Source organism: Anolis carolinensis, chromosome 5 (assembly GCF_035594765.1).
Source record: "Anolis carolinensis isolate JA03-04 chromosome 5, rAnoCar3.1.pri, whole genome shotgun sequence".
Lineage (NCBI taxonomy): Eukaryota > Metazoa > Chordata > Lepidosauria > Squamata > Dactyloidae > Anolis > Anolis carolinensis.
This window is the reverse complement of record NC_085845.1, coordinates 108,535,661-108,679,839: the sequence shown is the minus strand read 5'-3', so window position 1 is coordinate 108,679,839 and position 144,179 is coordinate 108,535,661. Positions and strand designations below refer to the sequence as shown.

General features: G+C 39.9%; 1 protein-coding gene and 1 long non-coding RNA gene across 7 annotated transcripts; one reads left to right on the top strand and one right to left on the bottom strand.

Annotated features, from left to right (window-relative positions):
• Positions 1-54,104: 54,104 nt before the first annotated feature.
• On the bottom strand, positions 54,105-61,499 carry LOC134299389 (uncharacterized). Its single transcript, XR_010006590.1, has 2 exons — positions 58,889-61,499; positions 54,105-58,360 (listed from the first exon to the last, which is right to left on the bottom strand). It is a non-coding gene; the product is annotated as an uncharacterized LOC134299389 (long non-coding RNA).
• Positions 61,453-139,874, top strand: lcorl (ligand dependent nuclear receptor corepressor like). Of its 6 annotated transcripts, XR_010006589.1 has the most exons (9): positions 61,453-61,627; positions 84,295-84,360; positions 90,394-90,473; positions 91,093-91,222; positions 92,843-93,097; positions 105,086-105,173; positions 117,225-121,969; positions 128,954-138,338; positions 138,424-139,874. XR_010006589.1 is itself a non-coding variant. In XM_062982120.1 (8 exons), exons 1-8 carry the CDS (start codon positions 61,507-61,509, stop codon positions 129,061-129,063), a joined length of 5,595 nt encoding a protein of 1,864 aa, XP_062838190.1. In that variant the 5' UTR covers positions 61,453-61,506; the 3' UTR covers positions 129,064-139,874. The 6 variants fall into 6 exon arrangements, 5 of the variants coding, with proteins under 5 accessions (XP_062838190.1, XP_008109502.2, XP_062838192.1 ...); XM_062982120.1 differs by having other exon boundaries at positions 128,954-139,874; XM_016993901.2 differs by having other exon boundaries at positions 61,501-61,623; positions 128,954-139,874.
• The last annotated feature ends 4,305 nt before the right edge of the window (positions 139,875-144,179 follow it).

Genomic DNA, 144,179 nt, shown 5'->3' with positions numbered 1-144,179 from the left:
AAACACATCCTATTAAAGAGGCAGATTTTTAAGGTTCATTTTCAATGTTGTTATTTTCCCATGCAAAATAGGAATATATCCCAAAACATGTCAGTTTTTCCGCAATATATTTATTACAGGGAAAAATCAATACTAATGATTGACCAATCAGAAAAGCCTGTTCACTATTACCTTAGGCTTCCTAGAAACATAGTTTATTATATATATGGAATTAAGGACAGAGTTATCATTACTATCACCTATCTTAATTGATGAATCACATGATTCGCTTTATATATATATATATAAGTGAATCGTGTGATTGATCAATTAATATCAATTATATCCTCTTTGAACTGGGATATCTAAGTCCACACTGCCATGTATTCCAGCTCAAAACAGATAATATGGTATTTTATTCAGTTGTGGAAGGAACCTCAGACAAAGATGCTACAGAATCTTAGACAGAGACAGCATTGACATTTGTGTGTATGTGTTTGTGATTGAATTTACAGAAATATTGGAACTTCATTTGAAGCCATCCCTATGAGCATGGTAAATTATTCAATTCATCAGATTCATTTCAGTCCTTAAATCTTAGTAGCCCAGAAAGTGTTACTAAAAGCAAATTAAAGTTTAAAACCCAGAAGGGATTGAGGCCAGCAAAACCCAGCTCCCTGTTGTGAAGGGAATGATGCCAAAACCAGAGATCACTTTTCAAATCCTAGTTGGTAATCCAAGGGCTTGTCCCATTCAAAGTGCGGCTGGACAAAACAGCAGCAAGGAGACTGTCTAATTTGAAAAAGAGCCGCAGTCAGGCCATTTTTAAAGGTTGCTTTCACCTCAGCCATAGTCACAGCTAATCTTTAGGTTCACAAAAAAGAGGAGTGGGAGAGAGTGGGAGAGCAGAACAATCTCACGACCAACATCGCTTCTATGCTAGCTTGCTAGCTCACCCTAGCTCATCATATAAGGTAAGTGATAGGACCATGGCATGACAGACTTGTTACAGTGTCAGGATGCAAAAAGATTAGCATTCTCCAAGCTGCTCTTTTCACACCTGACCACAACAAGCCGGATAAAGAAGACAATTTGGTTGGGAAGGCTGATTTATGACAGGGTCTGGTCTTCAAACGTGGGAAAGGACAATGAAAAGGGAGGTGTGAATGGAGAAGAAGGGACGTGAAGGGAGGAGGGAGGCAACAACCTAATATACCGGGGTGAAAGAGCGGAAGAGGGGCAGTAGAAGCTTTGCGGTCATCTTGGCAAGGCGGATTCAATAAAGTTTTCCATAGCTCCAAGCTGTGTGAGCCTATCTTCGTGTCCTACACCTTCCAGGAACTGACATACAGGAAGGTAATAGATAGGCAGTGGCTTGCACAAAGTATCATTCGATAGGAACCGTCACCAAAGGTGACAGTCTCACTGCTGGTTTGCCACTTTCATTTAATAAAGTTCTAGTTGTCTTAATGCGAGATATGCAGTTCTTCAGCCTTCATATTACAAATTTCAAGTACTTTCCAATGATTGTCCAAGAAAGTACATTCTTTGAGCTTTAGTTGTTCTCCTTTTAAAAAGCTGGTAATGGAGACACAATAGCATCTTAATGCACAGGTTTTCCCTTTGATAAATATGTTGACTACAATTCATGCTGTAGCACGCATTCAGCCAGAAACAGTGAATTAAAAACTCACCAGAAAGTTTGGAACAAGCCACCAGATAACGTGCTGTAGACAATAAGAATATGTCTCATGCAGAGCTTAAATTTGGGATATACTCTGATCATTTGCAGCCCATCAATGCATCTCAGCAACTGGTTAAGAAAAAAAAAACATTTTATGACGCCTGTCTCGATGCAGATACTGTGGTTCCTGCATCTGCTTCCAATCTGAAATTAGCAGATACTGTGGTCACCATCCCAGGGTGATTTGACCTGCACAGTTTGAACTGTGTAGAACCATATAATTCAGTTCAACGCCGGCTCTTCGGCTTAGAAATGGAGATGAGCACCAACCCTCAGAGTTGGACACGACTGTCAGGGGAAACCCTTTACCTTTAACCTTTGCTGTATTATATGTTTCTATCTATACTGACAATTCAAACTGCATTATTAGGCAATGTAGAAGCAGCCTGGGATAGTGTCCACAGAACCAGCCTAACCTTCAAACCAGTTCCTGAGGGTTTGTGTAGGTGCTGCACAGTGAAACCAGTTTATTTTCATCCACATCCAAAGTAGATTATAGTGTTTGTGTAGAAGCTCCTCCAAACTAGATGGATGATAACCCTTAAGTATTCTCCGGGTTGTGGCTCAGCTGGCTAGTAACCAGCTGTAATAAATCACTACTGACCGAGAGGTCATGAGTTCGAAGCCCGGGTCGGGTTAAGCCCCCGACCATTAAATAGCCCGGCTTGCTGTTGACCTATGCAGCCCTGAAAGACAGTTGCATCTGTCAATTAGGGAAATTTAGGTACGCTTTATGAGGGAGGCTAATTTAACTAATTTACAACATCATAAAACTGCCAGCAAAACATGAGGAAAGGAATGAGGAAGTACAGCTACTAGTGGACAATGAAGCAACAGCTTCCCCCTGTGGCCAGAATCGTGGAGCTGGAAAAAAATGTTAAATGCCTCTGTGTCTGTCTATATATGTTGTTTGTCTGTTGGCATTGAATGTTTGCCATATATGTATTCATTGTAATCCGCCCTGAGTCCCCTTCGGGGTGAGAAGGGCAGAATATAAATACTGTAAATAAATAAATAAATAATAAATATTCTCCACAAATGTAATGAGGAAGGATATAGATACACTTATCTATACATTTTCTACATATGAAAAAAGTGTGTATCTAGGTGTATCAATTTCCTTCCTCGTTGTTTTTGTTAGTCAACATATGAAATGGTATTCAGTCATGTAGAATTTTTGACAGATTGACCACCCCAATAAGAACCAGGTTAGAATCTTGGAAATCCTAGAATGTAGTAGACACTTGATGTTACATATGGTAAAGAAAACAAATTGAACTTGCTATATATTGATAATAATAATATACTGTATGGGGATTACAGATTACACAAATGTGCACACATATGATATACAAGTTGATATAAACATCGCTTGTTTTCAAAAAACAGTTTTTAATCATAATTTTCTACGACCAACCAACTTGACCATATCAAATTTATCTCAGTGCTTAAACTATAAACATAGTACGTTTCCGTTATATTCTAAGAATGCCTAACAGATTGTATTACAATCTGTTGGCATTTTTGACAGGAAGCAGAAAGTTGTAATTGTCATTTCTGCTAAAAAGGTGGGAAGAAAACTTGCACAGGTGCCACTTTCCAGAAAGCATGATAGTATTTCTACAGTGTTAGTTGAAGACATAGATTGATGTAAGGAATTTAAATGAAAATAGACTGAAAGAAACAAATTTGATATCTAGAGGAATAGATAACAATTCATATCATGTTTCACGAAGAATCATTTCACACGTGCTTAAAAGGTGGGCCAAAAGCACTTGAGTTTTCCCAGCCATGGCTTCTTTTCTCTTGTTTTTTTTGTCACCAGCTGCACACACACTTGAGAAAAGAGTCAGAAACTGCCAAACCCAATTTGTGTGAAGCTGGGACTAAGTTTTTGAGAACAGAAATCATTAGAAATTATAGGAAAACAGTGGCTTCTTTCAGAAAAAGCAGACCCAAATTTCTTGTTGTCCTGCCTTCTCATAAAGACTGAAATTTTAAAATCCAGGCTGTAACTACAATAACTGTGTGGACTTTCGTGAGCTGGATACAGATTCCAGAACGTAGTAAATATTAGGGCTAATTAATTAGGAATTTTCCTGAGTGATGGCTCTCAAGCTATCTGATGTGAGGATCAGCAACAATTGCTTTCTCATGTTCACATAATAATATATGGTGCTCATTGAATATCATTCTTGTTTTCTATCCTGGAAACTGGCCAAGGATTTAACCAATGATTGGAGGACCTGTATGGGTTTATATTTGACTGTAACATCTGTCACCTCATTGATCACCAGGGTTGATTCGGCTGATCTGGCTGGCTAGGCAAGTGTCCCCTTCCTCCCTCACTGCTCCATATGTGTCCCTCCCGAAGTGCGCACTTGGTGGAAGAGGATGACGTCCCAGGTATAGAATGAATGTACCAAGATCTCCAGTCTTGGGTCCCAGGTATATGATAGCTGCACTTCACTGCTAGAACCAGTATTGGTTCATGAACCACTACATTGAGTAGCACTACATCAAGAGAATGCTGGGTGGAAAAAGAGTGTGGGAGAACAATGAGAGACTTTCTATAATATACAAAACCACCATACAGAGAGGGGAACAAATAAGGAATAATAATAATGATAATAATAATATTATCTTGTTTTACTTGCAAGTAAAACAAGCAGTCAAAGAAGAAGAACATGCCCTGGCAGAATATGTAAAGCAAAGTGAAGAACCTGCTTTGATTGAAGTCAAAAATCAGAAACTCCTCAAAGCACAGCAGACAAAAAACCAGTACAAGAAAGCCGCACTACAAACTAAAGCTGACAGCTGGTACAACAAAACATTGCATGGAAAGTTCCTTGACAAAATTGAAGGAAAAGCTGATAAGGAGAAGACCTGGCTATGGCTCACGAATGAGACCCTGAAGAATCATAGAATCATAGAATCATAGAATAGTAGAGTTGGAAGAGACCTCATGGGCCATCCAGTCCAACCCCCTGCCAAGAAGCAGGAAATCGCATTCAAAGCACCCCCGACAGATGGCCATCCAGCCTCTGCTTAAAAGCCTCCAAGGAAGGAGCCTCCACCACGGCCCGGGGGAGAGAGTTCCACTGTCGAACAGCCCTCACAGTGAGGAAGTTCTTCCTGATGTTCAGGTGGAATCTCCTTTCCTGTAGTTTGAAGGAGACAGAAGGCCTGATCCTTGCAACCCAGGAGCAAATGCAATTAAGGCCAAGATCGAAAAATCAGCTGATGACCCAAAATGCAGACTCTGCAAGGAAACCGAGAAAACCATTGATCATCTCCTCAGCTGCTGTAAGAAAATCGCACAGACAGACTACAAACAGAGGCACAACCATGTGGCCCAAATGATTCATTGGAACTTATGCCTCAAGTACCACCTCCCAGCAGCAAAGAACTGGTGGGATCACAAACCTGCAAAGGTTGTGGAAAATGAACACGCAAAGATACTGTGGGACTTCCGAATCCAGACTGACAAAGTTCTGGAACACAACACAACAGACATCACAGTTGTGGAAAAGAAAAAGGTTTGGATCATTGATGTTGCCATCCCAGGTGACAGTCGCATTGACGAAAAACAACAGGAAAAACTCAGCCGCTATCAGGACCTCAAGATTGAACTTCAAAGACTCTGGCAGAAACCAGTGCAGGTGGTCCCGGTGGTGATGGGCACACTGGGTGCCGTGCCAAAAGATCTCAGCCGGCATTTGGAAACAATAGACATTGACAAAATTATGATCTGCCAACTACAAAAGGCCACCCTACTGGGCTCTGCACGCATCATCCGAAAATACATCACACAGTCCTAGACACTTGGGAAGTGTTCGACTTGTGATTTTTTTATACGAAATCCAGCATATCTATTTTGTTTGCTGTGTCATAATAATAATAATAATAATAATAATAATAATAATAATAATAACAACAATAAACTTTATTTTTACCCCGCCATCATGTCCCCGAAGGGACTCGGGGCGGCTCACAAAACACTCAATAGATAAACATTATATAATACAATTAGTGCAAAGACATAACAATAAAATTGACTCAATTACTCGGGGCAACAATAAATGTAAAAGAACTATAAAAACCAGCAAGCTACAAAATAGCAGTTATATATTATATCAATCCCCATAAAGTGCATGTGTTCAGATTGCTAATCCTCAAACGTAGTGAATTAGGGAGAAGTTCTGACATCACAATAAGGCATGGTTTGTTTAAACTATACAGTCAGTCCCCAAGTTACAAACAAGATAGCCCAGAGGAGCCAGATGTGCACCCGACTCCTCAGAGAAGAAGCTGAAGAGGTTGTGGGAGGAAACGGAAGATAGTGGGGAAACATCGTGGGAAAGGATCCACGACAGTAAGGGAACACAGCGTGACTCGGCCCCACAGTTTCCCTGCTGTCCTCTGGCTTCTTGGTCTCAATGTAATGAGCTCCTATTACTCATGAAAACATCTGGTTATGATTTTCCCAGCTAATAATGTATAGGACTTTTACTCTATGCAAATCTATCTCTCCATTCATTTGAAGATGAAATCTGGACTTGTTCTCATTAGTTTCTCTTTCATTGAAAAATTCAACATTATTTTATATGGATTTTAAAAAGAGTAAATTTGCTGGTTAAAAAAGATTGTGTCACACAACTTATTATCATTCTTTGTAATCCAATGCAGAGATTTTTCAACTGAAATTGTAAAGCAGCTGATGTTTTTCGTAGGCAAGATGGCAAAGAAGACACTTCCAAGAAAATACCAGTAGCTTTTAGATGTGTGTGCAGAAAGGACCAAACAAGGACCTATAGCAATACCAGCTCCTGCAGATTACTTTTACAACGAGGTTGTTATTTTTCATTTCTAGTAACTAATAAACATACCTAATACCATCAGTCAATTTTTGCCATTCCTTCCTGTTGCTTTCCTTAACTCTTAAAAATGTTGTAAAAAAACAAATGAATAACTTACATAGCAAATGTCTTACAGTATAACTAATTATTCCAAAATGAAAGGAGTCTTTTACATGAAAATATGTAGGCCGGAATAATTTCCAAAGCCTTCAGAAATGGAGGAGAAACAATGTGTGCATACAATTGGTATATGCCATGAATTCTGTGTTGTTTCGCAATAAATTTCATTTCTTTTCAACCTGAAAGTTGCTGTATTTCTTGAATACTTAGTAGAGTCCACTTATGCTTGACAAAATTCACTGAATTAAGATAGGATATACAATTGCGTGGAACCCTGGTGGTGCAGTGGGTTAAACCACGGAGCTGCTGAGCTTGCTGACTGAAAGGTTGGCGGTTCGAATCCGGAGAGCGGAGTGAGATCCCACTATTAGCCCCAGCTTCTGCCAACCTAGCAATTTGAAAACATGCAAATGTAAGTAGGTCAAAAGATACAGCTTCTGCAGGAAGGTAACGGCGCTTCATGCAGTCATGCTGGCCACATGACCTAGGAGGTGTCTACAGACAACGCCGGCTCTTTGACTTAGAAATGGAGATGAGCACCAACCTCCAGTCGGCCACGACTAGACTTAATATCAGGGGCAACCTTTACCTTTACCTTATACAATTGTATATTCATTTTATCAAGCAAAATGCTACACTGTAGTTTGAGTTTGCATTTCCAAACAGGAAACAGATTAGTGGGAATTTGTGAAGATACATGCCCAAAGAAATGTCAAATGCCTTTAAGAAATGTTTTTCTTAGGAATATACGGAGTCCTGCAAGGCTTGTGAATTGTGCTCTGTGTGTACATTTTTGCAGAACACACACTTGCTAGGTTGGCTAAATTCAAATTTGTGTGTGATCACAGAATCTCAATCTTGGCGTGTTACTATCGGGACTATCCTTCAATTGGTCTATTTTTGTCTCTAAAACAGTGTCCTAAAACTGTGTTCTGCAAAACCAGGGGTTGCGTGAAAAATCAAATTTAAAATGAATTTAAAAATAAGACCACACAAGACCAACTATTTGATTCACAGTCTCTGTATTAGTTATTTGTAATACAATTATTGCTAGCAATGATTTTTACCTTGTTCTGTTTCTGAGATCCCCACTGGGTCATCTCATATGTAGAAAATCCTTTTCAAAACTGACTTTCCTTCATTGCTGGACCCATCGGACCATTTGTTCATGCACACATGCACACATACACACACATGGATTTATGGGATAAGAAAATGCCTTCAGTCTAAGTTGCCATAGCTTCTGTTTCCTTAGTAACTCTTTTGAGAGCATTCATGTTTATGTTTGCAAGAAAATATGCAGGCAATTCTTAAATATAAATGATACTCTCAGTCTCAAATACCAACAAGCCTTTGATGGTCACATGCATTAGAAACCATGAAACAATAGCAATTTATTGTTGAATGCTTTCATGGCCGGAATCACAAGGTTGAGTTTTTTGGGCTATATGGCTAGGTTCTGATCCCAGTTTATCTGCTTTAAAGTGGATTATATGAGTCTCCACTGTCACATAATTTGGGATAAACCGATAATCTGGGATCAGATCCTGGGATATAAGTACAGTGTAGAAGGGGCTCCAGCCTTGAACCGGTTCCTGGAGTGTTTGTGTGTTGTAGCCCAGCCTGAGATTGGCCCCATTCAGACAGTGATTGTCCCTGCACCTGCCTTGCCAGAGGATTCTGGGTTTGGGCCTGAGATGCAGCCAGAGTTTGTCCCAATGGATTCTGGGATCAGTGACAGAATGGTTGCAAGCAGGCATTTTGAATCACATTCCTCACAGCAGTCAAGGTCAGATCTCCAAGTGCCAGATGTACATTCTAGTTTGTATGTGGGAGCTGATACACTGGAGGGGGATAATGAGTTTGACAGGAAGGCAGCGATAACTCACCAGAGGAGGGAAAAAGAATCTTTGAGAAGAAGCAGGCGTTTGCTTTTGAAGCAATCTAATGAGCAATTTTCTCATGGAAGAAAGACCTTGGATTTCCCTTAAAAAGGTTTGCTTTCCCTGCCACAGCCAGAGGTGATAACATTGCTTATTCAAGAAAAAAGATCTTTGTTCCATGTTCCTGTGTGTTCCTGCAGCAGTGTATCTTGCTTCAAGTTCCAGCCTCTCTTTGGCCTGTGAATCCAGTTGGATATTCCAGTGACTTTGCTGTTTGGTTTTTATTCTAGTCAAGACCCTCGCCTTGTGTTTCACCATTGACTTCATATCTTGGACTATCTTGGAGTTAATCCTGCAGTCTAGTCTTGTTTTCCTGTGGTTATCGTTTGACTCTTGTCTTGGAATTAATTGTGTTTGGACTATTCTTGATACCTTTTTTGGGACTTACTTTGATATCCAGTTTTGGACGATGATTTCTGAGTGACTTTTAGAGACGCTTGCTTCAAGATTTTCAAGTACCCTACTCTTGTGGATTTAAACCTACTTTATTGACTCTGAACTTTATTCTGCTATTGCTTGCATATAACCTTCAATAAACAGCTTGCTTATATTCTGGGGCTCCAGTATGGTTTTGAGGTGCCTACGTAGCCTAGGGGTGCAACAGTGTACATGTATTTCACAGCAAAGTCAGTTCCTGTTAATCCACTTCCAAACTAGATTATAATGTCTGTGTAGTCACAATATCACATCAGAGTTCTAAAGCAACACTCTATTACCCAGTTTGCTCCTGCGGAATTCTGGGAAATGTAGTTTAGGGAAGCTGAGGATCTCTTTGGCTGAAACTTTTAAAGGCTCTGCCCTAAACTACATACATTCCCCAGAATTGGGCAGGAGCAAACCGAGCAATAGGAAAATAAGGACCTGTTCTTTAGAACTCTAATGTGATATTGTAACCGAACTGCCCTGTGATCCATTAATAAAGTTAATAATATTTCAAATTCATTTAAATTTTCATTCCATGGCAATACATTTGTCATGGTAACCCTAAACATTTCAGATTATCTTAATTTTGAATTTCTTGGATAGTGGAAAAAAATAACTTCCAAAACAGAAAATCGTGGATGGGACAACTCTTTGGAGGGAAATTTGTATCACCATGTTATATTTACTAGGTATATAGCCTACAGCAGTGATGTTTAAATATACAGCTCCAAAAATGTTCAGTACAAATATGGCAAGCACACGCTTCAAAAATGTGCTGTGGAATTACTAAAGTTAGAACTAACTAATGAAGTTCATGTCATAGAGTTTGGGAGTGGAGCTTCAGTGGCAAACCAATGTGTTTTGCTCTTCGATGTGTGAAACAGCCCTGCTTTTTCTTCGGAGTTTAGTTCTATAAACATTACCTTGGTTATTCTAACAAAAATAGCTACTATGGCTGGCAAGGATTAAGCACAGTACATCTAAGCAATTTAAAGTGACAGTTATGAAACCAAGGAAACAAAGGCTACTATGAACTCATGTCATTTCTCTGAACATGAGATTTTTGTATAAAATTAGGCTATAGAATACCAACTATTTATAGCTACAGTCCTTCAAATATGACACTACACATAGATGTGCTGCAGACGTATGGAAATGGAAATTTGGATTGCCAACCAACTGGGGAAAGATACCTCATTGTGTTTGCTTTTTAAAATATGAAAAGGTAGGTGTAATGAAGTATGAGTTTTGTATTCATGTTGGTTGTGTTTAACTATGTGCTTGTGGTTTGGTTAGGTAGGTGTGAGACGGTGGCAGCCATTTAGTGGCTCTCCTCTGAGGCAGTTGCCATGGAGATGTGGGCGGAGCCATCTGCTGAGGGGAGGAGAAGTGAAGAGGTTTTTAAACGTGAAGCCTGAGTCTGTGCTCTGATGAGGCACAGGGAACATTGATTCTAGGTTGATGGGATCAAGGAGACTCAATTGTTCATTTTGAGTTGGTCTTAAATAAGTTTGGTGACTTATTTAATGTAGTCTGTGTCCTGGAAAGGCACAGAGAATCTGTGATAGTATATCACAGGGGTGACTGTGGTTTGAAGTCACTGGATAGTCCAAGTTTCAGACTTTGGGAACCAATCCCAGCTGGACTCACCAAGATCCATTGAAGTAACAGTTTAAAAGGAGCAGAGGAAGAAGTTTTAACTACTTTAAGTAAAAGAAATGATACTTTAGAGAGTTGTTGTATGTCTTTCGGGCTGTGTGGCCATGTTCCAGAAGCATTCTCTCCTGACGTTTCGCCCACATCTATGGCAGGCATCCTCAGAGGTTGTGAGGTATGGATAAACTAAGTAAGGAAAGGAAAGAATATATATCTGTGTCCAAGGTGTGGCAAGAGTCCTTTGTCACTGGGAGCCAGCATTAATGTTTCAGTTAATCACCCTAATTAGCATTGGAGATGTTTTGTCCCTTGCCTGGGGGCATCCTTTGTTCAGTCAAGCCTTCATTGTGTTGGTTCCCATCTACTGTTTTGATTTTGGAGTTTTGTAATACTGGTAGCCAGATTTTGTTCATTTTCATGGTTTCTTCCTTTCTGTTAAAGTTGTCCACATGCTTGTGGATTTCAATGGCTTCTCTGTGTAGTCTGACATGATAGTTGTTCGAATGGTCCAGCATTTTTGTGTTCTCAAATAGTATCCTGTGTCCAGGCTGGTTCATCAAATGCTCTGCTATGGCTGATTTCTCTGGTTGAATTAGTCTGCAGTGCCTTTCATGTTCTTTGACTCTTGTTTGGGCGCTGCGTTTGGTGGTCCCTATGTAGACTTGTCCACAGCTGCATGGTATCCGGTAGACTCCTGCAGAAGAGAGAGGATCCCTCTTGTCCTTCGCTGACCGTAGCATTTGTTGGATTTTCTTCGTGGGTCTGTAGATAGTTTGTAGGTTGTGCTTCTTCATCAGCTTCCCTATGCGGTCAGTAGTTCCCTTGATGTGTGGTAAGAACACCTTTCCTCTGGGTGAGAGTCAAGACAAAGATCCACGCCATGAGAGTCAAGACAAAGATCCACGGTCCATGCTACGGTCAGCGAAGGACAAGAGGGATCCTCTCTCTTCTGCAGGAGTCTACCGGATACCATGCAGCTGTGGACAAGTCTACATAGGGACCACCAAACGCAGCGCCCAAACAAGAGTCAAAGAACATGAAAGGCACTGCAGACTAATTCAACCAGAGAAATCAGCCATAGCAGAGCATTTGATGAACCAGCCTGGACACAGGATACTATTTGAGAACACAAAAATGCTGGACCATTCCAACAACTATCATGTCAGACTACACAGAGAAGCCATTGAAATCCACAAGCATGTGGACAACTTTAACAGAAAGGAAGAAACCATGAAAATGAACAAAATCTGGCTACCAGTATTACAAAACTCCAAAATCAAAACAGTAGATGGGAACCAACACAATGAAGGCTTGACTGAACAAAGGATGCCCCCAGGCAAGGGACAAAACATCTCCAATGCTAATTAGGGTGATTAACTGAAACATTAATGCTGGCTCCCAGTGACAAAGGACTCTTGCCACACCTTGGACACAGATATATATTCTTTCCTTTCCTTACTTAGTTTATCCATACCTCACAACCTCTGAGGATGCCTGCCATAGATGTGGGCGAAACGTCAGGAGAGAATGCTTCTGGAACATGGCCACACAGCCCGAAAGACATACAACAACCCTGAGATCCCGGCCATGAAAGCCTTCGACAACACATTGATACTTTAGAGAGTTTGATTCATCTCATTCTAGTATTGTAACTGTTAATAAGAATACCTCTAAGTGAAACATCTTTTGTAACCACCAAGCTTGTGCCTGAATAAACTTGATATTGTCTATAGACTCCCTCAGCACAATTGTGCTACCATTTTAACACTGAATAAAGTAAAAGGCTTTCTCTGAGCGATTGGGTGGTTGAGCACTTTTATAATCTAAAGGTGTCTCTCCACACAGTGGTGGCTACATTTCCACTAATCGGTGGCAGTTATCTTTTATTATTTGGGACATCTATTCGTTATTAATTGGGTCTTCTACACTACCCTCCTTTACACAGTGGTGGCAGCAGTGGGATAAAAAAGATTCCCCCTGCCTGAAAGAGCCTTAGTCGTTATTAGCCCTTTACAGTAGGGAACAAATCAAGCAATAGGGTGCAAATATTAGGTTTCTTAAGAAAATCTATCACTATAGAAGCTCTAGGATACGTGTTATCCTAAATTTATAGGTACAATTCCATTTTTCTGGTTCCTTTCTTAATAAATTTCTGGTTCTATTTTGTCTTTTGGAAAGATACTGAAATGATGTCCTGTATGTGACTTTTGTTGCTGATGGTGCATTATACCAGCTTCCTTTCTCCTTACACACTTCACCTAGATAGTAAGTTTTGCTAGCGTTTGGATCCACTTTAAATCCACTTCAGGGGAGGAGCCTTTAAACAGCTCAGCCAGACAGGTCCTGGGCCTCGCCAAACTACAAACACCAGAATTCTGCAGGAGGCAGAAACTGGATTTCAAATGGATCCATGCCCTGGTGTGATGAGGCAGACAATCTGAGTTTCAGTACTCTATAAACTTTTTAGCATTAGCTGTGTCGGAAAAGAATAAGAAACATTTTTGGGATATAATCTCAACCAGAATGCACACGGTCTGGTCGGTAGTTCTTGGGTATATTTCAACACAGCAATGGTTTGATCATTTAAGTAAGCTTTGAAGAGCTACTTCCTCAGGGAATCATCCTATAACCTTTTTAGGATAAAACTGGAAGCATAATTCTTCTTAATGAGGTTCGCATAGTGGGATATATATTGCAAGTATTTAGTTAGTTATCCACAAGACAGGCTGTTAAAAGTAAATTCAGAGTGCAGTAGACTAATTTGCTTTTAACAGCCTTTCTTGCAATAACTCTAATAGCTAATTAGTTAAGTGGGACTACTACTAGTAATCACCATCATCATCATCATCATAATTGTAAATTGGGAATAGAGCATTTTGATATTAACTGTGTGTGTGTGTGTGCTTTACACATGGCGTAGTAAGTTATTTTATTTTATCATGTCAGAAGCAAATTGAGACTACAGTTATAATGTAGTAAAAAAAAACCACACAAACAAAGTTAAAATTTGGCATTATACTACATGTCCTTTGACAGAAGCTGGCCACTTGGAGTGCTACTGGCATCACTGTAAAAGGGTCCTCCATTGTGCATGTGGCAGGTCTCAGACTGCATTGTCTGCTCTTCTCCACATTTGCATGCCATGGACTCTACTTTGTGGCCCCATTTCTTAAGGTTAGTTCTGCATCTTGTGGTTCAGTGCCTTCCAAGTCACCCAGTGTTCTGTGTGCCCAGGGGAGAGTTTCTCATCCAGTATCAGCCACTTATTGAGGTTCCTGGTTTTAGCCTGCCACTTTTAGACTCTCACTTGCTGAGGTGTTCCTCAAGTATCTCTGTAGATCTTAGAAAGCTATTTCTTAATTTAAGGCGTTGGCTTGCTGGCTGATATCCGAACAAAGGATATCAATGTCAATGCCTCGGTCCTTTCATTACTGGCTTCTGCTTTCTGACGGATGTCAGGTGATGCAATACCTGCTAAGCAGTATAATTTCTTTAGCAGTGTAAGGCATAGACATCCTGTGATAATGCGGCATGTCTCATTAAGAGCTACATCTGCTGTTTTAACATGGCAAGATGTATTGGGCATGCATACTGTATTCAGCATCAGAGTAGCAAAGCACAAGGGCAGATGTCTTCACTGTATCTGTTTGTGATCCCGAGATTGTGCCAGTCGGCTTTTATATGATACTAGCTGTGCCTGGCCACGCATTGCTGTGGCGAAGTATGGTGGTATGGGAAATAAAGTACTGAGGAATTGGTGGTAGTTAAGGTAAAGGGTAAAGGTTTTACCCTGACATTAAGTCCAGTTGTGTCTGACTCTGGGGGTTGGTGCTCATCTCCATTTCTAAGCCGAAGAGCCGGCGTTGTCCGTAGACTCCTCCAAGGTCATGTGGCATGACTGCATGGAGCGCCGTTATCTTTCCGCTGGAGATAACTCTCTCATTTGCATGTTTTTGAACTTCTGGGTTGGCAGAAGCTGGGGCTAACAGTGGGGGCTCTCTCCGCTCCCCCAATTCAAACCTGCAACCTTTCGGTCCAGAAGTTCAGCAGCTCAGCGCTTTAACACACTGCGCCATCAGGGGATATTATTTTGTAAAGGTTGTGAATATACAATATTTCTGATTTTTTTGTCTGTTGGAGGCAAATATGAATGCTGCAATTAGGGAAAATGATTAGGATGTAATGGCCTTGCATCTTTAAAGCCTAGCTGTTTCCTTCCTGAGTGAATTTTTTGTTGGGAGGTGTTAGCTGGCCTGGATTGTTTCCTGTCTGGAATTCCCTTGTTTTCAGAGTGGTGTTCTTTGTGATATTAATTAGATAATCTGTGGAAGAGGCCTAAGTGAAGCCTAAGTCTGCCTGTCCCCTGGGGTGAGTCGGTTGCTAGGAAACCAAGTGGGCGGAGCTTAGCCTTCTAACTGGCAGCAATTGGATAAAAAACAATTATTGCTCTCCCTCTAATTAGGACTTTATTTTTCTTTTCTTTTGTTGTATCAACCTAGAGGCGTGGATGATGGGTTGTGTTGTCAAATTTCAAGGTTGGGGGGCCTGTAGTTTTGTTGTTTTGTCCGCTGCCCTGATGCCATCACTCTTTTATATATATAGACTAGCTGTGCCCGGCCACGCGTTGCTGTGGCTTTTTTTTAGTGATGTTGGTCAATCTACATTGGGTTTTATTTTTGTTGTGACCGTCAACAAAAATTATACAGTATTATTTATTCATTTATTACATTAAAGACATATGATAGGATATTACGCTATAACATATACGACTATTTCACAATATTAGTAGTAATATATATATATATATATTGTTTTGTTTTGTTATTAGTATTATATTGTAGTGTATTATAATATTATTAGCAGTATTATATGTATATACAATGTATTGTATTATATATGTATTGTATTATTATATATATTAATATATTGCAAATTGGCCCCAGAGTACGGAATGGCCTTGTAGTTTCAAAGCTTGGGTGGTTCCGTGTGTTAGAGGGGGGGAATGCTTTGTTGGGAGGTGCTAGGTGGTCCTGATTGTTTCCTGGATGGAATTTGTGTGTTTTCAGACTGTTGTTGTTTATTTACTGTGCTGAGATGAGAGAGTGATGAGTACGGAATGGCCTTGTAGGTTCAAAGTGTGGGTGGTTTCCTGTGTGAAGGGGGGAATCCTTTGGTGGGAGGTGTTAGATGGCCCTGATTGTTTCCTGGATGGAATAGCTGTGTTTTTAGAGTGTTGATCTTTATTTACTGTCCTGAGATGATATTGTTGTGTATTATTGTACCACAGTAATTATTTAATATTACAGTAGAATCTCACCCAACATTCGTTTATGCAATGTTCTGGATTATGCAATGGAGTCTGCCTTTTAATAGTCAATGTTTTTGGAGTGAGTGTTTTTAATGTATTGTGATATTTTGGTGGTAAATTTGCAAATACAGTAATTACTACATAGCATTACTGCGCATGGAACTACTTTTTGTGTCAAATTTGTTGTATAACATGATGTTTTGGTGTTTAATTTGTATAATGATGACCTAATTCGATGTGTAATTGGTTTTCCTGAATCCCTTCTTATTATCCAACATATTTATTTATGCAACGTTCTGCCGGCTTGTTTATGTTGGATAAGTGAGATTCTAGTGTATATTTATAATGTGATATTATTTGTTTAGAAGTGGATTATATGAGGCGCCTTCTGTTATAACAATAATAATTATTATAGTCTTGAATGATTATCATTGTGATAAAAATAATAACTACTTATTATTAGTTGTTATTATATTGTTGAATGATTATCAATGTTATAATAATAATTATTAATTTGTGAATGATTATTACTATAATAATAATAATAATTTTCTATTATTACGATTTGTTAATACATTGTTGAATGATTGTCAGTGTTATAATAATAAGAACTGACTATTATTATGAATTATTATGTTCTCGAATGATTATCAGTATTATACTAATAATAAATTAGTATTATTATTGGTGATTATTACATTCTTAACTGATGATCAGTTATTATATTAATAATTATTACAGGGAAGGGAAAGGTGAGGGCGATAGGGTTTGAGAGGGGAAAAAGGGGGGCTTCTGAGGCATTGGAGGGGTTGTAATTTGTGGGTGAGAACAACAACAACAATAACAACAACAGAAAAGGGGGAAGCTCAGCCTGGGCCAACTTGGGCCTTCCCTTGACTTGTTTTGGGCGCCAACTTCCACCCTTCCTGGCCTGAGGCTCTTTCCTTTTCCCCATCAGCCGTTTAACCGGGTGAGGGGGAAAAGGAAGGGCCCTGAGGCCGGGAAGGGCGGGGGTTGGCGCCCCAAACAACTCGAGGGGAGGTCCAGGCCTGCTCGAGGGCCGTGCCCTCCTCTTCCCCCCTCACCTTGAAGAGCTTGAAGACCTCCGAGAAGAACCGAGAAGGGAGGAGGAGAGAGGGTGAGGCGGGGGGGGCTCCGCGGGGCCTTCCTCGCATTGGGGGGAGGGGAGAGGGGCGGGAGGAGGGGGCCTGAACGGCAACCGGGGCCCTCCATGGGCCCTGAGGGGGGAGGACATTGAGGGGGAGAGGGCAGAGAGCGACGTGAGGCCCGCACGCCTCCCAGCGCGGCCTCCTCCATCCCGCGCCCAGCAAGGAATCGGCCTTCCTGCCTTCCTTCCTTCAGCTCTGAGGCGAGGTGTGTGTGTGCGCGCGCGGGAAGGGATGGGGGGGTGCGCGCAGGCGCACATCGCCTGTTGCAGTTTTTGGCCGTTTGTGGCCCTGTGATTGTGTTTGTCATATAAATCTTACTGGAGCCGCGCGAGCGCCATAAAGGTTTGAAGCATGGTGTTTTTGCGCATGCGTACTTAGTTTTTGCATTTTTTGGTGTTGTGATAGTGTTTTATGTGTAAATTTGTTGTATCTTACTGGAGGCGGGGATGATGGATTGCGTTGCCAATTTTCGAGTTTGGGGGGGCTGTAGATTTGTTGTTTTGTCCATCGCCATGATGCCATCACTCTTTTATATATATAGACTAGCTGTACCTGGCCACGCGTTGCTGTGGCATAGTCCTTAGTGGGGTTTTCTTCGTGGCATGGAAGGTGGCATAAAGAGGATTTCCCGTAGGTATGAAGCAGCTAGGCTTTGATGCTGCAAGGGTATTCAAGTTGGCCGACAATGGAGTCCCCTAGGTATGAAGCAGCCAGGTTTTGATGCTGGAAGGCTATTCAATGGTGTTCAAATTGGCCGACAATGGAGTCCCCTAGGTATGAAGCAGCTTGCAAGAAGGGCGTGCGCGGGGATCAGCCTTGTCACCGGGGGAGTGACGTCATGGGAGGAGCGGTAACAGAGAGAGGGGAAAGGCAAATCTGGGCATTCCCTCTCCCGCCCTTGTTTTGGAGGAGTGTGGGGTGAGTGGATCATGTGGAGGTTCTGACCCGATGTTTTGTTGTTTCAACCTGGAGGCGTGGATAATGGATTCTGTTGTCAAATTTGGAGTTTGGAGGGTGTTTAGTTTCGTTGTTTTGCTCGGTGCTCGAATTCCATCACTCTTTTATATATATACTAGCTGTGCCCGGCCACGCGTTGCTGTGGCAAAATATGGTGGTATGGGAAATAAAGTATTGAGGAACTGGTGGTAGTTAAGGTAAAGGGTAAAGGTTTTCCCCAGACATTAAGTCCAGTCGTGTCTGACTCTGGGGGTTGGTGCTCATCTCCATTTCTAAGCCGAAGAGCCAGCGTTGTCTATAGACTCCTCCAAGGTCATGTGGGATGACTGCATGGAGCGGCGTTACCTTCCCGCCAGAGCAGTACCTATTGATGCACTCACATTTGCATGTTTTTGAACTTCTGGGTTGGCAGAAGCTGGGGCTAACAGTGGGGGCTCTCTCCGCTCCCCCAATTCAAACCTGCAGCCTTTCGGTCCAGAAGTTCAGCAGCTCAGCGCTTTAACACGCTGCGCCATCAGGGGATATTATTTCCTAAAGGTTGTGAATATACAATATTTCTGATTGGTTTTTTTTGTCTGTTGGAGGCAAGTATGAAGGCTGCAATTAGGAAAAATGATTAGGATGTAATGGCCTTGCAGCTTTAAAGCCTGGCTGCTTCCTCCCTGAGTGAATTTTTTGTTGGGAGGTGTTAGCTGGCCCTGATTCTTTCCTGTCTGGAATTCCCTTGTTTTCAGAGTGGTGTTGTTTGCAATATTTTATGTGCGTCTACTGTCTGTGGCCCTGAGAAAACAGAGGATTTGCCAGACTTTGATGATGGGAATACTTTGTTGGGAGGTGTTAGCTGGCCCTGATTGTTTCCTGTGTGGAATTCCCCTGTTTATTTACTGTCCTGGTTTTAGAGATTATATTGTTCTGCATTATTCTATCCCAGTAATTATTTCATATTAAAGTAGAATCTCACTTATCCAACATTCACTTATATAATGTTCTGGATTATCCAACGCAGTCTGCCTTTTCATAATCAATGTTTTTGTAGTCAGTGTTTTAAATTCATTGTGATATTCTAGTGGTAAATTTGTAAATACAGTACAGTAGAGTCTCACTTATCCAACATAAACAGGCTGGCAGAATATTGGATAAGCGAATATGTTGGATAATAAGGAGGCATTAAGGATAAGCCTATTAAACATCAAATTAGGTTATGATTTTACAAATGAAGCACCAAAATATCATCTTAGACAACAAATTTGGCAGAAAAAGTAGTTCAATACACAGTAATGCTATGTAGTAATTACTGTATTTATGAATTTAGCACCAAAATATCACAATATATTGAAAACATTGACTACAAAAATGCATTGGATAATCCAGAACATTGGATAAGCGAGTGTTGGATAAGTGAGACTCTACTGTAATTACTACATAGCATTACTGCGCATGGAACTACTTTTTCTGTCAAATTTGTTGTATAACATGATGTTTTGGTGCTTAATTTGTAAAACGATTACCTAATTTGATGTTTAATTGGCTTTTCCTGAATCCCTTCTTATTATCCAACATATTCATTTATCCTGCCGGCCTGTTTACGTTGGATAAGTGAGACTCTACTGTATATTTCTAATCTTATATTATCTGCTCAGAACTGGATTATATGAGGCCCCTTCTTCACAGCTGTATAAAATGCACACTGAAGTGGATTATATGGCAGTGTGGAGTCAAGATAATCCAGTGCAAAGCAGATAATATAAGATTATAAATGGGTTATATAGCTGTGTTGAAGGGCCTTGAGTCTACACTGCCTTATAATCCAGTGCAAATTAGATAATCTGTGGAAGAAGCCTAAGTGAGGCCTAAATCAGCCTGTCCCCTAACTGAAGCCTGGCTGTCCCTTGGCTGGTTGCTAGGCAACCAAGTGGGCAGAGATTAGCCCTCTAAACTGGCAGCAATTGGATAAAAACAATTATTGCTCTCCCTCTAATTAGGACTTTATTTTTCTTTTCTTTTTGTTGTATCAACCTGGAGGCATGGATGATGGGTTGTGTTGTCAAATTTTGAGGTTGCGGGGCCTGTACTTTTGTTGTTTTGTCCACTGCCCTGATGCCATCACTCTTTTATATATATAGATAGATTATTTCTAGCATCCACTTTTTGCTTACTGGTCAAGCAGTGCTTCTTGTAAAACAGTGTTAACATAAGGTAAGGGTTTCAATTATTAAAATCATAACTGCTATGAAAAAGGCATGTGATCTACTGCACTGATCCCAAAGTCAAAATTGCATTAGGAGGCAATCCCACTCATTTATCCCTTAGATATATACAAAATGTCCTTGTTTTGAAGTAATTACTTCATGCAATTAAACATGAATACTGTATTCAATTCTGCTTTCCACTCTTTGAACCTTGTTCTATTTCTGCCCAAAAAACCAAATGCTCAATTTCTGCAAGCAGTGTTTCAATGGTCCAAGACGTTCATTGTGTGTGCACACACCTTAGTCATTGCTTTCATCCTTAAACTGCTCATTCTTTATGAACGTGAACAAACATGCACAGTATAGTGCTGTAATGCAGGGCCGTAGCCAGAAAAAAAATTCGGGAGGGGTTTTGAAAATTTTGGGGGGGGGGGGGTTGAACCCCTAGCACATACCCCTCCCCGCTACAAACCTGTCAATATCTGCTTGAGATAGTGCCTGGAGGGACTCTTAATGTTTTGCATCTCATAGACTTAGCATGGGGATTTGGTTAACCAGTTAAAATTCATGAGTAAACGAGATTTTTTTTATAACTTCAAAATTTTGGGGGGGGGGGTTTGAACCTCTAAACCCCCCCCCCCCTCGCTACAGGCCTGAATACAGGGCATAGACAAGAGACATCATAAGATGGGGAAATTACAAAGAAAACACCACAAATGTATATCTAGTTATCTACAGCTTACTTATGACAGTCAGAGCGAGGCAAATTACTTCTGCAATTCATTCTCAATCTTCCTTAAATATCAAGACTCTTGAAAACATGTTTACTTAGAGATTCCTCCAGCTATTCAGTGTAGCTCACGTGGAAGTAAGTATGTATAGTAGGCATGGGCAAACTTTGGCCCTCCAGGTGTTTTGGACTTCAATTTGCACAATTCCTAACAGCCTACCTGCCATTATGCATTGTGGAAGTTGTAGTCCAAAACACCTGGAGGGCTGATGTTTGCCCATGCCTGATGTATAGGTTAGACAGCTACAACATCTAGAAGAGTTCAGTTAGCTATCTTAATATTGTGTGTGCGCGCAGTTGATAATTTTGAAGGAGATTCAACTACATAGGAATCTTACCAATTCAATTTGCCCGATCAAAGAACCATCTCCTTGCCCCTCATTCTGGGATCCCAGCATGACAAAGAAGTTGGCTGACAGACAGCAAAGCAGTAGGCTCCAAGGTTAAAAGACTAGTCCTTCAAAGGTCCTCAGTCTTTATGAAGTGAATACAGCATGGAATGTTTCACACCAGGCATAAAAAGGCCACAGCGGAGCACCACATCTTACTATAGTGAATTATTTGCTGTCACCCTCAAGTCTCCTTCTATAGATTTCATCATGGTCAACGCAAGGCACAGTCATATTTGATACAAAAATCTGACAATTCTAAGCCTATGAGAAGATAGCTCAAATTCTCAATGTTTAGGAAATCTTCCCACACCAGTTTAGGAAAAAAAATCCCTCCCCCCTCATCTTGTTATAGCTAAAAAAAACTATTTTTGAAAAGGAAATCTTCTGAATTCTTTGTTTCACTCATGCTCTTGTGAAGTAGAGTGATTACTAATGCACACTAAAAGACGCTTTTTAAAAAACAATATGCTGACGTACATACATACCTAGCTTCCAAAACAAGTACAGAATTAAAGTGTTCTTTATTAAATTCATTGCTGTGAATGTTAATAATGTATATTAAGGAACCTTTTTCATGCCACCTGCCTTGTACATTAAGAAACGTTAAAGTTTGTTGCTGGATACCAATCTATGACAATGTCACCCTTTTTGGTCAACCAGAAATTCTCATTGGGAATGTTTTCAGTCCTTTTGATGCTTCCTGGATAGAAAGATGACTCTTAAACCGTTACAAAAAATGTTTGGGAATCTTAAACCTCAGTATGAAATAATATTGTTTCTCCAGATGGTTCCATTGACCAATGTTCAGTGACAAGAGACCAATCCAGTTATTTTGTCATGTAAGATGAAGAACAAGATGGCACACTTTCCTACTCATTTCATGAATAGAAACAACCATGACAGCCTGTTGACTTTTTCTTGACCAGTCTTGGGATGTTATTGTCAACCTCACCTGAAGGCAGTAGGTTAAATAGCATGGCGAATAGGTCTTCTTTTGAACTACTTTCTGCCATCTCCTAGTTTTTAACAAAAGTCATCTGCCTAGTGGTAGGCTAGCCCAAAATAAGACTCTGTGTGTCATTGTATTTCTTGGCACATATTTATGTCAGTATTGTGATGAAAATATATTACATAAAAGGAAAAGGTGTTATTGTTTTTTAATTTACAAAACAAAATTTGGCAAAATGATTAAACGCACAAATGGTTCACATCTGGAGAGAAATAAAATTGGGGACAGTTTTGATACTGTGTCGGCAAAGAGCTTCTGTTCCTCTTGTAAACATTTGGCTCTGCATCTGTTGTGTTTGCACTAAATATAGGTGAACTGGTGGGGTTCTATTTACTGGCACCATATGGTGCCTGTTGCAGAATGAGACAAAAGAAGCATTCTGTAACAGTTTCATTTTTAAGGAGTTTTTTTTAAAAAAAAAACTGCAGCTGTTCATAAGCATATATTTTAGGACCAAGGACAGTCTGAAGCAAAAGTTTGAATAAATGTATTAAGCATTCTATTCATTCATACCCCCAAAATTAAAACATTAATTTAAAAAAGTTTTTTAAAAAGCAATTAAGGTAGATGGTGATAAAAATACAAATATAGCATACCCCAATTAAAGGATCTTCTGCATCAGACAGTTAAAACTCAAAAGCATGATGGAAGAGGTAGCTCTTTTTTTGTATCAAGAGCAACTTGAGAAACTGCAAGTCGCTTCTGGTGTGAGAGAATTGGCCGTCTGCAAAGATGTTGTCCAGGGGATGCCCGGATGTTTGATATTTTTACCATCCTTGTGGGAGGCTTCTCTGATGTCTCCGCATGGAGCTGGAGCTGATAGAGGGAGCTCATCCGCATTCTCCCCGGGTTGGATTTAACTGGCATCCTTCAAGTCGGCAACCCAACCTCCAAGTCATCAGTCCTGCCAGCACAAGGGTTTAACCCATTGTGCCATCAGAGGCTCCAACAGGTAGCTACTATTAATTTATTCATTATTTAACTTGCCATTTTACTGAAGGTAGTAGGGATAGGGTTTAAGAAGACTCTATGTAATATACTCAAATATTCAACACCAATTGGTATTTCTGTGAATTTGAGTTGCAAAGAGACATATAAGTTGATTCTGAATCTATTCACAAACCTGTTTTGTGTATTAGATGAAATTATTGGTGCCTAGAAAGTTAATTAAGAGCCTTGTTCTTGCTAATCTCAGAGGAAAGGATTCAAAAGCAGCATTTAAAAAACTCATGTGTTTTAATGAAGTATTGACAGCACAGAAGAAATTTCATGAGAGTTATGCAGTAAAAATGCCCACAGATCATTAAAATATCTTGATATCTGGCTGACAAAAGATTCAAGTAGTTAACATATAAAAATTATACAGGCAATCCCTTAGTTACAAACATCCAATTACATACGTAGTTAAGAAAGGGCGCGAGACAACAGAAAGTGAGAGAAATCTCCCCCTTGAAAGAAAAATTCACCCCTGAAAGACTTATCTTGGGGAAAGGATGTCTCCACTGAAGCTTTATTGCCAATCCCAAAACTCTGTGTTCAGCACTTGAGTTAAAGCAGAGTAAGTCAAAGCATTGAAATCCAGCATTCCTATCAGAACATTGTCCTTTGTTTGCAGGAGGGGAGGCATTTGTTTACCTTCATGCTAAGCTCTTAATGTGGCTTCTATCTGTGATTCCTGCAGTTTGACCCTGTCCTGACAAGCACTCTGAATGCTTATTCTGCTTTGCAGCACTGAACTGTTTATATAATGACTAGCTGTGCCCAGCCACGCGTTGCTGTGGCATTTTCTGGTGGTGTTGGTGAGAAATTGCTGAGGTAGTGGTGGTATTGAATGTCTGTTGTATGGTAGTCTTTATGTTTAGTATGCACACTGAAGTGGATTATATGGCAGCATGGAGTCAAGATAATCCAGTTCAAAGCAGATAATAATAAGATTCTAAATGGGTTATATAGCTGTTTGGAAGGGCCTTGAGTCTACACTGCCATATAATCCAATTAAAATCTGATAATCTGTGGAAGAGGCCTAAGTGAGGCCTAACTGTGCCTGTCCCCTGGGCTGAGTAGGTTGCTAGAAGACCAAGTGGGCGGAGCTTAGCCTTCAAACTGGCAGCAATTGGATAAAAACTATTTTTCCTCTCCCTGTAATTAGGACTTTTTTTTTCTTTTTGTTGTATCAACCTAGAGCCGTGAATGATGGGTTGTGTTGTCAAATTTTGAGGTTGGGGGACCTGTAGTTTTGTTGTTTTGTCCGCTGCCCTGATGCCATCACTCTTTTATATATATAGATTGACTTCAGTGCATTTTATGGCATGATCCAGAAATTCTGGTGATTTTTTTAACATATGGTTTCAGGATGGAAATTGGTTGGGGGTGACATTGAAGGTGTAGATTTCGTAGACACCCTGACCTTGAGTCAGCTCCCAGATGGATTATAGTGCCTGGGTAGATGATGCCTTAGAAGACTGCAGTTTATTTTCTGGAAAATATTAAAAATGGGCCAATGAAACTGAGAGGTGCTTTGGTATTATTTTTTATTTAAAGATGACAGTTAACTATGGAATCATGAGACTTGTAGTTTTACAAGGTCTTTAGCCTTCTCTGCCAAGAGTACTGTTGACTCACCAAACTACAACTCCGAAGATTCCATAGCATTGAGCCATGGCAGTTACAGTGGGGTCAAGCTGCATAAATTCTACAATGTACATGCACCTAAGGCTCTGCGCTAGAGGTGGACCTCAACTGTTGTTCTAAGAGCTATCCATTCACTTTTACATAATTTCATTCTACATTGCTTAATAAAAGTGGGGCCTGCTTGGTATAGGCCCTTTCCCAATGTAACTGTGGATTTTAAAAACTCTAGTTAGAGAACAAGCAAAGATCTGAAACTCATTTGCTTTTGTGTGTTTTTTCCACTAAGCAAAATTCAACAAATTCAGATTATATAAGTAACTAGCTGTGCCCGGCCACGCATTGCTGTGATGTAGTCAATTGGCCACCTTGATTTGCATTTAATGGCCTTGTAGCTTGAAAGCCTGGCTGATTCCTCCCTGTGGGAATCCTTTGTTGGAAGGCGTTAGCTGGCCCTGATTGTTTCTGTCTGGAATTTCCCTGTTTTCAGAGTGTTGCTCTTTATTTACTGTCCTGATTTTAGAGATGATATTGTTCTGTATTATAATACAGCAGTAATTATTGTATATTATATTTATAATCTTATATTGTCTGCTTAGAACTGGATTATATGAGGCCCCTTCTACATAGCTGTATAAAATCCACACTGAACTGGATTATATGGCAGTGTGGACCAATAAAGGATTAACCTTGGTAGAAAGCAGCCAGGCTTTAGATTATCTGCCTTGGCATTCTGGGTTCTATAGCTGTGTGGAAGGGCCTTGGGTCTACACTGCCATATAATCCAGTTCAAATCAGATAATCTTTATTTTATAGGCAGTGTGGAAGCGGCCTAAGTGAACTCTGCCTGTCCCCTGGCACCATTGTGGCTGAGGGGGTTGCTGTGACATGAAGGAGGCAGGACCTAAAGGTGGTGGGGCCTACCCTTCTGACTGGAAGCTAGGGGGAGAACGGCTCTTCTTCATCTTTCCCTCCCCCCCCCCTTTCTAACTGGATGTCTATGTGTTCCTGTGTGTGCGAGGAGGGAGGGAAGCCCCTCCAAGAACAGCCCTGGCAGCTGGCTCTCTCTCTACCTGCTCTTCTCCTCCTGCCGGGCTCCCCCTTCAGCTGTAAACACAGTCGCCCCCCTCAGGGCAAGTGCAGAGAGTGAAGGGAAAAGAGGGGATCGTACCATTCCAGCTGAAAAGGGGGGGGGGGAGTGAAAAATAGATATAAGCCAATCGGTTTTGGGGGGGGGGGTTGAGTGAAAGACATACCTTGGATGTGTTGGTGTATTATGGCCAAATTTGGTGGTATTTGGTCCAATGGTTTTGTTGTTAACTTGGTCCTAATTATGTACATTACATTTTTATATTTATAAATTTGGTAAGTAGTGTTACAGTCAGCTGTCCACATTTGCTGGAGTGGGGACACAGGACCCCTGTGAAAGTGAAAAACCACAAATAAAAATATTTTTCTTTTTTCACCTGAAGGAATACCTCTGTAGGAATGTCTTTGAGTCTCCTCTGGGAGAGGTAATGCAGTGTTTAAATAACAATAATAATATTAATAATAATAATAATAATAATAATAACAACAACAACAATAATAGTCTCTCAGCCTAAATCTATTATTTACATCTGCTGGAAGCTGACCATAGAATCACACTGGAGGACCTAGACATTTGTAGAGAGAACATTTTAAATCAAATCCATAAATAAATTTGATTATCAAATCTGCAAAGTCAATACTTCAAATGTGGGTGGATGATTGTATTCCCATACTAAAACAGCTCACATACTGGTTTCTTCCATTAGCTGAAAGTGAAATTTAGATCCCACAGAGGATTTTATATCCCGAGATTCTTCAATTATGTGTGCATCAACTTTTATACAGCAAAGATTGTTTCTAATGCTAATTTCAAAGCTTCTTCAATGCTTCTTCTAGGTTCAGCCTGTTTTTCTGCCTTTCAAACTGCAGATTAGCTTTTAGAACCATCTGAAGTCTCTTTGGATTGCCCCATTGTCACTTTCATTTCCTTTGAAGAAGGAAGCTTTAATGACAGATTAATTCTCAATTTTTGGTACTTTTTTCTTTTGAAGTTGCTGTAGCCATTAATGGGAAACAAAGGAAGAACTGATTGTTCAATATTTATATGGCTCAAAGAGCATATGACACTGTGGAGACCCATCACAGGATTTCCTAACTTGTCTCTAGTTCTAGTTCTCTGAAGCAGTGAAAGTAGGATGCTTTTCCCAACCAAGACCTCCCAAGGACTACTTTTATCCCAGTGGGAAAAGATCTTAGCACCTATATTTCCCCCATATAGAGCGTATCAGGAGATGGGACATACAGTAAACACAATTAGGAAAATGTCATATGGAAGCAGGGGCGTTTCACCCACCAGGCAAACTAGGCATTTGCTTGTGGCGCCATCTTGTTGGGGGCGCCACAGGAAAATCCTGGCTCTGCCAGGAAGGCGTTCCACGCTTTGAAGACCAGAGAAGTGGGCGCTGCTTCTCTAGTCTGCAAAGCATCAAGAAACGCCGTCCTGGCGAGGAGGAAGCCATTTCTCGGAGCTTTGCAGCCCAGAGAAGCGGGCACCCGCTTCTCTGGGCTGGAAAGCTCCGAGAAACAGCTTTCTGGCGAGGAGGAAGCCCTTTCTCTGAGCTGTGCAGCTAGGAGAAGTGGGCGTTCACTTCTCTGGGCTGGAAACCTCCGAGAAACGGCTTCCTGGAGAAAAGGAAGCCCTTTCTCGGAGCATGGCAGCCCAGAGAACCGGGCATCCGCTTCTCTGGGCTGCTGTCACAAGTCGTTTGTTCTATGTAATTTTTAAAGAGTTGTTCTTCCAGGCGAGGAGGCTTCCTCCTCCTCCTTCTCCTCTTCCCCTTTGTTGGGGAAAGTGCTGTTCCTTCCCCCTCCTGCCTTGCCCTCCTCCCCACCTCCATGCCCACCTTTCCTGCCATCAAAAGGGAGAGGAAGAGGGAATCGCATTCCTCTTCAGGGAGAGGCTGCTGTTCACCGGGGGGGGGGGTCTCTTCCTGCCGCTCTCCTTCCCTTTCTCTAAAAAAAAACCTTTCTCTGTGTGCCATATAACCCAGAATATCAAGGCAGAATAACCCACAATATCTGCTTTGAAGTGAGTTATCTGTGTCCACACTGCCATATAATCCAGTTCAAAGCAGATAATGTGGATTATCTCCCTTGATATTCTGGGTTATATGGCTGTGTGCCATATATCAAGGCAGAATATCAAGGCAGAATATCAAGACAGAATAACCCACGACATCTGCTTTGAACTGGGTTATCTGAGTCCACACTGCCATATAGTCCAGTTCAAAGCAGATAATGTGCATTATCTGCCTTGATATTCTGGGTTATATGGCTGTGTGGAAGGACCATCAGAGTTCTTCCACACAGCCATATAACCCAGAATATCAAGGCAGAAAATCTCACAATATCTACTTTGAACTGGGTTATCTGAGTCCACACTGCCCTATATCCCAGTTCAATGTTTGGTGCTAAATTTGCAAATATAGTAATTCCTACATAACATTACCATGTATTGAACTGCTTTTTCTGTCAATTTGTTTTAAAACATGATATTTTGGTGCTTAATTTGTAAATCATAATGTAATTTGATGTTTAATAGGCTTTTCCTTAACCCCTCCTTATTATCCAACATTTTTGCTTATCCAACACTTTTATTTTTGAATGATTTGTTTTTTGGGGGGGGCGCAAAAATTCTGTTCGCCTACACTTGAAAATTACCTTGGACGGGCTTTGTATGGAAGGCATATTTAAATCCTCCCTCGCTCTAAAGAATTTGGTAGGCACTCCAAAATTGCATTTTACAACAGCCCCTCACCCCCACAAATTTGATCTGTTTTGTTTCATATTATGTAGCAGCATTTATTACTATTATCTATAATACCTCAGAAATCCTATACATAATATACACTTGGGAGTAACACATGGAATTTGTTGGACCTCGTTCCTGAGCAGGATTGCACATCCACTCCACATGAATTCATAGGTACTTTAATTTTATGCAACATCAAGGTTTGTGTAACCATTTCCCATGTTTTGTTTCATTCAAAAAGGAGCTTGCTTAATGTTAATATGTATTTCCATTAAAATTAATTATGGTGTGTATTGGAATTCGTGGTTATAATTTATATTTTCTGCTTTTAGGTGTCAGTCACTCATTAGTTTTCTAAATAACAAGCAACCCTCTCAGTCAGTTGGCATTTTCTTCTGTTTTAATTGCCTGCTGTGATATAATTATTGTGACATTTGGGGATGTTTTTAACATCCTGAATTAAATATTCTGACATCCCACAGAGCACTTCATGAAAACAGTCAAACTGTATTTGAGTCATTAGCCGTCTACAGCTGTCCCTTAGTATTAAAATTATTTTTGACACAAAAATACGGATGAAATATGGATGAAATGTAAAGCATTTAACCATTTTATGCATAGTTCAAATTTTACCTTAGAAATACTTCCTGTTATTGGAACTGTTCTAACCTGCCAGGACCATCTTCTTCATTTGCATTTTGTCATATTAACAATATTTTATTTCAATATAATTGTCTGAAGTAAGTACAGAAATTGGAGTGAGTTTTAAACCAAGGTCAAACTTTACTGAACCAGCACAGATGATTAACAGTGGAGATTCTGGATACAGTCATCTTTCTTAAAAAAAAAAAAACCCAATGCAAATCTGTCATGTTTTTTCCCCCATACAGTCCAATATCTCTTCATCCTCATGAAGGGGGGCACCTACTCCATTATTGCCTCAAAGCCAAACTGGTTTCTTCTCCATTATGTAAGGTTGCTTGAGATGTCAGATCCGGTCACAGTGGTACATACTTTAGTTACATCTTGTTTGTATTACTGTAATGTGCTCTACTTGGAGATGTCTTTGAAGAGGGTTTGGAATTTTCTGCAGATCCAAAGAGCTACAACCATGCTGGCTAAAGGGAGCAAACAACCCTCCTGGTGCAATAGCTCCAGTATGTTTCCAGGCACAATTCAAAGCACTGGTTATGACCTATAAAGCTCTATATGTCTCAGGTCCAGGCTACTTGGCAGATCATATCTCCCTATACAAATCTGTCCACACTCTGAGGTCCATCTGCACTGCACTATAATATAGTGTAGGGGGCGCATTAACAGAGAGAATAATCTGGTTCTTATCATTAACTAGCTTGAGTGTCCGGGTTATTTGAAAAGGGCATTGTTTGTTTTGGATGTTAGGCAATATCAGTTTGGTCATATATTACGTTATTTCTTAGAGGAAAAACTCAGTCTTTGCTTTCATTTTTTATGAATGCTCCCATTAGAAAAGGCACAAGGATGTGGGTGAACTGCAATTCCCAAAAACCTTGGCTCAATCCTCCCCAAACTCCACCAGTATTCACAGTTGGCCATATTAGGTCTGTGTACCAAATTTGGTCCAGACCTGTCATCTGCTGGGTTCAGTTTTCTCTGAATACAGATGAACTATAAGTCCCTGCTGCCAATGTCAATCATCCCCAAATCCCGTCAGTATGCAAAGTTGTCTGTGTTGGGTCTATGTGCCAAGTTTGGTCCAGATCCATTATTGGCTGGTGCAGTGCTCTCTGAATAAGGGTGAACTACAACTCCCAGATTCCCAGGGCAATCATCCCCAAACCCCACCTATATGCACAGTTGGCCATGTTGGGTCTGTGTCAAGTTAGGTTGAGATCCCTTATCTGCTGGATTCAGTATTTTCTGAATATGGGTGAACTATGTATAAGTCTCTGATGCCAAGGTCAATCACCCCAAAGTCTACCAATATGCAAAGTTGGCAGCGTTGGGTCTGTGTGCCAGGTTTGGTCCAGATCCGTCATTGGTGGGGTTCAGAGGGCTCACAGAATACAGGTAAACTGTAATTCCCAGAGTTCAAGGTCAATCATCCCCAAAATCCACCAGTATTCCCAGTTGGCCATGTTGAATTTTGTGTGCCAAGTTTGGTCCATATCCATCATCAGATGGGTTCAGTGTTCTCTGAATGCAGGTGAACTATAACTCTTGGATGTCAAGGTCAATCACCCCCAAACCCCTCCAGTATGCAAAGTTGGACATATTGGGTCTGTGTGGCAAATTAGTTCCAGGTCCATCTTTGGTAGGGTTCAGAGTGCTCTCAGATTGTAGGGAAACTATAAATTCTAGTACCTACAACTCCTATAAATCATGGTGAATTCTCCCCAAATCCCTCTCTCTGGTATGTTCAGTTGCTGTGTGCCACAGAAAAGAATAGGAAAGGGTTAAGGGAGAGGCAGTGGGTGGGGTTGTGCAAATTCCACACCAATGGAAAGAGAAAGGAACACTGGGATGTGGCACTCACTATAATCTGCAATGTCTTTGGAGAGAGGGTTTTGGTGGATCCTCAGCACTGTGGGTTAAAGCTGTTTGTGGGGGCCAAAGGCTGTCTGTGTAAGTGGACACCCCTATCACATACACACATACAAATTTTCATTTTTATTATGTGTATAGATAAGACCAAGGAGCTCTCCTTTCTAAATTTTTAAAGCAGGTGTCTTGATTTTAGGGCGCGGGGGGTTGCAACATTGAAAGGTTTCCTTTAGGTAAAGGATTTCCCCTGACGTTAAGTCTAGTTATGTCCAACTTTGGGGATTGGTGCTCATCTCCATTTCTAAGCCAAAGATCCGGCATTGTCCATAGACACCTCCAAGGTCATGTGGCCAGCATGACTGCATGGAGTGCCGTTACCTTCCTGCTGGAGTGGTACTTATTGATCTACTCACATTTGCATGTCTTTGAACTACTAGGTTGGCAGAAGCTTGGGCTAACAGCAGGATCTCATCCAACTCCCTGGATTTGAACCGCTGACCTTTCAGTCAGCAAGTTCAGTAGCTCAGTGCTTTAACCCTTTAGTGGCAATGAATTATGTATCTTTAGTATCTCGGGTCTATGGACAGAGTTGGTTAAGGCAGTGGGTTGCTTTCTGGGTATAGGTGAAGAAGGATCACCATTAAATTTGTTTTCAATTAACCTGCAAAGATAGATTGCCAGGTCACTGTCAGATGGAATCCTTGCGATACATTTTTGGACAATTCCCTTAAGGGATCCTAGAGCAACAGATTTTTGCAGGCCTGTCAAGGCAAGTAAAAAGGCAGAATGTATGAATCCCTCCCCTGAATCACCCACTTTAAGAATCCCTATTCTTCTGTGTCATTGAGCAATGTCATCGGTGGCACATTTAGAACAGTTATTGCTTGATCAAATCAGTTAAAGGTTGTTTTCTGGGGTAGTGATCCCTGAAAGCCAAAGTCAATCCTTGGGAGATTGAATGTCCCGAGCACATCAGTCTTTTGCCTTGTATCAAAGGGTGAAACATCTATCTTCACGGCATCATGGCAAACTTTCTATTCAGGCAGATTTTTAAAGAAGAAAGTTTTAAAGAAAATGCCAATGGCTGCTATGTAGTGTTTTAATTGTTTTAACTGTTTTAAAAGGTTTAAACTATTTTTTAGCAATTGTAGGTTTAATTCTATTTAAATGTTTATGCATTGTAGGTTTTAAATTGTCATTTCTACTGTTATAATCCATTTTGTAATACAAAGAAAAGATTCCCTGAAATGCACAGGCAAGAGGCCACTATAACTAGAAATAATCCATGTATGATTTATACAGTCCTCCATGTGGAACATGAACTCTGGTGGTCATTGGACTCACAAACTCTGAATATAGAGTTTTACTTTCTATGAATGTATGTGTGTTGGTAACACATGGATTATATTTTGGTTTAGAGATGTGTTTTTTGAAGCATTTAGTATATTTTGAATCTTTATCATCCTTGGTTGCACATTGAAAGTTCTATGACAATAGCATATATAGAAATTTCTGTTTTATAGTTTATATTATTGGATTACATTTCTAGTTATAGTGGCCTCTTGCCTATGATCCATTTTGTGTCTTGCTTAAGAGAGGAAAGAAGGATATAAATATAATAGTAATCACAATCATCATCATCATCATCATCATCATCATCATCACCACAATCTAGCACTATGGCTTGGAGAGCGGCCTTTGTGGACTGACAGCTCCAGAAATCTGCTGGAACACCTAGATGTTGATACATATCTCCTTCTCTGAGATGGTCAATTAGATGGTAAATGTAGTGAGTAGAACTTGGTCTTTCAAGTTCCTGTTAATATGGAGTAATGCATATATTTGTGTTAAATTTATGGAGTCGTATGAGCATGCTATCATCGAAGCAAAGCGAGTATATTATGCCTCTTTGATAGCATCCGCCAGCTCACGCCTGGTAAAATTGTTCAAAATAATTCGATCTTTAACGACGGTTCCTACCAACCCAAAAAGTGATGATCAGGCCCCTTCAGCCGAGGTTTTTCAAAGCTATTTTGCTGACAAGATCTCACTACTACGCCGGGACCTCCCCGCCACAGTTGATACAGTGAGAGAATTTGAGACTGCGTGGCCACTTGCTGAGCCCATCCTCGACCGGTTCATCTCACTGGACGCAGAGGCTGTCGATAGGCTCATAGCTGCAGCTAGACCGACCACTTGCTCCTTCGATCCGTGTCCCTCTTGGTTGGTTAAATCCTGCTTGGAGGGATTATGTGACCCTCTGTTGAAGATAATAAACAGCTCCCTTGAGCAAGGAGTATTTCCAGAGGGTTTAAAAGAGGCGGTGGTCTCTCCCCTGCTGAAGAAACCAGATTTAGATCGTTGGGTTCCCTCCAGCTATCGCCCAGTTTCGAACCTCTCGTTCCTGGGCAAGGTGATTGAGAGGGCAGTAGCAGAGCAGTTGCAACAGTTCCTAGACGACACAGCCGGATTAGATCCCTTCCAGTCCAGTTTTCGTGTGGGGCATGGGACAGAGATTGTGCTGGTCTCCATCACGGATCATCTTTGATGCCAGCTTGATCAGGGCGGGTCGGTGCTGCTCGTGTTATTGGACCTAACTGCAGCATTTGACACAGTCGATTATAATCTTTTGACCCACCGCCTTGCTGTTGTTGGAGTCAGGGGGACAGCTTTAAATTGGCTGGCCTCCTTTCTTCACAACCGTGGACAGCGAGTGGAGAGGGGAGGCCTGGTCTCTGAAAGGTCCCCTCTACTTTGTGGGGTTCCTCAGGGGGCCATTCTCTCCCCTCTGTTGTTTAACATCTATATGCGACCACTTGCTCAGCTGGTTCGAGGTTTCGGGCTCGAGTGCTACCAGTACGCTGATGACACTCAGCTTATGTTGAAGATGGAAGGCCGACCGGACTCTGTACCCAATAACTTTCATCAGTGCCTCGAGGTTGTTACTGGATGGCTGTGTGCCAGCAGGTTGAGGGTGAATCCAGCAAAGATGGAGATCCTATGGTTGGGTCGACCAGGCAGTGGGGATATCCAGTTGCCTACCCTGAATGGTGAGGTGCTATGCCCGTCATCATTGGTAAAGAGTCTGGGAGTCCTTTTGGACCCTCTGCTGATGATGGAGGCCCAGGTCTCTGCCATTAGTAGAACCGTCTTCTTTCACCTGCGGCAGGCTAGACGGCTGTCCCCCTATCTGTTAAGAGATGTCCTAGGTACGGTGATCCAGGCCATGGTCATCTCAAGACTGGACTACTGTAACACCCTCTACATTGGCCTTCCTTTGTCGGTGATCCGGAAGCTCAAGTTGGTACAAAATGCATCTGCTCGACTTCTTGCGGGAGTCCCGATGAGATTTCATATAACACCAATCTTACTGCAGCTGCACTGGTTACCAATTGAGCACCGGATCACTTTCAAAGTGATGGTACTTACCTTTAAGGCCTTACATGGTCTAGGGACCACCTCACCCCCTACCAACCCCAGAAATCCCTCCGTTCTGAGGACCAAGATCTGTTGGAAGTTCCCAGTTTTAAGACCTTGCGTCTAACAGCAACTAGACGTAGAGCTTTTACAGCAGTGGCGCCATCACTCTGGAACACTCTGCCACCTGAAGTTCGTGCCTTACAGGACTTATCAGTCTTCCGCAGGGCATGTAAGACACACCTGTTTTGGCAGGCTTTTGATCTCCATTATTGCTGTTTTTAAATTGCTTAGATTTTAGCTGTTTTTGTAAGCCACTCCGAGCCCTGGGGGAGTGTTTTTAAGAGGTTTTTAAAGATGTTTTAAAGATGTTTTTAAATTGTTAGATTTTAGCCTGTTTTTGTAAGCTGCCCCGAGCCCTAGGGGAGTGGCGGCATATAAGTTTGAATAATAAATAAATAAAGAGCAGGCCCATCAAATCTGCAATGTTTGCAATGACATTAAGCATGTTTTGAAGTTCTCTGGGTTTCCCAGCTCCCAAAACCAAATCAATGTCTTCAGCTAAATCTGGGGTTCTGGGAGTTGAAGGTCCAAACTCCTGGAGGGCTGGAGTTTAAGGATGCCTGCTATAGAAGTTAGAGCTTCTTCAACATTTTTTCATGTCACATTGGCATGCTTGGTTTTCAGCCTCAAGAGGCAGAATATGCTGTACTCTGTCGACTTTCCTTTTTCTACTGAATTAGGGGATCATAATGCTTTTTTTTGGGGGGGGGTTGTTCTGTACCACCAACTTAAAAGGTCCCAGGAATGGCCATGGGCCTGAAGTCAACCCACATTCATCTCCCTCTTGTTCTCATCATATCTCATAGAATCACAGAAATCAAGTTGGAAAAGACTCCATTGGCCACTTTGTCCATTCTGCCATGCAGGGACATCCAATCAAAGCCACTTTACAGATGGCCATACAGCCTCTGCTTAAAATCCTCCACCAAAGTCCCAGCCAAAACATTTCACGATCCAACAGCTCTTTCTCTCAGGAAGTTATTTCTAATGTTTAGGTGAAATCTCTTCAGTCAATTGCTCCGTGCCCTGGTCTCTATAGCACCAAAAAAAAAAAAAAAAACCCAAACCTCTCCCCTTTCCAAATATTTAAACATGGGTACAGATGACTGACATTTTATTTCAATTGAGTATGGTTTATGAAAAGGAGCCCCTGGTGGCACAGTGGATTAAACCACTGAGCCACTGAGCTGCTGAACTTGCTGACCAAAAGGTTGGTGATTCGAATCTGGGGAGCAGAGTGAGCTCCTGCTGTTAGCCCCGGTTTCTGCCAACCTAGCAGCATGAAAACATGCAAATGTGAGTAGATCAATAGTTACCGCTTCTGTGAGAAGGTAACGGCACTCCATGCAGTCATGCTGGCCACATGACCTAGGAGGTGTCTCTTCAACTTAAAAATGGAGATGAGCACCAACTCCCAGAGTCGGACACGATTAGACTTCATGTCAGGGGAAAAACTTTACCTTTGTCTTTATGGCTTATGAACCCAACTTAATTTTTTAGAATCAGAATTTGAAAGCAAGCATTTCTGAAATTGAAAATATAGCCATGAAGCAAAATCAGCATTTGCAAGGCTTGCTAAATAAGGCAGGGTGATTTTCGTTTTATATGAAGCATAGCTAGAGCATATGCTGCACATCGTTGCTTCACGGATGCATGTAAATGTCTAAAACAGCCACTAGGTGGCAAGCTACACACATTTTTCTCTACTCCCATATACAGGACCCCATATAGGGTCATGACCCACAGTTGAGAGCAGACCCCATTCTGATCTCCATTCACAATTCAGCAATATGAACAGGGGTTCATTCTTCAGTGTTGAAGAGAATTGCTTTCTTATCTTCTATATATAAAATGTAATGGACTGGGGGCCTAGAAGTAAGCAACAAAACTAAACGCCCCAGAACCACGAAACTTGGCAACACAACCCACCTTCCTTGCCCCTAGGTTCCGACAAAAAGAAAGAAAAATAAAGTCCCAATTAGAGGGAGAGGAATAATTGTTTTTATCCAATTGCTGCCAGTTAGAAGGCTAAGCTCCGCCTGATTGGTCTGCTGCCAATTAGAAGGCTAAGCTCCGCCCACTTGGTCTCCTAGCAACCCACTCAGCCCAGGGCCTCTTGAACCAGGCTTCTTCCACATTGCCTATAAAATACAGAGCATCTGATTTGAACTGGATTATATGGCAGTGTAGACTCAAGGCCCTTCCACATAGCTATATAACCCATTTATAATCTTATAATATCTGCTTTGAATTGGATTATTTTGAGTCCACACTGCCATATAATCCACTTCAGTGTGCATTTTATACAGCTGTGTAGATGGGGCCTCATATAATCCAGTTGTAAGCAGATAATATAAGATTATTAAATACAGTGGAGTCTCACGTATCCAATATAAACAGGCCGGTAGAACGTTGGATAAGTGAATATGTTGGATAATAAGAAGTGATTCAGGAAAAGCCTATTAAACATCAAATTAGGTAATCATTATACAAATTAAGCGCCAAAACATCATGTTATACAACAAATTTGACAAAAAAAGTAGTTTCATGCACAGTAATGCTATGCAGTAATTACTGTCTTTACAAATTTACCACCAAAATATCACAATGAATTTAAAACACTGACTACAAAAACATTGACTAAGAAAAGGCAAACTGTGTTGGATAATCCAGAACATTGGATAAACGAATGTTGGATAAGTGAGATTCTACTGTAATATGAAATAATTACTGTGATAGAATAATACAGAACAATATAATCTCTAAAACCAGGACAGTAAATAAAGAGCAACACAAAGGAAACAATCAGGGCCAGCTAACACCTCCCAACAAATGATTCTTCTAGAAAGGAAACTGAAAAGGGAGTGAAGCAGTGTGTATTACCAAAGTCATTATTATTATTATTATTATTATTATTATTATTATTATTATTATATTGCTGTGAACTGATATAATAAAAGAGAACTATACCATCTCTAAAATCAGAACACTAAATAAAGAACAACACTCTGAAAACAGGGGAATTCTAGACAGGAAACTATCAGGGCCAGCTAACATCTCCCAACAAAAAAATCCCCTCAGGGAGGAAGCAACCAGGCTTTAAAGCTGCAAGGCCATTACATGCTAATAATTTTGCCTAATTGTAGCATTCATACTTGCCTCCAATAGACAAAAAAAACACACACAATTAGAAATATTGTATATTCACAAGCTTTAGGAAATAATATCCTCTGATGGCGCAGCGTGTTAAAGTGCTGAGCTGTTGAACTTGTGGACCAAAACGTCACAGGTTTGAATTGGGGGAGCGGAGAGAGCCCCCACTGTTAGCCCCAGCTTCTGCCAACCCTAAAGTTCAAAAACATGCAAATGAGACTACATGAATAGGTACTGCTCCGGCGGGAAGGTAACGGAGCTCCATGCAGTCATGCCACATGACCTTGGAGGAGTCTACGGACAACATCAGCTCTTCGGCTTAGAAATGGAGATAAGCACCAACCCCCAGAGTCAGACACAACTAGACTTAATGTCAGGGGAAAACCTTTACTCTTTACCTTAACTACCACCAATTCCTCAATACTTTATTTCCCATATCACCATACTTCGCCACAGCAACGCGTGGCCGGGCACAGCTAGTATTCTATAAGCTCTTTGGTCTTAACTGTGCTTTCCATTTCCAGCACCAGAGCAGGCTTTTTGTAGTGCTGGAAGAAGGGTTGGGTACGGGCTGTTGGCTCCCAATTGAGTGTGGAAATTCTAATCCAGGCTTTGCATGAGCTTTCTAAGGTGCTGAACCCTATTCCTAAATAAGTTCCGAAGTTAGGATGTCTCCTTTATACCTCTAGCCAAATTCTAGAATGCATTTAATGCCTCACAGACATTGGAGGCACCAGCCATAAACAGAGTTCATTTATGCACACACATCTTTGGCTTGACTTCTGCTGATCTTTTTTTACATACTGACCATTCAGCTTTATCCGTGCATTTTTTTATTGCCTAATGTTATTTTTATATGCCTTTTGTTTGTTTTACAATAAATCAAACAATATTGGAAATATTATCATTGAAAGACAATGAAGACAATTTAAACATCATAGACCTGCAGTGCTAAAGATTATCCTCAAATTCACCCCTGACTGGTACACATTGTCCAGGTTGTACAGGGAGAACAAGAACCAGTGCGGCTGAAGAATGACAAGTTTAATTAAACAAAGTTATAAATACAGGATTCCTAAAATGTAAACTTTGAAAAGACAAGTGAAACTTATCTTTAAAGAAATGTATGCTTTCATTATGAGAAAACTGCTTTTACCCTTTAAAATAGCCCTCCTAAATTGAAAGTTAACATTATTTTTGTTTGTCTTTGCAAAACACCAAGAATCTTCCTTGAATGTATACTGAACGCACTTATATATGTAACATGAAGAAACATGAATGATCCAAAGGCATATTTAATAACATGTCTTGATTGTGGACTTTTTTAAAAATGAAAAACCTATGTAAGCTTTCCTTGAATACTACTCATTTCTCCTTAGTTAACATAGACATATAAGGCTTTGTTTATGAGAATTAATAATCTGAATTTAGTCCTTGGGTAAACTGTTTATCTGAAAGTTCTCCAGAGCAAAGGTATTTTTCCAGTGAGTTGCATAAGCTGACATCTTAAAATAAGGTTGCCTCTGTGTGTGTTAGATAATAAGAGACAAACACAACAAAAGAGCTTTGCTGCTTTGTGTGTGTCAAGACTGGTATGATGGGTGGAAAAGCACATAGAGATGGATGAGCTCACTCCAAGCTAATTTCCCAAGGTTTTTTTTAGCAGAGAGAACATCATTTGTTTTCTGAGAATTCTTCAAGAGAACATACTAGGGGAGGGGGAGGATTCAAGTGAACACTTTGACAACCTTTTCTCCCTACATGAAAGTTAACAACAGCAAGGAAGATCTTGCAGCAGTAGTAGAGCTCTTAGTTCCAGATATTGGTGCAAGGAGGACAGGGCAATATGATGAGATACCAAACTAGTGTAAAAATCATTGCCCAAATAATTGTTTTTTCTTAAAAGTTGTGAAAATGTAATTCCTTGTTCAGCCAATTGTTTTATAAGCACATACACAACCCTCTCTCACACATTTAACTCATTGTGAGGATAACTGTAGGACCCACTTTTAGCACTATATATATTTTATGCTATGCTAAAAGTAGGCAGAATCTTAGCTTTTACGATATTTATTTTATGTAAAGAACATGTATCTTGGACTTCTAATGTCTTGACTTTAAGTGCTCTTAAAATCACTCATTGTTGATTTTAAAAGCAGTTGAGACCAATAAGAAACACAGCACAATGTGTTTCTTATTGGTCTCAAGTGAAATGTGCTTGTCTGTACGAAATGATGTACAATCAGAGAGCCTGACAATGCAGCCCCTTGAAAAAGAAGGTCCAGAGTACAGGTTCACCTAGAGAACAGACTGTTTTTAATGCCCTCTCCAACCATGCTTCCTCTGAAATATATTCTACAGTGCCAGGTATTCATTAGAGATCCCCTATATTGACTATTCTAGCTGGCCCTGCTTAGCCTCCTATCCTGAAAAGAATTAATCCACAATATAGAAAGTTTGTGACCCTAGAAACATCTAGGCCGTGCAATTGCTGAAATGTAATCATGCCATCATCATACGCGAGTGGCCGAGTATGATTGTCTTCCAGAGGTAGGGTCTAGGCAGTGCATCTGTAAATGACTGTGAAAATCTATTCTGGATCCACAATGTCTTTCACAGTGAGGGCATAGATTTCCTGATAGAAGGCAGTTACAACAAGGATTTGTTTGATGTGTCTTTTTCTTGGCATGTTTCATCCATTCACCCTGTATTTGTGCTTCCTCAAAATCCATAGTACCATTGGTAACAGGCAACTTCCAGTTATAATGCTTGAGTGCCAGGGCTTCCCACTTCTTAATGTTTATACCACAGGTTTTTTCAGTTAGGTTTAAGCCCGTCTTTAAATGTATTTTATTGTCCACTGTTTTGGACCAAAAGAGAGCAGGTTTAGAAACTAGTTGCATCTTTAATTCATGCCACAAGCAAATATGTATTAAACAAAGCTATCAGTATACAGTGGCACTTTAGTATAGTCAGTGCCAGCCCAATGTAGCGGCCAATGTAAGCACCCGCTTGTGGCGCATTTCGCCAAAGGCGCCGTCGAGGCGTCCCCGTGGCAGTGGCGGAGACCATCGGGTCCCTCCTTGCCAAATGCGGAAGGCCTCAATTGAGGCCTAGCTCTTCTCACGAGGACTCATGAGACCTCGCGAGAAGAGCTAGGCCTCAATTGAGGCCTTCCATGTTCGGCGAGGAGGGACCCGATGGTCCCCGCCACCGCAGGTATGTGCGGGGCCTTGGGGGGCGCAATTTTGGGGGGGGGGCACGGCCACTAGGTTCGCCTACAAGGTAAAATTACCTAGGGCCGCTTCTGTATACAGTGTTGCCTCACTTATCGCTGGGGTTAGGTTCCAGGACCACTCACAATAAGTGAAAATCTGCGAAGTAGGGACACTATGGTTATTTTAATATTTATAAATTATTTTAGTGGTAATACTAATTAGTAGTACAGTAGAGTCTCACTTATCCAAGCTAAACAGGCCGGCAGAAGCTTGGATAAGCGAATATCTTGGATAATAAGGAGGGATTAAGGAAAAGCCTATTAAACATCAAATTAGGCTATGATTTTACAAATTAAGCACCAAAACATCACATTATACAATAAATTTGACAGAAAAAGTAGTTCAATATGCAGTAATGTTATGTTGTAATACTGTATTTACGAATTTAGGACCAAAATATCACGATATATTGAAAACATTGACTACAAAAATGGCTTGGATAATCCAGAAGCTTGGATAAGCGAGGCTTGGATAAGTGAGACTCTACTGTAATAGTAATTTTAGTAGTTCTTATGGGCTGGGCATGAGGTCTGATGTGGGAAGCTACACCCATCTAGCCTTCATACCAACAGGAACTTCCAACAAAAAGGTCTATAAGTAGAAAGAATGCAAACAAGCACTTCTGTGGGGAGCCACTTTCTCTCTATGTAATTTCGGATATGTGAAGAGTGATTCTGAAAGACTTTTGATATTATGCTCCCTAAGAACATATGGAAACTTGTTCAGAAAATTCACTGTTAAATATGTGGCTTGCTTAAGGCAACATTAACTTTTTGGGGGGTCTCTCCAAAAGTTAAAAGGAAAACAATCTGTATCGTTGCATATTTTTTATGTCTCTATAAATACATCACATATTCTAAAACCTATGCCAGCCTAAGGACATGTCAAGAGCTGAATGGAAATTGAAAAGTTGCTACTAAGTGAAATTTTTGTAAACTCCAATAAAACCGGTTACAGCTTATTATTTTATCACACATCTCTGCCTACCGTATTATGCCAAGTAATGCATTTGGGCTTGAATGCTAGAGTTTCTGGTTCAAAACCCTTAGCACAATTCAAGGATGATTATTTAAAAGCAATTTGCCATAAACACACTTCAAATTTGAACTTCTTTAGAGATCACATTTGGATAGCAGTTTTGTCAATGTCTGCTTCACAAGGTCATGCTTTACAGTGAGGCGATGGAATTCATCTATTTACATTTCTAGCTTGAGAAAAAAATAGTCAGAAATATCTCGCAATATCCAGTACAGAAGCTTTTATTATTATAAAACATTTTATACAACCTTTTCATTAAAATAACCCCTAAAGTGCTTCACAATTAAAGGGGGAAAAGTCCTATTTCTCCACCAACAGATTGCGACATCTGTTTAGGTGGAACAACACAGAGCAGAGCCTCTAAATATTGTTATTGAGAGGCAGATCCAGGCAGAGCAATCATAGTCTTGGTACGATCCTGACTGGATTTTGTAGATGGATTGGATTTTAGAAATACAGTGTTCCCTCACTTATCATGGGAGTTAATGTTCACAACTAAGCTTCTCCTTGTTGTGGTTCAGTCTGATGATGAAGAGGGATTTGGGTTTGCATAGTCTGAAATTGAGAATGTTAGACAGTCTTAGCAGCCAGAGATTCTAAGAAGGCCTCAGGCAGGCAGCCAAGATGAGCTAGCAGGCTTCAGATCAGAGTGAGCTTTCCCAGATCTCAGAATGGGAGGAGGGCAGGGGAAGTCAACAACAGCCAGGTGGTTCTGAAAGTGATAATGAGGAAGTTCAATTAGGCAGAGAAACAAGGCTGAGTCTGAGAACGAAACTCCCTAGATGTTCTCTACAGATTGCTGCCAAAAGGCTGGGAACCCAAGGTCAAAGGAATGCCTTCATGTCTTGTAAGAATGGGTAAATAAGGGGAAATGTGGGGACACATTTCAGATCAAACAACTTTGCTTTCAGAGCAAGATCTCCTGCTTTGTTCCTGTCTTGATTCAAGTGTTGCCTATGGTTCCTATTCTCAAGCCTCAAGTCTTGGCCCAAGTGTTAACTATGGTTTCTTGGGAAAGTATTCTTGCTTTCATGCTCCTGTTTAAATCATGTACTTTGGATTTTGCTTTGATGTTTTCAGCTTTGTCTTTTAAGGATTTACTTGCTGGTTTTGGGACATTGAACTCTATTTGGATTACTGCATTTACATTTGGATTACTGCATTTCCTAATTGCTTTTTGCCTTACTTTTTACTACCTTTTTATCAATAAACTGTTTATATCAAGTGTGTCTCAGTGGTGTGGGTTGAGAGCAAGGTGGACCTTCGCTGGGGTGCAACACTCCTTAGGAAGGAATAATAATAATAATAATAATAATAATAATAATAATAATAATAATAATAACAACAACTTTATTTTTATACCCCGCCCCATCTCCCCAAAGGGACTCGGGGCAGCTTACATGGGGCTTAGCCCGATAAGACAATCAATATCAATAGCACGACTATAAAACAATTATACCAGTAAAACATCAATAGCAATAAAACAATCATTAAAATCAGCAAAAAGCATACAAAAACATACAATATTAAAACAGGAGACTAAGTAGAAAGAGGGAGGGAGGGAGGGAGGGAGGGAGGGAAGAAGGGAAGAAAGAGGCAGGAGAACATGGCGACGCCTCCTCCTCCTCCCACTGCTGTTTGGGCTCCTTCTCGGCCCCGCTGGCCACACCTGACTGAGACCACCGCCACTGTAAATCATAAGTTTTTATGATTTATAATATTATTTTAGTGTTTATTAAAAAAACGCGAAACAGCGAGGGCGCAAAAAGTGAACCGCGAAGTAGCAAGGAAACACTGTAATATAAAACCAGCATCATAATTGCAAGTGCAAGACAATTAAGTGCAATTTTAATAAGAATGTTGTGTTTGAAAAAGAGCACCAGAAATTATTCATGATGCAGAATTTTGTCCTGGCTATAGGTTCCAAAAACCTTTCAAGGTCAGTCCTATGAAGGCTGTGTTGCAGTAATCTTATCTGAAGTATATGTAGTCATGGACAGATCAGCTTTTTCTCTGAAGAAGTATAATTGGCACACCAATTGTAATTGGGCAAAGGTAATCCTAACCTAATTATTCACCTAGCCACAACCTTATTGAAATCAACTTGAATAGAGAGCCAAAGGTGGGATCCATCTCCAAATTGAATATTATGGTAGGCTACCTATATTGATATCTACATCATTGACTACTCTTATTGATTACTAAATACATTGATTACACCCAATCAAAAGATGGTTTCTCAAAAAAGTTTCATATGAAGTAAGTACTGATTTGATAAATATTAGAAATATTTCCATCCATGAGTTTATCTAGGAAAGCTTCCCTGTTCAGATCCTTAGCTAGATGGAGAGTCATATTCAGAGATTAATGTTATATTTGTTTTTCTCTGTATACGCCAACTTTTGGAGTCTTCATATACAGCAGCCCGCAATGTGAGTTCACACTAGGCTAGTGAATCCCATCTCACATATGCTCCCTACCAGCCACCAAGGTCTTATGCATATATATTGGCTGTGTTTTTCAAAACATTCAATGCCACCCTAACTCTCTACTGTCCAAAACTGGACATATGTGTGGAGAGAAAGCCTGCCAAATTCCTGTTGCTTGACTCTTAGTTGACACTCAATGCAGAGCTGCAGCACATTAGCCTCTGCACATTTGACAAACTGTCCCTTTTCAGGCATGCCACAATGTGGACAGCAGAGGTAGGAAGTCAGAAAAAGCCACTGGGACATGGAGTGATAAAAACTGCATATGGCCATTATGAAATGGGTGGATACCATATAGCTTCTGGCCTTATCTGATTATGAAGCTTCTAAAACCCATAGAACACATCCCATTCTCCTTTTTAAAAAATCAAAATAACTGCAGTCCTGGGAGTCTGCATAAACAGCAATGGTCTTTTACACCAAAACATTTGTTTGTGTATATGTATGGTGGTTCAAGTGGTTATCTGTGAACTCATATCTACATCTGCTACATGTAAATTACCCGGCAGGATATGAATAGAGGAGAACAGGATGTGATATGACAATTTACAGTTAAGCATCCTGCTCTCCTCCTCTTCCTCCTCCTTCGGGATCTTTGTAACAAATGGGAGTCTGGCCAGCTGAATTACTTGTGATGGGAGATGTCATACTAGCAAAGAAGAAAACACAGAACAACAAAAGACAACATCAACACATGATCCAACATACAATCCATAGTGTGTTGTAAACAGGGATGACTGGGACCGTATTGTAGTTCAGGAAATGATACCTCTCCAATGAAGATTAGTGATCTAGAGTTTTGTGGAACAGGCTTAAATATCTGATGGAAGAGGTAGAATAATAGAATCATAGAGTTGGAAGAAACCTTGTGGGCCATCCAGTCCAACCCCCTGCCAAGAAGCAGGAAAATCGCATTCAAAGCACCCCCGACAGATGGCCATCCAGCCTCTGCTTAAAAGCCTCCAAAGAAGCAGCCTCTAGCACACTCCGGGGCAAAGAGTTCCACTGCTGAACAGCTCTCATAGTTAGGAAGTTCTTCCTGATGTTCAGGTGGAATCTCCTTTCCTGCAGTTTGAAGCCATTGTTCTGTGGCCTAGTCTCCAGGGAAGCAGAAAACAAGCTTGCTCCCTCCTTCCTATGACTTCCCCTCACATATTTATACATGGCCATTATGTCAACTGTTTAGTCAACAGATAAGCCAGTGATATAACATCCAGTATCTATTTTGCAAGATGTTGAGGAGCGATGGGTAGTCCAATCATTCAATACTACATAACACATTGATTTAATTTTAGAAATTTCTTCCCATTCTCACTCTTCAAAACTTGTCTCCAGAGGGGCTTATAAAACTACTTGTCAAAAGCGTTGGTGAGTTTATTCAAGATTTTATTAAAAGCCCCCCCCCCTTTTTTTTTTAGATATATACATTTGTCAGAGTAAAAACTTGAGACACCTCCTGTACCTGAAACAGTTGTGTAAAAAATGGAAACTTCACGAAGTGCCACATGTTTGTATGACAATGGACACTTGTTGAAATTCTCTCTTCTATACAACCAATAAAGGTACAAGAAACCTTGGTCATTTTCAATCTGACAACTCTATCTGTATTTTAGAATAAAATATATCAACCTATATTACATCAATTACTTTAAACATAGAAAAAAGAAATGTCTATTTTAGTGAATGTAATAAACTTTTCTGTTCCGGAGTTCAAAGCTATACCAGGCCAATTTTAAACTACTGGGATTGCTTTATTCCAAATGAGACTACAGTTATAGAGTGAGCAGGTGCTAAGCCAAATCTGTGTTTCAAAGGGACAGGTGCACAGGAAAACATCTGGTTATAGCAAGCTAAATCCGACACGGTGATGATGTAACTGTTGCATTAGATGTCTGTTTAAAGATAACCTGATTCTATTTTTTAACCTATAAACAAAATAAAATGTGTAAGACTGTTAGCTGCAATGGACAGATTTCATTCTGAATAATTCTAGATTTGGTTATTCAGATCCCTGTTCAATGTTACTTTACTAGGAAGCAGGACCTTTCAGAACAGGCAGGCTAGCAATTTCTCATCTTTTATTGATTTCATTCTGCTGACCTATTTTTTAAAAAGGCAGGAGCTCACATCACAGCCATGGGGTACAGTGTGTTTTGATCTAGGAATCTTTTCAGATTGGTTCCTTGGTTCCTAAACCACCATTCCCTATGCAGCTTCACTCATTGTCAAAACCTTTCTTCCCTTTTTAAAAGAATTATACATAAACATAACTCCTTGCATTACATGAAATATGCCATTGACTACAATTTTCTCAGACTAAACAGAAGGAAGTTCTATGCTTGCATGTCTATAACAAAACTTCGGCAATTATACCATGCACTGACAATTACATTCAGAACCAGTTCATATAAGGATCCTACCACCTGGGACTTGTAGAGTGTGTTTGAAGCTCTTTCTCACAATGACTGGAAGCACTTCCCATCGCACAATATCATTCTAAACTACAGTAGAATCTCACTTATCCAACACTCGCTTATCCAACGTTCTGGATTATCCAACACATTTTTGTAGTCAATGTTTTCAATTTATCATATTTTGGTGCTAAATTCGTAAATACAGTAATTACAACATAACAATACTGCGTATTGAACTACTTTTTCTGTCAAATTTGTTGTATAACATGATGTTTTGGTGCTTAATTTGTAAAATCATAACCTATTTTGATGTTTAATAAGCTTTTTCTTAATCTCTCCTTATTATCCAACATATTCGCTTATCCAACGTTCTGCCGGCCCGTTTACATTGGATAAGTGAGACTCTACTGTAATTGTAAGTCAGTTTACAACTTGGATGGAAGCAGTACTTTTCTACAAATGGGGGAATCCCATTTTTAGGTTGTTGAAAGCACACTGAATTGCCGTTCAAAGCATTTTCATTCATGCAATAAACTAAAAGGGACTAGATCAAACTGTTTTTGTCTGGATGTAGACTGTACTGTCCACTGAGTACAACAACCTCTTAATAGGGTGTGTGTTCAATGTGGGGAGATTCCTGCATTTTTCATTTACTCTATTTATTTGAGACATTTATATTTTCCTTTAGCACAAGTGTTTCCAGAAAATTAACAGAATTAAAAATAATATCTAGTAATCTACCTAACAAATACTATTGTATGCAACCTTGATTTTCTCTACGTTGAGTCCTTTTTTTGGAGAGCTAATATTAAATCCCAATTAGTAGTGTATCCTCTACAGGGCTTGCCTCAATATATATTAAACTGCAGAGTTGCTGTGGTGATGACATACATACGCTGCCCCTTTGAGAAAACCATACAGCAGTCCTGACTATCTGATGACAATTTGACATAAACTAAATCTACATTTAATGTGTTGTCATTTTAAAATATGTTTATCATAGTAAACAGAACGGGAAGGTATTCGACTGTAAACTACTCCTCTGCCCTCCTCCAGATTTCAATGATTGTAGTCTGCGGCTGCAAAGAATATACACGGGTTTCCCTTGTGGCAATCATTGCTCCACTTTTTTCCACACGCAATTAGACCCGCATGGAGGGAATTCATAAGATTATGGAATTACTTTCAAGCCTCTTTATGGCTGTGGTACAGATATGTGCGAAGAATACGGCTTGTCTTTGGGATACATTGCTAAAGGAGCCTTGTGTACTTTGTTGGAAGGATCCTCTTTTCAACAGCATCCAGGCATTCCAGGGACAAATAATACTGAGGACCAGACTACGGGTAAGTTTACACAAGTAAAAGAAGAACTCACCTTAAATCTGGTGCTACATCTTTTTTGTACATAACCACTATTAAACATTATTTATACTATAAGTTGTGCAAGAGTCTGCCTTGAACATTTTCCATGATTTTTATTAAGATTTTTCTACATACTTATAACAGTTACATATCTTTCAACAAAATTACAAACACAGAAAAAGAAAAAAGAAAAATGGAGAATACAAAAAAGGACTATCATTCTCATAATATCATAACAGTTACATATCTTTCAACAAAATTACACAGAAAAAGAAAAAAAGAAAAATGGAGAATACAAAAAAGGAATATCATTCTCTAAATGACTTCCAACGTTGTTTTCATTGTTTTGTCTTTTTTAGAGAGAGAAGTGGTATATAAATAAACATAATAGTAACACACATCATTTTTATTAAATCTGTATCCTTTTAAAAAGCAAACAAGGCGACTATAAAACATCTCTGAATATGTATATATAAAAACTGACAATGTTGTGTGCTTACTTTATAAGCTTATTTTAGGGAGGTAGAAAAAATCTTACATAGGGCAGATTCAGAACTAGCCTTGGCTTACTTTGTTGTAAGAATCAGTTTTGTTTTGAAAGCTGGAAATATTAAATTTTACAATGTCATGAACTGAAGTACTTGAGAGGGACACAACTCATTTTTCTTTCACGCTAACTATTCTTAAAGTTCCAAATATGGTCCCTGTATGCTCCTTCCTTGGTTCCTTGGCTCCTTCCTACAGTATCCTTAAACAGTATCCAAAAGAAAGGAGAATACTTGAAGTGTGTGAATTGTGAGATTTTTTTTCACCACAGTGAAAATTTCAGGGTTTTAAAAATTTTGATGTTCAAAGTAAGCGCTTTCATGTGCTAAACAGTGTGCAGAACTAAGAGGCAGAAAACACAATGCTGAATAAAGTAGAACAAAACTGGTCAGTGTACAATAAAACGTACATTACTTTTATTGAGGGTATTTTATGATATCAATGAATTTCAATGTCCCTTCCCTTGGATACATTTTTATTCTAGTTCCTTTGAATGGGGTCAACCTACTGACAACCAATGGGCACGATCCTTACTTCAATGCAGTATGATTTATCCAAAAAAGGTATTACTTATTATGTTTACGAGCAGTAGTGCTGATATTACAAAGAATGTTGGGTTCCTTTCCATGGCCAATGCATTTGCTTTCTGTGAAATTAATGTTTGAACAGAAAATGTGGTTCCAAAACTTTCTACCCCTGCTTGTATACAAGCTCAGAATTCCACCTGTTTACATAGAGGACTTGGGCAACTTTTACCTTTTCTTGTGGCCATAACCGCATGCCTCTGAATATGTCAAACAACATATTCAGCTTTTAAAATGTTCCTCTTTGGATAAAAAAGTTTGCACAGCTGAACTATACTCTCTTAGGACCCATTTATATGGGTCACAAAATCCAGGGCCAGTTGGGAGTGGCAACATTACGGCCTGGATTCAGCCCAGCTGGTCACCCTTACTTTTTCTGTTTTTGTTGCTGCGGCAGCTCCACTGGGTACCTCTGCTAATGTCATCATATGCTGACACAAAACTTGATGAAATGAGGGAGGCAATCCCCAGGTCTTGCAAGCATCATCAAACATGCCCAGCAATGGCCAGGAGCTTCCAGGAGCTAGGAGGGCAACTGACAGCAAACAACAGAAAAGCAAAATACCCTCTACCCTGTGCTGCAGATTGCAGGGAAAAGGGGATAGCAACACTGGCACACGTAAGCAGCTGGACTGATTTGAAGTGGAGCAATTCAGGCATCATTTATTAAAACTATTGTTATTATAGTACAGTTCTTGTTTCACTAAGGCCCCATCTACACTGACCATATAATGCAATTTCAAACCAGTACTGAAGAAAATGGTTTCACTGTGCAGATGATTAGATAGGAAATCCTGGAACCAGTTTAAGGCCCAGATGGTGATTACACAAACTACAGAGAACTGATGCACATTAAGGGCATTTTTTGTGCGCTTTTGTGGGAGTTCGTTGTCTGGCTGCCGCAGTTTGAAACTACGGTACTGCTGTCAAATTTAAGCAAAACATTACCCAACTTCTGCAAAGCATTTCCCAAATTCTGTTAATGTGGGATAAAATCAGGTTACCCAGTTTCAAAATGTTTGGGATTGGAAGTCCCTGAATGTCATGTGGGAGAATGTGTGGCCAGATTTGGAGGTATGTGGACTGTGAGCCTCTAGTTGGTCACTGATAGTATTTCACAATGTAGTAGAACATGTATATTAGGATGATTCTATTTCCTCTGAATGCTATCGGCTTAACTGCACAAAGAGAGGTAAGGTTTTTTTTCTTTTTCATTTCTGTTCATGGGGGTATGTCTTTATTTTTTTTCCATGTATAGCCATCTACCTTTATTCAAATACAGTCATGTCATCCTTCTTCAGGGACACTGTCATCATATTATGTCACACACACACACACACACACACACACACACACATATATATACACAGTAGAGTATCGCTTATTCAACATAAACAGGCTGGCAGAATGTTGGATAAGCAAAAATGTTGGATAATAAGGAGGGATGAAAGAAAAGCCTATTAAATGTCAAATTACGTTATGATTTTACAAATTAAGCACCAAAATATCATGTTTTATAACAAATCAACAGAAAAAGCAGTTCAATACATGGTAACATTATGTAGTAATTACTGTATTTACAAATTTAGCACCAAAACATTGCAATATATCGAAACCATTGACTACAAAAACATTTGACTACTAAAAGGCAAACTGCGTTGGATAATACTGAACGTTGGATAAGTGAAAGTTGAATAAGCGAGACTCTACTGTGTGTGTGTATACCTTTGTGTGTGTGTGTGTGTGTGTGTATAGATAGATAAATAGATAGATAGATATAAAAGGGTAATGAAATTTCGGCCTAGGACAAAACAACAAAACTACACATCCCAGAAACACTAAACTTGGCAGCACAACCCCTCATCCATGCCTCTACATTCATACAACAAAAAGAAAAGAAAAATAAAGTCCTAATTAGAGGGAGAGGAGTAATTGTTTTTATCCAATTGCTGCCAGTTAGAAGGCTAAGCTCTGCCCACTTGGTCTCCTAGCAACCCACTCACTCCAGGGGACAGGCAGAGTTAGGCCTCACTTAGGCCTCTTCCACACTGCCTATAAAATACAGATTATCTGATCTGAGCTGGATTATATGGCAATGTAGACTCAAGGCCCTTCCACACAGCTATATAACCCATTTATAATCTTATATTATCTGCTTTGAACTGGATTATCTTTATTATTATTATTATTATTATTATTATTATTATTATTATTATTATTATTATTATGTTGCTGTTAACTGTGAAAATGAATACAATCTGGCTCCAAGTATTCAAAAACACTAAAATCAGAATATATAAAAATTACTGTGGTATAATAAAACAGAACAATACCATCTCTAAAATCAGAACACTAAATAAAGAACAACACTCTGAAAACAGGGGAATTCCACACAGGAAACAATCAGGGCCAGCTAACACCACCCAACAAAGTATTCCCATCATCCATGTCTGGCAAATCCTCTGTTTTCTCCGGGCCACAGACAGTAGAAGCAGATAAAATATCGCAAAGAACACCACTCTGAAAACAAGGGAATTCCAGACAGGAAACAATCAGGGCCAGCTAACACCTCCCAACAAAAAATTCACTCAGGGAGGAAACAGCCAGGCTTTAAAGCTCCAAGGCCATTACATGCTAATCATTTCCCCTAATTGCAGCATTCATACTTGCCTCCAACAAAAAAAAATCAGAAATATTGTATATTCACAACCTTTAGGAAATAATATCCCCTGATGGCGCAGCGTGTTAAAGCGCTGAGCTGCTGAACTTCTGGACCGAAAGGCCTCAGGTTTGAATTGGGGGAGCAGAGAGAGCTCCCACTGTTATCCTCAACTTCTGCCAATCCAGAAGTTCGAAAACATGCAAATGTGAATGCATCAATAGGTACCGCTCCGGTGGGAAGGTATTGGAGCTCCATGCAGTCATCCCACATGACCTTGGAGGAGTTCACGGACAACGCCGGCTCTTCGGCTTAGAAGTGCAGATGAGCACCAACCCCCAGAGTCAGACATGACTGGACTTAATGTCAGGGGAAAACCTTTACCCTTTACCTTAACTACCACCAATTCCTCAATACTTTATTTCCCATACCACCATACTTCACCACAGCAACGCGTGGCCTGGCACAGCTAGTGTATGTGTGTGTATATATATATGTATATATATATATATATACACACACACACACACACACACACACACATACGCACACACCTTTGTAAGCCCGAGTCCCTTCGGGGAGATGGTGGCGGGGTATAAAAATAAAGTTGTTATTATTATAAAGTTATTATATATAGCAGGGGTCCCCAAACTAAGGCCCGGGGGCCGGATGCGGCCCTCCAAGGTCATTTACCTGGCCCCCACCCTTATTTATAATATAATATTTTTATATCAGTTTTAATAATATAATATATTGTATATACATATAATATTGATAAGAATATTATCATTTTATACAATATAATGCTAACAATAATACCATATAATAATATTAATTATATGTTATATATTACATATAATATTACAGTACAGTGGTATAGTTCAATATATATAAATATAATGCTAATATTGTGCTATGCTAATAATATAATATATTGTATGTACATACAGCTGCTCTGAGTTCCCTTTGGGGTGAGAAGGGTGGGATATAAATGTAGTAAATAAATGCAGTAAATAATAAATAAATAAATAAATTTTAGACCCAAAGTCTGAAATGACTTGAAGGCACACAACAACAACAACAACAACAACAACAACAACAACCCTAATTAACTTGACTATCTCATTGGCCAGAAGCAGGATCACACTTCCCATTGAAATCCTGATAAATGTATGTTGGTTAAAATTGTTTTTATTTTTAAATATTGTATTGCTCTTTCGTTGTTGTTGTTGTTATTTTTGCACTACAAATAAGACATATGCAGTGTGCATCGGAATTTGTTTGTATTTTTTTTCAAATGATAATCCGGCCCCTCAACAGTCTGAAGGATTGTGGACTGGCCCTCTGCTTAAAAAGTTTGAGGACCCCTGATATATAGGTTGACAATTATATAGATATATATGAAACGTAAGTTCACCATTCTTATGACTATACATTCCCCCCCCCTTTCATTTTCTTTCGTCCCTGTGCTCCCCTTTTCAGAGTCATCTCTTCTTCTAAAATCCCACCAAAAGCTCAGTGTGTCACGACCCAGGCTGCAGAGCACCAATAACCATACACAGAGGCCAGAATCTAACTAATATCTTTATTGAAGGAATATATAAAGTTAATAAAAGCAAGTGTATGAAATAGTCCAGAAATAGACCTTTCAGAAAAGGTCAAAATTAGTCCAAAGAAACAATGTCCAATATGAAATATTAAGGTCCAAAGTTGTAATCCAATAACCGAAACACTCACTTTGCCAGGCAAAGTGAGGGGAGATGACAAGGTCTTTTAGTCCGTGAAACTTGAGCGAGGCTAGGAAGTAACTTGATTCTTGGGAAAACGAGGCTTGATTCAAGGCAACAAGGAAACAAGGAACAAGAACAAGATCCGTGGTAATTTCTTGGCAAAATCCGGGAAACAAGACGAGGCTGAGTCTTAGAAAGCAAGGCAGGATTCGTGGAGTAAACAAAGCTGGGAACGAAGGCTTGGCGACAGGAACGGAGGCTTGGAAGCGGAGTAGCTGTCCACACACGCTACTCCGGTTGCTGACGAATTGACTCCGCAAGATCCCTTTGTGGGTAAAACACCTAAATAGGGTCCCGTTTTCCCGCCCAAGAGCAGTTCTCTGGAGAACCAGAAACGAAAGCTATTTTCTGAGTCCAGATGCATGACTCCCTAAAGTTTCTCATGGGAAGCAGGCTTAATCAGCTGAATGCTTAGCAGCTATCCTAGCACTCCTGCGAGACGCCTGATCGACTCCTCTCTGTTGTTTACAAAAATCATGGCGAGAAAACGTAGGAGATTTAGGCTCAGGGCTTGTTTGACAGACTTCTGGAAGACAAATCTCTTGCAGGTGCAAGGTTTCCAAATCTGGCTGGGAAAGTTCCAATTCTGACTGAAACGGCGAAAAACCCAAGTTTTCCTCTTCATCTGGCACCACAGTGCCAGGAATGGGACTACATTGCCCATGGGTCATCACACAGTGGAGGTAAATTCCCATCTTCTTTTTCCAATACTTTTTCTAAAAATCTTCTCCAGATACTTTCAAAATCATTTTTCTATAGTCTTTCTTTATTTTTAAATTTGATGTTAGTTTATCATTCAACGCCATCCTCCAGACTTCTTTATATCATTCATCAATTTGTATTGTCATTTCCCTTTTCCAATATTTTACTATTAATAATCTAGCTGCTGTTAATAGCATGTCTATTAAGAAAGGTAACGTATTTGTTAGTTGAGAATGGAGCTTGGTGCATGGTATCAAATGACATTTTTCATCAAAGTGACTGCCAAAACAACATGTTATTATAAGATTCTAGTGTATGCTAAGCATAAACATGTTTCTCAAGGAGCACTAGCCTGGCATTTATGTCCTTCACCCAGTGTGAATTTGGTGTTCTGCTGATAAGAGGTTCTTCAATCTTGGGACCCCCAAATATTTTGGATTTCAATTCCCAGAATACTAGGTCATTGCCCTTGGTAACTGGAGCATAGGGGAAATGAAAAACACATTTAGAGAGCTAAGGCTGAGAATCAGTGCCTCAGAATATTGCTTCTAGGGTGATCTGATATGGAGGACTATCTCTTTTTTCTGAATGGAACATGGGTAATATTTGTGCTAACTGGCTAAGACTGACTCTACCTACACCTGCAGTTCTGTAGATAATGGTTTTGAAAAGCACTCAACATTCCCCTTTGCACACTTCAGGAAAGAGCAGTGGGTGGCCAGTTGTCTTTCTGGGAAGGTGGTCTACTATGTCCTAGCAGATTTTTTAGTGGATATTTGGGGGGGGGGGGGTCCCGATAACTCTTAAACTGGGGTGTATGGTAGGCTGCTTGGAAAACACTAGAATGAACATGCCAATAGTCTCAACTCTAATGTGCTTAGAAGAAATCTTTCTTTTTGTCAAGTAACAATCTAACAAACGTAAGTACTATATAACTGAAAAACAAGTTCAAATATGTTTGCTTCCTTGAGTGGCAAACTTGACTGTTTTTGCCCACTTCCCTTTCTTGTCCTGTTGTTGTCCCCAAGCCAACTTGGGAAAGTTTGTTCCCAACATCCTTTTCCACAGAATAAAAGCCCCAATTTGAGGTACCAGTCTGTTCCATCACTGTTACTTTCTCTTTCTCAAGAGCTTGGGGCTGTTGTAGGTTAGTACTATGACAGGCTGCATACCCTTGATCCGAAATGTTTGGGATCAGGAATGTTTTGGATTTTGGAACACCTGCATTTGCATTTACGTACATAATATGATATCTTAAGAGATGGAACCCAAGTCTAAACATGAAATCCATTGATATTTTATACATAGTTTATACACATAGTCCTCCTGGAGGAAGGCTAAAACCTTTATTTTTAGATAGGCTTTTAAATAAGAAAGTTTTAAAGATCGAGCCAGGAGTAACATTTTTTGCATAGTTTAATTCATAGTTTAATTTTAATTCTGTATTTTTAACAGTTTAACATTAAAATCCATTATAATGTTTAAATGCTTAATGTTTTAATTTACACATTGCACAATTTTTAGTTCTTAGCTGCTTTGTGATCGGATCTACACTGCCTTATATCCCAGGATTTGATCCCAGATTATTTGCTTTGAACTGGATTATATGAGTCTACATTGTCAGATAATCTGGGATAAGCAGATAATCTGGTATCAGATCCTGGGATATAGGGCAGTGTAGATTCAGCCTGAGTCTCTTCTGAGAGAGAAAGAGCAGGATATAAATGCTTGTAATGAAGGAAACTCAAAGGAGGTAATTTTAAGCACAATATCTAATAAATTTGTGCGTGATACAAAATCAAAGCATTAAAACAGAGCTTTCTAAACATTTTATGCTGGTGATACTTTTTAGACACGCATCATTTCGCAACACAGCAATTCAGGTTAACTCCCAAACCTGAAGTTAAAACCAACCCCTTATAAGAGGTATGGATAGATTTTAATTGAAATAACGAAATGTATGGGGACCAGTACAACATAGCGCCGTCTCCTCAAAACCTTCCGTGTATATATATATTTTAAATATAAGACACAGGTCCCTTATACACTGCCCTATATCCCAAGATCTGATCCCAGAGTACCTGATTTGAACTGGATTATATGAGTCTCCCCTGCCAGATAATCTGGGACAAAAAGATAATCTAGGATCAGATCCTGGGATATATGGCAGTGAAGAAGGGGCCCTAGGATTATGAAGCAGATGAAGGTTTTGCGAGAATGCCAAAACTGCACATCTGCACAGTTGCAGCAAAAGAGGGGGAACAGCGCACAGGTGTTGGATAGAATAAACAGGTAGAAAGTAAGGCTGTGTAGAAGAGTGATCATGGAGATTTGCATCAATAATGTGCCAGCATCATACAATTACGCTGAGGTGTGAAAGAGATCATTCCAATAATGGCTTGTTTCCATTTACTTAAATAACCCAATTTTGATAAAACATTAGGCTGGTCTGATAAAGTCATCAGTCAGAATAAGAGACAGAGATTAGATAGAGCCACAATCAGAGTTAGATAGGATATGAGTGAGAAAGGAAGCGAGATATGAATGATAAAGTTTGGAATATGAGTGAAAGTTATGAGGTAGAGTTAATAACGATCAGGATTTAGCTGCATTTAGTAGGTAATCTGTGATACGTTGTTCAATTTCTGTTGAATAAAAAAATTCATATATATTTGAACCTCCCAAAATATGACATAAGGACACGTTATATTGAGATACACAGCCTCCAGTGGGAAATTTAGATTAATAATGTTTGAAATTGGAACTACAAGGGCATCATGAAGGTTGCCACATTTGAGACTCATCATCATCGAGGATCATTCGTGTAGGATAGCCTTCCAAGTGTAGAGTCTTGCCGGTGGATCCACAGGTGACTGTGAAAACCTATTATTGACCCGCATGTTCTTCCACATTGAGGACATTGATTTCCAGATTGAAGGCAGTCCAGGTCAGGGTTGGCTTGATGTGCCATTCTCTTGATGCATTTCTCCCTTTCACCCTCCATTAGTGCCTCTTTGAACTACACAGCGCTGTTGGTAACCCAATTCAAAGTAGATATTGTGGGATTTTCTACTTTAATATTCTGGGTTATATGACTGCATGGATGGGCCCTCAGTTCAAAGCAGATATTGTGGATGATCCACCTTGATATTCTGGGTTATATGCCTGTGTAGAAGGGGCCTCAGATAGCTCAGTTCAAAGCATAAATTATGGATGATCTGCCTTGATATTCTGGGTTATATGGCTGTGTGGAAGGGCCCAAGGTGTCACTCTCTCAGCCCCCCTCCCCGGTTTGTGGACCATTTTGAAGAAATTCCGGAGAAGGGGCGCTCCACCTGTATAAGGCCAAACAGAGTATAGGGTTACAGCCTGTGCTGGATAGGGTTACACTCCCTCTGAAGGCACAGGTTTGCAGCTTGGGAGTGATCTTGGACTCATCGCTGAGCCTAGAACCCCAGGTTTCAGCGGTGGCCAGGGGAGCTTTCGCACAATTAAAACTTATGTGCCAGTTGTGCCCGTACCTTGGGAAGTCAGACTTGGTGACGGTAGTCCACGCTCTTGTTACATCTCAAATAAACTACTGCAACACGTGGGGTTGCCTTTGAAGACTGTTCGGAAGCTCAAAGTGGCCCAATGGGCAGCAGCCAGGTTTCTTACTGGAGCAGCGTATAGGGAGCATACAATTCCCCTGCTATATCAGCTCCACTGGCTGCCAGTCTGCTATTGAGCACAATTCAAAGTGCTGGCTTTAGCTTATAAAGCCTTAAACTGTTCTGGCCCAGCTTATTTGTCCAAACGTATCTCCTTCTATGGACCATCACGGAGGTTAAGATCTTCTGGGGAGGCCCTGCTCTCAGTCCTACCTGCTTTGCAAGTGTAGTTGGTGGGGACAAGAGACAGGGCCTTCTCAGTGGTAGCTCTGCGGCTCTGGAATTCTCTCCCCAGTGAGATTAGATCAACACCCTCCCTCCTGGCCTTCAGAAAGAAAACAAAGACATGGTTGTAGGACCAAGCGTTTGGCCAGCAAAGTAATACAATTCAAGAAACAAATACTGAATATGTGCAATTGCCAATTAGAATGGCCCGGTCTACAATTTTACATCAGTTGGGCCAGGCTGTGGTGCAGCTGGTTAATAGCTAGCTGCAATAAATCACTACTGACTGAGAGTCATGAGTTCAAAGCCAGCTCGCGTCGGAGTGAGCTCCCGACCATTAAAAATAGCCGAGTTCGTTGTTGACTGAAGCAACTCGAAAGTTAGTTGCATCTATCAAATGGGAAAATGTAGGTACCACTTATGCGGGGAGGCTAATTTAACTAATTTACAACACCATAAAAATCATCCAGCAGCATGCAGAAAGGAATGAGGAAGCAATCCATCAAGGACTCGGTGTCACAGTGGATGATGAAGCAGCAGCTCCCCCTGTGGCCGGAATCCAGCATACCCTCATGAAGCCTGGAAGCTGCAAAAATGTTAAATTGCCTCTGTGTCTTCGTCTCTGTGAATGTATGTCTAATGGCATTGAATGTTTGTCATGTATGTGTACATTGTGATCCGCCCTGAGTCCCCTTCAGGGTGAGAAGGGCAAAATATAAATAAAATAAATAAATAATGTGTTTTAATTGTCTAAATTAAGTGTTTTAATTCTGTTTTTATGTTTAAATGTTGTTTATATCTTATGTTTAATGGTTTTACTGATTTTAACGCATAGCTATGTGTTTAATGTTTAGATGTTTGATTTGGTTTACATGTATGTAAGGCATTGAATTTTGCCCTTATTATGTTGTAAACCACTTTGCCCCCCCCCCCCCGGGATGAGAAAAGTGGTATATAAATATAATACATAAATATAAATAAATTGATACACATAATAAAAGTGAAAATGTGTATGTGTCAGAGGTGTCTGCTCACACAGACAGCCTCTCGCCTCCACAAACAGACTTTAGTTCCCACTGAGCAGGAGACACTCATGGCCCTCCCTCCACTGAAATGCAGGCTGTAGTGAGCACCATGAACATGTAGCCCAAATTCTGCCAGTGTCCTCCACAAACACCATTCTGCCCCCCACCCAAGTGAAGGCTTCCATGCGGGGACAATTTCATCCTAGATGTTCTGTTTTTCCTTCAGAATTGACATCCCAGGGTTCCTCAATTTGCATGACCCCACCCACTGCCTCTACCTTAACCCTTTCCTATGGCACACAGTTAATAGAGGAATTGATCAGCAACTGAACAAGAGGTTTGGGGAGAATTCACCATGGTTTACAGAATTTGTACCTACATCCAGAGAGCACTGTGAACCCAACCAACGATGGACCTGGACCAAACTTGCATGGATGCCAGGACTTGCTGTACCTTCACTGATACTATGACCCCCACCGACAATGAACTGGAACCAAACTTGGCACTGAATAGCCCCATGAACATACTGTAGGGGTTAGTGGGAAAGTGATTTTGGGAGTTATAGTTCACCTACATCCAGAGAAACTGTGACCCACACCGACAATGAACTGGGACCAAATTTGGCACAGAGAAGCCTCATAACCAACTGAGCATACTGCAGGGGTTAGTGGGAATTGACCTTAATTTTGGGAATTATAGTTCACCTGCATCCAGAATGCACTGAACCCAGATAACGTCAGATCTGGACCAAATTTGGCACACAGACCCAACATGACCAACTGTACATACAGGCCTGGTGTGTGTGTGTGTGGGGGGGGGGGGAATTGACCTTGGATCTGGGAGTTGTAGTTCATCTTTATCCTGAAAGCCCTGAACCCAGCCGAGGACTGATCTGGACCAAACTTGGCACACAAACCCAACATGGCCAACTGCAAATACTTGAAGGGTTTGGGGATGATTGCCCTGGGCATCTGGGAGTTGTAGTTCACCCTTATCCAGACAGCACTGAACCCAGCCAACGACGGATCTGGGCCACACTTAAGTGAGATTACCTAACATCCCAAAAACAAACCATGCTTTCTTCTAACAACCCGGGCACCGCCGAGTCCCCAAGTTAGTAATAATAATAAAAAGCACCTCAAATAAACAAGCATTCTTGGGCAGCTCTAAGACACACGGGCTTCTAGCTCTAAGTAACTTCCTGGCAGTGTCATCAGGGTGGCGCACGGCCTTCCGGGACGGGGAGGCCTTTCCCTGCTCCTCTCAGGAGCCCCATTCTTCTCCTTGCCCACACAAAGCGACCCTCCTCCTCTTCTTGGTTCTCCCTGTCGCGTCAATGGCAGGAGAAGGAGAGCCCGGCAGCCTTCGGGCAACGGCTCTGAGAGGAAAGCGGACGGTTGGTCGAAGAGGGAGGGATGGAAAAAGGGAGGGAGGGGAGCAGAGCGGTTGCCGGCTTTCTCTGTCTCTCTCTCTCTCAGGCGCGCGCGCTCCGAAGTGGGCGGGGCCGCCTGCGCGCGCGCGCTCCCGTATGCAAATGAGCGGGCGTGAGGTCAGAGGCAGTTGGAAAAGGGAACAGGCAGAATGGCCGCCGCGGCTCCCGCTCTCGGCGCCTCGCAGTGCCGGAGCCCCCGCTGCACGGCGGAGCGGAGGGGAGTCCGCCGCGAACTCGACTCCTGGCGGCACCGGCTCACGCACTGTGTGGGTAAGGAGAAAGAGACAGGCAGAGAGAGAGAGGCAGGGCTCCAAGGGGAGGCGGGGAACGGGGGGGGGGGGGTTCGGCTTGGAGGGGGGCTGGGTCGTAGTCCTGGGAGGAAGAGGCCTGAGCCTCCCTCAGCGCGAGGCGTTGGACTGCGCGCCCTCTTGCTCGCGCCCCTGTCGGTCCCTTTTGTCCGGTGCTGTTTTCTGGAGTGCGCGCGCCCCTTTAAGAGGGGAAGCCGCTCGTGCGTTGACGGTTGGGATTTGAAGTTTCCCCCTCCTTCGCGCCGGCCTGCGCCAGCCTCCCTCCCTCCCTCTCGCTGTTGCCATAACAACCGCGGTGCTCGCGCCTTTCCCCACCTCTCGCACCCCCTCCCCCGCCCCTCCTTTCACCAGCCAACCTCCCTATCCTGTCAGGCTGCTTCTTTGGCGGGACGCAAAGATTCCTCCCCCTTTTCTCCTCTTCATTTCTCTCTCCCGTCTTCTTTTCACGAGAAAAAGTTTTTGACAGCTTTGCAGGCTGGGAAACACAAGGCATCGTATCGGACTTCTCCCATGTTCTTTGACTGATCAGTGGGAGCATAACAGCTCTCCTTAGTTCGAGATGCATGGTGTGCCTTAGTTTGTCTACTACATGCATCTAGATCAGGCATGAGCAAACTTCAGAATACAAATAAGGTGACAGATGGGTAATATTTAGGTAACCTTAGACCTATGGAGAAGGTGGAGAACTGAGTGAATGTGGGCTGCTGTGAGTTTTCCGGGCTGTATGGCCATGTTCCAGAAGCATTCTCTCCTGAGGTCTCACCCACATCTATGGGAAGCATCCTCAGAGTTTTGTGAGGTCTGTAGGGAACTAGGCAAGTGAGGATGAAACAATCGGGGCTAATTAACACCTCCCAACAAATACAGTAGAGTCTCATTTATCCAACATAAATGGGCCGGCAGAACGCTGGATAAGCAAAAATATTGGATAATAAGGAGGGATTAAGGAAAAGCCTATTAAACATCAAATTACATTATGATTTTACAAATTAAGCACCAAAACATCATGTTTTACGAGAAATTTACAGAAAAAGCAGTTCAGTACACGGTAACGTTATATAGTAATTACTGTACAGTATTTACAAATTTAGCACCAAAACATTGCAATGTTTAAAAAACATTAACTACTAAAAGGCAAACTGCGTTGGAAAATACAGAACGTTGGATAAGCGAGACTCTACTGTAATAATAATAAATAACAAGTCTTGATTTATATCCTGCTTTTCTCCCTCATGGGACCCAAAGTGGCTTACAACATATTAAAATCACATAAACAGTAATCAGTACATCACAATAAAATATAAGCATAATAGAATAAACAGATTAAGAAATACAACTACAGTATACATTCAAGTTCATATGGCATCATATTGAAACATATATTGCACTCTACTCCAGTCCATAACATATGATGTTCCTGTCAATCTTTATTAGTTTTCTTTGCTAAATGCCTGTTTAAACAGGAAGGTTTTTAGTTGGTTCTTAAACGAGACAAGGGAGAGAGGTGTTTTAATTTCTTTTGGGAGCATGTTCCATAGGGTAGGAGCAGCCACCGAGAATGCCCTCTTATAGAGTGGTGTAGAGTTCTTTGGCTTTCAATTCCCACCTTAAGTTAGCAAGGCTTGAGGGTGATTTTTCTATGAAATGCTCCAATGCCATTTTCAAAAAAAGTTCCCTTCTGCCCACTTGCTTTTCATTAAAATGTTGTATGTTCAACCAAAGGGCCAGGTAGTAGAAATGGAGCTGTGTGTTGCTCCTGGAAAGTTCCTCATTTCCCACTCCTGTTATAGATTTTATATGAGACACTTGTTAATTCTGTTGGATCTTAATACTAATTTTTGCTGAGTGAATGAAAACCTTCCATATACTCAATATGAAAAGCTATATTTGAGTCATGAAAAGCTATCTTTGATTAGCTTATACATTTCTCATCAGAGGAAGCTGCTAAAGCTCTTAAGGAATAGCAGAGTTCCAAAACATGAGTACAGACCTTGAAATGGCTAGCTGATAGAAGTGAACATGCAGTGGACTACTCAGCATTATATATTATACTAACTGTGCCCGGCCACTCGTTGCTGTGGCGAAGTATGGTGGTATGGGAAATAAAGTATTGAGGAATTGTTGGTAGTTAAGGTAAAGGGTAAAGGTTTTCCCCTGACATTGAGTCTAGTCGTGTCTGACTCTGGGGGTTGGTGCTTATCTTCATTTGTAAGCCAAAGAGCTGGCGTTGTCCGTAGACTCCTCCAAGGTCATGTGGCATGACTGCATGGAGCGCCGTTACCTTTCCGCCAGAGCAGTACCTATTTATGTAGTCTCATTTGCATGTTTTTGAACTTTAGGGTTGGCAGAAGCTGGGGCTAACAGTAAGGGCTCTCTCCGCTTCCACAATTCAAACCTGCGACCTTTCAGTCCAGAAGTTCAGCAGCTCAGCGCTTTAACACACTGCGCCTTCAGGGGATATTATTTCCTAAAGCTTGTGAATATACAATATTTCTGATTTTTTTTTTGTTTTTTTGTCTGTTGAACGTAAGTATGAATGCTGCAATTAGGCAAAATGATTAGCATGTAATGGGCTTGGAGCTTTAAAGCCTGGCTGCTTCCTCCCTGAGGGAAGTTTTTGTTGGGAGGTGTTAGCTGGCCCTGATTGTTTCCTGTCTGGGATTCCCTTGTTTTCAGAGTGGTGGTCTTTGCAATATTTTATGTATTTGTACTGTCTGTGACTCTCAGAAAACAGATGATTTGCCAGACTTTGGTGATGTGAATACTTTGTTGGGAGGTGTTAGCTGGCCCTGATTGTTTCGTGTGTGGGATTCCCCTGTTTTCAGAGTGGTGTTCTTTATTTAGTGTTCTGATTTTAGAGATTGTATTGTTAATTATTACAGTAGAATCTCACTTATCCAACATTTGCTTATCCAATGTTCTGGATTATCCAATGCAGTCTGCGTTTTAGTAGTCAGTGTTTTTGTAGTCAGTGTTTTAAATTCATTGTGATGTTTTGGTGGTAAATTTGTAAATACAGTAATTACTACATAGCATTACTGTGCATGGAAGTACTTTTTCTGTCAAATTTGTTATATAACATGATGTTTTGGTGCTTAATTTGTATAATTATTACCTAATTTGATGTTTAATCGGCTTTTCCTGAATCCCTTCTTATTATCCAACATATTTGCTTATCCAACATTCTGCCAGCCTGTTTATGTTGGATAAGTGAGACTCTACTGTATATTTATAATCTTATATTATCTGCTTAGAACTGGATTATATGAGGCCCCTTCTTCACAGCTGTATAAAATGCACACTGAAATAGATTATATGTCAGTGTGGAGTCAAGACAATCCAGTTCAAAGCAGGTAATATAAGATTATAAATGGGTTATATAGCTGTGTGGAAGAGTCTTGAGTCTACACTGCCATATAATCCAGTTCAAATCAGATAATCTGTATTTTATAGGCAGTGTGGAGGAGGCCTAAGTGAGGCCTAACTCTGTCTGTCCCCTGGGGTGAGTGGGTTTCTAGGAGACCAAGTGGGTGGAGCTTAGCCTTCTAACTGGCAGCAATTGAATAAAAACAATTATTCCTCTCCCTCTAATTAGGACTTTATTTTTCTTTTCTTTTTGTTGTATGAACGTAGAAGCATGGATGAGGGGTTGTGCTGCCAAGTTTAGTGTTTCTGGGATGTGTAGTTTTGTCCTAGGCCGAAATTTCGTTACCCTTTTATATATATAGATTGAACATTTAGATATGCAGCTGTAAAGCTGGAAAGAGCAAGTAACAGATGAACTTGATTGTTGCGATATGGGTCTGATGTAACTAAATTATAGCAGACTATTCTTTGTGCATCTGCAGAGAAAAGGTTCCCCGGTCCGAAAGGTGTTCACTAAATTGTCAACTTGAATGGCATTAAAAGGGTGATGTATGGAACTTAGGGCCACCCATAGCTACGATTCAGGATGGTGATATTTGTGTATCAAAATAAGCAACATGCAGTGTTTCTCTGACATCATTTGTTGGGAATGCAATACTGGATGGGATTGGGGATAATAGTGGTGGTTATATCAAACCTGCAAATAAGATCATTGTTAATCTGTTATGCTGTTGAGAGTTTAAGAGGTACGTGACAACCCTGCAACATAATCCCACATGCCATCCAGTTTTCTGATATGTTGACTTTCTGTAAGAAAATTCCACATAAAATGCCCAAAATGGCAAGTGCACCATATGCTTCAGGTTCCTCCACTTTTCTGTTAAATGCCACAAGTTGAAATAAAAGATGAGGAAGGAGGAAGGACTGCCTATTTTCCCTCTGGTTGGGCAAGGGGTGGGTAATGGGTAGGAGCTTCTGCCTTTGCTCTAGGTCACTATGCCGCAGGCATGGGCAAACTTTGGCCCTCCAGGTATTTTGGACTTCAACTCTCACAATTCCTAACAGCTGGTATGACATTAGAGTTAAAAAGGGAATATGGAAGGAAGCAGATTTTTGTAATATATGAGGTAAATGTATTGAGTTTATATTCATTGAAGGAAAAGGGAGCAAACCTGCAACAGAAACAATGAAAATTTGGAATTAAAGGATAAAATGAATAGGTCCAGGTGGAATGGACAAAAGAAAAGGGTAAGGGATGGGGAGAGAGATAAAACAAAATATACTTAAGAAGATAGAAGATGGTAACAGAATTATAAGCATAATATGTTTTAAGCAGAGAAAGTTATAAACTAGATGGGAAGCATCTTATTATGCGTATTGTTATTTTAGATTAACAACTATGAAAAATGTCAACATTCTTAATGATTTTACGTATAAACTGTATTAAGACATCAATAATTCCTCTTTTCTTTTTTTAAATACAATGTACTTTCTCAACTTAGATACTTCTCAAAATGGTTAATTGTATATTCTATTGGGAGGGAAATTAAGCATATTGGAGGAAAAGGAATTGTGCGAGTTGAAATCCAAAACATCTGGAGGGCTGAAGTTTGCCCATGCGTGATCTAGGAGAAACAAGATGGTCTTGCAAATCAAATGGTGGCATGGTTCTTGATTTCTGTACTCCCCAATAAAGTTTTTCGGCTATCAGTCTTTAGATGTGGCCCTGTCATGAATTCACTAACTGCTTTTTAAAGAGCAGCACCTTAAGGCAGGGCTATATATATATTTTAAAAAAACAAGTAAAGTCACAATCATAATATATAATTAAAAATGTAAAATAATGATAGATGTAATAATAAACATCTAATTTTGTACTGCACTTACAGTTCTAATGCAATTCTTCTAATTCAGGAGTCCCCAAATTTTTTAAACAGGGAGCCAGTTCACGGCCCCTCAGACCATTGAAGGGCCGTACTATAGTTTTTTAAAAAAATATATATTTTTATCTTATTTTGTAATGGTATCTGTTTTTTATATGAATTGTTGTTTTGTACACTGTTTTTAGGCATTGAATTTTTGTCTATTTATTGTAAGCCGCCTTGAGTCCCCCCAGGGAGAAAGTCGGGGTAAAAATGATGTAAATAAATAATAAATAAAATTTAAAAACTATGGACAAATTCCTATGCAGTGCACACTGCACATCTCTTATTTTGAAGTAAACAAACAAAACAGGAACAAATAAAGCTTTAATGTTAATCATAATAAAAACAATAAAGAGGGTTGGAAGAGACCCCTTTGGCCATTTAGTCCAACCTCCTTCTGCCTTTGTGCATCAAAAGCACTAGTAAAGCAGTGCACCCCTTAATAATTAATAATTAAATAATAATTGAAATACCATTATAAACGAGCAAAGCTTTGGAAGGCATGCACCAGGCGAGGGAGGAGATGGGAAAGGTTGTGCCTTTCCCTCCTACCCTGCACCGCGTGCACCTTCCTCTGCAGAGGAGGAGGGAGCTGCCGCCTCAGAGGCCGGATAAATGGCTTCGATGGGTCACAAGTGGGCCCCAGGCCTTAGTTTGGGGACCCCTGTTCTAATTACTTAAATATGTTTGGGGGAGGGGGTTGTGCCCCCCCGTCCCTTTCCCTTTTCTTTGTGCCACCTTCACCTGGACCAACGTATCTTATTCTTTATCTCCAGAATGTCATTGTTTCTGTTGCATGTTTGTGCCCCTGTCCTTCTATAAATAGAAAATCTATAAACTTCTCCCAGATTTTCCAAAAGCCCATTTGTTTCCATATTCCCATTTTAACTTTAATGTCACAAGTCAGTTTGTCATTAATCTCGATATTCCAAACTTCTCTATACCATTCTTCCAATTGAATTTCGCTTTTATCTTTCCAATTTTTTGTAATTATCATTCTTGCTGGTTAGAAATTAATTCCTTCACTTCTTGTGAGGACAAGGCTTTTAAAAACATTTAATGAAAGGAGAACAAAATATATAAATAGTCATCCAAAGGAAAACTGGGAGTTGAAGTGGAAAAAACTTTTAGCCAGGGCAAAGGGGAAAGAAAAAAATAAGGAACTGAACCAAAAAGTCTTCATGATCAAACAAATAATATAAATCATTGAGTAACTATTGAGTAACTACAGGAAAGGAGATTCCACCTGAACATCAGGAAGAACTTCCTCACTGTGAGAGCTGTTCGACAGTGGAACTCTCACCCCGGGGCCGTGGTGGAGGCTCCTTCCTTGGAGGCTTTTAAGCAGAGGCTGGATGGCCATCTGTCGGGGGTGCTTTGAATGCGATTTCCTGCTTCTTAGCAGGGGGTTGGACTAGATGGCCCATGAGGTCTCTTCCAACTCTACTATTCTATGATTCTATGATTCTATTCCCAGAGGGAGAGGGAAACATGGATAGGTATAAGTAATAGATGTATAGAATTGTAAAGGGAATGTGTAATATGGGATAAAAAATATATCATTGTATGTATGAAATTGTGACAATGTTACAAATTACATCTAACCAAACTCTTCCCCCTCTCTCTCAATATATATTATATTTAAAAAGTACCCACAGTTTAAGAAGCCATGCTATACGGTAGCCCTACAGCACAAACCTCACAATAAGTAACAGTTTTTATTTATTTAAAGCATTTTTGCTCCACTCTGTAACCTAATATCTACAATACCGTATTTCTTTTATTTTAAGACATACTATTATCCCCCTGTAAGGTAAAGGTTTTCCTCTGACATTATGTCTTGTCATGACTGACTCTGGGGTTGGTGCACATCTCCATTTCTAAGCCAAAGAGCAGGTGTTGTCTATAGACACCTCCATGGTCATGTGGCCGGCATCACTGCGTGGAGTGCCATGACCTTCCTGTCGGAGCGGTACCTATTGATTTACTCACATTTGCATGTTTTCGAATTGCTAGCTTGGCAGAAGCTGGGGCTAACAACAGGAGCTCACCCCGCTCCCTGGATTCGAACTGCCGACCTTTCGGTCAGCAAGTTCAGCAGCTCAGCGGTTTAACCCGCTGCGCCACCAGGGCTCCTATCCCCCCTATAAACACCTCTAAATATGGGGTGGGTCTTAGAATCTCAGTTTTTTTAAAAAAAAAATCCACCTTTGCAGATGGCACCACATCTTTTGTTGTTATGCAAAAACCCCGCCTCTGAATTTGACCGTTCCTGCTCTATCCCACTATTCCATTATTGAATAACGTGGCATGCTTTGCAAGTGTAGAATCACCGTTATTTCATTGTAGTGAAGCTCACTCAGCGACAGCTAGGAAGCTCTTTTGTTGGTGGTAGTGGTACTGAAGTGTGTGTGTGTGTGTTACAATCAATAGCATTTTAGAATGAAAGAAATATGATAAGACCTTTCCTGCCTCTGGGCTTACTGGGTGAAAGATACGAGATGGTGGGGCCATTCAGGCATCATTTATTTAAACTATTGCAATTATAGTACAATTACAGTAGAGTCTCACTTATCCAACGTAAACGGGCCGGCTGAACGTTGGCTAAGCGAATATGTTGGATAATAAGGAGAGATTAAGGAAAAGCCTATGAAACATGAAATTAGGTTATGATTTTACAAATGAAGCACCAAAACATCATGTATACAACAAATTTGACAGAAAAAGTAGTTCAATACGCAGTAATGCTATCTTGTAATTACTGTATTTACGAATTTAGCACAAAAATATCATGATAGATTGAAAACATTAACTAGAAAAATGTGTTGGATAATCCAGAACGTTGGATAAGCGAGTGTTGGATAAGTGAGACTCTACTGTATAATATAATCCCTGTTTCATTAAGGCCAGTTTCTCAAGTTGCTCCTGACATGAAAAAAGTCCCATTTAATGCAGATTCAAGCCGGTACTGAAGAAAATGGTTTCATCTGGAACTGGTTTAAGGCCTGGATGATGATTACACAAACCACAGAATACTGATGCACATTACGGGCATTCTTTTGTGGGAATTGTTTGTCTGGCTGCCACAGTTTGAAATTAGTTTCAAATTGCATTAAATGGTCAGTGAAGATGGAACCTATGTTTTCATGAATGAATTTGCCTAGTGGCCTGTGCTGCATGTTACAACTTGTGGAAAGTTGGGAGAGAAATAGAAGACTCCTCATTTGGATTTTTGAAAATCTTGGTTATGAAATTACTGAGGTCGGACCTTCCCCTATTTGCATTTACCTTTTGATAAAGGTGGGGCAGAGAGAAGTTAGGCCACAGTAATCTGTGTTTCTCATGAAGTGTTTAGTTTGCTCTATTTGCTAGGAAGATTTGCTTAACTTAATAATGTTTATAATGTGAATTTTCCCAGGTTTATGGACATCAGCAGAGAACTCTCTCACTTTTCCTGTATCTTTTCCTTTTTTATTTGACTTTCATTCCTCTGTAGTTGTTGACATCAACTTGCTTATTAAGGGTACATTATGACTCCCATATCTGTATGGAATGTTCCATAGCCCCCTGCCCCACTCCCATCTAAAACTGGATAATAGTGAATCCCATATTTTGACTATACCTGGGCCAGAAGCATACCAAAGAATCACACTAGAGGACCTAGGGAGGCACACAAATACATTTGGGGGGAGGGTCTTTTTTGGAGAGTAGGTAAGTGAAATCATGGGTAGTGAATCCTTGGATAATGGGGTTGTATTATACAAGGGACAAAATCATACTCAGATACAAAACATGATTAAACTGTTTTCAAACTGCACTGTTCTAAACAATTGTTTGTTTTCTCTTGCTTTCTCAGCATAAGGACGGCATGAGCTTTAAAGTTTACAGGATGCAATTTGTTCTGCTATTGTCAGAGGAGACCATCTCCAAAGCAGTGGTTTTTAAACTCCAGATGTTTTGGACTTCCACAATTCCTAACAGCTGGTAAGATGGCTGTGATTTCTTGGAGCTGAACTCCAAAACACCTGAAGGACCACAGTTTGAGAAACACTGCTCTAAAGGTATCATATATTCTCTCCCTGTCTTTCTACCAAAAAGTTCTCAAAATGGTTAACAATATTAAAAAAGAAAATGAAAAACAAAACCTCAATTAAGACATAAATGGAATTAAAACACTCAACATATAATCACTTACCTGGTTCCTGTTCCATGTGTGGGAGAATTGGCTGTCTGCAAGGACGTTACCCAGTGAGCTCCCAGATGTTCGATGTTTTACCATCCTTGTGGAAGGCTTCTCTCATGTCCCCGCATGGGGAGCTGGAGCTGACAGAGGGAGCTCACCTGCTCTCCCTGGATTCAAACTACTGACCTGTGTCAGCAATCCTGCTGGCACAAAGGTTTAACCCATTGCACCACAGGGGCGTCCACATATAAGGTGATTTAGAGAGACAATGATGGATGGATTATATTTAGGCAGCATTAAACTGATAGAAAAGATGGGGAACTGAGAGAAAGTTAAAAGCAAGCCCACCTGGCACCCCAGTTTTCCAGGGATCAGTATGTAAACAAAGGGCCACAGTATTTTATGTTCCCTGAATAGCAGGTAGACCAAAACTGGAAATAAAAACTTGGAGCTGAACCTCCGGTCTTTTCAACGTACAGAAACTTAGCAAATATGTATTCTTACAGTTCTGGCAACATTTCTGTTTTATTTTTAGATAATAATGATATAGGTGGTGCTGAATAAGATATAGCTAGCCTTTTGAAATATTCACAGGACTTAATGTAGAACATAAACTATTTGTACTCTGAGAGTACAGTGTTCCCTTACTTATCACGGGGGTTACATTCTAGGACCACCTGTGATAAGTGAAAATCCACAAAGTAGATTATTTACCGCATTGCTGCTTCTCCTCAGGGCTGCCCCTTTGCTTCATACCTGGCTGCCTCTTCTCCTGCAGCCAGGGAAAAAGGAACACTGCTCTGCCCGGTCAGTGAGCTAGTGAGGGTGGGCAACCCTGAGGAGAAGCAGCAATAGGGTAGATAAATAAATAAATAAATTCCCCATGAAAGAACGAGTCCGCAATAAGCGAACCACGAAGTAGCGAGGGAACACTGTATATTTTCCATCATTTTCCCTACAGCTAAATAGAAGCTTTTCAACTTCCCAACTAAGCCACTTTCATGGGTTGACAGAAGATTTTGTTATATTACAGGGTGGTGTGGGAATTATTTGACTTTTAATTTTCACCTTAAGTTAGCAAAACTTGAGGGTTATTTTTCTATTTAATGCTCTCTCCAATGCCATTTTCAAAAAAGGTTCCCTTCTGCCCACTTGCTTTTCATTTGAATGTTGTATGTTTAACCAAAAAGGCCTGATAGTAGAAAAGGAGATGTGTTGCTCCAGGAAAGTTCCTCATTCCCCACTCCTGTTATAGATTTTATATGAGACACTTGTAATTCTGTTGCCTTCACTCTCGGTCCCTATACTGCAGGCATGGGCAAACTTTGGCGTTCCAGGCTTTTGGACTTTGACTCCCATGATTCCTGACAGCTGGCAAGCTGGCTGAAATTTCTGAGAGTTCAAATCCAAAACACCTGGCGGGCCAAATTTGCCCATGCCTGTTATACTGGCATTGACGTTTATTTAAACAACCCTAGTTTTTTTGGCTCTACTTTTTGTCTAAATCTTCTTGACTCATACATGAGAGTGAATCCTTGGTATCCTCTAGGACTTGATACTACTCCCCCCCCCCCTCAGCTGTATAACAAAATCCATGGATGCACAAGTCTTTTGTCTTCTTCCTTGCCTCAACTCTCACCCCCCTCGTTTTTGTGGTCGCCTACAGGTTACCAGTAAATGTCTGCATTCCATGTCTGAAGTCTTCCCGTTTCCCCACACTCAGCAGATCTCTGCAGCTTACTTTTCAATGCACCCCAATGTGTTCTTCGTACCTCCCCCCTAATTTTCACTAGGGGTTTTTTTTTTTTTTTACATTATTTATGCTCACTTTTTTTCTAGGAGACCCACAGAGGATCTGACTCTAGGCATTAATGTTATACCTTGCTGAAAGAAATTTACAGCACCTGAAGTTGTGACTATATAGCTAATATGAGAACAGTTTGAAATGATTATAAACATTGAGAACCACGAATGCATTGTTTTGCCATTCTCATGTGCCAAAATAGTTGTTTGTTTTTCTCTATTGGCTTTACTTGTAGGAATGCCATTACTATAATGATGAATGCTTTATGCTGAAGTTTTAGCTTTTCACATGTTGAACCAGATGCTTTAGGGTAGTAAACAATGGGCTATACATTGCAGCTCTTTAAAGCTTTGGTACTTTATTTTTAATGCAGATAGTCAATTATGTAGGTAGCAGTGTCTTTTTTTACTTTTGATAGAGATCGGGTTCTGTTGTTCTGTTTCGCTTACATTGGAGAATAATAAATAAAATTGATGCCCAAATGTAATTTGTTACTCTCAGTCTGTTGATGCCTTCTAGTGATTACTTTGTCTTTTGGTATTTAATCTTCAAGCCATTCAACTTTCTTCAAAGATTTAATTCTGAAATACCAAAAGGGAGCGTCATGAAACTAAAGTGACAGCAAAACAGTATACATCTTTTAAATTATCAAGTTGGTCTTCTGTGATAAATGCTGCTATACTCTCATAAAAGCTTGTGTCCTGTTTGATTTAATTGAGTTGCTATAGCTTATGGATCTGGTGATTTAATGCATACAGCAGTGATTTTGTTTAAAATACCTACTCTTTAGTCACTTTTATTTATTGTAAAAGCTGGCAGGTGCATTGAACTATGTGGAAAATAGGGGAATATTGTCTGTGTTTTCAGATTATTCAATGGTCTTATCTTATGAGCCCTATAATATGGCAAGGGTTTCTTTTCACACACAAAAAGTTGGAGGCATTGGTATATAAAAATACGAGGTTGATGTTGTAATACATATTTGGTTATCCAGTTTGATAGCTGCCTAGAAATGTGACAGGCACATTGCTTACTCCTCAAGCTTGGTCTTAACCTATTCTAAAAAGGTCATCCATGAAGTCCTCTATTCTTAACAACTACCAGCCTATTTCCAATCTCTCTTTTTTAGGCAAGGTTCTGGACCAGGTGGTAGCTTCTCAACTCCAGGGATTCTTGGCAGAAACCGATTAGCGTGATCCATTGCAATCTGGTTTTAGACCTGGAAACAGTTTTGGTCGCCTTGGTGGATAACTGTCAGGTCCCTGGCTGCAGAGCACCAATAACCTTACACAGAGGCCAGTCTCTATCTAATATCTTTATTAAAGAAATATATGAAATCAATAAAAACAAGTGAAGAATAAAGTTCAGAAGCAGACCTTTCAGATGAGGTCAAATATAGTCCAGAAATGTATTGTCCAATATAAGATATTAGAGTTCAAAGTTTTAATCCACTTGACCGAAACACACACTTTGCCAAGCAATAGTGTGGGGAAATAACAGAGTCTTAGAGTCCAATGAAGCTTGACAACAAGGCTGGAAATAAACTTGATTCTTGGCTAGATCCGTGACTAGAGACAAGGCGAACATGAAGCATGAAACAGAGTCCGTGGTAAAACCGTGAGTCAGGGCAAGGCTTGAAGCTTGATCCAGGAAGCAAGGAACTGGGATTACGAAGTCCACACACGATCTCTCTCCTCAAGCTGATCAATTGACTCCGCAAAGAATCCCTCGCGCCAAACACCTATATTGGGTCTCGTTTTCCCGCCAACAGAACTCTTTCCCTAGAGAACGAGAAGCGAAACCCAACTCTGTCCAGATGCATGACTCCTTAGAATTTCCCAAGGGAAGCAGACCTAATCAGCCATTTGTTTGGCAGCGATTCTCAGGCTTCTCCGATTAGCCTCCCTGACTCCCCTGTCTTTAGAATAATTTTCCCTCCTGGGAAACGGAGGGGAGTTCTGCCCAAGGCCTGTTTGGGGCAATTCTTGAGGGCAAACATCAACATCCTGCAGGTGAAGAGACTCCGGCTCTTGCTGAACCGGCGAAAACCCCATGTTTTCCTCTTCGTCTGCCACAATAGTACTAGGAACAGGACTACAAGGCCCATGAGTCATCACAATAACCTCCACAGAGAACTAGACAGGGGCGGTGTGTCCCTGCTGGTTCTCCTGGAAATCTCAGCAGCTTTCGATACCATCGACCATGGTATCCTTATGGGTCGGGTCTTGGGGGCACTGCTCTGCAGTAGCTCCACTCCTTCCTGGAGGATTGTACCCAGATGGTGATGCTGGGGGACACCTGCTCGGATACCTGGCCTTTGACCTGTGGGATCCTGATAGATTCCATTCTTTCCCCCATGCTTTTCAATATCTAGTGCAAAGGTGGGCTGCCAGATTACTAACTAGGTATAGGGAACATAACACGCCTCTGCTGAAGCAGCTCCACTGGCTTCCAACAAGTTTCCAGGCTCAATTCAAGGTGTAGGTTATTACCTATAAAACCCTGTATGCTTCGGGTCCAACCTATCTTTATGACCGCATCTCTTTCTATGAACCGGCGTGGGCTTTGAGATCGACAGGGGAGGCCGTTTTCTCAGTCCCATCACTGTCTCAAGCACAGTTGGTGGGGATGAGAGAGAGGGCCTTCTCTGTGGTGGCTCCCCGGCTCTGGAGTACTCATTTCGTGCCTAACCAAGAGAATAATTCCTTAATGTTCTCCCCAAATTGCCTATTTTCTAAATAATGTTTAAAGAATCCAGAGCAGTAAAATAAGGCAAAAGGAAGAGAATGCTTGTTTGTGTTCATCTGCTCCCCCTTGCCCTCTCTTGCTTGCCACTTCCTATCTTCAGCCCCATCTCTTGCTATTTCTTCTTATTGACTTTGTTGCACTGGGTTGGGGAAGAAAAACTTTCGCCTAATGGCAGTTTTGACTTCCAGAAGACTCATGAACAATTTACGGTGTTTTGTTTTTATAAAAGTGGATCCATTTTTGCTCAGTCATTGTAAAGGAAGTATAAGTGAGGGGTTCATAGTACCCATCAGTTGGCTGATACCTTCAAAATCAATATGGGAGATTGTCCTTAATAAGGCTACAGAACTGCACCTATGACTGAAAAGCTTTCTCCTTGTGTGTTCTCCTGCCAATTCAGTTTCTTGGCCTCACCTTACTGGCTTTAAATGGGTCAGTGAATAAGATTAAACCATTTAATCCTCTGCCTTGTATCTAAGGTCATTGTATAGTAGGTTAGTAGTAATCTGACAAGGGTCATTCTGGTGATTTCTGTGAGTCAGCTCCTTAAAGTTAGTTAAAAAATGGAAGATTGTTTTCTGCTTTCACTAAATTCTGATACAGCTAAATAGTCTGTTGAACCTTTAAATTCTGTTTAAATAGTTTAGAACACTTCTGTAAAACCCGTAGTAAGTTAATGTGGTGACCATATCCCATCACTCCATTAGATAAGCAGTAGCTCTAAATAAACCAGCAATGCATTGGTTGAAAATACTGAGATTCCATAACAGGACTAAGTGAACATTAACTTGACTAACACAATATCATACAGAGTTGGATAGAGGCTGGGCCTACTAGCATCGAGCGATCGGCAGGCAGGCCCTATGAGCGTCGAGCACTCAGCTCTAGGCCTTGCCTGCCGAGCCTATGAGCATCAAAGCAAAAATCAGCCGACCAAATGGCTACTGTTCCCCCTCTTTTTGTTTCACTGCTCTTTTCGTTCCAGAGGGGGTTATACCATTCTGTGCCATCCGAATGGACGGAACGGTATGAAAACACGAAAGAAACAGAAAAAACAGTATTTGGGCCCAACTTCAATTATTACTTCTTATTCTGACTACTGGTTACACATGAGGAAAACCAAATGTTGTGACAACCATTTTTAAAGAATGGTCAATATTTTTTAATGATCCACACAATCAAAAATCTTTGCTATCATCTGTTGAACACAGACTGATTTTATTCCGACATCCTTTGGTGTGCTTCATTGTCCAATATATACTCGCGATATGAGCCCTAGTGTCTTTTATTTTCCTGTTCCCAATTTGGATGTCTCACATTCTTGCTCCAAGATCTTTGTTTTACCATTTTGAACATTTTGCTTACATGGGCGCTTATTACTATCGTTGGTGTACCCTTTCTTGGGGACTGGCATGTATAGCGTGCATTTCTATGGGGCATTATTTTGTTTCTTATATTTGTTTATAGATTTTAGATAGACCTAGAATAGATTCTGTCTCTTGAAGCAGCTCTTTTAGTATGTCTTCTCTTCCTGCTATTTTTCCCCCAAGTGCACTGAATACAATTTCCACTTTACTTTTTAAAATTGGAAGTCCCCTTTTTATATGGTTCTTTAGGAAATGAATATGTCATCCTTTTGCCTTTTTATATAGTTTTTCAGTGTATTGTTTCTATAATCTTTTTATTTCTGCTTGATCATATAATGCAGGGGTCCCCAAACTAAGGCCCGGGGGCCGGATGCGGCCCTCCGAGGTCATTTACCTGGCCCCCGCCCTCAGTTTTATAATATAATATATTGTGTGTGTGTGTGTGTGTGTGTGTGTGTGTGTGTGTGTATATATATATATATATTATTGATAATAATATTATAATGTAATACAATATAACACTAATAATAATACCATATAATATTAATTATATATTCTATATTACATATAATATTACTAATAATATTACAGTATAGTGGTATAGTTCAATATAGTAATATATAATGCTAATATTGTGCTATGCTAATAATATAATATATTGTATGTACATATAATTTGTAAGTCCCCTTTGGGGTGAGAAGGGTGTGATACAAATGTAGTAAATAAATGCAGTAAATAAATAAATAATAAATAAATATATTTTAGACTTAGGCTCGCCCAAAGTCTGAAATGACTTGAAGGCACACAACAACAACAACAACAACAACAACAACAACAACCCTAATTAACTTGACTATCTCATTGGCCAGAAGCAGGAGCACACTTCCCATTGAAATCCTGATAAATGTATGTTGGTTAAAATTATTTTTATTTTTAAATATTGTATTGTTCTTTCGTTGTTGTTGTTGTTTTTGCACTACAAATAAGACATGTGCAGTGTGCATCGGAATTTGTATTTTTTTTTTTCAAATGATAATCCGGCCCCTCAACAGTCTGAAGGATTGTGGACCAGCCCTCGGCTTAAAAAGTTTGGGGACCCCTGATATAATGTTGGTCATAGATCATCCCTATTCTTGGTTTAAATTTCATTTTAATTTCTCAGATCTTTAAAATAAAAAAAACTAAATTAAAAATCTGGTGAACAAACTGTTGACCTCACAACAATCAGTCCTGCTTCATTTCTGCCTGGAATATCTCAGGATGCCATACATTGTCCCACTTTTGAACAAGATGCTCATCCTTGAATACTTTCCACCCATAGCTGTTCACTAGAGATGCCAACTTGGGGCTACCGATGGCTCACTTTAAAGATCTTAATTGGTCTTTTTACAGATGGCATAAGAACAAAAGGAAAGCAAAAGATTATGATGCATCCAGACAATGATCCCAGATGGTATTGTCTCAATATCAAGATGTGCCATCAAGAACTTGGGCTCAGTCAGGTTTTTCAGTTGTGTCTGTTCATGAGAGTGAGCTCTCCACACTTTTTCTGTCAAATCAAAACACTCTTCAGATCTGTTGGAAGTTGATACCAGGGAGCAGAAGTTGTCTCTGTATGCTATCATCATAGGCATAGTGTTAGAAGGTGAAATACTGAACGCATCAGCTCATGTTCCAGGTCACTCCACTCCACCTCATCATGGCTGTCATAGTTTATAGGTGTCTCCTTGGGAGAGTCCCCTTATCCTGGTCCCCCTTTCTTCACATGGGACTCACAGAATACCACAAACACTTTTAGAGCTATCTTCCCATTCAGCCACTGGTACAATTTGGCGTTCTCTGTCCTGAAGCCCCAAGGGCACTACTTGATTTTGTCTTATCAGTACCATTAAGATCAATACAACATCATAGAGTCAGAAAACAATATTCCAGATTCTATGTCTCTTAGATAGATTTCCTAAGTGGTTACACCGAAACGTTTCCATTTGTAGACTATTATTACCATGATTATGGGTACCATCAGTTCCACAATGAGCTCAATCACCTTTAACCTCTTCGAGCATTTCTAGTAAATCCCATAGGGCATTGCAGATGGGTGGTCATGCTGGTCTTCCACCATAGGCCCTGTCTCTGTCTCCGAGTCTTGCTCCGTCCAGAGCTACGCAGACACCATATATGGATCTCTCTTTCTGTTCAAGTAAACTATCAATGGATACAGGGGCACATTTTTCCTGGTAAAGGACAATGCTAGGTTCATTAAGATGATAGAAGAGTATTTTCAAGATATATGCTGATGCAAGACTTTGTTGTTCAGGAGCTATTCTAACTATAGTCTCTCTGCTTCCATATTATAGTTTTTACAATAAGATGAGGGACAGATTGTTTCACCCTATTCTGGAACAGCTTTCTGGTAGATTTGATGAATCCTTTTTTAAATGTTGTTAAATGAAAACCCTTTTGTAGTTTAAAAGACATTCAATTTTGAGATTTTTGTAGCTAATGCACAGTCTATTTTGTTTTGTTATGATTGCTAGATTGATAAACACATTTTATGAAATGAGAAAATATTAAGTCCATTATTTTATATATATATATACACACACACACACACACACACACAATCTGTAACTCCATCTGTTTTGATAGAAAGCCATTCCATTTTAAGATATGAAGTTTGTGAATTAAATAAGGATTTTATTGTAAAGTGGCAGTTCTACAAAACATCAAATGTAAAAAAAAAATCCTCATAATTATAATTTTTTTTAGTTAGTGCTATTCCCATTTCTGTCTCTGGGGACCACAGTTTAAAACTTACAGGCACCACTTTTCCTTTCCAGGTATCTACTACCGGTAGGTGCTTTTCCCATTGCAAGATTACAAATTATAATGGCTTCTGAATCCCATTTTCTCTTTAATTTACCTCACATTTTATGCTCAAGCCATACGACCCTGTGGATCTGCCAGCAGTCACAGAGAGGTAGAAGAGAATCATTTCAATTCTTTCCTTTGTCTTCTGGGCTAGTGTCCAATTAAAACTGTTTTCTCAGAGGAAGAAGAAAACAATTCTAATTGAATTCTAGCAGGAGAAAGAGAAGGGAAAAGATTTCTAATTGGATACTACTTGCAGAGAGAAATTCAAGAAAGGGAAAAGGCAAAATGCTTCTGTAGTAAGGAAATGTAAGTAAGGGGGTGAAAGTATTGCAAAGAATGTTGATGGGACAAGGCCTTGGAGAAGAGAGAAAAAATAGAATTTGGGCGTGAGTGATCAAGCAAAAAATAAATAACAGGCGTGTCTCTTTCTATGACTATGAGAGTAAGGATACACAATATATGTTTGAACAGTACTGTATTTTCTCAAGTCAAATGAGCCATTGACTCTAATGTACACTCTTAATTTTTAAAACCCCGAAAACCAAAAAAGCCTTTGCTGGCAAGTGTAATGCATCAGCAAATTTCGTTCATGTATTCATTCTCATCCACCATCCTCTGCTACTAAAATCGGGGGAGTGGGCCCAAACCACATTAGAGCTGGGGAGGGGGGGGAGTGAGTCCAGTAAGGCTCAATAAGAGGGTGGCAGGCTCAGTGACGCAGACGGTCGGATCAGGGAGGCAGGCAGTGGAAGGGCCAACACTCAAGGGGAAGCCAGCCTCGCACGATTCTCAGCTGGCCTCATTAAAGGAGGCCTTCAGAACCTCCAGTTCGGATTCTAACACGTAAACCAATCAAGGGGAGGCCTTGTGAATGAGGCCAGTTGGGAACCCCAGGCTGACTGATGGGCTTGGCTTCCCCTTGACTGTTCGCCATTCTGCTGCTTGCCTCCCTGATGTTACCTTTCATTTGATCTGTGATCTTGTTGAAACAAATCTAATGTGCATGTTAATTTTTTAACATAATTTAGCCATACGTATTAGACTAAAGTAAATACGGTATATCAGTTTTTGAGGAGTGGGATTGTATTTTCTTCTGTTGAATTGGATGTCTTATAACAAAAAAGGTCAATTGCTAGCAAGTGAGTTTATATGGAAGGAACAAAACACTGCAGTGAGGATTAAGCCTCCCAATATACTGTTCTGCCCTTCTTTAGGATTCCTTTGAATTTATTTGTTACAAACATGTGACCATTCTAATGCTTGTCAAATGATAGTGGAAGAAAACATTAAGAATACATTTAAATTTGTATCCCTCATGTCTTTTAGTGACATAACATTAGTATTGCAGAACGTTGTGTTATTTAGAATATTTTTAGTATTTTGAACATTAGAAAGAAGTCTGCCATGATAACCTTTGTCTACAATTGTTTTATAACCCTGCATATAACAAAAGGAAATCTGTCTATATGACAGCTTGGTAGTGATGGGACATAATGCCAACCTGGATTTCTTCAGAATGTGCAGTAACTGTGCTGGTAATAGATTTGAAGACTATTTTCCAGGATTAAAAGAACTGGCTGAGAACAGGCAGCTAAAGTTCTAAACTGTATTTTAAGTATGTTTAGATTTTTTTTACAGATGTGGTTTTATAAGTTACTGTACCTAAAAATAAAGAAAAACATCTCGAGTCATTCAGATTTTAGCATATATTATCCTGTTAAATCTGTAAATGCATAAGTTTCATTATTACCTCATTATGATTTCATCCAATGCTAAACTGATCAGTGCTCTGTAAGTGTTGGAAGTGAAATTGAGGCACTTTAAAAGAAAATATCTAGCTTGTCCAGTTAAAACATAATGGGCTTCTGCTGAGTCACTTTCAGGACATAATGGCATACTAAAAATCAGTTATATCATAGAATATTAACACCCACACCCACATATACACAGAGAGAACATTATTGAGTTCATAGCAGTTCATAACATCCCAAAGGACATAATAGCTTTGATAATATACTGGTATATTTTGGTGGTGTATTTTTCCCTTTCATATTTACCAGAAACCTCTTTCCTTAAAAATACTTCTGTTTGGGACTTACAGTTCTGGATTTGATCTGTTATGCTTTATGCACAGTGGAAACAGAGATGTTATTTTCCTAGCTCATCCCCAAGCCTCTTCATACCTTAGTGTAACCTTAGTGTTCAGCTATGCTACTTAAAGGCTATTTCCTAAAATATGAGCACTCTTATTAATTGATTATGGATACCTCACAATTTCATTTAACTTATTTTATATTTTCTTATACTTGCATTGCACTTTTAAAACATTCTAGTCCAACACTAGCTAAGCCCACAGTTGTGGGTATGTGTGATTGAATGCATATACCTATCCACACACTCCTCCTAAAGAATAACTGAGTAACAGTTGGACCGCCCATAGAAAACATAATTTTCTCTATAGAACTGTGAAGGGCCTCTCCCCCTTCTATTATCACATTTTGTCATTTAAAAATAAGAAATCTGGGCAACTCCTATGAAAATGTGGCAAAGTTGGTTTTTTAACTATTTTAGATTGCTCGAGGTTTAATTCTGTTTTAATGCTTGTAGTCTTTAGGTTTTAAATTGCATATTGTATTGTTTTAGCACTGTTTGCCATTTTGAATCTCTTTACAAGAGAACAACCAGCATCTAAATATATATAATATTGTATTTCTTCGATTCTAGGATGCCATGGATTGTAAAATGCATCCTAATTTCAGTACCTCCAATAGTGGGGGCATATAATTTGCAGCCAGTTGAGTGACATTAGGGTAGGTGTAATATGCTCACTCCTAGATGCTCCTGTAACCATCTGGCTGCTGTATTTTGAAACAGCTGGAGTTTCCAAACTTGGTATAAAGGTAGCCCAGTGTAAAACACATTGCAGAAGTCCAAACTTGTGGTTACCAGTGCATGCACTACCATCTGTTATAGAATCCAGATTGCAATGTTTTTCATGTAGGAACTTCACACTATGAGAACCAATGTGATATAGTGGGCTGAGTGTTGGATTAAGAATCCAGGGGTACATCTACATTGATAATATGATGAAGTTTGACACCACTTGAATTGCCATGGCTCAGTGCTGTGGAATCATGAATATTGTCATGAAGCACCAGCACTCTTTAACAAAGAAGACTAAAGACCTTGTAAAACTACAACTCCCAGATTCCATGAGCTATGTTAATTAAAGTGATCTCAAACTGCATTATATTGACAGTGTAGATGCACCTCAGGATTCAAATCTCTGCTTAGCAGTGGAAATCCATAGGGTTACCTTGGGTAGGTAATATTCTCTCAGCTTCAGAGGAAGGCAAAGCCCACGTGTACTATGACAAATCTTGCCAAGAAAAACTAATAGGTTCATCTAAAGATCGCTGTAATTCGGAACCAATTTGAAAATGCACAGTAACACTAAGTTGACATAATTGATTTGTTGGTTATTGTTTGCATATAGGCAAATGTAACAGGAATGTATATGGCCAGAGTATTATTAAGTGCTTGGAAATGTTACTTAGTTTTTAATGAATAAGGGTACTACCCATTGAGATGGCAGTTTAGGGAACCATGCAACATAAGAGATTGTCGTCAATACCCCATATCTATTTTGACTTCACTGTACAAAGTGACTGAATGAAAGAATGTGAATGATTCTATCCTATGCGGTATAACATTGTTGAGAAAATTAACTTGGGAAGAGGCTTATCTTTTGTTGCATAGCTGTTACTGGGATACAGACAATCCACCAGTCGGGAGATAGATTGGGTATGAGGAAAAAGTCACTCATGCTCTACCCCTGCACTGTTTGGAAGAAGCAGGGTCCCCTGCGTGAGAAGAGCGGTATATTAATTAATTAATTAAAATAAACTGTTGTTCAATTAATGTGGTTCTTCCTTAACTCATATCTCTTTTTTCATAATGAATTAATGAGTCAGACTGCATTTTCATTCACTCATAAATCCCTATTCTCCTGAAAGATATTGTATGCACTAGAATAGAATGTCCCACACAATAGTGTTGTGTGTGATAAAATAATATAACAGCAATTTTTTTTTACTATTTTAAATAGGTTATGTACCAAGACAAAGTTTTCATATACACTTGGAAAGTGGTGTGTGTGAGTGTAGTAGCGTATTTATGTGTAAAGGTAACTTGATTTCTATATGAAGTCCACTTCAGTATATTTGATGATACCTAACAGCATATATGGAAGGTAGGTTATACAGTCATTATAACTGTGTTCTCAACTGTTACTAAATATGGAAAACTGCATTGTAAAATATCTGATCATTTATAAAAAAATGTTTTAACTTTTGTTTTTGTTAGGTTTTGAAAGTATTTTAGAAGGGCTTTATGGACCAAGGCTACGAAGAGACCTCAGTTTATTTGAAGGTAAACAATTATTTGAAATATTATTTAAATTATAGGACACCTTAAAAGTACTCTTTTGAACACTAAGGGATTTTGCTGATGCATTTTATTATAAATACTAGTTTGGGTAACGAGCAATGCCCGGGCTATTTGAAAAAGGAATTGTTTGGTTTTGGATGTTAGCTAATATCAGTTTAGTAATTTGCAATGCTGTTTATTAGGAAAATGTCTGTCTTTGCTTTTGTTTTTATTAATGCTCTCATAGGAAAATGCATAAGGGTGTGGGTGAACTACAATTCCCAAAATCATGTGTCAATCCTCCCCAAATCCCCCTGTATTCACACTTGGCCATGTTGAGTCTGTATGCCAAGTTTGGTCCAGATCCATTGTCATCTGGGTTCAGTGCTCTCTGGATGCAGGCGAACTACAACTCCCACAATTCAAGGTCAATCACTGCCAAATCTCTGCCAGTATTCAAAGTTGGCCATGTTGAGTTTGTTTGCCAATTTTAGTCCAGATCTGTCATCATCTGGGTTCAGTGCTCTCTGGATGCGGGTGATCTACAACTTCCAGAATCTAAGGTCAGTTGCCCCCAAACCCCCTGCCAGTTGGCCATGTTGAGTCTGTTTGCCAAGTTTGGTCCAGATCTGTCATCGGCTGGATTCAGAGTTCTCTGGATGCGGATGAACTGCAATTACAAAAATGCAAGGTCAATTTCCCCCTCCCCCAACCCTTCCAGTATGTTCAGTTGCTCAAGGGGGTTTTCTGTGCCAAAGTTGATCCCGGCCCATTGTTGGTGTAGGTCACAATTTCTCTGGATGTGGGTGAACTTCATCTCCCAGAAATCAAGGTCATTTCCCTCCCGCCAAACCCCTCAAGTATGTTCATAGGTCATGGGGGTTCTCTGTGCCCAGTGTGGTCCATATCTGTAATCAGTGGGAGTCTCATTGGTCTCTGGAGGCAGGTGAAAGTACTGCAAGTCCTATCATCCATGGTCCATCCTCCCCCAAACCACACCAGGACGTAAAGTGGGTCATGTGTGGATCTGTGACTTAAGTTTGGTCTAGGTCTGTCATTTTTGGGGGTCACAGTGATCTTTGGAGGCAGGTGAAGGTACTGAAAATCCCATTGTCCATGGTTCATCTTCTCCCAAATCCCATCAGGATGTAAAGTGTGCCATGGGGGAGGGGCTGTGTCTCAAGTTTGGTCCACGTCCGTCATTGGTGCGGGTTGCAGTGGTCTGTGGAAGCAGGAGAAGGTTCTGCAAATCCCATCGTCCATGGTTCATCCTCCCCCAAACCACACCAGGACATAAAATGGATCATGGAGAGTCTGTGTGCCAAGTTTAGTCCAGGTCCATTGTTTGTGGGGGTCATGTTTTGTGGAAGTCGAAGCCCAATTCAGAAAAATACACAGCCTGCTGCCCGGCCAGATACATACATACATACTCACAAACACTGACTTTTATTATATAGACGATATATAGATTGTCTGTTACTGTTTCCCATGGCAGAAACTTTTGTTTTTATTTGCAAGTCTCCAGAGTATAGCTGGCAATTAAAAGAAAATATTTCAGCTATTAGAGATGGGAAAAAATCATGTGCAAATTGTTCAAAATGATATATTCAATTAACAGATTTCAAGAAATGAAAAGTAAAATTCCTTTTGAGGTATTGGCTTGGTTGATAAAGAACACTACCTGATCAAAGGAATCAAGTAGCAGATCATCTTCAGAGTTGTGTGTGGAAACAAATATTATTATAGTTAAAGCACACAAAAGAGGGAAAAACCTGTTAGTACAGTATATGAAAATTCAAGGGGATAGCGTCCTTCTGCTTGACAATTTTCAGGGATGTTGTACTGCCGCCATTGCACCCCTGTGTTACAAGAGAGTTGAATTACTGTAGTAACTACATTTGTAGATGTCTGCAATTGGCATGTTAATTGTAGAGTATATATTTCAATTGCATAGGTAATGTCCTTCCTTCTGAAAGTAGGAGAATGTCTATCATAGTGTAGTGGTGAGATCTAAAAAGGTTCACCCTAGTCTGAAAGTAAGACATCTAAAAATGTCCATGGTGATAATTTCACAGTGTAGATTCCAGTAGACAATGCTCTTGTGTATGACATTTTTGCTGTTTTGTCTTTTAGTCTGGGGGTAAATTATTAGCATTATTTGATAAACAAATCTAGATTAATGTTTAGCTGGTCGTATCTCAACAGATGGAAACTAAGTGGTAGACTTCTAATAACTATGTAATTTAATACATAATTACAATTTGGACAATTCATCCAGGGCTAGCATTTACATACAGAAAACTGCAACAGTACTGCCAGGAAAATACAAAGTCATGAGTGCTTTGTATGGCCCGTCATTCTTATGTTATTGAGATAATATTTTTGTCTGTATACATGTCATTCTGTTTGAAACTTCCAGGTACTACAGGAAAAAAAACAGTGTAGAGAATACTTTTTAAATGTAAAAAAAAAATCTTCTAAGAAGAGAAAATTGTGGGAGGAGCCATATCATAATATGTTTAGACTTTGGGCCTCATCACACTTGAGATGAAGGAAGTCACAGCAGAATTCTGGGGTTTGTACATTAGGGAGGAACCTTTAAACTGCTCATCCAGAGAAGCTCTGGCCTCCCTAGACTACAAGCCCCAAAATTCAGCAGGAAGCAGTCACAGCATTTAAAGTGGATTAAAGTGGGAAAATGCTCAAGTGTGATGAGGCCTCCAATCAGTGCATGCACATGTTATCATTGATCTTTTTAATCTCAAGTGCATTCTTTGATAAAAATTCAGATGCTTGACTTTGGAAAGGAGCAAGTTGTTACACTGTTTTCTGCACCTTTACACTAGTGATTATGCTCAATCTTCCAAATATTATACCTGTCATCGCTGTGTGGAGATGCCTGGCATTAAACCTGGGACTTTCCTTACGAAAAGCATAGGCTGATCTATTTAGTCACAGCTTATCTTTTTAGATGCAACTATGCCCAAGTCCTGTTGCCTTCTTGATCTCAAGAAATATTTAAGTTAGAAATGACTTGAGTTGATGTTGAACTTTATTGGTTACAGTTCTGTAGCTTGGTGAAAAAATTGTAGCAACCAGTAGAATTGAGAACTGACTAAGCAATGTAAAAGGGAGAAAAGTTAAAATTGCTGTTAGCACATTTATATTTCACTATTCAAATATGCCTATACTGGAAGAATGCAGTAGTAGGTTGGATCTAGAATGATTTAAGTCAGGGGTTCTCAAACTTTTTCAGCCACGGAGCCCTTTTTGGAAACAAATGTTTCTTGAGGAGCCCCAAGAAATGTTTATATATTTTATTATATATGAATCTGTATATATAAAAGGGTAATGAAATTTCAGCCTAGGACAAAACAACAAAACTAAACACCCCACAACCTCGAAAATTGACAGCATAACCCCTCATCCGCGTCTCTATGTTCAAACAACAAAAGAAAAGAAAAATAAAGTCCTAATTAGAGGGAGAGGAATAATTGTTTTTATCCAATTGCTGCCAGTTAGAAGGCTTCGCTCCACCCTCTTGGTCTCCTAGCAACCCACTCAGCCAAGGGGACAGGCAGAGTTAGGCCTCACTTAGGCCTCTTCCACACTACCTATGAAATACATATTATTCAGACTCATGGCCCTTCCACACAGCTATATAACCCATTTATAATCTTATATTATCTGCTTTGAACTGGATTATCTTGACTCCACACTGACATATAATCTATTTCAGTGTGCATTTTATCCAGCTGTGTAGAAGGGGCCTCATATAATCCAGTTCTAAGCAGATAATATAAGATTATAAATATACAGTAGAGTCTCACTTATCCAACATAAACAGGCCAGCAGAACGTTGGATAAGTGAATATGCTGGATAATAAGAAGTGATTGAAGAAAAGTCGATTAAACATCAAATTAGGTAATCATTATACAAATTAAGCACCAAAACATATACAACAAATTTGACAGAAAAAGTAGTTCCATGCGCAGTAATTCTATGTAGTAATTACTGTATTTACAAATTTACCACCAAAATATCACCATGAATTTCAAACACTGATTACAAAAACATTGACTACCAAAAGGCAGACTGCGTTGGATAATCCAGAACATTGGATAAGCGAATGTTGGATAAGTGAGATTCTACTATAATATGAAATAATTAGTGTGGTAGAATAATACAGAACAATATAATCTCTAAAACCAGGACAGTAAATAAAGAGCAACACTCTGTAAGCAGGGAAATTGGGAATTCCACAAAGGAAACAATCAGGGCCAGCTAACACCTCCCAAGAAAGGATTCTTCCAGAAAGGAAGCTGAGAAGGGAGTGAAGCAGTGTGTATTACCAAAGTCATCATTATTACTATAATCATCATCATCATTATTATTATTATTATTATTATTATTATTATTATTATTATTATTATTGTGTTGCTGTGAACCATGAAAATGAATACAATCTGGCTCCAAGTATTCAAAAACACTAAAATCAGAATATATAAAAATTACTATGGTATAATAAAACAGAACAATACCATCTCTAAAATCAGAACAATAAATAAAGAACAACACTCTAAAAACAGGGGAATTCCACACAGGAAACGATCAGGGCCAGCTAACACCTCCCAGCAAAGTATTCCCATCACCAAAGTCTGGCAAATCCTCTGTTTTCTGAGGGCCACAGACAGTAGAAGCACATAAAATATTGCAAAGGACACTACTCTGAAAAGGGAATTTCCGACAGGAAACAATCACGGCCAGCTAACACCTCCCAACAAAAACTTCCCTCAGGGAGGAAGGAGCCAGGCTTTAAAGCTCCAAGGCCATTGCATGCTAATCATTTCCCCTAATTGCAGCATTCATACTTGCCTCCAACAGACAAAAAAAACACACAATCAGAAATATTGTATATTCACAAGCTTTAGGAAATAATATCCCCTGATGGTGCAGTGTGTTAAAGCGCTGAGCTGCTGAACTTCTGGACCGAAAGGTCGTAGGTTTGATTTGGGGGAGCAGAGGGAGCCCCCACTGTTAGCTCCAGCTTCTGCCAACCCTAAAGTTCAAAAACATGCAAATGAGACTACATGAATAGGTACTGCTCCGGAGGGAAGGTAACGGTGCTCCACGCAGTCATGCCACATGACAACGGACAATGCCAGCTCTTCGGCTTACAAATGGAGATGAGCTCCAACCCCCAGAGTCAGACACGACTGGACTTAATGTCAGGGGAAAACCTTTACCCTTTACCTTAACTACCAACAATTCCTCAATACTTTATTTCCCATACCACCATACTTCGCCACAGCAACGCGTGGCCAGGCACAGTTAGTGTAATATATAATGTGAGGCGCCGCGTTAGCGCAATGGGTTAAACCGCTAAGCTGCAGAACTTTCTGATCGAAAGGTCGGTGGTTCGAATCGCAGGGTGGAGTGAGTTCCTGCTGTTAGCCCCAGCTTTTGCCAACCTAGCAGTTTGAAAACATGCAAATGTGAGTAGGTACCGCTTTGGCTAGAAGGTAATGGCGCTCTTTGGCTTAGAAATGGAGATGAGCACTGCCCCCCTTGCAAGACAAGGTGGAAAGAATCTGGTGGCAAGGGAGGGGAGGAAAAAAGGCTTTTGGGGATGAGGGAAGGAAGGAAAAAAGACAGAGAGAGGAAGGTAGGAGAGGGGGAGGAGCAGAAAAGAAGGAAAGCTTGAAGGGAAGGAGGGAAGCACAAAGTCCTCAGTATGGTTCGTGGAGCCCCAAGGGTTCTGCGGAGCACACTTTGAGAACCACTGATTTAAGTTATACATACTCAGTAAATTTAGTGGAGTCTGAGTCAATCATGACTAACTAATGTGATTTGGATCCAGTACAATTTATTGGTGGGAAAACTATTATAGATTGGAAATACATTACAATTTATAGATGTCTTCCTGATAATGAGAGTTCAAATGAAAAATAATCATTAAAGTATGGTAGCAAGTCTCACAGTTAATAAGCTAATTCTTGCACTTTGCATTTACTTCTCCCCCCACCCCACCCCAGACTGTGAACCAGAAGATGTGACTGACTGGTCTATGGATGAAACATGTTCCTTTTGTAATTTACATAAAGAAACAGTCAGTGTAAGTATTTGTGCTATAAAGGCTTGAGACAATGCTTTCCCATTTCTTATTTGAATTCAAATTATTCAGAATTTTTAAATGTCCATATGCTATTTTTATAACAAAAATCCTTCTTGATTACTTGTAAGTTTCTTCACTTCTTTGACAAAGTGACTTCGGAAAGTGTCCAAAACTAGCCAAGCCGCTGTTTCATTCGTGCGCCCGGTCCACCATGAGTTCTAAATTCATCCGACTCTTTTCCTGCACTCATTCATGAATCCCACAGGGAAATTGTACTCTCTCACTCACCTGCTTGCACACCTGCCCGCTTGCCTGCCTTTCAGTTGATGAGTTCGAAAGTACATCACGGGCAGTTGGGTAGACAACTGAGTGAATGAAAGAAGTGCCATACCTTAAAAGGGGCAGGCAGGCAAAGCAGTTCATTAGGACGATGAATCAGGGCTGCAGCTATTATGCAAGAAAAGCAAAAAATTCTGGTTTTGAACCCCCCAAAATTGGAGTGCGACTATTACACTGTATTAACTATTATGTGATGAAATACTGTAAGCTTCTGTCATTCTTCTTCCCTCTCCCAAGTTAGCTCATATATAGCTTTTTGGGTTTTCTTTATACATTCCAGGATCATACAACAGTTATTGGTTCTTTGCAGTCAACACCTACAGAGGAATTATCATCTCAGGGCCAGTCCAACACTGATAAAATTGAGTGCCAAGCAGAGAATTACCTAAATGCACTCTTTCGCAAGAAAGGTAATATTATTACAATTATAATCATGGTTAGGATACAGAATGTCATTATAGGTAGTCTTATTTTCTCTCAATTTCCAGCATGTATGCATAACCATATTTCATAGTATCGTCTCTTCATATAGACTTTTTGTATCCTTTTTTCTGTTCACCGTATGTTCTGTTTGTCAACTTAGTAAAGATCAACCCATTTTGCAGATTCGATTTTGTCCTGCAATGTGTCTTACATTGGGGGCTTGCTGATTTCAGTGCATTAAGTAATATAACTCGGACTTTTGTCTGACTTGGCTTGTTGCACTTTAAAGATCCTAATTTGTGCTGTGGCATGCATTGGCAGCGTGTTTTTTTAAGCTGCTGCATCTTGGAGTCCCCTTGAAGCTGTGTTAAATGGTCAGTGTAGATGTGCCTTTTAGAATATTCCTCTTCTATTGAGTGCTTTCCCTCCAGAATTTGTCTCCCTTCAATATGTCTTTTGTTCTCATGTTTATTCATTGTTTCTCATCTCTTTTTTCCGCATAAAGAGTTCATTTAATAACAAAATAAATTTAATATAGACCCAACAGTTTTGAACAAATGAACACAATGTTTTAGTTATTAAATGTTTCAGGTTATATGGGCACCTTCCAAGGAGGTTTCTAAGCTACAATGTGAAATATTATTTAAATATTTGCATTCTTTATCTAAAATCTCAGAGTGGCATCCAAACATAATGTGATTGCAGAATTTTGTGTGAGTGTGTGTGTGAACCTGCAAAATCTATACAATACAGACCATGCATTTGTTTTAGTAGAGATATAGAAATTGTCATCAGTTGCAGGGATCCCATTTAAGCTGCAAGGACCTACAGGTATCATGATTTCCTTATTTTCCAATGTCGTCTTCCTAATTCTCAACTCTGATATCAACTGTGTGTTTCTTGCTTTTTCGGCGAAACACTTTGATTTTAATCTTTAATTTCAATCCAGTCTGATGTGGGTGAACGATATTCTCTTATATTTTTTGTTATGTGTACTGCAAACCCATTTTGGGGAAAAACCTCTTTGAAAGGGGGAGGTTAATATTAGGGTATGTGAAGTGGCATTGAACTAGATTACATTTTGAACCTCACAGACAATAATGCCAATTTAGTTATCATTATATCTAAATTTCAATAAATACATTTTGGTTAAAGTCATGGATTGGACAACTTCCTCAGTGCATTTTTCTGGTTGGACAAGTGAATTCCCAATGAGAAGGGGCAGAATGTAACAGATTTTAAAATGAAAATGATAAAATTGACAATGTTATTTTTGTCATTAATAATTTTAAAATTAGCCATTCTTGAATGATTAATTTTTGCAAAGATAAACTTCAGTAATAACAAACACAATCCTCACAGCTCTGGTTTAAACAGCTCTGGGGAGAGGAAAACTCTGGTTTGTGAGATTTCCAAATGTGGCCTACAAGGTCTCTCTTTCGGGATCCACCCCTTAAACTCCTATTTGTAGGTATTTCCTGTAGTGCCAGTAAGAAAGAGATTGATCTCTCTTCTCCTTCTGACTTACGGAAAAGTTATACATAATCAATATTCCATTGGGTCAACATGTACTTCATGTACATTTCTTATCTGTTTTCTCCCCACAGATCTTCCTCAGAACTGTGATCCTAACATTCCCCTAGTCGCTCAGGAATTAATGAAAAAGATGATCCGTCAATTTGCAATTGAATACATTTCAAAAAGCAGTAAAATGCAAGAAAATAGAAACGGTTCATCATATGATATGAGTCTGATACGCAAAGATACTCAAATGAACCAAACAGAAAATTCACTTCAGGAAGAACAGGATAGCCCTCTAGACCTCACTGTGAATCGAACTCAAAAACCGGATACTCAGCAAGGTAAATATTTTTTTTATTGTTGTTCATTTGATGGAATTAGAATTGGGAATCATCTTGATCCCCTTTTTAAATGAGCAAAAATAACCTTCAAGCTTTTTTCAAAAAATATTTTTGGCTGGAATTACACTTTAAAATGTACCTCAGTAGTTCTCAACCTGTGGGTCCCCAATTGTTTTCGCCTTCAACTCCCAGAAATCCTAACAGCTGGTAAACTGGCTGGGATTTCTGGAAGTTGTAAAGCAAAACACCTGGGGACCCACCAGTTGAGAACCACTGATGTACCTGTTCTGATGTCACGACCCAGGCTACAGAGCACCAATAACCATACGCAGAGGCCAGATTCTATCTAATATCTTTATTAAGGAAATATATAAAGTTAGTAAAAGCAAATGTAAAAGATAGTCCAGAAGCAGACCTTCCAGGAAAGGTCAAAATTAGTCCAAAGAAATAATGTCCAATATGAAATATTAAGGTCCAAAGTTGTAATCCAATAACCGAAACACTCACTTTGACAAGCAAAGTGAGGGGAGATGACAAGGTCCTTTAGTCCATGAAACTTGAGCGAGGCTAGGAAATAACTTGATACTTGAAACAAGGCTTAAAACGTGGAACAAGGTAACTAGGAACAAGAACAAGGTCCGTGGAATAACTTGGTAAAATCCGTGGAACAAGGCAAGGATTGGTCCTGGGAAACAAGGCAAAGTCCGTAGATAAACAAAGGCTGGGAAGCAAGGCGAAGGCTGGATAGCAAGGCAAGGCTTGAGCAGGAGCGAGGCTTGAATCGGAGCGCGCTGTCCAGACACAACTCGCTCCGTAGGCTGACGAATTGACTCCGCGAAGTTACTACGCGGGCAAAACACCTATATAGAGTCTAACTTTCCCACCGAAGCAGTTCTCTGGGAATCAGAAACGAAAGCTAAACTCTGAGACCAGATGTTAAACTCCTTAAAGATTCTCACGAGAAGCAGTCTTAATTGGCTACATTCTTAGCTGCAATTCTTGCACTCCTGCGCGAAGCTGAATCCAAACTTCTCTGTTGTTTACAAAACTCCCGGCGCAAGAACACGGGAGAAGTAGGCTCTGGGCTTGTTTGACATACTTCTGGGAGACAACTTTCTTGCAGGTGCAAGGTTCCCAGATCTGCCTGGGAAAGATCTGGCTGAGAGGAATCCAGTTCAGACTGGGAAGGTAAAAAACCCAAGTTTTCATCTTCATCAGGAATTACCATGTCCTGAGCAGGACTACAAGGCCCATGGGTCATCACACTATCCCCCTCCTCAAGGCCCCTCCCAAACTGGGGCCCTCTCCCCGAGGCGCGAGGTCGCGGCTTGGCGGGATAGGTCTGATGAAAGCGACGGGTTAGCTCAGGAGCATGGACTGTGGAGGCGTCTTCCCAAGAGCGTTCCTCAGGGCCAAAACCCACCCAGTCAATGAGATATTGTAGGCGGCGGCGGTGAAAGCGAGAATCCAAAATGTCCTCAACCTCGAACTCCTCCTCCCCATTCATCAAAACAGGAGGGGGGGCCGGTTGGTCTGTATCAGGACGCACACCATCCGCCGGAAGGAGCAGGGAACGGTGAAACACTGGGTGAATGCGCATTGAACGCGGAAGTTGGAGTTTGAAAGTCACGGGGTTTAATTGCGCCACCACTGGATAGGGGCCAATGAAACGGGCATCTAACTTCCGGCAAGGGCGGTGGGAGGGCAGAAAGCGAGTGGACAGAAAAACCCGATCTCCTACCTTGATTTCGGGGCCCGGCTGGCGATGTTTGTCAGCGTGGCGTTTATAGTCCTCCTTGGCTTGGTCCAGTTGCTGGAGCAAAAGTTGTTGTACCGCTGTGAGTTCCTGCAGCCAATCCTCTGCTGCGGGAACTTCTGAAGTTTCAATGACAGGGGGAAAGAAACGTGGATGGAAGCCGTAGTTTGCAAAGAACGGCGTTTCTTTTGTAGAAGCTTGAACTCCATTGTTGTAGGCAAACTCAGACAGTGGTAACAGAGAAGCCCAATTGTCCTGTTGGTAGTTTACATAACAGCGAAGATACTGCTCCAAAGTGGCATTGGTGCGCTCCGTTTGCCCATCTGTTTGGGGATGATGAGCTGAAGATAAGCGAGAGTCTATGCCCAATAGTTTTTGTAGCGCCTTCCAAAAACGAGAGGTGAATTGAGATCCACGGTCTGTGACTAAACTCTTGGGCAATCCATGTAGTCTGAAAACATGTTGAAGGAATAGATCCGCAGTCTCTTTGGCCGTGGGGAGGCCTTCGCAGGGAATGAAATGGGCTAACTTGGTGAAAAGGTCCACCACCACTAAGATCGTGGTGAATCCACAGGAAGGTGGTAGGTCAGTGATGAAATCCGCAGAAATTATTTCCCATGGGCGAGATGGGGTAGGAAGGGGGTGTAAAAGTCCTGAGGGCTTCTCCCTTCTTATCTTGGAGCGCTGGCATACTGGGCAGGTGTTGACATATTTTTCCACATCCTTGCGGATCTTGGGCCACCAAAAATCCCTTAGGATCAGATGCATGGTTTTAAATAGTCCGAAGTGTCCTGCTGGTTTGCAATCATGACACAGACGAAGCGCTTTTTCCCTGCCCGGTCCGGGTGGGATATAAACATGATTTCTATAGCAAAGCAGCCCATCCTTAAGCGAAAAGGGAAAATGCAGACCTTGGCGAAGTTGGTCCTGCGCCCAGGCATCTGCTTGCTGACTAGCCCTGATTTCTTGAGCACAGAGGGGTCCTGGAGTAGAGGAAGTTGAACCAATGGGAATGGATTTGGTGTTCCCCACTGTGAGCGTGGCAAAGTTCTCGGGTTGTAGTAGTTGGGATTCAAAGGTCTCCTTGCGTCCTGCAGCGTATTCCGGTTTACGTGACAGGGCGTCTGCTTGCTTGGTCTGGGCTGGGGTCACATAATGAATCTGGAAGTCGAAACGTTCGAAGAATAAAGCCCAACGTTGCTGCCTCTGATTTAGTTTGCGGGCAGTTCTTAGATGTTCTAGATTACGATGATCAGTGTGGACTTCAATGGGAAATTTGGCCCCTTCTAGCCAATGTCTCCAAGTTTCAAAGGCTGCCTTTATGGCCAGTAGTTCTTTTTCCCAAATGGTGTAATTCCTCTCTGGTGTGGTTAGTTGACGAGAGTAAAAGGCACAGGGATGGAGGTGATCTCCCACCGGTTGTAAGAGTACAGCCCCAATTGCCACATCTGAGGCGTCCGCTTGCACAACAAAAGGGGTTCCAGGATTTGGGTGCTGTAGAATTGGCTGGGAGGTGAATAGTTTCTTTAGTTGTTGGAACCCTTTCTCTGCTTGATCAGTCCAGCGGAAAGGCTGCTTTCCACGGATGCAGCTAGTGATGGGGTCGGACCAGCGGGCAAAATCTGGAATGAACTTGCGGTAATAGTTCGCGAACCCCAAGAAACGCTGCACCTCTTTCTTGTTAGTTGGCGCCCGCCATTCCAATACTGCTGAAACCTTGGCTGGATCCATGGAAAGCCCTAGAGGCGAGATGCGGTAACCAAGGAAATCTACCTCTTGTAGATCAAAGGCGCATTTTTCCAGCTTGGCATAAAGTCCATGATCCCGCAATCGTTGTAACACCATTTTGACGTGGTTCTCATGTTCTGATTGTGATCTAGAAAACACCAAAAAATCGTCCAGGTAGATTATCAAGAACCTGTCTAGATAGTCCTGAAAAATGTCATTGACAAAATGCTGGAACGTTGCGGGAGCTCCGCATAAACCGAAATTCATAACTCGGGACTCGAATAATCCGAATTTGGTCTGGAAGGCGGTCTTCCACTCGTCCCCTTCCCTGATGCGAACTAAGTTGTAAGCCCCCCGAAGGTCCAGCTTGGTGTAAACCTTGGCTCCTCGAAGCCGATCCAGTAGATCCGAGATTAAGGGCAGGGGATAGCTGTTCCGCTTGGTGATATTGTTCAATGCTCTGTAGTCCACCACCAAGCGTAGTTCCCCTGACTTCTTCTTCACAAACATCACTGGGGAGGCGGCTGGGGATTGAGAGGGTCTGATGAATCCCTTGCGAAGGTTTGTCTCTATGAATTCCCTGAGAGCTTCTTGCTCTGGTTCAGTCAGGGAGTAGAGATGCCCTCGCGGGATCGGGGCCCCCTCCACCAAGTCAATGGCACAGTCATAAGGTCTATGTGGGGGTAATTTTTCGGCTTCTTTCTCATTGAATACATCCCAATACTCGGAGTACTTCTTTGGCAAGGTGATGATGGGCTCGGTGTCCGTGGCATGGCAGACCTTGGCTACGAGGCAATGGTTTTGGCAGTACGGTGAAGCAAACTGCAGTTCTCTGTTGGACCAGGAGATGTTAGGGTCGTGGAGAGTCAGCCATGGAATTCCCAAAATCACAGGGAAATGGGGAACCTCGGTAACAAAGAAGGAAATCTCTTCCATATGTTCCCTTATCCACATCCTGGTGGGTTCCGACCACTGACTTACGGGGCCCGTCTTGAGGGGGCGGCCGTCTATGGCTTGCACCACACGGGCATTCTTGAAATCATGATATTGCAATCCCAGAAAGTCGGCATACTCTCTATCAATGAAATTGTTGGTAGCTCCAGAGTCTATCATGGCGTGGATCATGACGGGTCCCCTTTTTGCTGACCATAATGTGACCACGAGAAGGAACAGGACCCCGGTTGGCGGCTCTTGAATGGATTTTTTGACCGGGTTGGCGAGCCTCTCTACACCCGGTCGTTGGCTTCCCCCGCCGGCTGTGTGCCAGTCGGCTCAGACGCCTTCGTCTCCGTGGAGGACGCCGCCGCAAGACGGGCGGCAGGCTTCCCTTTGGCTGGGCACTCTCTGGCGAAGTGGCCCCCGTTCCCGCAGTACCAACAGAGGTTTAAGCGTTGACGACGGGCCTTCTCGGCGGCATCTAGTCTGGGACGCACATTGCCCAACTGCATCGGCACCTCCTCGCCTCCTCTGGGGTATGGGGTTGGCGGTGGGGGTCTCCACACTGGACGTGGCTGAACGCTGGCGGGAGCGGGGGGTTTTGCCCCGGCTCTACTGCCCTGGCCTCGAACCCACTGTTTCCTGTTGGCAATCATGACTTCAGCCCGTAAACATTGATCAATGAGTGCCTCGAGGGTCTGGGGAGGATCCACCTTGGAGATTTCTTCCAGCATTTCAATGTTGAGACCCTCCCGGAATTGTCCTCTGAGGGCTACATCGTTCCAGCCGGTGTTGTGGGCCAGCACTCGGAACTCGGCTATATACTGAGACATAGGTCTGTCTCCTTGGAAAAGGCGGCGGAGTTTGTGACCGGCTGCCTCCAAATTGTCCTCGATTCCCCAAGTCTCCTTGAGGTGGTCCAAGAAGTGTTGCGCTGATCTTAGGTGTGGAGAGGCTTGGTCGAACAGTGCCGTCGCCCAATTGGCCGCTGGCCCGTCTAGAAGACTGTAAACCCACGCCACTTTGATGTCTTCTTGGGGAAACTCGGCATCACGGGCCTCTAGATAAGCTTGACATTGGCGACGGAAAACATGAACCTTAGAAGCTTCTCCAGTAAACTTGGTAGGCAACGCCATGGCCGGGAGGCGGATTCCGCGCTCCCGCAAGCCCTTTATTTCTCCATCCTGGGCGTTGAGTCTGTCGCGGATGCGATCCACTTCGTCCTTGCTGATGGTGTAGCTCAGTGGCTGCCCACCGGGCACGGTTCCGGTAGACATTCTGGCCGAGGTTAATTGGTGCTTAGGGTGGCGGAGTCAAACTGTCACGACCCAGGCTACAGAGCACCAATAACCATACGCAGAGGCCAGATTCTATCTAATATCTTTATTAAGGAAATATATAAAGTTAGTAAAAGCAAATGTAAAAGATAGTCCAGAAGCAGACCTTCCAGGAAAGGTCAAAATTAGTCCAAAGAAATAATGTCCAATATGAAATATTAAGGTCCAAAGTTGTAATCCAATAACCGAAACACTCACTTTGACAAGCAAAGTGAGGGGAGATGACAAGGTCCTTTAGTCCATGAAACTTGAGCGAGGCTAGGAAATAACTTGATACTTGAAACAAGGCTTAAAACGTGGAACAAGGTAACTAGGAACAAGAACAAGGTCCGTGGAATAACTTGGTAAAATCCGTGGAACAAGGCAAGGATTGGTCCTGGGAAACAAGGCAAAGTCCGTAGATAAACAAAGGCTGGGAAGCAAGGCGAAGGCTGGATAGCAAGGCAAGGCTTGAGCAGGAGCGAGGCTTGAATCGGAGCGCGCTGTCCAGACACAACTCGCTCCGTAGGCTGACGAATTGACTCCGCGAAGTTACTACGCGGGCAAAACACCTATATAGAGTCTAACTTTCCCACCGAAGCAGTTCTCTGGGAATCAGAAACGAAAGCTAAACTCTGAGACCAGATGTTAAACTCCTTAAAGATTCTCACGAGAAGCAGTCTTAATTGGCTACATTCTTAGCTGCAATTCTTGCACTCCTGCGCGAAGCTGAATCCAAACTTCTCTGTTGTTTACAAAACTCCCGGCGCAAGAACACGGGAGAAGTAGGCTCTGGGCTTGTTTGACATACTTCTGGGAGACAACTTTCTTGCAGGTGCAAGGTTCCCAGATCTGCCTGGGAAAGATCTGGCTGAGAGGAATCCAGTTCAGACTGGGAAGGTAAAAAACCCAAGTTTTCATCTTCATCAGGAATTACCATGTCCTGAGCAGGACTACAAGGCCCATGGGTCATCACATCTGACTTGCATACTAATTCAACTTAATAAACTGCAGAAACCATCTTATTTATAACCTGGGGACTGCCTGTATATCAGAATTTCTTTTTGTCTAAGTAGTTACGAAACAGCACAGTTCAAACTTCTGAGGATGCCTGCCGTAAATGTAGGCAAAATGTCAGGAGAGAATGCTACTGGAACATAGCCATACAGCCCGAAAAAACTCAAAGCAACCCGGTACAGTTGTTGTTAACAGCCATTCCAACCCATTCCTTCCAACCCATTACTGATGAGAGGAGTAAACACTTTCATATAAATAATTCACTTCTTACTCTTGTCACACCATTTATGTTGGATTCAGAACCAAAAGAAGGAAGAATTAAGGTGTTTTTGTTGTTGTTTTAGTTATTAATACTAATATCCATCTTTCCTCTGTTAAACGAAGCTCTATGCAGCTCAAAACATTAAAAACATCAATTTTAAACCCAGAACAAAAAATATTAAAAAAACAAATAGTTAAAATCACATAACCATTAATAATTGTCAAGAGTCAGACGCCAATTAACGAACAAAACAGTTTATTCAGGAGATAAGCCAAAAAGTAAACATAAACACAGAAGATATCTTGAAACACTTCACTATCAATGTTTCAAGAGCAGTCCGAACAAAAATGTAACTCAAAAGTATGTCTTAACAAGCCAAGCTGTTTATCCACGCAGGCACTCAAATAAAACTTAAAAAGACGCTTCAGTTCAGCTTAGAAAACAAATTGTGTTGACTACTAAAAAAATAGGCAAAATAGACAAGAACTTGAAACCTTCCAAAAGCTGCAATGAGTAGCTGAAATCCGGAACTCCAAACAGGAAAAACAAAGCTAAACAAACTTAGTGCAAAAGGCACTTTTGGTTCCAAGCCGTTACTGTAACAGCCAGCCGGCTCTGTGGATTTAAAGGGACAGTTCCCAAAAGAAAACACCAAACTGGTCTGAAAACAAACAAACTTGAAATGCAGTAAACTGCTTCCACAGTGCAGATAAAGCCAAGAGCTCCAAGTGGAGAGTGAAGAGACGTCGTCAGGAGGATCCAAGGTCAGGTCAGAAGACAGCAGCGAAATCCGGAGGGCAAGCCAGTAGTCAAAAGCCGAGAGTAGTCGTCAATCAAAGGGCGAAGACAGAAACAAGGTCAAATTCCAATCCAGGGTCCGAAGAGGGTGCAGTCATCAAAACCAGGTCCACGAAAAGGCACAAAGAGCCAAGCAACGATGGTAACAGCAGCTAGAAATAGTAATCAGAGTGCAGTCCAGGGAAACCCACACAGTTCCAGCCCTCCGTTGCAGAGCAATCCCAGATAACTTACATCAGAAGCACAGTCTCAGTCCAGTCTTCATGAATGCACAGAAATCCCAATGGCGCCTCAGCAACACCTTGCCACGCAAAGTGAAGTGGCCAAACATTCCCATTTTATTCCCCTTCCTCTTGGGTGACCAAACACTCACACCCAAACACCAGGTGTCCCAGATCTTACTCAGAGTCCGAACTCCACACAGCTAGGGCTCGTGGATCAGGAGTGCCTAATAGTTCGTCGGAGTCCCAATCATCCTGCCCATACTTAGCCCCATGAACACTTAAAGAACCATCCTCCCTTCTCCAAGCATCCCAAGTGGGATATGCTCCTGCAGACACCCCAGGTTCAGTAGTATCCATAGGCCCCAAATCCCCAGACATCTCCGGTGGCTGTGCCCATTCAGTGCCCACTTCCCCAGCCACCACCTGTTCCCCAGCATCCATTTCTTCCCCAAACTCCCCATCTGAATCTTCCTCAGAAGATTCCCCATTGAGCTCTCTAATCCGTTTCCTGCGCAACTCCTCCAATGAACCCTCATCACGAGGGTTTTTCCTTCCTCTTCTAATCCCATCACCATCAACCATAATCCCGAAGGCGCAGTCACAACAATAATTATATAATAATAACAACTTTATTTTTGTACCCTGCCTCCCATCTCCCTGAAGGGACTCAGGCGGCTAACATAGGGCCAAGCCCAGGCAATTACAATAAAACAAAATAAAATACATACAAGACATGCGACATCAAAACTGTAAAATAATCAAAACAGTATATTGCTCCCTTTCTCATTCTTTTAAAAATTCTTCTTTAAAAGCCTGCATGAATAACATGGGTTTAGCATGTTGCTAAGGCCAACAGGGAGGGGGGCCATTCTGGCTTCCCTTTGAAGGGAGTTTCAGAGCCTAAGGGCGGCAATCAAGAAGGCCCTCTTTTGTGTCCTCTGCAACTGTACTTGCAGTGGTGGAGGGACTGAGGGAACAGTCTACTAAGAATCTCAGGTCCCAGACAGGGAGATACAGTGAGGTAAATAGCTTGGACCTGAGTCCTATTGGACTTTATAGGTTACAATTGGCACTTTGATTTGTGCCCAGAAACAAACTGGCAGGCAGTGGAGCTGTTGTGCCACTCTTTGGAGTAGCCAAAGTTTCCAAACAATCTTCAAAGGCAGCCTGAGTTACCAGTAGTTGTCTATTATATAGGGGTTCAAGAATGACCTTTTAATATAGGCCTCAACGCGGTCTCCTTAAGGCAGGTTAGAATTCTGTCTTTTTCTAAGGACCTCTTTCTGTGGGGGCACTAACCTCTCCAATTATCCTGTCCACATCCTCAGGTTTCACAAATTGAAAAGTATACAGTAATTCTGGACAAACAGGAGCCAACAATATATCCACTGGAACATAGTTAATAACTATTACTCACAATGTCTTATGTGCTACTATGGAGACAGGCAGCATTTATCTAGAAGGGAATTTATTTTTTAAAAAACTAGCAGTGAGAAAGAACTGTTTCTGTCATAAAGAAAAACAAATTGAAACTGAATCCAGCTAAGACACTCTTAAGGTTTTATACCTGGGGTTGTGTGTTCTGGATGGGGTTACACTTTCCCTGAACGACTATGTTTGCATCTTGGGAGTGCTCCTGGATCTGTCTCTCCAAATGCCTTCTCTTGTATAATCTGCCCCATACACAAAGGTCCTCTGTTTATTTGAACCAGTCAGAACCCGCTGGTAACTGTCACCAAGAGCACTGGTCTATGGGTTCCAACCACACAGGAACCACTCCTTAGCATAATGTTGGTATCCTGGATAAATTGGCAACAATAAAATGTTTCTGAACACCACCTAATGGTTGTTCGTATGAATCAGTTAGCAACAACGTTCAGTGTGTACAGTGGATTCTGCAGCAAATGTTTCAGCTGTATTTCATAAAAAAGAAAATAAGCCTGTTTTGTAAGCCATGTAAATGCTGATTTATTATAAGTAAATATTTGGTTTTTATATTTGTTTTATTATATACCCATATACTTGGGATTACTTGAAAATTTCCCAGATGAAAAGGGATTGCAAAATAATTTCTCAGGCATAAAGGTGTCATGAGTGAAAACAGTTAAAGAACCCTGACCTAGAGGACCTTTTCATCAGCCGCACCTAGACTGTAGAATGACTTACCAGAAGGGATTCAACAGCTAAACAAGCTGTCAGAATTTAATACAAAATTAAAGACCTGTGTCTTCCAGCAGGCCTACCCAATCAATTTTAAACTATAAATTTTAAATTGCATGATTTTAATCTTTGCTCTATGTTTTCTATGTATTACAACTCTGTTGTACCCTGCCACAAGCATTGAAAAGAGGCAGGTAACAAAATTTGTGATGATGATAATATCTCGTTTGTGGGGAACCTTTTCCCCACTGAAGTAGGCAGACTTTTGTTCTTACTCAACTGGAAAATAGAAACAGCACCACTTGTTCCCATCTGATGTCTTGCCGCACCACAAAACCATGTCAGGACTAACAATAGTACAATTTTAATTGCTAGCAGTGTTATAAATATTTAGAAAATTGATTAGCTGAAATAGTACATATTTATTTCCTTTCTATAAGGAATAAAATAATAGTTTTAAGCTTCTTTCCTTTTGGTGTTATGATGAATCTCTTTAAGCTTGTTTTATGTTATGTTGGTAACTAAGTGAGAATACAAGTAAAGTACCAAGTAAAAACAGCTCTTGATCCCCTCACTAGTAGTGAGGAGAACTGTAAAGAACTTCCCCAGTATTTTTTTTCACATATTTCTTAAACAAAGGTAAAAAAAATCTGCTTTAAAAGTTATTTATAGGGGTTGTAGAGTGTATTTCCAAGATGTTTGGATGTAGCATTTATCCTGAAGGGAATGGCCATGTGATTGTTGAATAAGATACTATGCTAACATATTTAATTTGTAACAAGTATATTAATTTATGGTTATTAACATTTTTCAGTAATACGTTACAGGGGAATTTGTTGCTCTTCTTACTATTTGCTCTATATAGAACAAGTATCCTAGCCTATACATTTTGGCCTGGTCTACATATGCAACTGAAAGAGAAGCACATAGCAGAATGGTCTCTAACAGACTGAAAATACTTCCCTATGTAGAAGTATACATTTAGTCTAGTAGGGACCTTTGGAACATAATAACGTTCTCTTGTTTTGCTGTGTTTTTGTTTGCTCTGAGAGAGCATGCAAATATGTGGCATTCTGTTCCTACAATGTGTCATGATACTGTACATTTTGCAAACACAGAAATCTATTTAATTTATTGCATGTATAAATTAGGTCTTTTATATACAGCATTGGGAACACAAGTTGGCTTTGTTCCTGACTATATTGTGTTATGCCTTCAATATGCCCGTCGATTCATGGGGACCCTGTGAATTTCATAGGGTGTTATTAAGCAAGGAATACTCCAATATGTGTTCCTTCCTATGAAGTATATCATACACCACCTGATATTCATTGGCAATCTCCCATCAAAGTATTAACTTGGGTTTTTCCTGCTTAGCATCCAAGATCAGATGGGATCTGATACCTTTAGAGGACCTAACTATATTGTGTATGTATGCTACCACATGATCTTCATCAGGTTTTCTTAGGTAAGGAATACTCAGAGGTTGCTTTAACAGTTCTTTCCTCTGAAATATAGCCTACAGTTGCTGGGATTTGTTAGCAGTCTCACATTCAAGTGCTAACCACAACTGACGCTGGTGAACTTCCATAAATCAGTATATGGTGACTTAGTGACCCAAAAACATAAAAGTTGATAAATATGGCCTAGATCAGCCAAGTAGCCTTACAATTACATTTCAGCATTTTTGTAAAGTCAATGAATGTGTTTACAAAATCCCTTTAAAATGAATTTTGCAGCTACAAAGGAAAGCCATTTTTGAAATAACCCTTACATTCTCTGGTATAATAGGGGATGAAGTGCTAGATCTCTCTACAAAGAAAGCAAGCTTGGAACAGTCAGCATATGATGGATCATGTTCAGAAAATTCAGTGTTTGGGTAAGTAACATTACAGTATTCTTGTATATTTTAAAAATAATAAATGAAAAAGTTACATTTGAAGAAATACATTGTTGTTTTTGATTTGTGTAAAATATATGTTGACACACAGTTACCTCTTGCTTTGCCAGAGTTTCTCTCATAATTGTGTGTTTGTGTATAACTCATGTGTTTCATTTTGTGTTTTTCACTTTTTCTGTTAAAGAAAAGTTATCAGAACAATCACCAAACTTTAGTTCATGTTACAAAAATTGAATTGACTATTATACTTAATAGAACCGAGAAACTAGTCAGCAGGAAAAAATATTCTCCATAATGTAGTAAATTACTAATTGAGGTAGTGGAAAATACATACATTTTACTAGAGTTTTTGAGTTAGCAAGAATTTTTTTTAAAGCTGACAACTTTTTTTTTTAAAAAAGAGAGCTCTTGATGGCTATTCTTGCATTCTAATTCTACTTTTGGAATGTGGTGTCATGTTGCTAAGATCTTCATTCATGAATAGAAACTTAGTGTCCTGAAATGTAGTATTTACTTAAATAATGTTATAATTTTGGCAATCTTCTACTCATAGCAAGCTTTTTTATTAGTTTTGTATTTTGCATTTTTAATGCAAGTAACCGTCCACAGCATTATTTTCTGACCCAAATCTCTCATTCATATATATATATATATATATATATATATATATATATATATATATATATATATCTCACATAGATGTGTGTGTGTGTGTGTGTATATGTATGTATATGTATATATATAATATACACTTACACATATTCACTGTATTATGGGGGGAGAAAACCCTGACATTCTAATTAGATATGAACTGAACAACATTGGGATTTAATTGCAAACTTGAAATAATAGTTGGATATCTAAGATAGTTTATATTAGAATGACAACAAAGTTTATGTGAGGGGGTTGACTCTTTTATTACTTGTTTAGCGGTAACGTCACGTTTCTACTAACAAAAACTCCTTTAGGGCATTGGGCATTTCAGAGGATGTTAAATTGTGAAAATGAGTTTTAACTGTAACCTGCAAACATCTTTCAAAAGGGAATTGCAAGCATTTGAGAGAGATATCTGATACTGAGCTGGGATATAAAGTTCTTGGAAGGGCTGCTATAGAAGCTGGGGTATCATTTTGACGTATGGTCCTACCAGAACTGTAACTTTTGCTATGGTAATCAATAGCTACAGCAACTCAAAGACTTAAAACTATCAGAAGCAGTGATGTTACCTAAGCAAGGAGTATAATAAAGGAGTGGACCCTTCCCTTCCATAGCTGTCTGAGAGTCTCTCATGCATCAGTTCACCATCGTTTCATTCCATCCATCCAGGAGACACCACAGACACAGAGAGGACTATGTGGAAAGAAGTGCTGAGTTTGCAGATGGTTTGCTCTCAAAAGCGTTGAAAGACATTCAGTCCGGAGCACTGGACATTAATAAAGCAGGCATACTTTATGGCATACCTCAAAAAACTTTACTTCTCCACTTAGAAGCCTTATCAGCAGGAAAGCCTGCATCCTTTAAAAACAAAACTCGGGATTTCAATGACACTTATTCTTACAAAGACAGTAAAGAAACTTGTGCAGTGCTGCAAAAAGTAGCCTTGTGGGCAAAAGCTCAAGCAGAGCGCACAGAAAAAAGTAAACTCACCTTACTTGAAACCTCAGAATTAAGATTCCCAACAGCTTCCAGTTACCTCCACCAGTTAACTCTACAAAGAATGGTCACTCAGTTTAAAGAAAAAAATGAAAGTGTACAATATGGAACATCAGGTCCAACTGTACAGCTAAAAATTCCTCAGCTGAGAATTAGTGCTGTTCCCAAACAACAACCTGATAGTGCTGGACTTCTGGATGTTATGTACCATGTTTCTAAAACCTCAACAGTCTTAGAAGGATCAGCTCTTCAAAAACTGAAAAGTATACTTCCGAAACAGAACAAAATTGAATGTTCTGCGTCTGTAACTCAGTCAAGTGTCGACTCCTACTTTCTGCATGGGGACCTCTCTCCTTTGTGTCTTAATACTAAGAATGGAATTATAGATGGCACTTCTGAATCTACGGAAGACGGTTTGGATCGCAAGGATAATAAACAGCCAAGAAAAAAACGTGGCCGCTACCGGCAATATGATCATGAAATAATGGAAGAAGCTATCACAATGGTAATGAGTGGAAAAATGAGTGTTTCCAAAGCACAAGGAATATATGGGGTACCTCACAGCACTTTAGAATATAAAGTTAAAGAAAGATCTGGAACACTGAAGATTCCACCGAAGAAGAAACTCCGCTTAGACACTGGGTTGTTTAATATAACAGATTCAGGGACTGGCACCTGCAAAAATAGCAGCAAGCCAATGTAGTTTAACTGGTCAGATATGTGTGTGTGCTTGCGTGTGTGTGTGTGTGTGTGTGTTGTTCATTGTGTGTGTGTGCACTTGCATGTGCACACATGTGTGTAAACACACATAAAAAACAAATGTTCACTTAGACAGGAGACATGAAATTTTACAGTTCAGAAACCACATACATGCCTTTTTGAAGAATAATTTTATTCAGGGTTTTCACTGTGGACAAAATGATAGAATTGATCACAATTGTGATAGTTTGTATTTAATATAACTTGTACAAATAAGTGAAAAAGATTCAGGTTTTATTTAGTAGTCATGAGCATAAAATGTTTGGAATAACATGTATTTGTTATGTGAAGCATTATTTTTTATTGATGAAGAATGACCCTAACCTTTTGATAATCCATCTTATTAAGGAAATACATGATTAATGCTTAAGAGACATTTATGCCTCTCAGGATATTTTCAAAAGTTGCAAGTAACTGAAAATATATCAATCAAGGGAACCATAAAAAGGATAGCAGTAGTTTCTCAACATGGAAACTAGCATGAAGTTAAGTGCAGAATCTGTAATGGAGGAGAAAGTACATTACAGCTTAACATCTGATATAGAGAAAACATTTCAGTTTTCAAAGTGTGTGTTAGATATACAACTGAGGTCTTATCATTTTATTGTTGGTTTAGCAAGAAATTTGGTGTTTACAACATATATACTTATGAAAACTGACAAATTTAGTGTAGCTATAGAATGATTATTACATAAGATGGAATATTAAAGGCATAAAAATGTAACTGTTTTCCTTTAGTGGGGAAAATAAGCTAACTTGTAAGGGTTTAAGATGAAAGTTGGAATGCAGATTAGAGCATGTTCATAATGTGCACAGAATGAGCTTGAGAATGGTTATTTTGATTTAAGTGTGCTGGTTAGTTGGTGTTATGACTACTTACATTTATTTAAGGATTGTGTAACACTCCTGTTGAAAAACCTCAGTATAACAGTAATGTATTTGCTGCTGTGACATTTCAAAACTTTCAGTTTATCAAAATGAATATCAGGTTTTCATTTTGGTGGGCCGACACATCATCACTTTGCTAATAACCAAATTTTACAGTTCAGGGTCTTGATAGATTTACAGATACAAACAGGGAAACTGTTTTGAACTTTCAGTACTAGAATTGTTTTGTATATTTGCTATTTAGAAACTGGACAGTTCATTTTAGATTTATAACTTTTCAAAGAATCTCAGAGGACCAGGTATCTTTAGATGACAGTTTTTAAATAACTTTAGAAGTATTCATGTTCACATGATCTTATCTTCTAGAGATACTCAAAGGGTTATGTTGCTCTGTTCCTTTCTATCATCAGTTTGCAGACAGTGCACCAGGGCAGTCTGGGGCCGTAGGAAGTCTGTATGCAATCCAAATCCCATCCTCTGTTTAGTCAGGTTGTGTAAACTCCATATTTCATGTACCTGTGGAGGGAACGCAGTCCTAGATCCTAAAAATTGCTTATTCGATAAGTTTTTTTGCGTGCTTTTGAGCCATTGGATGAAGGAATGCAAGGGAGTTTTCAACCCCTGTAAGGATACATTTGTATGTGGACACTAAGGGAAAGATCATACCCATTACATTTTGTTTAATACTGAACTTGGGTTCATATTACATACACAGTGGAATTAAGACATCAATGACCTTTTTATTGAAAACTATTTTCTTTTCTTTTTTTAAAAATGGGAAAGTTAGAATATTAAAATCTTTATCTGTTTTTCCCTATTTGGTTGTTACCCAACCCATTTAGCATACATTTGCTAAAAGATTGCATAATTTAGTATCTGTGACATATAATTTGCATATAGTATTTTTAAAGTATACCATTTAACTTATTTGGTAGTATTTCATAATGAACTCGATAAACACCCAGTCCTTACTGATTTTTACAAATTGAAGGCACTTACAAAATAAAGATTAACACGACTGTAGTCAACCTATCTACTGTTTGGCTTGTTAGATATGCATACAATATTTTGCTTTTTTGCATATTGGGAAGCAAATCATTATAAACCAAGATTTTCATTAGATAGTTGAGACTGTCAAATATTAAATGTCAAGGTCATCTTTATTTTTTTTAAGAACAAAGCCATATTTTTGTCAGAATTCAAAAGATTAATTTGTTGCATCTTTCCCCAATAGCAAACAAGATTACAAATCTCAAGACGTTTTCAATAACACTTTACTCCTGTTTTTAATTTATGGCTTAAAAGCATGGGCTGGGATCCAAAGGGACGTTTATGATATTGTACAAACGTACCATCTTTTGCATTCCTCTTCTTACCTTGTGTTCTCAGTTATGTTGAGTTATGATGGAAGTGTGTGGTTTTGTTACTCACACTGGTAGGAGGCTGGAATCCCAGCTTTTAAAAAATTTGTCAGACAACATTGCATTTTAGCCAGAAATGTATATCAAAGACAACTTACAGAACACATTTAATATCATTTAAAAGATGGCCTGACCAAAAAATAACAGATTCATAAAATCAGGGATCATTTTGCTATTGACTTTAGCAGTGGTAGTTTTATATGTAATATTATCATTAATTTTCAGCATTTTAGTACTTGTATTTATTTTTTGCCAGAAATAGTATATTAAACTATTTTTTGATAGTTTGTAGATAATGCTCAACCTGTACGTTTTAAAAAGAAATGTAATTATTCCTAACAAATAGGTGGAACCTTTGATTATACAACTGAGGAAAGGCAGGGAAACACATAGACTCCCCTAATTCAACCCTAATGTATTTGTTTTAAAAGTTGTTTAAATTATAATTTTGAAATACTTTTAAAATTCAGTTACCAGTCGCTACTTAGAAATTGACAAGTTTCTGAAAATTCATATTTCAGCAGACTTTTAAATGAAGGTGAAAGCAAGCCCTACATGCTTTCTACTTATTTGAATGTTTCTCAAGTATTTTATATTAAAAAACAGTGCCTCTGTTTTTAGAACTACTGCTCAGTAAAGTTGTTTAAACCATTTCTGGTAGCTAATGACTATTTTATATTAAATTAAATTGTATATTAACTTTAGTGAGACTGATTTTTTAGCTGTTTACAGTACAAATAACTGTATTTGTGGTTTTTTTTATTGCAGTATTTCCATTGTTGCAGTAATTTAGTAAAACTCTGTGGCTGCCTTGATTTTTGACAAATTTTGTTAAGAACAGATTTCTAGGTAATTAGTTCTATTTATGCATAAATCAATTGCACTATAATTCATGAATTATTTATTACAATATTTTCTAATTAATTCCATGTATTTTGTCTTGTGTTGTAAATGTACTGTAATTCTGTTTCCTCTGTGTTGTTATATTTCTAAATCTGATTGTATGAATTTGTTAATGTGTTTCTATGTTGTAATTTTTAGTAAAGCACTTCAATGCTTTTGCACAGAAATTTACAACACTGATGTGTGATTGATTTGCTCATTCAGTAAAAAGAAAAAATACTTTATGTTGGCTGATTTGATTTACTCTATAAGCATATATAACAACTTAACAAGCTTAACAAGCCTATAGAAAACATGACAGCATTTTCACATACAGAACAATAAAGAAAGGGAGAATTTTTAAGTAGATTGTGTCCATGATTAATTAGTTTTTTTGGAAATGTTAGCAATGTAAATGCAATGTGCCATTCTTTTCCTCAAAACAAAATGCCAGTATTCCACAAAACCTGCACTCAAAGAAGTAAAATCTTATTATATGTGACTAATTTTATGATGAATATGTCCTTGAAATTTCAAGTTCAGTGTGCTCTGGTTAAATAGAAAAACAGTATACAGTATCAAGAAGCTAAACCATTCCATTTATGCATTATACATATTTCAGCATAATCCAGCTCTGAATTCCTTTCCTACAATCCTTGTCAATATTAGAATTGCAAGTTTTAAAAAAATAACCGACTTCCAGTCTTTTTGACCTAATAGCATGAAATGTGCTGCAGTTTGGGTTGAAGGGACCTCTGAAAAGTCATACATCCTAAAATGTGCTAAACAAATCTGTTATATTTTGGCTATGTAGACATATCCATTGCCCTTAATAGGATTTACAGAATAGCATTTCTCTGAAGAGAAATTGTCCGTTAGAAGCATGGGTTGTTTTTTAGCTTTCTCTGTAGGAGGAGATATTACTCATAGAAGAAATTTAACTTCCAAAATACTTCATGTACTCCTTTATAAGTTTAGAAATTTTAGTTTAAAAAAGTAACCCCCCCCCAAAAAATGGGTTGACTTATCCATGCGTCAGTTTAAGTACTGAATCTTAACTCTTATTTAATAAAAGAGCCATTGCCTTCTCAGAAGTCCATTTTTGATAATATTTAATGCTGCAGCTAAACTTTTATCAGTAAGGGAACCGTGCAGAATGACCCTTGACTTATCCACACGTCATAATCAAAATCAATAGTTTTGGCCCTTAACCTGTCCTCAAATTAGACATGAGATCAGCTTATACACTAGTATATAATGGTACATTTTTTCTTAACTGTTTCCTAGAATCACAAGTAACATTTATATGGGAGAATTACCAGAAGTAAGAGAAAGTGTCTGTTTTTCTTTCAGCGTCACCCCCTAAAGAATTTCCCTTCCCAGAATATAGCCAGATCGGTCCACATTTTGAAACCTCATTGGAGGAAAAATTAAACATCTGTAGTGGAGCCATGATTGAGTGTAATGCAACAGGGAAGAGAAAAGAAAACACAACAAAACAAAACAATCTACATGATTCTTATAAGCAAAAGTCTCCAAGTTAGTGTTTGGATTAAAACAATTTTTGAAATATTTCTCTTTCAGTGCTTAGTTATATCTTAAATCCATTATCTGCAAAAAATATATATTCCTGAACCAGTTACATTAAGAATCTGAAGCATATATAGCAGCCATCTGCTCTGAATGTGTAGATAGTCTTGCTGATACTGAAAGGATCTGATGTAATCTGTCTCACTAAAAGTGACTTGAGTCTTATAAAATATTTTATATATGGTAATAATAAAGGTTTATTGTTTCTCTGTGGTACACACTTGGAACCAATATTTTATTTTTTAGTAGCCTACATTGCAGAAGTATCCTGGTATTTCACTAACAATGTGGTCAGTGTATTCAGTTGCACATACCAATGTTTGTTCATAAAAAGGTATGATATGTTTGTCTATCTGGACCAGGGCTTTTAAAACATTTTTTTACTCATGACCCCTTTCCACTCGATAAATTTTTATGTGACCCCAGGTATATAGGTATATTTAACATAGGCATAAAAACCAAACATTTACTAACAATAAATCAGCATTTGCAAGGCTTGCTTAACAAGCCGATTTTCTTTTTTGTGGAATACAGCTGAAGCGTTTTCTGTAGTCAACTGAAAAATTACACATTGTTGGTAACAGATTCGTGTAAATGAGAGTCATTGATAAAACTTTTACTGCTGCCAAATTTTTCATTATCTCAACATTGAACTACAGGGGCCACATTGGGGTCAGAAGCCACAGTTTAAGAAACAGTGATCTAGACCATTGCTGTCTTTTCTGACTGACTATTCCCAAGTTTTTGGCAGAGGTGTTTCCTAGTGCTGTCAGATACTTTTCAGCTAGAGGTATAGATAGAATGTGAAATCTTACGTATATGTTTCTAGGATTTTTTTTCCTGCTGAGCTGTTGGGCATTTGATTGGCTTATTCAGACAGACTAGAACCATATAGGAGTCTCTGTTGTTTCCGTAATCGAAGATCATAGACATTTTTGTTATTTTAACCCTTTTTTTAAAAAAATGGTAACAGACTACAGTAATGGAAGATTGTGGAGAAATTAAATATTCTTTCGGCAAGAGTAAAGCTATGCAGTACAATTTGAGGAAAAGTGATATGGTAGCATATTTAATATTATAGTCCTTTTTTCTGTATTCCACAAGGTTTAGAACAGTAAATATAGAATAGAATAAATATCAGTAACTAGTGTCATGTTCAGAGTTTGGTGATATGTTTGAAAATATGTACTTTTCTGAAACAGAATTATATTAATATTTATTTTCTTTCAATTGGTACTTTGAACAAATTATGATAGTTGTTAAAGACTGAGGTTGTAATTCAGGAATTTTGTTCTAAAATCTATATTTCTTTTGTGCTATGGGCTGTTGGCTTTTCAGTTTGATTAGGTAAGTAGTTGAGTTTTTAATTTAGTTAGAACATTTTATTGATTATTTTAGTTGCAGTCATATTTAGAAATAGATCCTTAGAGGTTTAATTTAAAATGTTTAAAGATCTGTTGATTTCCCAACATTAATTTAACTTTCATGTAATCTGATAAACATGAATAACACTCTGAGAAAGAAACACACAACCAGGGTGGCAACTCCATTTTTTTACTCAGTAAAACAAAGACTTTGTGACAACATTCAATCACATCTGCAAGTTTAACTTTTGCAGATTTGAGTATTCATTGATTTAATTCATATATTCACTCTCGGAAATCTCTGGGTCCCCCAAAAGGATTCTTTGGTAAACTTCCACTAGAGGTTGACCATAAGATCACGGTGGAGTTACCTCTCCAGGAATCTCTAGGTCTTCCATTGTGACTCTGTAGTCAACTTCCAGCAGATTGAACTGGAGAATCCTGTGATTATTACAGAGGTTTTCTATCAGATTAAACAATACTGTTGTTTTATTTAGAATTCTCCCACTTTTGTGAGGTTCCTGTCTACTAACCCCACAAAAGAGCCTGCTGTCTTATGAATGAAGGGTTTCTCTTTCCTTTAAATGTACAGCAACACCATTCCAGAAGAAGACTACATATGGATACTTTTTTCCTTGAATGAAGAAATCTGTCTGTACAATGGTTGATTTGCTTACTAAAGTAAAATGCAGTGAAGATATAAAAGAAAGTGCTGAATCCAACTGCCAGTCCCATCTAATGAGTAAACTTAATGAAGTCAACACTCAATGGAGTCTGCTCTTATTGTGACTAACAATTCCGTTTAGTCCAGTGTTTAAAATGTTAAGAACAATATTTATAATGACTTAAGAGTTTTAAAAGATAACAGTTCCAATGCCACAGAGCATCTTTTCAAATAGGCTTTAGAAATCCACAGTGACCAGTGAATTTATAGTCCCATAAACATATTTAGAAGGAGACCAGAACCAAATGAAGTACCTATCATTAATTTTAAGTGCATACTGTTGTACAATTAATTATATCATACCCTTCTAGGCAAAACCCAAGACATTTCTGATTCTGTAAATTTCCTACCTGAGTTTTAAAAGGCATTATATTGCTGTTTTAATTCCTAACCTTGAACACTTTCCCTTCAAATTACGGGCCACCTCATAAAAAGGCCATTTCCTACATTGGTAGAACAGCTGTATAGGAAGTTGTGTGTACCTTGTATGCACACTGTCATGTCTTTCAAATACAAATAGTATATATTTTTTCTGTGAAGGGGCAAGCTATGCATGAATTGTAGGTTTTTTGCTTTGCTAATATATGTAGCATAAGATGTACTTTACTATATATGTATTTTTAGGATACTTCTAGACTATGTTAAGATATTTTAAGAAATTTGTTTTATCTAAAGCATCCTGAAGCACTATTGAACGGAGTATTTTTAATGTGCTCAGAGTTACAACTATAGTATCTAATAATTAAAATTTCTCCTTAAAGGAATACAAGATTTATCATTTCAATACTTAATATCCTTTGTTTTATCTATGTATTTTAACTATGTTGTGCCCCGCCTCAATCTGTGAGGATTAGGCAGGTAACAAATAAATTATTATTGTTATTATCAACATCATCATCATCGACTATGGAAGGAGATGCAATCAAATATATATTTTATATCATATGATCTACCTTGCTAATGTAAAGGTTTTTTAACATACCATATATATTCATATATAAGTCCATTTCATACATAAGTTGAGGGCAGATTTTTGGGACCAAAATTCTGGATTTTACTTGGACTCATGGATAAGTTATGGACAAAAGTTAGGCCATAGAGTAAACAAATATTTCCTACGTCTTTGAAAAATGCATAGAGGGAACATAATTAGAAAGTACTAAAGCAGAGACCCTCAAACTTTTTAAGCAGAGGGCCAGTACACAATCCTTCAGACGGTTGAGGGGCCAAATTATCATTTGTAAAAAAAAGACCAAATTCCTATGCACACTGCATATGTCTTATTTGTAGTGCAAATAAAATAACAATGAAAGAACCATACAATATTTTAAAATAAAAACAATTTTAAGCAACATAAACCTATCAGGATTTCAATGGGAAGTGTGGGCCTGCTTCTGGCCAATGAGATAGTCAAGTTAGGATTGTTGTTGTGTGCCTTCAAGTCATTTCAGACTTTGGGCGAGCCTAAGTCTAAAACTGAGGGCGGGGGCCAGGTAAATGAACTTGGAGGGCCACATACGGCCCACAGGCCTTAGTTTGGGGACCTCTGTACTAAAGAGAAGAAGAGAGTCTGTTTATTTAAGGGGTTACTATGGGGGGTATAAATTGCATTACTGATATTAAAATCTTTACATCTGTGCAAACACAGATGAGTAAAAGAATATAAATGAAGAAGAATCAGAATATAGCCTGAAAAACGTAGGGGAGAAGAGTAAGGAAGCAATCTGCCTTTAGTGGGAACCCAGCATGAAGGCAGTAACAAGAAACAGAGGTGAGAAGCTCTCCCACCTCATTTCTTTTCCCTTGCCCAAACTGAAGAAAGAAAGCTTTCCCTCCTTCCTCACCTTCTGCTTAGACCTGAGCAGAGTTCAGCAATGTGCGAGAGTCATTTTGAGAATTTGAGGTGAATTGAAACAAGGATAGCCATTTAAAGCGAGAGAGTAAGTGCGTGTGTGTATGTATGTATGTGTGTGTGTGTGTGTGTGTGTGTGTGTGTGTGTGTATATATATATATATTATATACCGCCTTCCCTAGGTGACCCAAAGCGGTTTACAGCATACTATACAAACAATGAACATAGTGTTAAAATGATCAAACCCATAGCATTTAAAACATCCCAAGTAAAAACAGATTAAAACATTGCAAGTAAAACAGTTAAAATCACACAATCCGAAAGCGTCAATCCAGGGCCAGTCCAATGTCAATCCTTCATTGCACATATGGTTCAATGTCTCTTATTGCTGTTGAGTACGGTTCTCTGCAGAGAGACTGTGGTGGCCGCTGCCCTTTCGTGTTAGCTCAGTCACCCAAAAGGGCTCTCCCATATTGCTCCTGAACTCTGCTCAAGCCAAAAAAGGTGAGGAAGAAGGGGATCTGGCTTCCTTTTTTCAGCTTGGGTTGGGAACACTTCTCAACTCTGCCTCTTGTCTCTGCCCTTGCATTGGCTCCCTATTCTTGCACTGAGTCATGTATAAGTTGATCAAAGTTTTTGCAATTGATCTTCTGACATAATTTTTTTCTCTTTACGTTATACATGAGTATATATGGTAATTTGATATTGTTGAGTTCTGGGAGAATGTGTACACATTTTCCTTATAATTCATACATGGAATCTCACAGAAAGTAGAACATTTCTATAAAATCCTTTGAGATATGGACACTTGGTACCTTCTCACAGTTAGACATCAGCCACATGCCATTTTTTCCCGTGTAATTTACTTTTTGTTTTGATCTGCTTTTTGTTTTCAGTTCAAGTACAGCAGCTGGTGCAAAATCAGAGGAAACAACTCAATTGGAAAGAGGAAACTCTGCTCTAAGCAAGGTTTTGGCAACATTATGCTCATACCATTGGCATCAGATTTTAGCAATGTTGAATTTTTTAATCCAGGACCCATGTATTCATTCAGTTTGCAATTGCCAGTTTCCGGGAACTGTATTTTATGAAACAGCTGAAGATCATATACACATTCCAGTCTGCAGTTTTGAAGGCAACATGCTAATCAAAAGGTGCTGTTTACAGAATCAAAGACCAAATATTTGTTCACCATCTCTGTCAGTCTGTATGACTGATACAGATGGCTTATCAGGCCAATCTGTGGCTGTTGGACACTTTAACACTGTGGTGAGCAAAGGGAATCCTGTGCCTTGCAGTCCTAATGGATGCTGTCCTAAACAGTTACAACAGTGTAAACTCCACTCTGCTAAACCTACGCTGTATATGCATCACTGTTCAACAGGGCAAGAGACTAATAATGCTAGCAGAGCCCGCAGCCCCTCACCACCATCTTTATCACCTGTAGAAACTGATGAATGTGACTCTTTGGAAAAATCAGTTGAAGATTCTCCTTCCTTAGATAAGAGACTTGAAAGGAATAGTAAGCAGCCTCCATCCCTCTTACCAGCTGAAACAAATTTTTCTGCATGTGAACAGAAAGATGATATATTCATCATAGAAGCGGTTGGTAATTTGGGTGAAACCCTTCTAAGCGCAAATCAAGAAAACAGCCTTATAAATTCTGATAAGCTTGAACAAGTTGAAAATGCCCCTTTTCAAGACTTAATGGACAGAATCAATGAGAAATTGAAATCAATCGAAACTCCTAATGCCACAAATGTGGCAAGATTGTCCAAGAACGATGGGAGAACAGAAGCTGATATTAAGTTACGGAGTTTCATAACATCTCTCTTACATGATGCTAAGCCAAATGATTACAGTTTTATGGAGTTATTGAAACAACATGACAAAGATGTTGAAAATAAAATTATCCAAACAAGATTTCGAAAACGGCAGGAAACCTTGTTTGCTATGCATAGTTCCCCTGATTCTTCTCTATTTAGACGGCAGTCTTTGCAAATTAAAAGAGAGTTGGCTAATCTGGATGAAACCTTCATAAGGAAAAAGGCAACTTCCGATAGGAATACAAAAAAGCTTGCAAAAAATGACAGACTGTCACCAGACAAAATTGCCAGTCATAATACATTAAACAGCCTTGATTTAGAAAATCAAGAAAATAAAGAGAAGCCATTTTCTCCCATCAAGTCACAGTTTCTGCCAGTGTGTCAACAAGAGTCACTGGAACAACCTCAGAATAGCGCAGGAACCGATTCTGATTTTGTGTCATTTTCAGAAAGTAATTGTACAACATCCCAAATTCATTTGACTGAAATGCAGAGAAGTTGTGGGGTTGATCCGCATGTGGATACTGTTCCTGTAAATAGAGATGATGACAAGTTGCTAGAAAGGACCAAACATACTGTTATTCCTCCCATGTGGTGCTCTGTGTATGTAACAAACAATATTTTGTTTCAAAAATCATCACCAACAAAATCCCATTCTTACTACATGGAAAAAGATAAAACACATACAGATCTTCAGGCGAAAACATGTTGCAATGGAGATTTAAACAACATGGTGCGAAACACAAATCTACATGTTGTTGTAGAGCGTTTGGAAGATACATTACATATGGCCCAAAAGGTGAAACCCCAATTTTTTAATGGTTATACAATATCCAACAAACTAAAAGATATTCACAAGTCTGATGTCAACAATAGTTCTAAAAGTGGCCTTTTTATTATGAGTGAAACTGGAAGTAAGGGACAATATTTCCTGTCGCAAGCTCATGTGCCATTTAGCAGTAGTAACAGAAAGTGTTTACCAACAAAAGAAGAAATTTCTGATGAAGAATATAAAGCCCTTTGGAAATCATCACATTCACTTGATTCAGATGCATTGGCTTCTAGTAATGAGGAATTGCAAGCAAGTTCTGATGGTGGGAATAATTCACCTACAACACTAAATTACACCAGTCCTATAAAACTTATGTTTCTTTCAGAAATTAGCAGTAGTGAAGGAGTCAAATATACATTAAAGTCTGTGAATGATTCTTCTAAATTAAACATTGATCTTTATTCTGTTCATGAGAATAAAACTGTACCATCAGAGAAACAATCAGAAACTGGGAATCTTGATAAAAATGTTTCAGTTGAAGAACACGGATTTAATGAAAATGATAACAAAAATGAAGTGAATTCTGCTTTTCCTAAAACTAATGAAACAAACATTAGTGAACACAAGCCAAGTGAAGAAGCCATGGAACAAAACAACACCGGATCCTGCCTAAAAAGAAAACCTGGCAGACCCAAAAAAATAGGTCCTCAAGTTGTAAAACAGTTTAAGCGACCAATTGGTCGACCTCCAAAGCCTAAGGTAGCTGCTGCTGAAAATATCAACCGCATGAGTGACTCCACTAGTGATAGTAAAAATGGAAGCTCTAATACAGAGCTTTTGGAGGGGGAGAGCATTAACAAAAATATTACTGTGACAGTTGTCTTTGGAAGATCAAGAAGGACTAAGAGGTGTGTTTCAGAAGGCACTGTAAATGTAGTCAGTGTGGTTCCAGATCATCATCGTGATTGTGATGTTATATGTGAATCTGCTCAAGTAAACAACTCAGAAACCAGGGACAGTTTGTTAAACAAGCATATGCCAAATTCTACATCTGGTTATGTATATGTTAGGCCCCTTGAGAGCAGCCCAGTAGTAGCATCCCATTGCAGCAGTATCATAAGACCAAACCAGAAGCCTTTAAATATAATTAGAAAACCTGGCAGACCAGCAAAAGTAAAAATATCTGGCATATCGGTGACTGTTAATCAGATTTCATCTCAGGAAAGAAAAGTGAGTATCAGCAGCTGCCTGCCTCCTTTAGAAAAAGAGACTGTTTTAGAAAAAAATGAATCTTTTAAGAAGGATAATAAGCAGTGCAATAAGAGGTATGCTTCTCGAAGTATATGGAATGACACAGATGTGGATTTTTCATGTAAGAAGATTTTAGCTTCCAAAAAACCTGAAATTCCTTTGAGGCAGTCACTTAGAGATAGAAGACCCTCACTGTCTTTCTTACACTCTTTAACAACTTCTAGCCCGTTGTCTTGCAGACGTGCCTTTCCACACAAATCGTATAAATTCTGTTTGAAAAACAGAAATAAAAAAACCCAGCATCACTCAAGTATGGTGCCCAAACATACCTCAGCAAATAAGGATCCAGACAATGTGAAAAGGGGTTCAGAACATAGTAAATTCAGGTCCATTCATGAAATGTCATTGGATCCCATCATTTCATCCCATTCTCTTAGGTGGTGGGACCCTTCCATTTCTAGTGATTCCTTGCTGAAAGAACTGAACAATAGATATGACCAGATAACAAATACTTGGCTGGATGTGAATGGAGAAGAATTTGGAAAATGTCTGTATGATGAAGAAGAGTGTCATAGTGAACAAGATTGTAGCACTAAAGTATCAAACCCTTTGGATTCCTGTATTTTGCAGCTTGAATATTCACCTATAAAAATGCTTTTCCAGAAAAAATGCAATATAGATGAATTGTGCACATGGTTTATGCAGACAACAGAAACACAGTCACTGTCATTGGTGAGAAAAGCAAATGCTCGGAATCCTTTGGAAGTAATTAGTACAAGACAGTTTAAAATGGGAACAAGACAATATGATTGTAACCCTAGTCCTTTGAGAAAGCACTTTAAAAAATTTGCACTATCCTCACCTTCAAAATCTGCAGGAGATTTACAAATAGTAAAGTCTCAAATCTTAAACAGAAAACATAATTATACACTAGCTAAATTTAGAAAAACCAAATTTGAGAATATTCAGCATGAACGGTGGAGAAAAGTGAAAACATTGTATAATCACAGAACAAGTGACTGGAAATCTAAAAGGAGAAGCTTGCTCTTCTTCTGCCAAAGTCAGAGTTTTGCTAATGCAAACAGGAAAATTAGCACCCAGTTGTGCATGAAGCACAGGAATGGTAGTGTACAACCTAAACCACCCTCGATTTTGCTAGAACCTCATACAATCACTTCAGCAACTGGAAATGAAATCGGAGATGCCTTTTATCAACAGAAACTGCAACTGACTGACCTCAGCACAAACTCTGGATTAAGAAATAATTGCACATCAAGCACACTATTTGCATATTGCAGCCAACAAAAGAGTGAAAATGTGCAGGCCCCTGGTGAAGATGGTTGGAGACACAAAGCCTTTAAGAATTGCAGAATATTTTTGAAGAAGATCAATCCTGTTGAAGAGCAGTGGTCACTTAATACAACTCCTGTTTTTTGTACTCCTAAATCTGTGAATCATTGCACCGGTCACAGCTATTTTCAGGAGAAATCTCACTGTACTCTGAGATCCCATTCTGCTAAGCAAAGCACATCTGACAATTGTGAAAAGAATGCAGAAGCATCTAAAGCTGCAGCGTATTCCACCTTGGTTAAAGAGATGCACGTTGAACGAGACCGCAAGAAATCGAGCAAACGTGTCAGTGTTGATGATGGTGCTACCGAGGTTCCCAAAAAAATGAGTAAGCAGAGGAAGACACAATGCAAGCTCACTGACCTGGGTGTAAGAAAACGGAGTACGAGGCAGTTATGCAGTGCTGGCCAAGTATCAAGTTGTTACTCAAAATACCAATTGGGTAAGTTTTATTTCATCTCCCCCATCACCCCTTTTCAAAATTGTATTAGTTTTTCATTCAAATGACGCAATTAAGGAAAACGTTCAGGATAGAAAATAAGTCAAAAGAGTTAGAAAAACTTATTTCCAACTGCATACTGCTCCAGGTGTAACATATATACTTTTGAGAGGTACAAAATAGGATTTGGTTTTATTGTACAATATTAAAGCACCTAAAGGAGAATCCCTAGTATCTTAGGCACATACTGTTTGATGTCAATTAATTTTAAATACTGATCCTTTTCTTTGAAGTTTGGTTTGTGCCAGGAAAACAGACATCCTTTATTAATTTGCTACTGCAGTGGGGGCTATGCATACAAAATGTGTTGTGGGGGTAGTTTCTTTCATCCAGCACCAGTGGATGTAAATATGCACTCTTTCCATCATTGGATTGGAACTGTACATACAGCACCAAATAAAGTAATCTCTTACCAAGGCAGGAGTGGTATTGTATAACAATAGAATCATAGAGTTGGAAGAGACCACAAGGGCCATCCAATCCAACCCTCTGCCATGCAAGAAAACATGACCAAAGCACCCCCAACAGATAAGCATTCAGACAAATTTAGATAAAATATCAACTTACAACAGAGCAGCAAAGGTCATGATCATAATTGTACAAAGAGCTCTCTCGTGAGTGTTGCATTTGTTTCTTTCCCAGTGTTGCCAGAGTACCTGCTCGTTAAAATAACCCAAAATACCAATATCACCCCAACTATCGTCTTTTCTGTCCTTCTGGTATCATACTCCTCCTGTTCCTTTCCTATGATAAATGCAATGCAGTGTGTTTTATTCTGCACAGCATTTAGTGAAGGAACAAGAAATCAGTGGAATGGGGGCAAGATGCAGTGCAGAGATAGGCCAAGATCAAGGGGACTGACCACACTCCCAGACCCAGGAGGGCTGCAACGTCCCCCTGCCATTTATTTTTTACTTTACACTCCCTAGTGACTACAACACAAAATCTGCTAGATTTGTGTCATACCTGGGTCATACCTGAGAACGACCTTCCCCACCCATGTGGCAAAAGCAAAAAAAAAACACCACCAAAAACTAGAGACAACAATGAGCTTTTGAAATTTAAAAAAAATGAGCGTGAGAATGCACTTCGGGCTTTAGGGAACAGATTTTTCTCGAAGCCAGAAAAGTTGTGATCTGGTAACATTTCACTCAACCAAACATTCAGATAGAAGTTGAGATATGGTAAAATGGAGAGAAATATTGGTACCAAAATATGTTTTTTTGATATACTTTTGTCAAATGATTTTCAGAAAGAAACTGATAACTTTTTCATAGTCTTCCATTATTTCACTTTTAACTTCTGTTGTTTGTTGGTTTTCTTCCTTTTCCGTTGTTCAAAGTTTGCCATACATTCTTGTTTAAAGAAAAATACATTAGAACTCACTGGACAGCTCCGAAACATGACAGATGTGATTTCAGCTATGCCGGTGGTTTCAGTCCCAAAGTTTTCTGATTGTATTCATTGTAGTCACCTAATTGGAATGGCTACAGGAATGCCTTACGTTAATGTGAAGTAACCCAATGCAGCCCATACAATTTTCAATATTCAAGAAAGTATAGTCACTTCCTTTGGACAATCCTTCCCTAACTTTCCTATAGGGCCACCAATGTAACTCATAAAAAGCTTTAATAAAAACTATTACTAAAAAAGAAGAAAGTATAGTCACGTTGGCCATGCACCAAATTATTTTAAAAATCCCACAAAAGAGCAAAAAATATTATTAGCCAACCAAAATGCACAAAACACTACATGCAAGCTTTCAAAGCTCCACTATTTTTCATCAAGAAAAAGATGTTTAAAAATTATATAGGTGAAGAAAAGGAAAGTGATGGCATTGGACTCATAGGTCTACAATCTATATTGTTCTTTTGGGGATTTTGTTTTATTTTCTTCTATGACCAACACGGTTACCCCTAAATATGTTTCCTGGGTTTGAAAGTACCAGAATTTACACCAACAGAAGAATGAAAAAAGGGAACTAAGGACTAGGACATAACTCTTGTTTTCTACCTCCTGTTGCACCCCAGCCGGAGGTCCACCTTGCTCGCAACAAACACCAGTGTAAATAGTAGGCTCAAAACATGAACAAGATTCCCAGAGCAAAGTCCAAACATAAGATCCAAAACAAGAACAGAGAGGCCTATTATATTCCAAAGACACAGCAGGACACTGGAAGCTTCACCAGGAACACGTCGGGAGAACATACCAGGAAAGCGACGTTGCTTGATCTGAGAGTCTGTCTCAACCACCTTTTCTATTTACCCATTCTTACAGGACATGAACAATTTCTATGGTCTTGAGCACCCTGTCTCCTAGCCAAAATTCTAAGAGAACACCTCGGAGGCCGGTTTCTCATAAGCAATTATCATTCCGGTCTAATTGCTCTTCCTCATTATCACTAACTGACAGTGAAGCACCTGGCGATTGCTGATTTTCCACATCTCTTTCTGAAAGCCATGAATCTCTCACACTCACTCCCCCATCTAGCATGTCAGGGTCTGGCTGATCTGTAAGCTGAATATCACTTACTCCCTGGCTCCCAGCCCATGAGACACTCATTCTCAGACTGCAAAACCCCAAATCCATCTTCTTTATCAGGCTGAGTCACAACACCTCCAATAAAGATAAAACTTTTTTCTTTATGAATATTACTGACTGAGTCTTACCTATACAGTAGCTGAAGCTTTTTAAAGATTTAGACATCTCAAGAAATTACTGTTCTCTGCTGAAGAAAGAGGCATTCCTGGGTCCCTAGTAGAGCTCTTTCACTCCTGCTTATAGAGTTTAAATTTATGGTTCTTTGTCTCAGTCCCCACATAACCAAAAGAGAGTGAGTGGCTTCTGCCTGCATTGAAAACAACAGAAACCACATCCGATATAGAATGTGACTCCCAACACTATCACATAGACTACTACTCTTCTTTTCTTATTCATCATCAATGCTGGAAAATGTGGCCCCAGTTCCAAATTAATAATCAATCTTTCTCCTTGATAGGAGGCTTTTAAAAGCATATCACATTTTGTTTCATTTTATCAAGTACTGAGATGTCTTTTTCATTTATTAGGGCTCATTCATCTCCCTGACATTCCAAGTAATTTTATATCCATCATTTTGGCAACATCGGTGTCCATATCCATCTCACCTTGTCCATCTGGTCCTGTGCCTTTCTTGTCATCCTTTGTCTTTTCTTCTCCACGTGCTTGGTCCTCCTTTTCTCTCGCTCTGATGTGCATTGAGCCTATCTCCATGCTTCTTCAAGAATTCTTCCAGCTTTTGCATTGTATTTTATCTGAATCTCATTTTATTAAACTTGAGAGAGATTCCCTCTAGTTTCACCCATGTAAGTGGGATATCATTCACCTTTAACTTTTGTGTTAAGACAGTATAGTCCTTTCACTTCAGAATTGTAGGAGATGTATCCCTAAATGAAATCAGCTGTTGACCATCAGTTGTTAACTTCTTTAGGTGATGTTGTAGAACCAAATCACAAGTTGGACTACACAAAATTAACCACCACGTCTCTGTACAGATTTCTATGCTAAGCCACATAAGAATCCTGTCTGTAAATCCTAATCTTCCACTTGAAATCTTTATCCAGAACTTCCTGCTCAAATAATCATTTTAGTGTGAATATGTTCCTCTGGCAAACCACAAATTCTCATTTATCCTTCACTTTGAGGTCTGAAAGTGTAACTGCATGTATAACTTCCTCCTTGTTATGCTTCAGTTTCTCTGGAGTCTCCACCAAATACTTAGTCTTGCCTTTCAAGTTTTCTAATACGCTGCTTCTTAAACTGTGGGTCCCGTACCCAAATGGAATCCACTTAGTTCAATGTTGGGATCTCAAAATCCATCTTCCTCATCCATAAGTTGAGCTATTTCAGTTGATTTTGCAAGTTGTTCCATAGATATTCATCTAGCTTCTTTTGCAGGCATTTATCTCAAAATCATTTAAACTTCCAATATAATCCACAATATGTGGTGGTCTGACATTGTGTTGACCATTACCAGCTGTTTTTAACATGACTGGTATTTTCCCTTGCAATAATATATCTTGTATATACAGTGGAACTTCATGTAATTTTTTTCCTGTTCCCATCTCCCTTTTATTCTCTTAATGTTAAAAAAATGTGAACTTTCATTTCCTATTTGGTCTTCCTTGTAAGAGCTTTTTTGTTGACCACATAGTCTCATAAAACTATTGTTAACAGTCATCAGAATGCTTACACTTTAATAGCCCTTCTTACAATTCTCAAGTTCCGCTATTCAGCCAACTTGAGAGAGGGGTGCATTTCTTTTAACAGTTGCAGCCTTGATTTTTCTGGTTTCATTTCATTTTCAGTGTCTTTATTCATGTCTCCGACTAGTAAAAGAAAAATCCAAAGGGAGTGAGTTGTCCATCAGACATGAGCTTGCCACTCAATATATCCTCATAATGTCATCATTAAATATGTTTTTTGTGTCTCTTGTACTGCAAAAAAACCTGACCAAATGTGGTGGGTCTTCCTTCACAGTTCCCTCTGTCTTGCTGTGTCCTAGAATCATAAAGTTAGAAGAGACCTCATGGGCCATCCAGTCCAACCCCCTGCCAAGAAGCAGGAAATTGCATTCAGTATCTTAGTCCTGCTAAGATAAAGCCCAGGGCAGGAACTGAACCTCTGTGAACCACCTTCGAGTCCCCAATTCCAGGGGACAATTTTCCTCTTGGAGTCCATGCAATCAAAAGTGAATATTACAGAGGCAGAGCTTCTTACTTAGCAAAATTATCTCTAGCACTAGTTTTCTTCTTTATTTAAGGATTGTTAATTAAATTAAATTACCTAATGATTACAACACATGCCCACCCACCCTCCAAGTCTGAAGTTCATTTTTTCTTCCACATGATAGATTTTTTTTTTGCTTCCATGTCTAAATGCGGTGTTGTTCACGTTGTACAAACATTGTGAGAACCTAATTGGCCAATTAAAGAAACTGCACAAATCATTGTTAAAATTTAGAAAAACTCTTCTGAGGCACAGACTATAAGTAATACAGTTATTTTTTCTAATTCCAAACTATGGAGGGAGCAAGCTTGTTTTCTGCTGCCCTGCAGACTAGGACGCGGAACAATGGCTTCAAACTACAGGAAAGGAGATTCCACCTGAACCTCAGGAAGAACTTCCTCACTGTGAGAGCTGTTCGGCAGTGGAACTCTCTGCCCCGGACTGTGGTGGAGGCTCCTTCCTTTGAGGATTTTAAGCAGAGGCTGGATGGCCATCTGTCGGGGGTGCTTTGAATGTGATTTCCTGCTTCTTGGCAGGGGGTTGGACTGGATGACCCATGAGGTCTCTTCCAACTCTACTATTCTATGATTCTATGACTATATCCCTTTGTGATATTTGGAACATTTGGAGAGGGATACTTTACTTATTTATTTGTTGTTATTGTCTGCCTAAGTCATATCTGACTTACGTTAAACCTTTCTTGGAGTTTGCTTGGCGAGATTTGTTCAGAGTTTCAGCCTTTGTCTTCCTTTGAGGACAAGGAAATGTGACCTGCTTAAGATCATCCAATGTGTTTCCTTGGCCGAGCTGATCATAGTTCAGCACTGAAACCACTTTACCACACTAGCTCTTGTTTATTTAATTACCTATTTATCTTTATACCTTTATATCTGATCCAACATGACTTAAAGCAAAGGTTAAAACAAAGTATGGCTTAAACATTGAACAATGAAAATGTTTTTTAAAAAATTATTAAAATTTTGAATTTAAAACATGTTTCAAAACATTTAAACATATTTGTGAAAATTAATATAGAAAATCCTATACTAGAAGACTTTTGCCACAACCAGTTACCAGCCAAAGACATGGCTAATTAAACAAGAATATAGAGAATATGGAAGGAGAGGAAAGCATTGAGCTTTTGATGGAACAGCCCAGTAGTCTGAGATGTATCACATCTTATAAACATCCAGAATTTAGTTTTTAAGCATCTAGTGCATTTCATAAATGTAGGTTAATATTATTTGTCATAAAACTTGTCTATAATACAATGGCATCATTGTTCACAAAATACATTTGCTTTATCTGTGTTCCACCCTGAGTAATATCATTCATATTTGTTTTACATATGATTTTAAAGTCATATCAAAAAAAGTTCAGAGTCTTAAAGAACAGTTTCAATTGTACAAGCATTTCAGTTAACAATTCAGGTAAGAATATTTCTTGAAGGTACCTTACAACTTGACAAATCAGGGCCAAGTAAGCCCCCGGTGGCACAGTGGATTAAACCCTTGTGCCGGCAGGACTGCTGACTGACAACTCAGAGCTCCCTTTCTCAACTCCAGCTCCCCATGCGGAGACATGAGAGAAACCTCCCACAAGGATGGTAAAACATCAAACATCCGGGCGTCCCCTGGGTAACGTCCATGCAGATGGCCAATTCTCTCACACCAGAAACGACTTGCAGTTTCTCAAGTCACTTCTGACACGAAAAAAGGGCCAAGTAGCTGGTGCCTTGGATATTGCTGGGCTTGAATTCCTATCAATCTCAACCAGCATCTTTAATAGTGAGGAACATTTTCAACAACACAGTTGTTTGTCTATATAGTACTTTTGCCAGTGACTGGCAGACAATGTCTCGATGCTTTGATAAATTTTGATCAGTGGGTAGCCTACACAAAACTCTCAAACACCATTATTTTACTGAAAGAAACTGAAATGCTTGTTTAATTTTCCCATTTAGATCACAGGAACATCAATAATATTTGACTTGGCAGGAATACATGTCATTTTTTGAAATGGCATTTGAGAAAAGATATACAGAAAAAAAACTGTTTTTGACAAAACATTTCCCTAGCTGCTTCCTAGCAGATTTGTAAGTATTTTTGCATGCACAAAAATGAAAAGTCCAGCTTTTCATAGCATATTTCTTCTTTGTAGGGCCTCTTAAACCTGTTGGACTGCCTTTGCTGGGTGGATTTGCAAGCAGAGCTGTTGAATACTCCATGATCCCATTTCAGTTGCCTCTTCATGGAAGCTCCCAAGTCTAACAACAAAACCCATGAATGATCAAGATGAGTCCCTCTGTCACATAGTCTTTGATTCACGTGAATGATTGTAAAAAAAAAAGAAGAGCAAATCATTGCTATAGTAACTAAACGAATCTGCGTCAAAGAGTTTAAGAGCTAATTCCTTTCTGGAAGCTGTGATCTAATCATGTTCCTGTTGAAAGTGTTGCAAGGCAGCATGATCCACTGGGTTAGACCTACTTCTGATGTTCAGGCACAGTCTTTTGGAAAGTCCTTGGAGATTGGGTCCGTTCCTGTTACAGGAAAGTATCTTTGACTTCACTTCTAAATGTGCATGCCAAAGTCTCTTAAGGATGGTTAGCCATTCCATTGTGATGCCCACAAGTTGCATGCTTGGCAATCTAACTTCCTGATATATTTTTCCCCAAATACATGATGTAATTGTTGTTGAGCTGTTTTTATGTGACATCTGCATGCATCTTTAAGATGCATGTCTGTCATAAAAAAGAAAGAAAAATGGAAATAACCATGCTGAAGGCATTTCCCTGTAGCAGCTTCAGAAGCCTTTTTGTTGTAATTGAGATTGCTATGATGAGCCCTTTGTTTTTATATGTATTCCCCCCCCCCCCTTGTATTATGATTAGCTTTTGGTCTGCAGAACTTCCTTGAACTTTCCCATTTGTTAGGGAATTTGATTGGCAAGCTGTTTGGTATAAGGGATCTTTACTGGATACCCTGGACTTCTGCACTGATACCTCACCTGAGACAGACTTCCAGGAATGTAACTCTTGAAGCTGTTGGCTTACTAGATACCACAAAGACATTCCTAAGAGACTAACTGGAGAAAATGAAGACAAAACGCTCACTGGGATTCTCCTTGTTTGAGCTTTATTTTCCAGCATTGGAGGGGGTTTTCTATAATGAATTTAGTCCAACTAATTAAACTTACTTTAGATAATTATTGGCGTGGTTGACTCAAGATATTTTGCTCCTTGAGGTAAAGGACAAGAAGACACAATCCCTCTTTTTCCATGTACAAAAGCTGGCTGGACTAGCAGTTGCATCTTACTTCAATCCTAACAGTGGGACAGCATTTTTTACTACACCTGAAGAAAACAGTGGTTAGGAAATATAAGCCACGCATCTCTGTCCATCAGCACCTCATCCCATCCAGGACCACCTCCTGAAGAAGCTGTCTTGCTCCCTGATATTAGCAGAGAGCAGCTTCTACTCATTGAACAGTCATCTATTAAAGGAAGTAGGGTTATTATCATAATAAATCAACCCCCAGCATCCATGTATCAGTTCCATTAATGGTGCAAAAGAGCAATCCACAACTACAGTATGTGCTTATTTATCATGCCCATCCAAAGGACAGGAGCCGTGTGATTTTTCTTTCAATGTGACTCCTATCTCGGATAGGTGACTGTCATAAAGGCTGGAGAGTTTAGGTTACCCTTTTTCGTGTTTGCTTATATTCAGTTTGTATTTGGTTATGTAATAAAGCCAAGGCAGGGTGAGACAAATCAGTGGTCACAAAAGATCACGTGAGTCCTATGAGGGAGTGAAGTTAATGTCCCTGGGATGTTTCTCTGCACAGTACCAACAACACATCCTGTATTTCCTCTTGGCTGTGGGATACGTTTGGTAGATTATACAAATCTCCAAGATCTCAGCTTTGGAAAATGTTCTTAGGCTCCAGGGAAAGAGAACATTCTTTTATGGAGGTTAAAATATTTCCTTCCCTTGCCAACCCCGAACTAGACCTGCAATGCCTACTACAACTAGCAAAGACAATCATGTATAGCTGGATTCATGGTCTAGTCTAAAATTCTATTTCTTTCCAGACTGAGGTATCTTTTAAGGGAGCACCAAAAACAGTGTAGCAAGTAGAGGTTATGCACGTGTACATTATTTAAGATATATAGTCTGTGCTTTAGTTTTGCTTGATAAACTTTGCTTTTCTTTTAAGATCATGACAAAATTTATATCCTATAATAACAACAGGCATTTCTTAAAAGAAGTCTGTACTTTATGTTCATCTACTCATTTTTCAAATTATATTTGAGATAAATGTATTACAATTTCAGAATATTTTAATGATTTGTAGTGATGCAATATAAGTTGCAGAGACAAAGTATTTCAAAATTACAGCTGGCAATTGTAACAGCGGGATAAATCCATGGTCAGCTGCTTTCTATAGTCTCTTTTTGAGCAGAACTATGTAAAACCTTTGCACTATAAGGTATAATGATGCTAACAGTAGTGAGAAAGGCATTTATATACCTTCTTAAATTGTTGGCTGCTTTGTGCTACTGCAGTTTCTACACATGCACCTCAAATTCCACCAGTGAGTATTGCTCATTGACAGCATCCCTTCTCTCACTTGCCACATAATGGGTGAGAAAGGAAAGAGAATTGCCTTGATTGCATTCCTTTTCCCTAGAAAAAAGAATGATGGCAAATTTCAGAAGTACAGTATACACATATTTAAATCATACAGAATAAGAATAAATACAATCATGTAAGCAAAATTGTATGTATAAACAGTTAAAGACATTAATATTTTCAAAAAGTTATATCCACATGGAGTTGCTGTCTACATGATGCACATTTGAATGTTAAAAGATTTGTAAGGTTCTCGATCAGTTTTTTAAATTAATACATTTTTATTTATATACATTAACAACTTACAGTGAAACAGAACACAAAACAATGAACATTTTACAAACACATACCAAGGCCTGAACAAATATCCTTAACTTTACCATAAAATTTATAAGTCAACCATTAAACAAATGTCATATCCAAAATTCCTGACCAACAAGGTTGTATTGCTTTACCTTTTCACTCTCTAAAACATATTTAATAAAAACTGACCAATATGAATCAAAATCTGATCTATTAGTCGTCGTCCCCCACACACACACACACACTCATTTCCATTGATACAGTATATCATTTAAGGCTACGCTCCATACCTCCCCATACCATGCTTCCAACGTGAAATTGCTTACTATCTTCCAATTCCTTGCAATTGTAAGTCTCCCCACTGTGACTAAAATAATCACCAATTCTTTATTTTCCATTTCTAAATTTAACTTAGCCGCCCTGAGTCCCCTTCAGGGTGTGAAGGACGGGATATAAATGTGAACAACAACAATAATAACAACAACATAGTGGCATCCATTAGTAATGCTAACCTAGCATATGGAGTGACATTTAGTCCTATAATGTTACCTATTTCCGTAAATATATTATTCCAGAAACTCTTCAGCTGGGGACATTCCCACCATAAATGAAAACATGTCCCTTTATGCATGCCACATCTACAACAGAGGTTACTTTGCTTCCTATCCATCTGGTGTAATTTAACCGGTGTGGTATACCATCTCCACTTTGTACACATTTTCTTTTAATCTTATTGACGGATTCTTAACCACTCTCCACTTTAGAACCCTTTTCCAATCGAGATCCATTGGAGGCCCTAGTGCTCCTTCCACACTTTTCTAACAGTTTCAGCCCTATTTCTTCGCCTATTAATCCATTGTATATTTCTCCCAATTAATCCTTTCCCTGATATTTCTTGCTTTTTAAATTTAGTTAGCCATTCTTCATATTTATTCAGCTCTCTAACATCTGAGATTTTTACCTAACCAGTCCTTTTTCCAATTATATAGTTGCTGCCTCTCAAACCAATTCAAGACACCTTGTTGTTCCAACTTATTAAACTTGCCCATTGAATAGGTTCTCAGTCAGTGGAATAATAGGTGGTGGACTCTCTCCCAGCTACCAACATGTCTTTCTATCCACATTAAGGTATGAAAAATTAATTCCCACTGGCAAACAGTTAATTTCTAAGAAACAGACACATTGTTTTAAAGCATATTCAAAATACAAGTGAGTTTGAATTCTGAAATCCAAAAGTTGTTTTAACTAGATGTAGCCGGAAAACTGTTTAAAAGATACACCAGGTGATTTCCAGCATCAGCATTAAGAACAATTTACTGAAAACAATACAGGTTGAGTATATATCTTTTCTGAAATGCTTGGAACCAGAAGTCCTTTGGATTTTTTCAGATTTTGGAAAACTTATATTTGCATATGTGTACATAAGGAGATAATGGAAAATTCATCCGTTTTTCATGTATATCTTATAGACATGTTGTTGTTTAATTGTTCAGTTACTTCCGACTCTTCGTCACTTCATACACATCTTATACACATAGCTAAAGGTAATATACACATTACTTCTAATAATTCTGTGCATGAAACAAAGTTTGTGTACATTGAATCATAAGAATGCAAAGATGATATCTCATCTACCTATGGGGACAATATTAGATTTTGGAGCATTTCAGATAAGAGATGTTCTGTGTGTAAGATTTATACCAGTGGTTCCCAACCTGTGATCTGTGGATCACCAAGAACTAAAATATGGTCCACAGCCTCACCATTATTACTATGGATAATAGCACAGCCCAACCAATTTTTTTTCTTGGTGTCTTTGTTTTTAGGCCTGTTCCTGGGGTTATTTGGGGTGCTGATTCAGAAAATTGCATTGGATAGATCGCATCACCTCTAGATTATTAAATATGTTTTTTGCTGTGGGCTGGCAGATGGCAACTACTGGATGGCATATGTTCTGTATCAGAAACTAGAGCTGATGTGGTCTATCCAATGCAGTTTTCTAAATCAGCACCACAAATAACCAAACCGAATCTAAAGTTGACCAAAAACTGATTCATAACCCTTTTGGTACTAATGTTGAAGAGTGGTTCCTGGTCAAAAAAAGGTTGGGAACCACTGATCTGTACAAACACTAAATGTAGAGGTCAAAATCTCAGTTCTACTGATTAGATAAAACAGCACAATCCAATTCCCTAATCCATTCCTGAAATGCTACATATATTTTTAACTGCAACCCATGATTCCATAGCACTGAGCTACAGCTGTTAAAGTGATGTCAAACTACATGAATTCTACAGCTTTGACCATTTCCTCTAGTACAGGGGTCCCCAAACTTTTTAAACAGGGGGCCAGTTCACGGTCCCTCAGACCATTGGAGGGCCGGATTATAGGGTTTTTTTTTTAAACTATGAACAAATTCCTATGCACACTGCATATATCTTATTTTCAAGTAAAAAACAAACGAACAAATACAGCCTCAATGTTAATAATAATAATAATCATCATCATCATCATCATAAAAATAATGAGGGTTGGAAGAGACCCCTTGGGCCATCTACTCCAACCCCCTTCTGTTTTTGTCCACACCATAATCAAAGCACCCCTGACAGATAGCCATCCTATAATAATAATAATAATAATAATAATAATAATAATAATAATAATGTAATAAACATGGTTGGAAGAGACTCCTTCAGCCATCTAGTCCAACCCCCCTTCTGCTTTTGTGCACCAAAACATAAAGAACCCCTGACCAACAACAACAACAACAACAATCACCGTTGGAAGAGATTGCTAGCCTTCAAGAAAAATGAATCCACAACAGGGCTGCAGAGTATTCTTTCAGTTATTCACACTGGAATGTCTGATGAGGGAGAGAGGCACATGCGGACTCCCTGCTTGTCTTGCCTTGTCTCCCTGCTTGTCTCCTCGGCAGCGGCGGGGGGGGGAGGTGCATGCGAGGTGAGGAAAAGGCGTGCGCCTTTCTCTCCTCGCTCGCCCGGCACGCACCTTTCCCGCTGCATTCTTCAGTGGCAGGGGCGGGAAAGCTGGCCACAGGGCAAGGGAGGAAAGGTGAAGGCCTTTTACTCACCCTGTGTGTATCTTCCTCGGCGGCAGCAGCGGGAAAGCTGCCCGCGGGGCGAGGAAAAGGCTTGCACCTTTCTCTCCTCTCTCTCCCAGCATGCACCTTTCCCGCTGCCTTCCTTAGTGGCAGCGGTGGGAAAGCTGCCCACGGGGCGAGGGACGAAAGGCCCAAGCCTTTTACTCACCCCTGTGCATCTTTCTTGGCGGCAGCAGCAGGAAAGCTGCCCACGGGGCGAGGAAAAGGCGTGCGCCTTTCTCTCCTCTCTCGCCCAGCACGCACCTTTCCCGCTGCCCTCCTCGGTGGCGGCGGCGGGAAAGCTGCTCGTGGGGCGAGGGAGGAAAGGTGCAGGCCTTTTCCTCACCGTATGTGCGTCTTCCTCGGCAGCGGCAGCGGGAAAACTGCCCATGGGGCGAGGGAGGAAAGGCGCAGGCCTTTTTCTTGCCCTGTGTGCATCTTCCTTGGCAGCAGCAAGCTGCCCACGGGGCTAGGAAAAGGCGTGTGCCTTTCTCTCTCTCGACCAGCACACACCTTTCCCGCTGTCTTCCTCGGCAGCAGCGGCAGGAAAGCTGCCCACGGGGCGAGGGAGGAAAGGCGCTGGCCTTTTACTCGCCCCATGTGCACCTTCCTTGGCGGCGGCGGGAAAGGTGCGTGTGGGCCGGGGAGGAGAGAAATGTGCATGCGCGGGCCGGATAAATGGCTCTGGCGGGCCGCATCTGGCCCGCGGGCCGTAGTTTGGGGACCCCTGCTCTAGTATAAAGCAACACCTTTTCTAAGCATGTGCATGGGTTAATAAGTTGCATTTCATATGTTGGATTTGTGTCACAATGTATCAGAGTTTGATTAAGTAGAAGTTTCAATAAGCTCTAGACTCCATGCAGGTGGTGTTGCAAGCAATCAAAAGCACAAAGCGGATCCCAGTATAGGGATGTATAGCCCATGACACCATATTGTAGAACTGGTTCTCACATGCAACTCTTCCTCCATGAAAGGCATAGCATCTGAGAAAAAAATAGCTGTAAATCTAAGTTCTATCTTGTTGATTCCCTAGTGTCCTACCATTGAGACCAACGTCTGGCACAAACACTCGTTTTGTTAGATTTGGCTCCGTGGGAGCTGCTGATATAAGAACAGCTATCCTATGGATTGTCTTTCTTGGACATTCTTCAGTATTTGAACTTTTTTCTCCTTATTGCTACTGGTAATAAATGCCATTGAAGTCTATGAATCACATCAGTAAAGCACTGGGAATACACTGCAGTGTTTCCTCCCTACTTTGCGGTTTGCTTTTCGCTCCCTCACTCCATCCGGGTTTTTTTCTGGGAGGTGCGCATGTGCAAAGGTGCCAGTTTCCCTTTTGCACATACGCCCTCCCTCTAGTTGGCGTCCAGCCAGGCCACTCTGGATGCCGATGAGAGGGAGGCGCATGCACAAAAGGGAAACTAGCAGCACCGGAGAGGAAGAAGTGCAGGAAGAAGGCTTGCAAAGGGGAGAAAGGCCACCTACTAATATAATGTGTAAATATTGAAATAAATATAGTGCCCCTACTTCGCAGAATTTCACTTATTGCAGGTGGTCCTGGAACATAACCCCCTCTATAAGTGAGGGAACATTGTATATGCTAGAACAGTGTTTCTCAACCTGAGGGTTGGGACCACTGGGGGGGGGGGTCATGAGGGGGGTGTCAGAGGGGTCACCAAAGACCATCAGAAAACACATATTTCTGATGTTCTTAGGAACCCCTTTGGCAGAGAAGGCTGGGTGTAGATGAACTACAACTCCAAAGTTCAAAGTCAGTGCCCACCAAACCGTTCCAGTATTTTTTGTGGGTCATGGGAGTTCTGTGTGCCAAGTTTGGTTCAATTCCATCATTGATGGAGTTCAGAATGCTCTTTGATTGTAGCAATTAGAACTCCCAAATGACAAAATCAATCCATCCCCAACCCCACCAGTATTCAAATTTGGACATATCGGGTATTTGTGCCAAATTTGGTCGAGTGAATGAAAATACATCCTGCATATGAGATAGTTACATAACATTCATAACAATAGCAAAATTACAGTTATAAAGTAGCAACAAAAATAAGTTTATAAATTTATATAATTTTTATAAATACTGTAAATAAATAAATAAATAAATAAATAAGGAGTTGCACCATTATGAAGGTTGAGAACCACGGTATTAGGAGATGTTACGTAGGGATGCATTTTGTTTTTAACCATTGTGGATTTGAACTTACATCCATTGTGCTCAACTACCACCTAATGCCTTGTACCACCTGAGCTATAGTTAAGTAGATACACATTTTTAAAAGATACTTGGTCATGGCCTAAAGACAACCAGGCCCCTGACCTACATTTACATACTCAGCTCCAGCTGAGATTCAGTTTTTACTATCCTTTCACTGTTCTCAAGTAAGTAGATAGAGTGGTACAACTGACCTTTCCATAGGACCTCGGGAACATTTGCAGTAGACACATTGAAAAAATGAACTCTCAGATAATCCATCCATGCACATTTGATTTAATTGCAAAAAGAGCTACCCATTCTCTTCCTCTATGACCTACTTGCAACAGCTCAAACCAACATGGTAAAGACAAAATATCATCAACAAAAGATTAAAAACTAGAGGCACTGGGTGGATGTTCTCAGTGCTTGAAGTACCAAAAGCAAAATACACTAGATTTATTTTAAATCTGTATTTGTAAACATTACAAATTTATTATTTGCATTTACTAACTTATACCCTGGGCTTAGGTTTTGTACAACAAAAAACAAACATCAAACCATATAATACAGTACAATTTACAATAAGCAATTAAAATGCAATACAGGTGTCTCAAAAAGTTAAACCCAATTTGAAATTGCTATATCTCTGCGGCCTACGAATGAAACTCTTATCATTCCAAAGGCTGGAGCATTGAGTTTCAAAGTATTACCGCTAGATGCCTCTCCTAGTGCACAAACAGCCCCTGGCTTCAGTTATTCACAAGATGGTGACTCTATAACATAAAACCGAATTTACAGAGTTATTTTTTAGATTTATTTCTGGCTCAAAACTGTTAGTAAAACATAACTCATTGAACAGTTTGTAACTTTTTGTGTAATTATAATATGTTGCCATTGTGAAACATACTGCTTTGAAATTGGATCTATCATTTTGAAATGCCCTTTACTGTAGTAGCTTAAAAAGTTAGAACTTTTAACACATGTAATGGGGAGGGAGAGAGCAGTTGTTGCTATTGAGTGATATAATAATATACTTTATTTATATTCTGTGCTATCTCCCCAATGGGACTCAGGGCGGATTACAGAACACATATATGGCAAACATTCAATGCCGTTATACAATTAGCAAAGACAGACAATACATGAACAGAGGTAAAGGCTTTTCCCATCTGTTCCAATTCCAGCATCTGGAGGCTGTGCTCAACTCTGGCCACAGAGAGGGGGGGTGCTGTCTCCATCTTCCATGCAGAGGAGCTATATCGTCCTTAGACGTCCCCCCTGATCAAATTGTTGGTATGTCCTTATGAGTGCCTTTTACTACCTCCCCGCTTAAGCGATACCTATATATCTATTCACATTTCTGTTTTTGATCTGCTAGGTGGGCAGGAAGCTGGGGCTGATGGCAGGTGCTCACCCCAACCCAGGCTTGAACCTTTCGATCGGTTTTGTCCGCCGTGCTAAGCCCAACAGTGCTTAGTAGGCATGCCACCAGCTCCTCTAGGTCTGGATCTAATAAGCATCCCAGTGTGCACTGCATAATATCCTGAGCTCCATCATAGGAGGAAAGCAAGTTACATACATTCAATAAATAATATTTCAATTCCACTGCATGCATTGAGAAACACAATCTAAACAACATGGTTGACCTATAAACATTACTGGGCACTAAGTCTGGGTGGACTAATACAAGCAGTCTTAAATTGAAGAATGCTGACCAGAAGACATAGTCAATACCTCTGCTTTTGCGAAGTCCAATTGCCCTAGATTGAGAATGATGAAAAAATATTTTTGAAACCACTACAAATTACATACTCTAGCCAGTATACTAGAGTAATGGAAAAATAGAAATTTATAATTTTGTCCAAGTGGGGCATATGCATTATGACATAGCTGAGTCTAAAAAGACTTTATTCTAATAGGGCAGCTCTTTGAAATATCGACAGGAATGAAAACTGAAGTTTTAGTTTGGATTTTAGACTGCAATAGAAGTCACCTATGTGTATGTTGGATTTTACTATTTTGTAAATTAAACTCCTGTCCTCCTAAAACCACTTCTACAAGTGAAAATTACTGAGAACTGGAATATATTGGACACACACAATAACCAACCGACCTTTGAAAATAATGATGTGCCTTAAATATACCCCATGGATTTGAAGCTAAGTTCTGCAACAGCTTCTCTGGCCAGCTGTATAGATTTTAACCAAAAGCTCAAAAATGAAGAGAACGAGTGCTTTTCAGCTCTTCTTGCACTATTGTTTTGTACACTGTGTGCAATTGCTTTTTTCAGAAACAACATTCTGGGGTTATAGTTTCATAGTAAAACATAAGCATTATTCGTTGGCTGTACCTTTTTGCATGTATATACACAAAACAGCTTCATTATAGTTCATCTAAGAATCAAATACTGTCTTTTTAACAGTATGTTGTAAATTTTATATCCTTTTCCTGCTAATTATATATTCTCTCTTGTTTTATTTTGTGCACAGATGTTAATATATTTATGTAATTGATGTGTAAAAGTTTTTCATGAATTCAATAGTTTACCTTGGTGCAAAGCTGTATAAAACGCAAAAGGTTTTCTAAATCATGCAAAATGTCATTATCAGAACATAGTGTCTGCTTTCTAAATCATATTTTTCATTTATTCTATGAAACATCTGTGTCAATTGTTTTTTTAAAACTCTCAGAGGCCATTGATTGTAAAGGAAACAAACTCTTAAGGAGTCATTTAACAAGCCTTCACTTTATCAATTTTTTACTAAGTGTTTGGTGATGGGTTGACACTTAGTTACATCAAATTCATATTAAAATTGTTGTAAAAACCTATTGTTGCTTGTGATTTTTATGGTTTGGTTTTCAATGGTTCACCTGCCCATAGTTTGATTAAAAGCTGATCATCTGGAACTCACTGCACAGTTCTAAACATATTAAGTAACCAGTTATTATTGGGCTCCTAGTAAAAAAAATTCCTCACCATTACATTTTTACATGTTCCCTAAAATATAGTTAGCCATCTGTTTTGAAATAGACACAGTACTCATACTTCCAGATTCATTTTAAGTTTTAACCATAACATTTTAAAAAAATAATAAGACAAACTTCAAGAGAAGGTTTTGGGAATTGTAGTCACCAGTTATGTCCATTCTCAGCCAATCAGAACATGGGAACCACCAGGCTTTTTACTGGCTGAGAAACAGAAAAAGAAACTTCAACTCCCATCATGCTTTGAGAAGAACTTTTCAATGCCCACCCTATGCATTTTTGGATATTATATATAACCCCCCCCCCCACACACACACACACACACACACACAAAACTACAAATCATTTTTCTTCAAACCAATTTGGGACCGAGCCTAGTAAGTACTCACCTGAAAGAATTAGGATGATCCTGCCCATCATACACAGAACCGGAAACAGACAAAGGATCCTCGCTTGTCCCAACTGCCACTGCCCTGGCCTCGGAAGGAGAAGAATCAGGACTATCTGCTGGCTGGACTTCTTCCCCTCCCACACTGCCATTTCATTTTCCTTTTGTGTCTTAGATTGTAAGCCTTTTGTTCTTTTACTTTTAAAACACCATATACAGTAATGGTGCTATATAAATACACTAGCTGTGCCCTGCCACACATTGCTGTGGCCAATTGGAATTGCACTGAATAGCCTCACTGCTTCTAAGCCTGGGCGCTTTCTATATAGGGGTCTCCTTGCTTGGGCTGGTTGAATGGGATGGTGTGGCCTGATGGCTTCTAAATCTGAGGATTATCCATCGAGGGTAAATCTTGGCTGGGCATGTTGAAGAGGAGTGAATAGTGTTGGAAGCCTGGTCACTTTCTACCTTGTAGAATTGTTGGTTGGCCAAGTCAAATAGGATTGAATAGTCTGTGTTCAGGAAGTATGTATGTTTCAATTAGTTGCCTTGATTAGCATTGAATGACCTTGCTGGTTCGAGGCCTGGCTGTTTCCTGGTTGAGGGAATTCTTTTTTGGGAGGTGTTAGCTGGGCCTGATTTTTCCTGTCTGGAATTCCCGTCTTCTGAGTGTTGATTTGTATGTAGTGTCCTGATTTTAGAGATTGTATTGTGCTGTTTTCTTATTAGAGGACAGTAATTATTACATGGGAGTCCCGGTGGCAAAGTGTGTTAAAGCACTGAGCTGCTGAACTTGCGGACCAAAAGGTCCCAGGTTCAAATCTCAGGAGCGGAATGAGCGCCTGCTGTTAGCCTAGCAGTTTGAAAACATGAAAATGTGAGTAATTCAATAGGTAACGGCGCTCCATGCAGTCATGCCAGCCACATGACCTTGGAGGTGTTTACGGACAACGCCGGCTCTTCGACTTAGAAATGGAAATGAGCACCAACCCCCAGAGTCAGACATGACTGGACTTAACATCAGTGGGAACCTTTACCTTTTTAATTATTACAAATGATATACAGTAATGTTATGTAGTAATTACTGTATTTAGGAATTTAGCACCAAGACATTGCCACATTTACTAAAAAAAAAATTGACTACTAAAAGTCAGACTGCCTTGGGTAATAGGGAACATTGGCTAAGTGAAGTTTGGATAAGTGAGACTCTGCTGTATTGTCTGTTTGGAGACCAAATGTGATTGTTGCCATTAGCGAGCTTGATTAGCACTGAAAGGCCTCACAGCTTCAGTGTCTGGCTGCTTGTCTGCGAAGCTGTTTATTCTTATTGTTGTGGTTGTTATTGTTATTATAATTAAGGGGTAAATTGAGGAAACGAGGAGAAATTGTAAGTAATTGAGGGAGAACTCTTCCTCCCTCCCACTCCTCCTCCTCCTGCCCCCCCCCCCCCGTACCTCCATGGCGTTGGTGTGGCTGTGTTTCACGGGGCCAGGCCCCTCCCTTCCTCCCTGTTTCCCTCCCGACATTGAGGAGGAGCATGGTGATGCCTTCTTCTTTTACACGCCTGGGTAGAGGAGGCCCCAGAGGAGGGTGGGCGTGGAGAAGGCCTGGCTGCCGGGCCTTCTCCTCGCCACTTTCCCGGGCCCGGTGCCATTCCTGATGCAAGGCCCGCACCTCCCTCCAGGCCCTCAAGAGGAGTGTGGAGCAGCTGTTGTTGCAAGATGGCAGCAGTGTCGTCGCAGGAAAAAGGGACCACATGGCAGCGTTCGTTGAGGGATGGGGTTTTTCTGTCCGCGAGGTGGGTGCCATTTGGCACAGGCGCAGATGGCGTGGTTTTTTTTTTGGGTTGTGTAGTCCCTGTGGAGGTGTGTGATGTGTAATTTTGTTGTACGAACCTAGAGGCAAGGATGGTGGATTGTGCTGCCAAATTTCTAGGTTCTGGGGTTTGTACTTTGTTGTTTAGCGGCAGGCAGCGATTTCATTACTCTTTTATATATATAGATGGTAATCATAATGATCATCATCATCCATGACAGATCAAACCATGGATTTTTTTTTTAATCCTCGGTATTAGCTTTTTTTTCTTCTTTTTGCCCACAGAGATGGCTATTACATCACCATACAGGATTGCTAATCTGATACAATATTCTAGAAGTGACAAGTGGAGTGCCACAGGGCTCCGTCCTGGGCCCGGTTCTGTTCAACATCTTTATTAACGACTTAGACGAAGGGTTAGAAGGCACGATCATCAAGTTTGCAGATGACACCAAACTCGGAGGGATAGCTAACACTCCAGAAGACAGGAGCAGAATTCAAAACGATCTTGACAGACTAGAGAGATGGGCCGAAACTAACAAAATGAAGTTCAACAGGGACAAATGCAAGATACTTCACTTCGGCAGAAAAAATGGAAATCAAAGATACAGAATGGGGGACGCCTGGCTTGATAGCAGTGTGTGCGAAAAAGATCTTGGAGTCCTCGTGGACAACAAGTTAAACATGAGCCTACAATGTGATGCGGCAGCTAAAAAAGCCAATGGGATTTTGGCCTGCATCAATAGGGGAATAACGTCTAGATCCAGGGAAGTCATGCTCCCCCTCTATTCTGCCTTGGTCAGACCACACCTGGAATACTGTGTCCAGTTTTGGGCACCGCAGATGAAGGGAGATTCTGACAAGCTGGAAAGTGTCCAGAGGAGGGCAACTAAAATGATTAAGGGTCTGGAGAACAAGCCCTATGAGGAGAGGCTTAAAGAGCTGGGCATGTTTAGCCTGCAGAAGAGAAGGCTGAGAGGAGACATGATAGCCATGTACAAATATGTGAGGGGAAGTCATAGGGAGGAGGGAGCAAGCTTATTTTCTGCTGCCCTGCAGACTAGGACACGGAACAATGGCTTCAAACTACAGGAAAGGAGATTCCACCTGAACATCAGGAAGAACTTCCTCACTGTGAGGGCTGTTCGGCAGTGGAACTCTCTCCCCCGGGCCGTGGTGGAGGCTCCTTCTTTGGAGGCTTTTAAGCAGAGGCTGGATGGCCATCTGTCGGGGGTGCTTTGAATGCGATTTCCTGCTTCTTAGCGGGGGGTTGGACTAGATGGCCCTTGAGGTCTCTTCCAACTCTACTATTCTATGATTCTATGATTCTATGATTCTAGTTCCTATACTGGGAAAAAATTGGGATAAAAATAAAATAAATGAACACATAAATAATCTGCACTGAAGTGGGTGGGCTTTTATCAAAGCAATTGCTCAACTCTAGACGTTGCCCTAACCCTAAATGAGTGTCGAACTAAATACAACTGGTAGTCCTACCTAGAATAGAGACAACCTATTAATGGAAATGGTTATTCAACATTATTGTAAATTCCATTAATTTAAAAGGATCTGCTTTAGTTAAGATTGACAATTAAATGTAAACCTGAAGCCATAAAAAAGTGCGGACAAATCTCAATCTTTGGTATTCCAGATATTTTTTATTCCGAATTCCAAAAGCCCTAGCAACAAGAGCTAATCCTGGATTCTGAGTTGAGGTTCAAATCCTGTGGATGACGAAGGGCCATCAGTACCTGCTAATGTAGCTCCAATTTGGATTGGATCAATCCTGACCCCAAATGTGAACTAACATTCTGAGATCACGACGACTCCTCTTGTCTAGAAACTATTATAACTTTTTAATTATTTTTTTACCCTTCTAAATACAATTACAAGTACTATCTAAAACAAAACACATGCATTCAACAGTCAAATTAACAAGAAAGACA

Excerpts from the sequence above, each read along its gene's own strand:
- lcorl (XM_062982120.1), top strand. The coding sequence starts at position 61,507 with ATGGCCGCCGCGGCTCCCGCTCTCGGCGCCTCGCAGTGCCGGAGCCCC. Across the intron at positions 84,361-90,393 it reads AGACCTCAGTTTATTTGAAG|ACTGTGAACCAGAAGATGTG; the intron begins GTAAACAATTAT and ends ACCCCACCCCAG. Across the intron at positions 93,098-105,085 it reads AAAACCGGATACTCAGCAAG|GGGATGAAGTGCTAGATCTC; the intron begins GTAAATATTTTT and ends CTGGTATAATAG.